Source organism: Medicago sativa, chromosome 8 (assembly GCF_051527215.1).
Source record: "Medicago sativa cultivar Bolivia chromosome 8, Bolivia_mono, whole genome shotgun sequence".
Classification (NCBI taxonomy): Eukaryota; Viridiplantae; Streptophyta; class Magnoliopsida; order Fabales; family Fabaceae; genus Medicago; species Medicago sativa.
This window is the reverse complement of record NC_140756.1, coordinates 19,312,707-19,436,651: the sequence shown is the minus strand read 5'-3', so window position 1 is coordinate 19,436,651 and position 123,945 is coordinate 19,312,707. Positions and strand designations below refer to the sequence as shown.

The following is a 123,945-nucleotide window of genomic DNA, read 5'->3' as shown; positions in this document are numbered from 1 at the left end:
CTCTGACTCTGGATCCTGGCAACGCCACTGGATACACTAACCCCCACGGCCCCACCATATACATCTTAACATCTATAATCTATAATAATATAAGTTCTTTTCTTAGATTTTGTTAAGAATTTTGGATTGGAAGAGAGAATTTTAGCGGGTGAAAAATATAAAAAAAAAGTAGAGGAACTCTTTCACATTTTTAAAAGAGTATTTTTTTAAAACAAATGATAAATTATGATTATATATTTTAAATTTTAAAAATATTATAACAACATAGATTGAATTTGAAGAATTTATACAAACTCTTTGAAATCCTCCACCAATACAATTTTTGAGTTCCCACAAATTAAGATGATTGAATATATATTTGCTAAAAAAAGAAAGAAAAAAAAAGGGATCACGAAGAAAAACGAACTCCCCATCCATCTCCAAAGTTCTATATTTCTTCCACTTTATTTTTTTTCTTTTCTTCATAAAGTTCTTCCATCCATTCACTTTCAAACTCGTAAGCAAAACCTTAGTAAACACATCAGTGACGGAGACATAAATTTTGAATAGCGGGGGCAATATATATATATATATATATATATATATATATATATATATATATATATATAAATTTATAGCAGGGCCATCTTAAATAATTTATAAACCCTATTATAATTTTGTTGCAGGGTCATCTTAAACAATTTAGACGCCGATGTACAATACTAATTTTGAGGTCGATGCCGATTTGGAGTAGTCATTTTAGTCTCTAAATGTGTGATGTGATTTCACTAAAATATTTGAAATTTATCAAAACTATGAAGTTTATAGATCAAATTGATAGGTGAAAATATATTTAAAGTTTAAATTAATTAACTAAATACATATTTAAAAACCAAAATGACTAATAAAAAACAAAGTTTATTTTTGTAATTTTAATAGAAAGATTGATAACTCATTTTGATTTAAAACCTCTTAAGTTTTTCCATAATATATAATTACATTATTGTTATATATTAATTATTAAGAAAAATGAAACCAACATAAAAGTAGATGATGAGAGATGCAGAGTCAGACATTTTTATTTAAAAGGTTCCATAACATTTGTATGGAAGGTTGATCAAACTTTTTTGAATAAATATAATAAATAAATAAATAAGAGGACTGCTATTTGAACAACAACTTTTTGAGACAATTTATTGGACAACCAATATACAATGAAATACAAGGATCGACATAAAACTATAAAGTGAGCATAAAAGAAAAAATTATCACAAAAATTATCACAAAAATTGTCACAAAATGGTTGTTCAAATATCATTTCTCATAAATAAATAATGTGTATATATATATATATATAGACAAAGCTATATGTGGCTCCGACACTATCCACGGCGCCATAGAAAAATGATTACTTATAATATTGTTTAGCATCATTGAGTTAAAACTTATATGTTGAATGATAAATAAATGTTGAACAATATATTAAAAAGACCCATAAATAAAATATTTTAAAGGATAAAATGTCGTCTGTTGTGTCACTCACACTAGGGCAGTGTCGTGCTTCTTCACTATCTTAATTGTTTGGGCAAGAATTTTACCCTTTGTGCAGATCAATTCATCTTTTTCCTGACAAAATCATAGAAATAATAATGTGAGGAAAAACATATTTATCACGTTAATTAATATAAAATTTAATTAGAGAATATAACTGGCGGTCTGGGCCTACCATTTTTGGTATATTATAACTAATGGTAAGTTGAACATGTGAACTCAACACGACTGACAAACAGCACCAACGTAAGTCTTTGTTGATTAGAATTTTTTCATCTGAACACAGCATTCTCTGAATATCAGCAGTAATATCTTGAATCTTGTTAATATCACGGATCTTAACAGCAATTTTCTCAACAACCACATGGCATTTGACTTTGGAAGGGGGGTTTGAATTGTGACCCTTTAAAAAATAACCTGTAACTTAAAAATAATTCTCAAGAGAAATCTTGGAATGGTTAAGTTAACAGCAGACTTCAGAACGTTCTGATGTCTGAGTGCAAAAACAGTTTTAACAAAGCAGATGTGTTTGTGTGTGTTTGTGTTTGCAGTAAGTAAAAGAGTATAAGGAAGAAGGAAAGGACACACAGAAATTTATAGTAGTTCACCCAATGTGGGCTAGTCTACTCCTCACAGTTCTTGTGAGATTTTTCCACTATGATGCTTGAGATACCCTCTCAAATCCTGCACCTTACAAGCTGTGTTCACTTGAACACTTACAATCTGTATTCTCTAAGCCTCAGCAGGCTTGCACCTTGTTACTAAGTTAACCACTTAGACTTTTACAATTCTTGCTCAAGCTAACACTTTAGTACCCCTAAAGCTAGATGAGACTTTGTTACAATTTGTGTGAAGTTTGAATGTTTGTGAATCAGACAAACAGAAGAAGAGAGGAAGGAAGAAGTTATCTGTGAATAAGATAACAGAGAGGGAGAAAGAAAATTGATTTACACTATAAAGAAGGTAAGAAGAAAGCCTTCAGTGATGATCAATTGAATTGCAAGAGCTTCAAACAAATTAAGTTGTTTTCTTGTATGCTTTGCAATGGTGCAAGTAATGTTGAGCCTTTGATCTCTATTTATAGAGTTTTTGGGCTCATATAGCCATTGTAAGGTGACCAATGGTGTTATGCCATGTGTCCTGGGCCCCACAAGCTTTTACTTGAAAATCTGGGTGAACATTCTGACCATCAGAATGTTGTTGAGTTCCCAGGATGAACATCAGAATGTTGCTGTGTTCTTCATCAGAATGTTGGATATTCATGATGTTCTTCATCTGGGTTCATCATGGATGAATGTTGGATGAATATCTGGGCTTGCCCAGCACGTGGTATAAGATTTGTATGAGTTTTATCCTCCAAAAAGTAGTCTTTCCATATGCATCTAGTTTTGCTGGAAAAGGTGGGATAAAGTACACCAAATCTGTCTTGGACTTTGTGCAGGAGAGAGAGAGAGCAGTGAATCTGCAACTTCAGGCTCATGCTTCAAAGAAATCTGCTTGTTTACAGCTCAGAGGTCAGGTTATCTCTGATGCAAGATCTCTTTTGCTTTGCTTGCTAACTTTTCACCAACTACACTGTTCATTGGCTGAAGCATGCGCAGACATGAACATTCTGACCATCAGAATGTTCCATTTGTGGTTACTTTAGGATGATTTGTAAGACTAGCTTTTAATGTAATCAATCCTAATAGTAAGGACACAACTGAAGTGCAGTGAATGCAACATCTAGGATTAAATTCACATTGGAATATTCCTAGTACTTTAATGTCCATAGTCTTGGATGAACATTAAAGATCCTTTTCACATGATTCCTTGTTCATGCCTTTATTTGTTGATAGACCCATGCAAATGTACTTTTCTGGACCTTTCATTTATGTCAAATGTACTAGCATGTTCTTCACGTTCTTGATGAACCTGGGTTTGCTTATGAACACTCTTCTGGGTTTCCATCAGAACGTTCAGCTTTCTGATCAACATTCTGAACAACCTTATGAACTAACTTTCTGAACTCAGATTTAGTTCATGATTTTAAATGTCCTTTGATTTGGTATGATTTAAACTTGTTCCTGTCTTAGTAAAACACTCAAGAGCACAGGTTAAATACCAAGGAATTAATCAAAGTCCATTTAATCCTTTAATCATTTAAAGTTTATTATCTTTAAAATTAATTAGGGATTTTGCCTCAACAATCTCCCCCTTTTTGAAGATGATAAACTTATGATTTAGGATTATGGATTTTGATTATATATGAAGAATTTCAGAGCTTAAAAGAAAATTTATTTTAATGCTCCCCCTCATTTTTATAATCCATTATGAGTTTTTAGAAGTTATAAAAGCTCCCCCTCATTTTTATAATCCATAGCATAAATAAAAATATGCAAATTTGAACCAACATCAATATTCATTCATTACTTATCATTCATGAAGTACAATTATATGATGAACATGGTTCAAAAACAAAAAAGAAATTCAAAGTACATATGATCATGCAAAAATGAAATTTTATAAGACTTCAATGACTATTGATCACTTAGCCTACTTAGGGCCTAATACTTAGAAAACTTAAGACATAATATCATAAAGCTTCTCCCCCTTTGGTCATCTGTAAAAAGGATAGGGAGTAGGACCAGAAATGATTCAGGGAGTTGAATCCCCAGAGTCTGAGGATGGTTCAGACTCAAATACAGATGGATCATCAAAAATTGGTGGATCAATGGCCAGACCAGGAGCATGAACATTCTTAGTCCAATCAGCAAGTGCACAGACAATCTTGTGGGTTTTTGTTGAAACCCTGAGAGCCCTAACAGCTAACTTCTCAGCCTTTGAAGGCTTAGCAGGTGCAGCAGTATGAGAAAGTTCAGATTTCTCTCTATTGGCTGTGACAAAAGTGTTCAAAGAGTCAAACAGGGCAGACATGTTTGGAAGCTTTTGAGTGGTTCTGGATTGAGGTGGTGGTGTGGATGATGGAATGGTGCTTGGTGTTGGTAGAGAGGACACCAAATATTGGCTAATTCCAGCAGTAGACCCCATAGTTGATGTTGACAAGTTCACAAACTGAGCATGTTCCATGTTCTGATTTGAGGGAACATTCTGATTAACCTGAACATTCTGATTAGGTTGAACAAGATGCTGAACTTCCATAGAGGGCTAAGATCCTGAATCTAGTGGATTTGGATCTGCTGACAGCTGCTCAGTGGGAACATTCTGATCTCCAGCTTCCTGAACATTCTGATCAGTATTGTTTTGAACATTCTGATCATTTGGCTGAATGTCTTCTTCTTGAGCATCTTGAAAGATCTCATTATAGAGATCATTTATAGTATCTTCAATGTTGAGATCAAAGTCAGAATGTGTTCCAACATTTACTTGAACTTCATCATCAACTTCCATTTGTTGATTCTCACTTCCAAGAGTGTTTGATGTCAGGATTGCAGCAACTTCCTGTGTATCATTATCAACATTCTGAGCATCTTGCTCGGTATTTTCTTCAACTCTTAAATCTCCAGAAGGTACTTCAACTTTCTGCTGACCTTCAGCAGATTCTCCAACATTCTCAACAGCTTTCCTAGCAAGCATGGCTTCAAACTGTTGAGTGCTTGCTTCAACCAGCTCTCTTGCATGTTCAGCAATATGAGCAAATACTTCTTGAGCTGGAGTGGGTTTCCCTTTCTCATTATTGTGAGAACTTGATCCAATGACCTTCTTGGCATGCTTGTCAGACCTTTGTTTCTTCCTGACTTCTTGAACATTCTGATCAGCAATTCTTTTTACTGATCCAGTCTTTTGAGGAATGGGCATGTTGGAGGAAGTGACGCGTAGTTGACTTATGGTTTTAGCTGTGAACTTCATGAAAGTATCCAGACTTTCTTCTCCATCCAGAGACACACCAACAACTTTGAAGATGGGTGTCAGATGCATCCCATATGGTAAACCAGCTGTTATACCCTAATTTTGGACCTAAAAATACTAGCTCAATTCTTCTTTTCTTGCATTTCAAGTCATTTGAATTTGTCCTTGATCAATTGCACCTTCCTCTGCATCTTATTTCAATGTTATTTGCAAAATTCATGAAAAAGGGTATTTTAGTCATTTCCTGCATTCAAATTAAATTTAGTCCTTGAAATTTGTTTGTGTCTTTTCATTTGATTTGTATAAGTCCTTGTTTCACTCTCATGTTAAAATCCATTTCAAAAAATTACATTTGAAGTCACTTTGAGTCAGTTTAGCCCCTAGGGGCATTTTAGTCATTTCCTATGTTAAAATTTCTTTCAATCTTTGAAAAGTTGTCCCTGGGTCCTTTCAATTGGTTTGAATGAGTTTTTGTTTAACTCCATGTCAAAATCCATTTCAAAAATTGCATCTAAGTCATTTTGAGTCAGTTTAGCCCCTAGGGGCATTTTAGTCATTTCCCATGTTAAAACTCTGTTTAATCTCTAAAAATTGTCTCTGAGTCTTTTATTTTGCTTGTATAAACTCTTGCTTTAATTCCCTGTTAAAAAATCATTTTTAAAAATTGCATTTCAGTCATTTTGGGTCGATTTAGTCCCTAGGGGCATTTTGGTCATTTCACATAATATTTTGGCAGAAAGGTCTTTTAAAATACTTCATTTTGTAATTGTTTCATTTTAGTCCTTTGGATGATTTTATTTTAGTTTCATTTTACGTTATTTTCAATTTACTTTTTTTACTCAATTTTAGTTTAATTACGTTTTAGTCCTTTTGTTTTAGTTCTTTAGTCATTTTGGTCCATTTTTTAGTCCAACTAACTTTTCAGGTGCCACATGTCCTACTCCAATTGGTTCAAAACCATTGAGCTAGCCTATAAATGGGTCCAAGGGGGTCAAAGAGTCAACACACTAATTCTTTTCCACAAATACACAAAAAATCACAAAATCAATTTTCTTTTTTTTTTCCCTCTTTCTTTCTCCACCGTAACAAACTATTTCCACCACTTTCTTCATCCCTAACAATCTTCAACCACCACAACAACTTCCATAACCACCACTTTCTCCAATCACCACTCTCTTCTTCCACCACAATCTTCTTCTTCCACCATCATCATCAACAACATCCACCACCAAAACCACCGCAACAACCATCATTATCATCATCATTCAACCGTCATCCTCATCACAAACCTCAACCAATTCATACACCAATCCTCACACCAAACTCCAATCAAACCTCACAAAGGATTGAAGCGGAGTTGCAGCAAAAGAAAAGGAAGCTCGGAACCGCAAGAAACAAACCGAATCCGACGCAAAGGACAAATACGAACTCAGACTCACAACAACAACTCTCAATAGGACGAATCTGAAGCAAGAAAGAAGGAGGTGAGCAAGCACGAAATTGAGTCAGAAGGTAACGAAGAAGAGCAATATCTTGTCGGTGTGGAATCAGTAGCGAAGAAATACGGATCGTGAAGTTTTCATTCGAACGTTTTAACAAACCAAGGGTTTTGAAGGATGCATTTTCAAATTCATCTCCAAGGGTTTTGAAGGATGCATTTTCAAAATCTCCTAGTGTGTGGAGACCTATGGTCACTGCAATCACTCAGGCCAAGGATTTAAAAACCATGAACCTAGAAGATTTCATTGGTTCACTGAGGGCTCATGAAGTTGTACTTCAAGGAGACAAACCAGTAAAGAAGGTAAAGACACTTGCCTTGAAAGCATCTCAGCAAACTCCATCAGTAGCTGATGATGATGTGCAAGAACCACAAGAATTAGAAGAAGTTCATGAAGAAGAAGCTGAAGATGAACTTGCTCTAATCTCCAAAAGAATTCAAAGAATGATGTTAAGAAGAAATCAGATCAGAAAGAAGTTTCCAAACACCAACAACAGCACCAGAACTGAAGCTGACGAAAGCCAAGTCACTTGTTATGGCCTGCAACAAAACTGGACACTACAAGAGTGAATGTCCTGACATCAAGAAAGTGCAAAGGAAACCTCCCTTCAAGAAGAAGGCAATGATCACTTGGGATGACTTGGAAGAATCAGAACCTCAAGAAGATGAAGAAGCCAACATGGGATTGATGGCTCAGTCAGATGATGAAGAAGAGGTAATTATCTATAAAACTGATTCTTTTTACAAAGATCTTGAAAGTAAAATAGATAGTCTTTTATATGACTCAAACTTCTTAACTAATAGATGTCATTCTTTAATCAAAGAACTTTCTGAGATAAAGGCAGAAAAAGAAACACTTCAAAACAAGTATGATGAATCTAGAAAAACCATACAAGTTTTGCAAGATTCCCATTTTGAAATGTCAGAAAAACAAAAAGAATTAAACAAAAAGCAAAAGTGCATTTTATCTATACCTTCTGAAATGCAAAAGGAAAATAAACTTTTGAAAAAGGAAGTTGAAAGATTAAAAAATGATCTTACATGCTTTATAAAATCTACAAAAACATTTCAAAACATTTTGGGATCTCAAAGTAGTATTGCTGAAAAATCTGGATTAGGTTTTAAAAATCCTAGCAAAATCATTGAAAGTTTTGTACCTAAGAAAATTGAGATTAAAATGAAATGTTCTTATTGTGATAAGCTAGGACATAATGAATCAGTATGTCATGCTAAGAAAAGACTTATCAGAAAAAATAAGATTAATCTTAGTTCAGAACGTTCTCATCTCAATAGATCAGAAAGTTCACAAAAGGCTGAGAAGGCTAAGAAGATATGTTCCTACTGTAACAAATCTGACCCTACAAGATAGAATTTTACAATAAGGAAAGATCTCTTAAAAGAACTAACCCTCAAGGACCCAACATTACATGAGTACCTAAAGTTTTTATCTTGTCAAATGTAGGTCCTGCCTCAGGGTGCTAGAACAAAGCCATGGTACCTGGATAGTGGTTGTTCTAGGCACATGACAGGTGACAGGAACTGTTTTCTGACCTTTGAAAAGAAGGATGGAGGACTGGTAACATTTGGAAATAATGACAAGGGTAAGATCAGAGGTAAAGGTACTATAGGTAAGCCTAACTCTGCTAAAATAGAAAATGTTCAGTATGTAGAAGGTTTAAAACACAATCTACTTAGCATAAGTCAATTGTGTGATAGTGGATTTGAAGTGATTTTTAAACCTAACATATGTGAAATAAGACAAACCTCCTCTAACAAACTGTTTTTCTCTGGATCAAGAAGAAAAAATTTGTATGTTTTAGAACTAAATGATATGCCTGCTGAATCCTGTTTCATGTCTCTTGAAAAAGACAAATGGATCTGGCACAAAAGGGTTGGTCATATAAGCATGAAAACCATTGCTAAACTTTCTCAACTTGATCTGGTTAGAGGATTGCCTAAGATTAGCTTTGAAAAGGACAAGATCTGTGAAGCTTGTGTTAAAGGTAAACAAGTAAAAAGCAGTTTTTAAACTATTGAGTTTATTTCAACTCAGAAACCTTTAGAGCTTCTTCACATTGATCTCTTTGGTCCAGTTCAAACTGCAAGTCTAACAGGCAAAAGATATGGTTTTGTTATTGTTGATGATTTTTCTAGATTTACATGGGTTCTGTTTTTAAAACACAGATGAATCTTTTGAAGCATTTCAACACTTTTGTAAAAGAGTTCAAAATGAAAAAGGTTCTAATATCATTACAGTAAGGAGTGATCATGGAGGAGAATTTGAAAATGCATCCTTCAAAACCCTTGGTTTGAAAGTATGCATTTTCGGATCGTGAAGGAGTGATCATGGTTTGAAGAGTGCAAAAACAGTTTTAACAAAGCAGATGTGTTTGTGTGTGTTTGTGTTTGCAGTAAGTAAAAGAGTATAAGGAAGAAGGAAAGGACACACAGAAATTTATAGTAGTTCACCCAATGTGGGCTAGTTTACTCCTCACAGTTCTTGTGAGATTTTTCCACTATGATGCTTGAGATACCCTCTCAAATCCTGCACCTTACAGGCTGTGTTCACCTGAACACTTACAATCTGTATTCTCTAAGCCTCAGCAGGCTTGCACCTTGTTGCTAAGTTAACCACTTAGACTTTTACAATTCTTGCTCAAGCTAACACTTTAGTACCCCTAAAGCTAGATGAGACTTTGTTACAATTTGTGTGAAGTTTGAATGTTTGTGAATCAGACAAACAGAAGAAGAGAGGAAGGAAGAAGTTATCTGTGAATAAGATAACAGAGAGGGAGAAAGAAAATTGATTTACACTATAAAGAAGGTAAGAAGAAAGCCTTCAGTGATGATCAATTGAATTACAAGAGCTTCAAACAAATTAAGTTGTTTTCTTGTATGCTTTGCAATGGTGCAAGTAATGCTGAGCCTTTGATCTCTATTTATAGAGTTTTTGGGCTCATATAGCCGTTGTAAGGTGACCAATGGTGTTATGCCACGTGTCCTGGGCCCCACAAGCTTTTACTTGAAAATCTGGGTGAACATTCTGACCATCAGAATGTTGTTGAGTTCCCAGGATGAACATCAGAATGTTGCTGTGTTCTTCATCAGAATGTTGGATATTCATGATGTTCTTCATCTGGGTTCATCATGGATGAATGTTGGATGAATATCTGGGCTTGCCCAGCACGTGGTATAAGATTTGTATGAGTTTTATCCTCCAAAAAGTAGCCTTTCCATATGCATCCAGTTTTGCTGGAAAAGGTGGGATAAAGTACACCAAATCTGTCTTGGACTTTGTGCAGGAGAGAGAGAGAGCAGTGGATCTGCAACTTCAGGCCCATGCTTCAAAGAAATCTGCTTGTTTACAGCTCAGAGGTCAGGTTATCTCTGATGCAAGATCTCTTTTGCTTTGCTTGCTAACTTTTCACCAACTACATTGTTCATTGACTGAAGCATGCGCAGACATGAACATTCTGACCATCAGAATGTTCCATTTGTGGTTACTTTAGGATGATTTGTAAGACTAGCTTTTAATGTAATCAATCCTAATAGTAAGGACACAACTGAAGTGCAGTGAATGCAACATCTAGGATTAAATTCACATTGGAATATTCCTAGTACTTTAATGTTCATAGTCTTGGATGAACATTAAAGATCCTTTTCACATGATTCCTTGTTCATGCCTTTATTTGTTGATAGACCCATGCAAATGTACTTTTCTGGACCTTTCATTTATGTCAAATGTAAATGTACTAGCATGTTCTTCACGTTCTTGATGAACCTGGGTTTGCTTATGAACACTCTTCTGGGTTTCCATCAGAACGTTCAGCTTTCTGATCAACATTCTGAACAACCTTATGAACTAACTTTCTGAACTCAGATTTAGTTCATGATTTTAAATGTCCTTTGATTTGGTATGATTTAAACCTATTCCTGTCTTAGTAAAACACTCAAGAGCACAAGTTAAATACCAAGGAATTAATCAAAGTCCATTTAATCCTTTAATCATTTAAAGTTTATTATCTTTAAAATTAATTAGGGATTTTGCCTCAACAATCTCCCCCTTTTTGAAGATGATAAACTTATGATTTAGGATTATGGATTTTGATTATATATGAAGAATTTCAGAGCTTAAAAGAAAATTTATTTTAATGCTCCCCCTCATTTTTATAACCCTATTAAACTATTTCAAAAAAAAAAAATCATAACTAACCATTTCAGGAAAAATAACAGAAGAACTAGGGATAAAAGGGGATAGCCTATGGTATCCCAAATACTTTCAGCTGCCCTCTGAAACCAACTATGGGGACCTTTTGGAACAAACATTTTTTCACCATCACAACATCTAGGTTTATGTAAACATTAAGAAAACATAAGCATCCAGGTTCATGTTCTATCAATAATAACACTAGATGGCAATGGTGATTTATTTCATCATTTCCTAACAGTTGGTTTTTCCAAATCGAAAGCCACATAATTTACAAAATAATTGCAACGCAAATGTCAAACCTACAAAACCATAGTTCTGATTACTATAAACTTCTAGCTCATGTATAGAAACATTTCATTTAAAATCAGTTAAGTATTCTTGATCTAGGAAAAAATCCATCAAAATTTATAGATATCAGTAAAGTTAAACAAATCACAATGTACACAAATTCAAATTCAGGAGTTAATTTTAAGTTACTATACTATATTGGCACAATTCAAATTCAAGAGTTAACTTTAACCTGATCATTTGTTGTTTTATCTTGATCATCACGAGAGCTGGGAAAGAAACGACACAAAACTCCTTTCGATACACTGTTCTAAAAAAAAGCATATTCTTTTCGGGAGGTTTTGGGTGACAAGGGGATACACTAACCCCCACGGCCCCACCATATTCATCTTAACATCAATAATCTATAATAATATAAGTTCTTTTCTTAGATTTTGTTAGGAATTTTGGATTGGAAGAGAGAATTTTAGCGGGTGAAAAATATAGAAAAAAGTAGAGGAACTCTCTCACATTTTTAAAAGAGTATTTTTTAAAACAAATGATAAATTATGATTATGATTATATATTTTAAATTTTAAAAATATTATAACAACATAGATTGAATTTGAAGAATTTATACAAACTCTTCGAAATCCTCCACCAATACAATTTTTGAGTTCCCACAAATTAAGATGATTGAATATATATTTGCTAAAAAAAGAAATAAAAGGGAATCACGAAGAAAAACGAACTCCCCATCCATCTCCAAAGTTCTATATTTCTTCCACTTTATTTTTTTTCTTTTCTTCATAAATTTCTTCCATCCATTCACTTTCAAACTCGTAAGCAAAACCTTAGTAAACACATCAGTGACGGAGACATAAATTTTGAATAGCGAGGGCAATAAATATATATATATATATATATATATAAATTTGTTGTAGGGTCATCTTAAATAATTTGTAAACCCTATTATAATTTTGTTGTAGGGTCATCTTAAACAATTTAGACACCGATGTACAATACTAATTTAGAGGTCGATGCCAATTTGGAGTAGTCATTTTAGTCTCTAAATGTGTGATGTGATTTCACTAAAATATTTGAAATTTATCAATGGTATGAAGTTTATAGATCAAATTGATCGGTGAAAATATATTTAAAGTTTAAATTAATTAACTAAATACATATTTAATAACCAAAATGACTAATAAAAAACAAAGTTTATTTTTGTAATTTTAAGAGAAAGATTGATAACTCATTTTGATTCAAAACCTCTTAAGTTTTTCCATAATATATAATTACATTATTATTATATATTAATTATTAAGAAAAATGAAACCAACATAAAAGAAGATGATGAGAGATGCAGAGTCAGACATTTTTATTTAAAAGGTTCCATAACATTTGTATGGAAGGTTGAACAACCACTTTTTGAGACAATTTATTGGACAACCAATATACAATGAAATACAAGGATTGACATAAAACTATAAAGTGAGCATAAAAGAAAAAATTATCACAAAAATGGTCATAAAATGGTTGTTCAAATATCATTTCTCATAAATAAATAATGTATATATATATATATATATATATATATATATATATATATATATATATATATATATATATATAGACACACACACACACAAAGCTATATGTGGCTCCGACACTAACCACGGCGCCATAGAAAAATGATTACTTATAATATTATTTAGCATCATTGAGTTAGAACTTATATTTTGAATGATAAATAAATGTTGAACAATATATTAAAGAGACCCATAAATAAAATATTTTAAAGGATAAAATGTCGTGTGTTGTGTCACTCACACTAGGGCAGTGTCGTGCTTCTTCACTATCTTAATTGCTTGGGCAAGAATTTTACCCTTTGTGCAGATCAATTCATCTTTTTCCTGACAAAGTCATAGAAATAATAATGTGAGGAAAAACATATTTATCACGTTAATTAATATAAAATTTAATTAGAGAATATAACTGGGCGGTCTGGGCCTACCATTTTTGGTATATTATAACTAATGGTCAGTTGAACATGTGAACTCAACACGGCTGACAAACAGCACCAACGTAAGTCTTTGTTGATTAGAATTTTTTCATCTGAACACAACATTCTTTGAATATCAACAATTATATCTTCAATCTTGTTAATATCACGGATCTTAACAGCAATTTTCTCAACAACCACATGGCATTTGACTTTGGACATGTTTTGAACTGCCTGGAAAGCAGGTAAACATGAATAATGACTTAGATTATTGTGACTTAATTCTATAGCTTAAAATATAGGGGAAAGCAATACCTTTCCATTGAAATGAGAATTTTGTATAATCACAGGAACGCCTAGAGTAGTCAATAAGGTGATCTTAGTTAAATCAATCTCTAATACTTTCCCTTCGATCTTTCCTAACTGTAGTACACATTCAAAAAAGAACATTAGCTAATATTTGGCAACACATTATATCTTGTGAAAAACCTGTTACACTTACTTTGATTTCGTCTCCAGTGGAAAACAATAACATTCAAAATATTTCAAACATCACCAAATGCAGTCAAGACACCAATGCTGCCAACTGATGCTATTAATTTCAGAGCAACATTACAGTGCTTGGAAAATGTCAATGCTGCTACCAATAAAATCCCCATGCAAGACAGTTTATGTGCTGCAACAATGTAATTGCCCGTTTTACCTTTGCAGGGCAACATTGATTTAAAAATCTTTTCTGTCAAGCTGTATAATGTCCATGCTACAAAAATGATAACTCCGCCCATGAAAGTGCATTCATTGTATTCAGGTGTTACTATAGATGGTGATAAAGACACAGCACTGCAGAATAAAAATGAACATGATGTGATACAATCATACAAATATAAATATAATCAATTCACCCTATTAAACTATTTCAAAAAAAAAAATCATAACTAACCATTTTAGGAAAAATAACATAAGAACTAGGGATAAAAGGGGATAGCCTATGGTATCCCAAATACTTTCAGCTGCCCTCTGAAACCAACTACGGAGACCTTTTGGAACAAACATTTTTTCACCATCACAGCATCCAGGTTTCTGTAAAGATTAAGAAAACATGAACATCCAGGTTCATGTTCTATCAATAATAACACTAGATGGCAATGGTGATTTATTTCATCTTTTCCTAACAGTTGGTTTTCCAAATCGAAAGCCATATAATTTACAAAATAATTGCAACGCAAATGTCAAACCTACCAAACCATAATTCTGATTACTATAAACTTCTAGTTCATGTATAGAAACGTTTCATTTAAAATCAGTTAAGTATTCTTGTTCTAGGAAAAAATCTATCAAAAATTTATAGATATCAGTAAAGTTAAACAAATCACAATGTACACAAATTCAAATTCAGGAGCTAATTTTAAGTTACTATACTATACTGGCACAATTCAAATTCAAGAGCTAACTTTAACCTGATCATTTGTTGTTTTATCTTGATCATCACGAGAGCTGGGAAAGACAATGAGCTACCAATAAAATCCCCTTGCAAAACAGTTTATGTGATGCAACAATGTAATTGCCCGTTTTACCTTGGCAGGGCAACATTGATTTAAAAATCTTTTCTGTCAAGCGGTATAAAGTTCATGCTACAAAAATGATAATGCCGCCCATGAAAGTGCATTTATTGTATTCAGGTGTTACTATAGATGGTGATAAAGACACGGCACTGAGAATAAAAATGAACATGATGTGATACAAGCATACAAATATAAATATAATCAATTCACCCTTTTAAACTACTAGCGGAAAGACGCACATGTGATTATTTTATTATGTTTGTTTGTATAATTTTGATTTAAATTTTTAAATATTATAGAAATTATTGATATATAAACACAATATTATCAAGGCATACAACAAAATAATTTTTGAACTCAACATATTTTAGTTTGCCTTGACACATTGATATTGATATATTGATATTGTCAAGGCATATTTTAGTTTATAAACATCAATATTGATATATTGATGTTTCTTTTACACAACACACACATTTATGTTATGATGTTTCTTTTACACAATAATGATCATTTATTGTTTATTCTAATAGTAATTAGAAACATCATAACATAAATGTGTGTGTTGTGTAAAAGAAACATCATAAATAAATGTTTAAGTGACGTGTTATGTAAAAGAAACATTGTTATGACTGCGATAAAAGAATATATTTAAAAACTACATTTTTCGTAAAGTCTTCATCTTCTCCTTCTATTTTCCTTTCTTTAATGAGAATTTTTGTTGAAAATAATTTTTGAACTCAACATATTTTAGTTTGCCTTGACGCATTGATATTGATATTGTCAAGGCATATTTTAGTTTATAAACATCAATATTGATATATTGATGTTTCTTTTACACAACACACACATTTATGTGATGATGTTTCTTTTACACAATAATGATCATTTATTGTTTATTCTAATAGTAATTAGAAACATCATGACATAAATGTGTGTGTTGTGTAAAAGAAACATCATAAATAAATGTTTAAATAACATGTTATGTAAAAGAAATATTGTTATAATTTCGATAAAAGAATATATTTAAAAACTACATTTTTCGTAAAGTCTTCATCTTCTCCTTCTATTTTCCCTTCTTTAATGAGAACTTTTGTTGAAAATAATTTTTGAACTCAACATATTTTAGTTTGCCTTGACACATTGATATTGATATATTGATATTGTCAAGGCATATTTTAGTTTATAAACATCAATATTGATATATTGATGTTTCTTTTACACAACACACACATTTATGTTATGATGTTTCTTTTACACAATACATTTATCACGTTAATTAATATAAAATTTAATTAGAGAATATAACTGGGCGGTCTGGGCCTACCATTTTTGGTATATTATAACTAATGGTCAGTTGAACATGTGAACTCAACACGGCTGACAAACAGCACCAACGTAAGTCTTTGTTGATTAGAATTTTTTCATCTGAACACAACATTCTTTGAATATCAACAGTTATATCTTCAATCTTGTTAATATCACGGATCTTAACAGCAATTTTCTCAACAACCACATGGCATTTGACTTTGGACATGTTTTGAACTGCCTGGAAAGCAGGTAAACATGAATAATGACTTAGATTATTGTGACTTAATTCTATAGCTTAAAATATAGGGGAAAGCAATACCTTTCCATTGAAATGAGAATTTTGTATAATCACAGGAACGCCTAGAGTAGTCAATAAGGTGATCTTAGTTAAATCAATCTCTAATACTTTCCCTTCGATCTTTCCTAACTGTAGTACACATTCAAAAAAGAACATTAGCTAATATTTGGCAACACATTATATCTTGTGAAAAACCTGTTACACTTACTTTAATTTCGTCTCCAGTGGAAAAGGGCGTAGAGAATTGAAATTCAATAACATTCAAAATATTTCAAACATCACCAAATGCAGTCAAGACACCAATGCTGCCAACTGATGCTATTAATTTCAGAACAACATTACAGTGCTTGGAAAATGTCAATGCTGCTACCAATAAAATCCCCATGCAAGACAGTTTATGTGCTGCAACAATGTAATTGCCCGTTTTACCTTTGCAGGGCAACATTGATTTAAAAATCTTTTCTGTCAAGCTGTATAATGTCCATGCTACAAAAATGATAACTCCGCCCATGAAAGTGCATTCATTGTATTCAGGTGTTACTATAGATGGTGATAAAGACACAGCACTGCAGAATAAAAATGAACATGATGTGATACAATCATACAAATATAAATATAATCAATTCACCCTATTAAACTATTTCAAAAAAAAAAATCATAACTAACCATTTTAGGAAAAATAACATAAGAACTAGGGATAAAAGGGGATAGCCTATGGTATCCCAAATACTTTCAGCTGCCCTCTGAAACCAACTACGGAGACCTTTTGGAACAAACATTTTTTCACCATCACAGCATCCAGGTTTCTGTAAAGATTAAGAAAACATGAACATCCAGGTTCATGTTCTATCAATAATAACACTAGATGGCAATGGTGATTTATTTCATCTTTTCCTAACAGTTGGTTTTCCAAATCGAAAGCCATATAATTTACAAAATAATTGCAACGCAAATGTCAAACCTACCAAACCATAATTCTGATTACTATAAACTTCTAGTTCATGTATAGAAACGTTTCATTTAAAATCAGTTAAGTATTCTTGTTCTAGGAAAAAATCTATCAAAAATTTATAGATATCAGTAAAGTTAAACAAATCACAATGTACACAAATTCAAATTCAGGAGCTAATTTTAAGTTACTATACTATACTGGCACAATTCAAATTCAAGAGCTAACTTTAACCTGATCATTTGTTGTTTTATCTTGATCATCACGAGAGCTGGGAAAGACAATGAGCTACCAATAAAATCCCCTTGCAAAACAGTTTATGTGATGCAACAATGTAATTGCCCGTTTTACCTTGGCAGGGCAACATTGATTTAAAAATCTTTTCTGTCAAGCGGTATAAAGTTCATGCTACAAAAATGATAATGCCGCCCATGAAAGTGCATTTATTGTATTCAGGTGTTACTATAGATGGTGATAAAGACACGGCACTGAGAATAAAAATGAACATGATGTGATACAAGCATACAAATATAAATATAATCAATTCACCCTTTTAAACTACTAGCGGAAAGACGCACATGTGATTATTTTATTATGTTTGTTTGTATAATTTTGATTTAAATTTTTAAATATTATAGAAATTATTGATATATAAACACAATATTATCAAGGCATACAACAAAATAATTTTTGAACTCAACATATTTTAGTTTGCCTTGACACATTGATATTGATATATTGATATTGTCAAGGCATATTTTAGTTTATAAACATCAATATTGATATATTGATGTTTCTTTTACACAACACACACATTTATGTTATGATGTTTCTTTTACACAATAATGATCATTTATTGTTTATTCTAATAGTAATTAGAAACATCATAACATAAATGTGTGTGTTGTGTAAAAGAAACATCATAAATAAATGTTTAAGTGACGTGTTATGTAAAAGAAACATTGTTATGACTGCGATAAAAGAATATATTTAAAAACTACATTTTTCGTAAAGTCTTCATCTTCTCCTTCTATTTTCCTTTCTTTAATGAGAATTTTTGTTGAAAATAATTTTTGAACTCAACATATTTTAGTTTGCCTTGACGCATTGATATTGATATTGTCAAGGCATATTTTAGTTTATAAACATCAATATTGATATATTGATGTTTCTTTTACACAACACACACATTTATGTGATGATGTTTCTTTTACACAATAATGATCATTTATTGTTTATTCTAATAGTAATTAGAAACATCATGACATAAATGTGTGTGTTGTGTAAAAGAAACATCATAAATAAATGTTTAAATAACATGTTATGTAAAAGAAATATTGTTATAATTTCGATAAAAGAATATATTTAAAAACTACATTTTTCGTAAAGTCTTCATCTTCTCCTTCTATTTTCCCTTCTTTAATGAGAACTTTTGTTGAAAATAATTTTTGAACTCAACATATTTTAGTTTGCCTTGACACATTGATATTGATATATTGATATTGTCAAGGCATATTTTAGTTTATAAACATCAATATTGATATATTGATGTTTCTTTTACACAACACACACATTTATGTTATGATGTTTCTTTTACACAATACATTTATCACGTTAATTAATATATAATTTAATTAGAGAATATAACTGGGCGGTCTGGGCCTACCATTTTTGGTATATTATAACTAATGGTCAGTTGAACATGTGAACTCAACACGGCTGACAAACAGCACCAACGTAAGTCTTTGTTGATTAGAAATTTTTCATCTGAACACAACATTCTTTGAATATCAACAGTTATATCTTCAATCTTGTTAATATCACGGATCTTAACAGCAATTTTCTCAACAACCACATGGCATTTGACTTTGGACATGTTTTGAACTGCCTGGAAAGCAGGTAAACATGAATAATGACTTAGATTATTGTGACTTAATTCTATAGCTTAAAATATAGGGGAAAGCAATACCTTTCCATTGAAATGAGAATTTTGTATAATCACAGGAACGCCTAGAGTAGTCAATAAGGTGATCTTAGTTAAATCAATCTCTAATACTTTCCCTTCGATCTTTCCTAACTGTAGTACACATTCAAAAAAGAACATTAGCTAATATTTGGCAACACATTATATCTTGTGAAAAACCTGTTACACTTACTTTAATTTCGTCTCCAGTGGAAAAGGGCGTAGAGAATTGAAATTCAATAACATTCAAAATATTTCAAACATCACCAAATGCAGTCAAGACACCAATGCTGCCAACTGATGCTATTAATTTCAGAACAACATTACAGTGCTTGGAAAATGTCAATGCTGCTACCAATAAAATCCCCATGCAAGACAGTTTATGTGCTGCAACAATGTAATTGCCCGTTTTACCTTTGCAGGGCAACATTGATTTAAAAATCTTTTCTGTCAAGCTGTATAATGTCCATGCTACAAAAATGATAACTCCGCCCATGAAAGTGCATTCATTGTATTCAGGTGTTACTATAGATGGTGATAAAGACACAACACTGCAGAATAAAAATGAACATGATGTGATACAATCATACAAATATAAATATAATCAATTCACCCTATTAAACTATTTCAAAAAAAAAAATCATAACTAACCATTTTAGGAAAAATAACATAAGAACTAGGGATAAAAGGGGATAGCCTATGGTATCCCAAATACTTTCAGCTGCCCTCTGAAACCAACTACGGAGACCTTTTGGAACAAACATTTTTTCACCATCACAGCATCCAGGTTTCTGTAAAGATTAAGAAAACATGAACATCCAGGTTCATGTTCTATCAATAATAACACTAGATGGCAATGGTGATTTATTTCATCTTTTCCTAACAGTTGGTTTTCCAAATCGAAAGCCATATAATTTACAAAATAATTGCAACGCAAATGTCAAACCTACCAAACCATAATTCTGATTACTATAAACTTCTAGTTCATGTATAGAAACGTTTCATTTAAAATCAGTTAAGTATTCTTGTTCTAGGAAAAAATCTATCAAAAATTTATAGATATCAGTAAAGTTAAACAAATCACAATGTACACAAATTCAAATTCAGGAGCTAATTTTAAGTTACTATACTATACTGGCACAATTCAAATTCAAGAGCTAACTTTAACCTGATCATTTGTTGTTTTATCTTGATCATCACGAGAGCTGGGAAAGACAATGAGCTACCAATAAAATCCCCTTGCAAAACAGTTTATGTGATGCAACAATGTAATTGCCCGTTTTACCTTGGCAGGGCAACATTGATTTAAAAATCTTTTCTGTCAAGCGGTATAAAGTTCATGCTACAAAAATGATAATGCCGCCCATGAAAGTGCATTTATTGTATTCAGGTGTTACTATAGATGGTGATAAAGACACGGCACTGAGAATAAAAATGAACATGATGTGATACAAGCATACAAATATAAATATAATCAATTCACCCTATTAAACTACTAGCGGAAAGACGCACATGTGATTATTTTATTATGTTTGTTTGTATAATTTTGATTTAAATTTTTAAATATTATAGAAATTATTGATATATAAACACAATATTATCAAGGCATACAACAAAATAATTTTTGAACTCAACATATTTTAGTTTGCCTTGACACATTGATATTGATATATTGATATTGTCAAGGCATATTTTAGTTTATAAACATCAATATTGATATATTGATGTTTCTTTTACACAACACACACATTTATGTTATGATGTTTCTTTTACACAATAATGATCATTTATTGTTTATTCTAATAGTAATTAGAAACATCAAAACATAAATGTGTGTGTTGTGTAAAAGAAACATCATAAATAAATGTTTAAGTGACGTGTTATGTAAAAGAAACATTGTTATGACTGCGATAAAAGAATATATTTAAAAACTACATTTTTCGTAAAGTCTTCATCTTCTCCTTCTATTTTCCTTTCTTTAATGAGAATTTTTGTTGAAAATAATTTTTGAACTCAACATATTTTAGTTTGCCTTGACGCATTGATATTGATATTGTCAAAAGGCATATTTTAGTTTATAAACATCAATATTGATATATTGATGTTTCTTTTACACAACACACACATTTATGTGATGATGTTTCTTTTACACAATAATGATCATTTATTGTTTATTCTAATAGTAATTAGAAACATCATGACATAAATGTGTGTGTTGTGTAAAAGAAACATCATAAATAAATGTTTAAATAACATGTTATGTAAAAGAAATATTGTTATAATTTCGATAAAAGAATATATTTAAAAACTACATTTTTCGTAAAGTCTCCATCTTCTCCTTCTATTTTCCCTTCTTTAATGAGAACTTTTGTTGAAAATAATTTTTGAACTCAACATATTTTAGTTTGCCTTGACACATTGATATTGATATATTGATATTGTCAAGGCATATTTTAGTTTATAAACATCAATATTGATATATTGATGTTTCTTTTACACAACACACACATTTATGTTATGATGTTTCTTTTACACAATACATTTATTGTTTATTCTAATAGTAATTAGAAACATCATAACATAAATGTGTGTGTTGTGTAAAAGAAACATCATAAATAAATGTTTAAATGACATGTTATGTAAAAGAAACATTGTTATGATTGCGACAAAAAGAATATATTTAAAAACTACATTTTTCGTAAAGTCTCCATCTTCTCCTTCTATTTTCCTTTCTTTAATGAGAACTTTTGTTGAATTTTGAGAAACTCCTTTTAATAAAGCTACATATAATTGACCATGACTGAAAACATGTCGAGCAACATAGATTACGACATTGGGAATTGTATGCCCTTGTGACTTATTTATGGTAATACCAAAACTTAGTCTAACGAGAAATTGTTTTCTACTAAGCACAAAGGGAAGTCATGAACTCGCATTTGTTTTAATTTAATTCTATGCAAGAATGCTCTTTTTTCAGCATTGCTTTCTATTAAGATTTCCACATTCAACATATTATTAAATAAATCACGACATAACAATCGTGTTCCATTACACAGGTCATATATAGGGTATATGTTTCGCAACAACATCAAATGTGCACCTTATTTTACCTTTAAAGTATGTGGTGGGATACTTTCTTGAGCAATTGAGTTTAGCAATTCATGTTGATATAAGTTATGGGTATCCCCTTCAACCTCGTTAAATGACAACAAATCATGTTATTCTCCTGGAAACTAATTATGAATTATGACATTACTCTTCGCCTATGAATCACATACACTCCTCATATTAGATGTGTCTGAACACGTGTTGCATCTGTATCCACAAATATAATTACCCTAAATTATGTGATTTTCTCAAATTATCAACGTTATTGGCGTGCCAGTATCCGTGTTGTATCTGGTGTTCGTATTCATACTTCTTAGCGATCCTCTTTTTTTTTGGTCTCTCAGATGGTGGTTTGAATGTGACCAAAAACAAAAGATAGTGGTTTGAAGCTTTCTAGTGTTTCTATTTTTAGTTGTTGGTAACATGAGTGTTCTTATCGTTTAACAGTTTTGAATTGTTTAAATGGTTTTAACACTTTAATTTCACTGTATTTTGTTGGATATTAGATAGGGGCCATGGGAGCAGTTTATCAATTGTATACCTCAGAACGTTTGGAATCACAAAGAAAAAGGCAATCCTTTTATTCCTTTGAACGGCAGTGGAAGGAGCTTAATGGCAGGGGATGTTATTGCTTATTTTTCCTTTATTTAATAATTAACAAAAAACCACGGTTCTCTTTTTATAAAAAAAAACCACGCTATCATAGTTTGTATAAGCAATTATAAACTAGCAAAGTCAAATAATTATTAAAATTAATCGTAAACAATTTGAATCATAATTGATTATAAACCAGCAAAGTCAAATATGTAATCCAAAAAATTAATCGACTTTGATTAGTTGTAACATGAAAGAAAAAGAAAAAAACTAAACATGTTTATTCTGAATTTTGATGCAAAGGGTTGAGAGAGGTTGAGAAAAACTAAACAATGCGGGAACGAATTACCTGTGAGAACCCTACTTATTAATATTTAATATAGTGCTAACAAATCTTTTTCTAAAATATTTTAAGTCCTAATCATTTTTTAGAGGATTTAAAGTCCAATCTTTAACATTAAATTTTGGTCACGTTTGTTACTGATATTTTTTTAGAGGATTTAAAGTCCAATCTTTAACATTATATTTTGCTCACGTTTGTTACTAATCTTTTTATCAGAAGATTTAATGTTCAATCTTTGACATCATTTTTTTGCTCACGTTTGTTACTAATATTTTTTTAGAGCATTTTAAAGTCCAATCTTTAACATTATTATTTTTTCTCACATTTGTTACTAATCTTTTTTTTAGAGAATTTAATGTTCAATCTTTAACATTATTTTTTGGTCACATTTGTTACTAATCATTTTTTAGAGGATTTAAAGTCCAATCTTTAACAATATTTTTTGCTCATGTTTGTTACTAATATTTTTTTAATGGATTTAAAGTCTAATTTTTAACAAAAATTTTTGCTCACGTTTGTTAGTAATCTTTTTTTCGAGGATTTAAAGTTCAATCTTTACCTTTATTTTTTGCTCACGTTTGTTACAATTGATCAAAGGCTAAGGAAGTGTAAATTATATTAATAAAATAATATGAAAATACTGTTTTTTGTGGAAGTAATAAAATAATATGGAAATATTGTTTTTTTTGGAAGGGATATGAAAATAGTTGTCAATCTTTGTCGGTTGTATTGAGGGGAACAACACAGATGTACAACGTAAAATCAGCTGTTTTGTGCTAGTTTTTTGTGAGTTTGATTTGTGGTTAATTGAGGAAAAAGATGGTTAACGAAGACGATTAGTGACATGGATTAGTAATCCATGTGTTATTTTATAATTGGCTAACAGTAAGAACAGTTCATAAGGAATTGTGTGTAAGTTTTCTCCTTAAATTAAATTTATTCTTATCTATTTGTTACATGTGTTATTTGTATTTAAAATTAAGATTAAAAATTAAGGGTATTTTTGGAAAGAAAAATTCAACCCAAAAGTGTGCTGAAAGGGGTAGTTTTCTTTATATATAGTATAGATTTAAAAAAAAAACTCATAACTAACCATTTCAGAAAAAATAACATAAGAACTAGGGATAAAAGGGGATAGCCTATGGTATCCCAAATACTTTCAGCTGCCCTCTGAAACCAACTACGTGGACCTTTTGGAACAAACATTTTTTCACCATCACAGAATCTGTAAAGATTAAGAAAACATAAGCATCCATGTTCATGTTCTATCAATAATAACACTAGATGGCAACGGTGATTTATTTCATCTTTTCCTAACAGTTGGTTTTTCCAAATCGAAAGCCACATAATTTACAAAATAATTGCAACGCAAATGTCAAACCTACCAAACCATAATTCTGATTACTATAAACTTCTAGCTCATGTATAGAAACATTTCCCAGTTAAGTATTCTTGATATAGGAAAAAATCCATCAAAATTTATAGATATCAGTAAAGTTAAACAAATCACAATGTACACAAATTCAAATTCAGGAGCTAATTTTAAGTTAATATACTATACTAACACAATTCAAATTCAAGAGCTAACTTTAACCTGATCATTTGTTGTTTTATCTTGATCATCACGAGAGCTGGGAAAGAAACGACACAAAACTCCTTTCGATACATTGTTCTAAAAAAAAGCATATTCTTTTCGGGAGGTTTTGGGTGACAAGGGGATACATTAACCCCCACGGCCCCACCATATACATCTTAACATCAATAATCTATAATAATATAAGTTCTTTTCTTAGATTTTGTTAGGAATTTTGGATTGGAAGAGAGAATTTTAGCGGGTGAAAAATATAGAAAAAAGTAAAGGAACTCTCTCATATTTTTAAAAGAGTATTTTTTTTAAAACAAATGATAAATTATGATTATGATTATATATTTTAAATTTTAAAAATATTATAACAACATAGATTGAATTTGAAGAATTTATACAAACTCTTCGAAATCCTCTATCAATACAATTTTTGAGTTCCCACAAATTAAGATGATTGAATATATATTTGCTAAAAAAGGAAAAAAATGGGATCACGAAGAAAAACGAACTCCCCATCCATCTCCAAAGTTCTATATTTGTTCCACTTTATTTTTTTTTCTTTTCTTCATAAAGTTCTTCCAGCCATTCACTTTCAAACTCGTAAGCAAAACCTTAGTAAACACATCAGTGACAGTGACATAAATTTTGAATAGCGGGGGCAATATATATATATATATATATATATATATATATATATATATATATATATATATAAATTTGTAGCAGGACCATCTTAAATAATTTGTAAACCCTATTATAATTTTGTTGCAGGGTCATGCTAAACAATTTAGACGCCGATGTACAATACTAATTTTGAGGTCGATGCCGATTTGGACCCTTGTAAATTTTTTTTTTTCCGTCCAACACCCCTCCCGCTATTATAATTGTAAAATTTCATAAATTAGTCATAAATTAGAGGTCGATGCCGATTTGCACCCTTGTAAATTTTTTTTTTTCCGGAAAACACCCCTCCCCCTCCAACTCAGCAGATTAGCTTACGTGGCGCTGACTCAGCAGATCTAGCTCACCAAAATCGCCTATGTGGCGCTGACTTGGCTTTTTATTTATTTATTTTTTATTTTTTTGCTTGCCACATAAGATATTATTATTAAAAAATTAAAAAAATAATAAAAATTATTTAAAAAATTCGAAAATTAATTTTTGAAAAAAAATTTTAATTTTTTTTTTTGAAAAAAATTCTTAAATTTTTTTTTGTAAAAACTCCTTAAATTTTTTTTGTTAAAAATTCTTAATTTTTTTTTTTCTAAAAAATTCTTAATTTTTTTTTATTATCGAAGAATTTCTAGGAAAAAAGTATAATCACATTTTTTTAGAAATTAAAAAGATTTTAACAATTTTTTTATTACCAAAATTTTTTATTTTTTGTATTAAAAAAAACAAACTTTTTAATTTCGAAAGAAAAATCTGAAATTTTTCGAATCATTAGCCCCAAAATGGATTTTCGTTTGAATCTTTAGCCAAAATCGTAAAATCTTCATAGTTTCGAAAAGAAAAAAAAATTCTACTTCAGATTCGAAAAATTCCAGATTTTTAAAAAAAGTTTTCCGAAAAGTTTTGGCTTTTCGGAAAAAAGTTCCAGATTCGAAAAGTTTTTAAAAAATTTTTTTCGTAAAATCATTTGCCTTTTTTATAATTTTTTAAATTCAAGTTTTTTTTCGAAAATAAATTTCTGGAAAAAATTTAGGATAAATTCAAATTTTTTTTTGAAAATTTTATTCCATAATTTTTATAAAATATTTTTCAAAATTAAAATATTGGAAAAAGTTGGTTTTTTTTATACAAAGAAAAAAAAATTTAAAAAAAAATTCAATGAAAAATCTGACCTTTTTTAAAAATTTTGAAATTTAAATTCCAGATTTTTTTAAAATATTTTTAATTTCGAAAAAATGTGATTATGTTTTCTCTAATTTTTAAAATTTTGAAAATAAAATTTCCGGAATAAAAAAATCGTAAAAATTTTGGTAATAAAAAAAAAATTACAATTTTTTTTTCAAAAATTAATTTTCAAATTTTTTAAATAATTTTTTTATTTTTAAATTAATTTTTTTTTATTTTTAAATTAATTTTTATTATTTTTTAATAATAATATATGACGCGGCAAGTTAAAAAAAATAAAAAATGTAAAAAAAAAGCCAACTCAGCGCCACGTAGGCGAATCTGCTGAGTTGGAGGGGGAGGGGTGTTTTCAGGAATTTTTTTTTTTTACAAGGGTGCAAATCAGACCGAAAATTTCATAAGGATGAAAACCGGAAATGATCTATATTACAGGGGTGAAAAACACTATTCACCCAAAAACAATCAAGTCCTTCCTATTTCATTGCATTTATTTTCTGATACCAACCCAAACGCATCACGCAACAATGTCTTCTCCTCCTCTTCTATGCTTATTCCTCGCTCTCATCGTCGTCTTCGCCGGAACAGTTTCTCCGGCACGTGCCTCCGATGAGCTGGAGCGTGGTGGTGGAGGAGGAGGAAATCAGAGAGAGTTTGATTATTTCGCTTTGGCGTTACAATGGCCTGGTACTTTTTGTCAACGCACGCGCCATTGTTGTGCCTCTAATGGTTGCTGCAGAGGGTAACAGGCTTTTCCATTTATCATTTCAATATGAATATCTAATTATTATTTCAACATTATCAAGTTGTTGTTAGGTTTAATTCATTCATTTTTGTCATATTTTTAAGTTTTATTTTTTAGGGAAGTCATAATTTAAGTTGAATTAACTATTTTAAGTAATCTGTTTGTGATTAAAAAAAGGTATATTTATCAAAATTACTATCTCATTTTTTGGTTGATAGTAGTAATTATATAAAGGTGTAGACTCTTTGGTAAAAATATCGGATATCTAACAAATTAGCTTGTATTGGATGACTTATAAGCTAGCTTATAGTTTTGCTTTTTGGTAAGCTAGCTCGTAGAGGATAAGCTAGCTAAGTGAATTTGTAGGGGTTGAAGTAGCTTATAAATATGAAATGACATAAACAATTGTATATTTAATTAATATTTATTTTTTTCAATTAGGATTGCATGGTAAAAATTGAGATAAAAAATGACAAGTTATAAACTACTTCAACTAACTTACCCAAAAATTCTATAAACTCATTAAAATAAGTTATAAGCTCGTGAGAAAATGAAAGTTAGAAAACAAGTATTTTTTTTAGTCATATGAGCTTATAAGCTATAAGCTCGAATAGCTGTCTTAACAAACAGACCCTTAGTCCTCTTAAGTTTATTTTTTATTTTTTATTTTTTTTATTTTGAATTCAGTCATTACGAACTCAGAAACTATTGCTTTTAGTTCCATGTTTCTAAATTTGCATAGATTGGGTCTAAAATAAATAAATTTAAAGAACTACAATTAAAAAATGCTATAATTGCAAGAACTAAAATCATATTTAAATCTTATATAAATGAATGATTCAACTTTTGAAATAAATGTAATTAAATTATTAATACCACTTATACTTATGGAATTTTTTTTGGATTATTATTGTTTTAATACCACTTATACTTATGGACTTGTGGAATGAAATTGGTTTTAATTTTGCATTTTATATAAAAATACTTGATATGAGAGTGACATTGTTAAATTTCTGATAGCTATTTTTGTTTTTTTTTTTCTTTTGCTCCTTTTCAGCTCCAATTCTCCCGGAATATTCACAATACGTGAGTTTGAAATTTTCAAATTTGTTATTGTTACATTGATAATTTAGATATGTTGAAATGGCTCTTTCTTATTTACCTGTTTATGTTGGGTTTAAAAAACTCATGTAGGTCACATACTTTATAAATAGATCCCACGTAAAATGGTAAAACATATATATATATATATATATATATATATATATATATATATATATATATATATATATCATCTAATAAAAAAGTGAATCTAAGAAAGAATGATAAAAAGAAAGTGTTTATAGCATTTTATCTTGTGAGACATAAACACATAGCCTTAGCGTTCTCATCAAAATAAAATATGATTTTGTTATTTTTTTCAAAATTATTTTCTGTTTTTTCTTTAAATTGTTTTCTGTTTTATTTTTTAATGGCTTGTCTGTTTTTTTAAGTCACATAATATGGATGGATATTCATGTGGAGAGACGGTGCATACAAAGCATATTCTCTTTCGGGAGGTTTTGGGTGACAAGGGGATGATACTAACGCCCACCATATACATCTTAGAACATCTTCTATAATAATAGATAGAAGTTCTTTTCTTAGATTTTGTTAGGAATTTTGGATTGGAAGAGAGAATGTTAGCGGGTGAAAAATATAGAAAAAAGTAGAGGAACTCTTTCACATTTTTAAATGAGTATTTTTTTTAACAAATGATAAATTATGATTATATCTTTTAAATTTTAAAAATATTATAACAACATAGATCAAATTTAAAGAATTTATACAAACCTCTTCGAAATCCTCCTCCAATACCATTTGAGTTCCCACAAATTAGGATGATTGAATATATATTTGCTCAAAAAAAGAAAAAAATGGGATCACGAAGAAAAACGAACTCCCTATCCCTCTCCAAAGTTCTATATTTCTTCCACTTTATTTTTTTTTTCTTTTCTTCCTAAAATTCTTCCATCCATTCATTTTCAAATTCATAAGCAATGATGATGGCGCTTCAATTTCCAATCAAATGCAATCTTCTTGTGGTGGAATTTTTAGAAACTCTGTTGCTGACTGTATGGGTTGTTTTGCAAGTAACCTAGGGCCTGGTTCAGCCATCATGGCAGAATTCAGTGCAGCAATGATTGCCATAGAGGTTGCTCATGAAAAAGGTTGGAGGAATTTTTGGTTAGAAACAGATTCAAAAATTGTTATGCTTGCATTTTCATCATCTTTCATTGTTCCTTGGCACATAAGAAATAGATGGTCTAACTGTTTGATCAAGGCCAGACAAATGAATTTCATAATTAGTCACATCTTTAGAGAGGGAAACACTTGTGCTGATCTTTTGGCTAATATGGGCTTATCTATCAATGATACAATATGGTGGGATGAAGCTCCAAATGAGATTAGACAGGAAATGATTAGGAACAAGTTAGGACTTCCTAACTACAGATTTGTAAATTTTTGAAGGTTGGCTTTGGTATAGTCCTCCAACCTATCCGTTTTGTATTTCTCTTTCTTTTTATATATGATATTTTGTGATGCTTTGCATCACTAGTTAAAAAAAAAAAAATTCATAAGCAAAACCTTAGTAAACACATCCTCCATGAACCATTTTTTTTTTTGAGGGATCATCCTCCATGAACCATGGCGCCATAAAAAAAAATGATCACTTATAATATTGTCTAGCATTAGTGAGTTAGAACTACGTTGAATGATAAATAAATGTTGAACAATATATAAAAAAGAGACCCATAAATAAAATATTCTAAAGGATAAAATGTGATAACCAAGTGACTTGTGTTTAGTTGTTTTTAATATAATGTAGATCGTAATCCTGGTTTCTCTAATGATCCAATATGTTTTTCTTTTTATAAGTACTTAACCTTGTATCATTTGTGAGTCTTACACGTACTATTTTTGAAAAAAGAAAAACATTTTCTTATCAGTCAATCTCAGTCTAATTTAATATTAAAAAAACTAGTCCGTCATCAATCTTAAAACTGGCAAGAAAAAAGAAGGTTAATCCTAAAAAATCGTAATTATTGACCAGCTTAGCTTACTATATTGAGCAATCTATTTTTGTCTACTTCCGCGAATACGACATCCTCATCCTCAAAAGGTACAAAGGAATATGCTTATAGAAAATTCTATTTCTAATAGTGACAAGCAACCTTTTTTCGTAAAAAAAAAAAAAAAGCAAATTTTTAATTTTTTTTGCAGATATTTTTACTGACAAAAGAAAGAAATGTTTAAAAAATGTATTGTTAACCACTGCCCCGGAATCCAAAAATAGAAAAATTGTCTTGCAAATATAAACTGTTACTTTTGACTAACTAATTATTACATCACTTTTTAATAATTTTTTTACATCTTTTAGCTGTTTAACCAATGCTCTGGGGCACGGGTTAACATTCTCCTTTAAAAAATCCATAAAAAAGAAATCTTGGTTGTATTAGACCCAATCACGATTTCTAAGATGACATCCGAGTCTCCTCCAAGATCTGTTGGGTCATTTTTTATCAGATTTTCGCTATCGAACCATCTGCTATTTATGTCCACGTTTCAGATAGTGTGTTAAAAGTATCACATATCAGATATGAAATGATTTGACAATGTGTTTGTAAATTCTCATCTCACATGTCGGTTTTGTAGGGCTTTGTTAGGTCCAACCACGATTTCTAAAAAGAAAATATGTTTAGAATATTTTATCTCAAATTAATTATCATTTTTCCCATATAAATATGATTTATATTTTTTTGAAAAAGTAAATTATGATTTATATTTTAAAATATTAACATAATATTATTATTTTAATTTAATAATAATTAAGAAGTACATTTATTTACTTAAATAATCTCCCTAATTGCGAACATTTTAGTCTCTACACTTTACTTCATGAGTTACTTAAATAACAATCCATCTATTTGGAGTGTTAGTGCATAGTAAATGTTGACATGTTTTAGTTTGATAATTTAAAATTGATTTGTTATGTTATGAACAATAATCTTTTTGGAAGATCTAATCCAAATTGTCGTGTGAGCTTAACTTAATTTGTAGAGACAATGTATATAAGGTCTGAGGTTTAAATCCGGCTACACAAAAATTAAAAAGATCTAACTCTAATTTTACTCTTTTTAGTATTTTACCTATCGTTTTTATTGAAAAACTTTTATTAATTGTCAATAATAACTTAAAAAACTATCCCGTAAGTGTAGCTCAGTTGGTAGCTACCATGAACAATATTTGCAGGGGCTGGGGTTCGAACCCCAGATTCCCCACTTCTACACACTTTATAAAGTGTGTGATCCAGCCACTAGGCTATTGAATCAAAAAAAAAAAACTTAAAAAACTTATCATTTTTTTTAACATCCAACACAACATCAATTAAGTAAATAAGTAAGTGTATTATAAGAACAAAAATAAATAAAAAATTGGGTTAATTAAGTTTTTGGTCCCTATAAATATTTGCAGTTTTGTTTTTAGTCCCTATAAAAACAAATCACACTTTTTAGTCCCTACAAAATTTTCCGTTAGTGTTTTTAGTCCCTGGTAAATTAAAGTTTGTTTAATTATGCTTAAACTTCTAAATTTTTGAAAGATTTTTTACATACTTGTTTAAAACATTATAAAACGTTCCGCCGCAATAAGTTAGCTCAAAATTTTATTTTTAGGTCCAAATTTTCGTTAGTTTTATCTTGAATTTTTGGTGTTTTAAAAAAATTATATTTAATTCATTACATGTTAAAAAATTCTAATTTTTTATAAAAGAGATTATTATAATGTTCTTGACATGTCTGTTAAAAATCATTTAAAAATATAAAAGTTTTAGTATAATTAAACAAATTTTAATTTAACAGGGACCAACACATACTTTTAGTCCTTGCAAAATTAAAATTTTGCTTAATTATGCTTAAACTTTTAAATTTTTAACATATTTTTTGCATACTTATTTAGAACATTATACAAAGTTTCTCCGCAAAAAAGTAACTCAAAATTTTATTATCAGGTCCAAATTTTCATTAATATAATCTTGAAATTTTGGCTTTTAGAAAAATTCATATTTAATTCATTACATGTTAAAAAACTGAAAGATTTTATAAAAGAGTGTCTTACAATGTTATGAACATGTCTGTAAAAAATCTTTCAAGAATTTAGAAGTTTAAGCATAATTAAAAAATTTTTAATTTAACAGGGACTAAAAACACTAACGGAAAATTTTATAGGGACTAAAAAGTGTGATTTGTTTTTATAGGGACTAAAAACAAAACTGCACATATTTATAGGGATCAAAAACTTAATTAACCCTAAAAAATTTGATGAAAAATATTAGTATTAAAATTGCCAATTGAGTAAAATTACGTGAGAAGACAAAATATCTAAAGAAAGAGAATCATATTACGTGGAAGCCTCCCTCGAGATTAATGCAATAAATAACGAAACAAACTCAGCTCAATTCGTAACTACCCAATCTAAAAACAATCAAGTCCTTCCTATTTCATTGCATTTATTTTCTGATACCAACCCAAACGCATCACGCAACAATGTCTTCTCCTCCTCTTCTATGCCTATTCTTCGCTCTCATCGTCGTCTTCGCCGGAACAGTTTCTCCGGCACGTGCCTCCGATGAGTTAGAGCGTGGTGGTGGCGGAGGAGGAAATCAGAGAGAGTTTGATTATTTCGCTTTGGCGTTACAATGGCCTGGTACTTTTTGTCAACGCACGCGCTATTGTTGTGCCTCTAATGGTTGCTGCAGAGGGTAACAACCTTCCCTTTTCCTTTTCCTTTTTTTCATTTCAATATGAATATCTAATTATTATTTCAACATTATCAAGTTGTTGTTAGGTTTAATTCAATCATTTTTGTCATATTTTAAGTTTTTTTTTAGGGAAGTTATATTTTAAGTTGAATTAACTATGTTAAGTAATCTGTTTGGTTAAAATATCGGAAAGCTACCAAACTAGCTTATGATGAGTTATAAGCTAACTCACCCAAACTCATTAAAATAATTATAAGCTGGTGAGAAAATGAAAGTTAGAAAACAAGTATTTTTTAGTCATATGAGCTTATAAGCTATAAGCTCGAATAAATGTCTTAACAAACAGACCCTTAGTCCTCTTAAGTTTTATTTTTTTTTATTTTTTATTTTGAATTCAGTCATTACAAATTCAGAAACTATTGCTTTTAGTTCCATGTTTTTAAATTTGCATAGATTGGGTCTAAAATAAATAAATTTACAGGACTAAAATAAAAAAATGCTATAATTGCAAGAACTAAAATCATATTTAAATCTTATATAAATGAATGATTCAACTTTTGAAATAAATGTAATTACATTATTAATACCGCTTATGGAATTTTTTTTTGGATTATTATTGTTTTAATACCACTTATACTTATGGACTTGTGGAATGAAATTGGTTTTAATTTTGCATTTTATATAAAAATACTTGATATGAGAGTGACATTGTTAAATTTCTGATAGCTATTTTTGTTTTTTTTTCTTTTTCTTTTGCTCCTTTTCAGCTCCAATTCTCCCGGAATATTCACAATACGTGAGTTTGAAATTTTCAAATTTGTTATTGTTACATTGATAATTTAGATATGTTGAAATGGCTCTTTCTTGTTTACCTGTTTATTTTGGGTTTAAAAAATTGTACTGTATGTGTATTGAATCAAATTCTATTTATGATTTGTGGAGTTCTTGCTGGGGTTAGCACTGACACTTTGGGTTAAAGGTATTTCCCGTGTCAGATACGCAGACACCGACACAACATCAAAATATGTGATCACCTTCAGTCGCTTTCATTTTCTTAAATTATTAACAATGTCTACATGTCAGTGTCTTGTTCGGTGTCTACGTTTGTGTTGGTGCTTCATATCCGAGTACACGAGGTTCTCCTCATTAAGGGGTCAGGAAAATTTCTGAAAATTCAAAGGATGTTTTAAGTCCATTGAGAAATTAACTTTAAGCATGCTTTGTTATTTATTATTTATTTTTATTTCATCAATCAATCCTTTCTGTTATTGCTTTCCATCTTGTTTTTAGATTCTTTTGTTTGTAAAAATCAAAATCTGTTATGGAGGTAAACTATATACCAACCTGCGTCTCTTCTGTGTATGGACTATGGACATTCCTACCACAATTATCTTAACAGATCATTATATGTGCTTGTATAATAGATGGACTCTGGCCTGACTACAATGATGGAACTTGGCCATCCTGTTGCACTAAATCTCATTTTGATCCAAAAGAGGTACAATTTCCCGACCATAATGCGCAAACCATTACATTACAAACCATATGTATCGGTTTTCAACTTTTCATGCTTGGACTGACAAATTTTGGACAAAATAAAATTGAATTACCTTGCTTAGTTATAGCAGGAAGTTCTAGTAATAATTTTTAGTTTTATCCGATAATTTGTTGATAAATAATTTTGAATTGATGAAACTCGAGAACAACTAACTACTAACATTGGGACCTGGGAGTGTGCTCCTCTTCAAGGTCTCAGGTTCGATTCTCTCTGGTGTCAATTTGGGTGGGCTAATTTAGCTTCTTAAAAAAAAAAAAAAACATTTGCCATTAAAAAAAAAAAAACTTTTTTAGCTGTTGAAACTGCATTTTTTTATTTTGAAATTTTCACTGGTTTAACGTTTACATTTTGGTTGTGTTAGTGTTGCATTTATATCTATACCACCATTAGAACTTTGAGTTTGTTTTTAATCCAATTTGTTGCAGTTTGATAAAAAAAAAATCCAATTTGTTGCATTAGCGCTCCATTTAAACTTTTCTAAGTTTTACTTTTTCATTTTATGTGCAGATATCGACATTGAATGAGGCTTTAGAGAAATATTGGCCATCATTGAGCTGTGGCTCACCATCATCATGCAGTGGTGGAAAGAGTACATTTTGGGGTCATGAGGTGGTCACTTAAAATTACTTATTTTCTCATTTATCCTTAAATTATTATCAAATCTAACTTATTTTTTGATATGGCCTATGTTTCTGGGGCTACCACGTCGGTGCACATTCGCAGTGGGGTAAGAATCTTTTATAGCTTTTTCTCACTTACATGATTTAAGAAGTTCATTCAATGTCTTACTCTTGCTGCTGGAGAGTAATTGTTGACTGTTTCCCTAAACAATTTGTGTAGGTTATATAGAATATTAGTTTGTTAAAGTACAAAGTCTTCAAAGTTTCAACATTTATTTTTAGTTACAAAATTTTCTTTTGTCACTGGTTTAAATATTTTCTGTGTTTTGTTTGAGGTAAAATCTTTTGGTTTTCTTGTATTAATATTCTAATATTCTAATATTGAAATTTTATTTGCAGAAAAGCATGGTACATGCTCGTCTCCTGTGTTTCATAATGAATATGATTATTTCCTGACAACGCTGAATGTTTATTTCAAATATAACGTTACAGTAAGTTTCTGGAGCATAGTTTTTTGTTACACATAAATTTCTATATTTTTTTCTCTGCTAATTAACTCGCATGGAGTAATAATCAAAATAGGATGAGAAGTATATACCTGATTGTATTTCTACTTTTGGTCACATGTCTAATTCTCATTTCTCCTACCAGATTAAATATCAAACTTGCTTTGCTGAATACTAGCACTTAGAAGTTAGAAAATAAAATGTCAGTCCATGTAGCTGTTATTATTTTACTTTCATCTCGTTCCTTCCCAACACAGTAAAAAACAAATGAATTTTGTCTACCGATTAGCCAGTGATCTCCCTCAACATGATATGATTTGAATATTAATTAATGAATCATTTATTCACCGATCGTCCTTCCAGTTTATAAAATTTGTCTTCTGATCGATGAACTGTTCAATTAGTCGTCCCTTTGACCTTGGTGCCTTTGTATACATATGAGAATGCTTTGATAGTAGATTTTATTAGGATTTAGGGTTGGCCTATTGCTGTTGTATTGTCCAAACAAATGCATGCAAGCAACTAGGCGCATCGTCTTATCTATTGCAGGCGGGTGTTATATGAATTCCTTGATGCTCTATTATAGGGTACTGCGGTTGGAGGTTATTCTGTTTTTGGAATGACTACCAATTGTATTTGCAAAACCTTTGATTGTAAAGACCAAATGCCTAATTGCATATGCATCACAACATACTTTGACTATTATGTTTTTTTTTTTTAACATTTTTCAGAGCGTTCTAAATGATGCTGGATATGTTCCCTCAAACACAGAAAAGTATCCCCTCGGAGGCATTATCTCTGCCATTGAGAATGCTTTCCATATATCTCCTCAAATAGTTTGCTCAAAAGGTGCTGTAGAGGAAATTCGTCTATGCTTCTATAAGGACTTCAAGGTTCGAAATTTGCTCTGATTTGTAATAGACTCAGCATATAAGAAACTAAAAGATGTCCCATGTTTTGTAATAGACTCACCCTGATTAAACAGACTTTAGTGGGAACTATGAGAGAATTCTCATGATATTGTACTTTAGAATGGTTTACTAATCCTATTTAAACACTAAATTTGCCACCATACTTACTCTAGTATATTTGTCCCTTTTGTTTTTGCAGCCACGTGATTGTGCTATTGGAGCAGACGCTAAAATTGACATGGTTACTAAAAAAGCATCATGTCCTAAATATGTTAGCTTGCCAGAAACTGTATCAATTGGTAAGCTTATTACTCTTTGGCCTTTATGCTAGTATAACTGTTGCTGTTTCAGACTTTCAGTTGTTCTTGACTTTAACCCTAAATCCTAGAAAGTTGTGCTTTTAGGATAGTTGGTTAATGTTACTCATGCTGATTATGATTTGATCAATGCTTACCACCCCATTGTCAATTCTTGAAATCTGAACAAGAAACTTGATGGTACTATTTCACAAGTATTTTAGATATCAGTAGTACTGAGAAAGAGCACAATTTTATTTATTCTCAGATAGAAGAAGAAATTTCATTAGAGAGAAAAAAGTACAAATAGGGATAATGATAAGAAATCCTTCAAATAAAAATCAATACTTCAACAACAAAGCAAACCCAGAAAGTGGTGTTGGGGTGAACTAAGTATAAAGCAAGGCTTTCCAATTTTCGCAAATCCAAAATTACAACACCCTTAGCTGTCCTGGCTATAAAACCACAGAGAAGCCAAAAAGCGTCCTGGGAATATTGTCTTCTGTGGAAGATCCCTATGCTTGATAAGTGTATGAGATTACCACAGACACCCGCCTACTTGCTGCCTGTGGCTCAAATGGATCACTTTTGAGAGTATCACGTGATAGCATGTGGAGGATCCTTATGCTTGATAAGTGTATGAGATTACCACAGACACCCGCCTACTTGCTGCCTGTGGCTCAAATGGATCACTTTTGAGAGTATCTAGAAATTAGACTCCCCAATATCTTTGCATCTCTTAGATTCCTGAGATCTTAAGACGGTGTCCAACTTAGTTGCTTCATGGCTTCTCCTTAAATTGAAAATCAGATTGTGGAAATAGATAGAATATAGGCTAAATTATACCTTTTGTCTTCTAAGTTTTTTTTTCACTTTGGTTCCTTAAGTTTTTTTCGTTGTATAATGGTCCCTCAAGTTACAAACGTTAGATACTTTGGTCCCTTAAGCTACAAATATCAGATATTTTGGTCCCTATTTACAAATATCAGTCACTTTGGTCCTTTCTGTCAAAGTATCAAAGTGTCTAATATTTGTAACTTAAGAGATCAAAGTGAAATCAAAAAAACTTAAGGGACCGAAGTGTCTACTGTTTGTAACTTAAGGGACCAAAACGATACAAATAAAGTTTAAAGGACCAATGTGAAGCCTAAAAATAACTCAGGCGACCAAAAGCGTATTTTAGCGTGCAAAATATTTAGTTTGGAGGATCGGAAAGGTACTCTGTCCTAGAAAAGGAGGGTCTGCTTTTGACTCAACTTCAGTCTAGGTAGACAATAATTGGTAATCTGCTGCAATTTTATGGCTGCCTATTTTATCACTGCCTATTTTTTAATTTTGGTGAATATCACTACACATTTTTAAATATTTACTTAGTTGATAACTTCTATCATTCTATGGATTGGGGGTTGAACATTGTTTTTAATGTGATATATATCTGGTAGCCCAAAATAGTGTAAAACATTGACCACTGTGTAATTCATTTTATCAATTTTATTTTATACTAATAATCTCTGCATCTGTAGAGCGTGATGGACTTCAGCGTTGGGCGTCACATGATGCGGCTCTTTAAGGTTATGGTAGTGTGCTTCTATTTGTATATTTCTGTACCATGCGAATAAACAAAGTCAGAGACATGAATTTCTTTGGACATTGTATTATTTATCAATTTGGAGACGACAAATTGGATAAAGTGAAGAACTGGACATATACCTGCTAAACTTGGCCGGAAAAATGAAGAGATTGCCGAAAGTATTATCCTGGATCTATCTCAGCGCACTGCTTTGTTTTGGGGGGTTGGGTTGTATATGTTTCTTTATCATTATCATTGAAAGAATGTACAATAAGACATATTATATCAAAAGGAGTTGCGGTAAATGAAAATATATCAAAAGGAGTTGCGGTAAATGAAAACATTTTCCTTTATTATCACCATATATACGTTTGCGATAAATCTTCCTTTCTTTATATACATTTGTATTACGCTTGAGTTCAAGCAGGAGCTTGGTTCGTGTTGTCTCTCATTAGAAACATGATGCACTACTATGACAATATGAAGTAATAAATAAAAACTTTGCATTTGTGTTGATGCAAAATAGCCCTTTTTTTTTTACCCCCTTATTTTCTTGTGGACTTTAATCTTCGTGTTAATTTATAGTCATAATTGAGAATGCCCCCCTCCACCATGTTAGTTACAACTTACAATATAATCATTACCTCGTTTAACTTTATTTCATCCTTTTTGTAAACATTCCCAAATAAATCTTCCTTATACATCACACTTTTCAAACACAAACACAAAAAATAGAGACAAATGAAGACACCTCTGCCACTCCTTTTCATATTTACCTTTCTTGGTTCATTCCTCCATGCAAGGCCAGAAACTGATTCATGTACTGGTAATCTGAACCTCAAAGCTCCAATCCCTTTTGATACAACCAACCTTCATTGCCTTTCTGTATGGGATGCTCAAGGTTTCATCCTTAGAGTAGGTGCACCATTTTCAAAGTTCATTACATATATATCTATTTCAGTACCACCATATATACAAATTATTTATGTTTACTGTTTTGCAGTATGTTCAGACTTCTGCAAACATTTGGAGCTTCATTCTCTCAACTCCAGACACAAATTCTTACATAGCTATGGGGTTTTCGGCCAGCGGAAGCATGGTAGGTTCAAGTGCAATTGTAGGGTGGGTGGCATCTAGAGGAGCCAGTGGAGGGATAAAGCAGTATTACCTTGGTGGGGTTACCCCAAATCAGGTAGTGCCTGATAAAGGCAACTTGCAGGTTGTAGGCAATTCAACCTTCATCACTTTACAATCCTCTCGGTTATACATGGTGTTTCAGTTAGAAACTACTGTACTTTTGTCCTGGCTGATACTTGCCACTGGATCCACTGGTTTATTCCCTGCAGCACCAAATTATGCTCTAACAAAACATCTCGACAAGTTTTCCACAAGAATAGATTACTCAAAAGGTTAGTGTATATATATTTAGCTCTGATGATTTTAATTTGCGGTTGTGGTCGCATTTGTTGTTACATCAGGGACCTTTATACTGCGGCAAAATGTGGCTGATGTGGTCGAAATTATGGCTGCAATGCCGTCGTGGAAATCTCTAAATCTTGCTGTTGTAGACGGCAATTTAAACTGTATGACATAATAATTTTTTACTGCGACTGCGATGGAGGCTGCGTCAACTGCATTTTGTTTTTTCAATTTTATTTTTTTGAAGAAGCCAAACCGTCAACTGCATTTCGTGAATTCAACTCCTTCGAAATAGTAAAAAATGGTTGCTATTCTCTTTTGAAGAATAAACTAATTTTTTTATTTGTAAGGACAACTAATTGGATAATTAATTGTCTATGACGCTGAATTAAAAAAAATCCATCAAAAACTATGTAAAATATAACTAAACTGTGGTTTGGGTTATTGTAAGCCACACGTGGGAGAGAGTGTAACTTAAGCAACAAAGTTTCTATAGTACAAATGCGATATCTGTTTTTACTTTCTTGCTTTCCATAAGTATAATTGTGGCTAATGGCCAAGTACACATCATTATAAGTCATCAATCATTATGTTTGTGGTTGAATATTGACGGTTTGTGGTTGAAAATTCATTCACTTAGAGAAATTTTAGATTGGGCATGTACATAGTGGGTGAGATGTTTTTATCAAAAACAAGAAAAGCCAAAAAAAGGGAAGTTGGGAAGAACAAACAGTGGAAGATGTAACTATTCCCAAGTTATCTAAGTAGATTTTGCATCTAAAAAAACTGCACAAAATTAACTGTTAATGCTTGCTGTATTGATGCTTGCGCTTATTATATAAGTGTTTACATGTTTGAGTGGACTAATTTAACTTCTTTAAAAAAAAAAAAATCTAAGTGTTTACATGTACTCATTATTTCGGTAATAAAAAGATAAAATGAAGTCAAACTTTTTGCATATAAGTTGTTTTGATAAACTATTATTATGTATAGCTTATAAAATAAGCCGAAAACAGTTTGTTAACATGTTATAAGTTGTTTCCATAAGCTAAAACAGTTTCGCAAGTACTCAAGCCAGTATATAAGCTCAAATACAGAGTCTGAATGCACCTAAAAATAGCTTGAGGGACTGAAGCATAATTAATACTACTCTAATAATGCATGTAAAGTTTGAACTATCATAATTTGATGATAATTTTGACCCTCTTAATCTTATTTCATGAATGAAAGAAAGGTTCCATTCAAAATAAAAATGTATTAGAGGTTGACTTTACGTTGCCCCAAAAATAAAAAAAAGAATGAAAGGTTGACTAATTAATGGTTCAAGTTAGCCTTCTACCAAATCTACTTAATCAAATAAAGGTCATCATAATTATTGATAAACTGCCTCTGCCTCTCAGCCTCTGCAACCAAATACCATTGTTTAATTTGTAATAATAATTCCTTTACCTTTTCTTTATAACAACTTTTTTCTTTTTCATTATCAATTAAATTACAATGTGTCTCATAACACAAATCTTACGAATATGTTTACAAACACACAAACATAATTAAACGAAAGACAAAAATGAAGGTGTACTTAGCATTCCTCATTTTCACAATTTGTTTTGTTGCTTCAGCAAACCTTGGAAGTTCACAAGTGAATGGAAGTTCTTCTTCACAAGGAGATGGAAGTAATTCACAAGGTGACTCATGTGACACCAAGCTAAACCTCAGTGTTCCTCTCCCCTTTGACACAACCAAGCTCAATTGTCTTGCTGTTTGGAATGCTCAAGGATACATCCTCAGAGTAAGTGCATTACTATTTAACTTAACCAGTTTTTATCTATTTATATTCAAATTTTGAATGTCAATACTTGCAATACAATCATCATAATTGCAACCACATCTTCTCGGCGTCTCTAACCTCTACGGTCAAAAGTTGGTCGTCGGCTGCAAAGGATGGAGACACTGAAGAGGATGCGAGCTCAATTAATTCTGATTTTGAATCTCATTTTGAGTCTTACTACTCAAATATTGATGCCACGGTTCTAACATGATACAATACAACCAACATCGAAATGGACAAAACTTACATATATTTTATTGTGTACCGTTTTTACATTCTTCAATGACAAGTCAACTCATGGATTGTGTATCTAATCTAATAGTATAAACAAAACATTTTTAAATTTAAATTCAATTTAAAAATTTAATCATTGTGGAGTTTTTTTTATCCAAGATCAAATGTATCTCAAAGTTTTCAACTAAGGACTGATCACTATCGTGGTGCGTGGCTGCGCTGGCCAAACATTTTTTTGACACCGCCGAAAATCTATGTAACTTGTATCTTTGGTAAATGGTACTAACACATCTATAGAACAAAACCTAAATTTTATCCTATATCAAAATATATCAAAATAACAATAATAAAGGCAATGAAACTAATTCTAAAATTATATTGATATTATCTTAAATTTTTAATTAGTTTCATCTAATACACATTTATATTTCAAAATTAATTTTAAGCAGGCTAACCTTATACATAAATAAACTATATACATGCAGTATTCTCAGACATCTTCAAACATATGGAGCTTCATTCTCTCAGCACCAAACCAAAATTCATATATAGCTATAGGGTTCTCTCCCAATGGAGGTATGGTAGGTTCAAGTGCTATTGTAGGGTGGATTTCATCTAATGGAGCTAGTGGCGGCATGAAACAGTATTCTCTATCAGGGTATGCACCAAACCAAGTGGTTCCAAATAGAGGCAACTTACCAATTATTAACAATTCAACTTTGATCACATCACAGTCATCACGTTTGTACATGGCATTCCAGTTACAAACAAACCGTCCTTTGTCGCGGCTGATCTACGCCATAGGACCCAACGGAGTTTTTCCTACGGCTCCAAGTTTTTCTCTAATGCAGCACCAAGACAAAGTTTCTGTTACGGTGAATTATGCAACAGGTAATTAACTTGTCAAAAAAATTTATGCACTATATATATATATATATATATATATATATATATATATATATATATATATATATATATATATATATATATATATATTTATTTATTTTTACAGTTTCAAATATTTAGACATTTTTTTTTTCTTCAAAAAATGCCGAGTTAACTTTGTCTTTGTTAATAGAAGCTATTCAAAATAATATCTCATTAAAAGTAATTTTTAGATCATTTTCATATTAGACTGTCATCATAGTGACAGTCTAATCTTTACAATGATTGAGATTTGGTGACAATGTGCTTTAGGCCCAAAAATATGTGCAAAAATGTATGTTCATATGTTGATTTGCAATGAAGAAATTGTACACTTTTAGCCGTGGAGTTGGTAATTGCTTTATGATTATATTATTACATAACAAGGAGAAAAGGTACTATATATAAAGTAGGAAAGTTCAAATTAAGCATGTTATATAGTGAAAATTGTTCTAGTTCTGACCTTTTGGTTGGTTAATTTTAGCATGTGACGTAGCATCAGCATGGGCGCATGGCCCATTAATCTACTGTCAAAATAATAACTTAGATTTGGACCAGTGGTTTTTATTGACAAGAGTAGAGAATAATTAAGTTGAAATGTAAGATCAGAAATCAACAACCTACCAAACCAAGCCATATGTCTTGTCCTCTTTTATTTGGTATAACCATGTGTTTTGAAATTGGATTGGTGCATTATTATAGTAAAAAATTATGCAATAACACATTATTTTCAATCCACATTTTTTTTAATTATTTAAATTCATATAATTTTACGTGGGATTTACATTATTTAGTGGATTCCATTTGGATTTCAGCCAATAGAAGAATATTTATTGGAAAAATGTGTTAGAGAGTATGCTACTAGCATGCATGGCTGAAGTTGACAAGCAACTTACATTTTCGATATAAAATTTTGAATCCAATTTGTTCAACTTAAAATATAAGTTATCCGATCAATATCACATAGTCTAGATCACACATCCGATTATTTACAATTAGATGCGAGAAAATTGTATTCATAATCCGATTTAACAATGTAAACCGTTCGTTCGAGATATGAGAGTTCAAATCGTACAATTGCGATAGTTGCAAGTTCTTACTACTTAATTGTTTTAATTCTTTCTAGAATACATTTTAGTAATCAATTGCCGTAATTTTTTTTTTTGTTGTAGAAATTACTGTAAATTTTATGTTGTAATGTGTATTTATACAATATTTTCGTCTTGGCCACCAAGTATGATGTCATTTATAAGATTACTTAATTTATTATTTCATTTGAAACAGGTTCAAGTGTATTAGGAAACTCATCTTCTATGAACCTAAAAAGAAGCCATGGAGTGTTGAATATATTGGGATGGGGTATTTTCATCATAATGGGAGCAATAGTTGCTCGTTACTTCAAGGATTGGGATCCATTTTGGTTTAATTTCCATGCTTCAGTTCAATCATTAGGCTTTGTTCTTGGAGTAATTGGTGTAATTACTGGGCTTATCCTCAATAATCAACTCCATATTAATTTGAATCTTCACAAGACACTTGGAATCATCATTCTTGTTCTTGCTTGCCTCCAGGTATTTTCTTGAAACCTTGATCTATTTTTAGGCAAATTGACGAGACATCTAGATCATGGTTCAATTGCTTTAAACCGCTCGAATTTAAATGAAACCACAATCGGACCGTTCAAATAATCAAACCATAAATAATGGTAGTTCAAAGTTTAAATCAATTAATATAATATTAGTGTATTTGTTTTGATAGGTAATGGCATTTGTTGCTCGACCAAAAAAGGAATCAAAAGCAAGAAAGCATTGGAATTTATATCATCATAACATAGGGAGAATAGTAATTATACTATCCATAGCCAACATTTTCTATGGAATTCATTTAGGCAAGGAAGGAAGTGAATGGACGGTAGCTTATGGAATTGTGCTTGCAATATTACTCTCCATTGCAGTTATTTTTGAGATTGGACTGTGGAATAAAGACTAAATTCTTTTCTTTATATAAATAGATTAAAATTGTTTCATCATTGGTTTTCATTTATGAGCTCTTTAGTTTCTTTTGTAATCTTATTGTATGAGAGGATGATTAGAAATGAATTAATTTTACGGTAAACATGTATGTTTGACAGATTATAAGGGAAATAAAAAAAATGTTTTTTAAAATATTAACCAAATATGTTTGTTTGAGGGAGAGTTTTATCACTCATTGTGGTCCTATCTGACTCGAGAGATTAGTCTTTGCAGTTATATGCATATGATGTTCACACAAAAAATCCGTTTGCTTGAGTAAGCGTTATTTGAAATGTTTGTTTCGAAGTGTGTGTTTGTGTGTTAGTGTCTTCCATCCGTTTTGGTGTAACTTCAAGAACCAATCCTTTTTGGTGATCTCAATTTTATCTAACTCCTTTGTCCGGATTTGAACTTAGAACCTCAAACCCCTTATTTATTAGCTCAAACCAGTTGGGCTATCCAATCCCTACTTGTCATACACTAAATGTGAATACCTCTTTCAGTCAGTTGAAATTCGAACATTTGCGAATTAAACCTATTCCGCTGGACCCAACTCTTATTGGTCGTAAAATATTGCTAATTTATAAAGAATATAATTATGTATTCGCAACATGTCTCTCTTTCTGGTTTATGTACCTTAATTTAAAAAGTACTACTAGCTAGCTATAAGACAAGTAATTCAAACAAGTAAGCCTTCTTTTAAATACAACCATATCATATATGTCATGTTCCATCCAGTACTGCCAATTGCCAAGTAGCTCGTTAACTCCAAGGTTAATATAACCTATAATATTTCTTATCTTTAATTATTAATTAAACTTACATGACATAATTAATGAAGGTTACATCCTAATAATCCTATTCCTATCAGTTCTAATGACTTTCCACACAAAAATTAAGTTGACATACTTTTGCCTATTAATCTTTCTCATTCTCCTTTGTAGTTCATCAATCCTTGGGACGTCTCAAGATTCATGTGCCTCTAATTTGGTTCAACTTCAGCAACCAATTCCTTTTGATACAAAATCACTTCTCTTCAGTCCTGTTTGGGTCCATCACAATTTCATCCTCAGAGTATGTGTTAGTGATTTCCATTTTTTTTTTAAGAATCCATCGTTATTTTTTTTTATTCTTAATTAACTGCACTTTTTATATAGCATCACGAGGTAGAATTGTATGCGTCGCTAACTCTTATTGGATAAAGGTGGATCAACTCATATTCTAACTTCATATTTGATTTAAATACTACCAGTTGTTCCATCTTCAACCAACAACTAAAATGAACAATTCATATGTGCGAATTCAACTAAAAAAATTCTATGTAGCGATCAATTTAGCAATTTAATCATTTCAGTCTCCATAGTGACCAATAGTGACCAAATTTTGTAATCGGTCTCTAATTTAGTCTTTAAAAGTCGCTAAATGAATTTGTGATCGATTTGCAAAATGATGCGAATGTTAGCTACCGACTTAGTGATCGATTTGACATTGAAATTATTCTTGTGAATATTGAACAGTATGCTAAGGCTTCATCAGATGTGTGGAATTTTATATTCTCATTCCCAACAAACATAAAAGCATATGCAGCTATAGGTTTCTCCAAAAATGGCAACATGGTTGGTTCTACTGCAATTGTTGGGTGGATGCCATCTTCAGGTCCAGGGGGAATGAAAATGTACTCTCTTGATGGAAAATCAACAAATGAAGTGATTCTTGACAAAGGAGAACTTTATATTATGAATGCATCCATAGCTGCAGCTGGCAATTCACTAGTTTACATGATCTTTCAATTGAAAACTACACAACCTAGTAATAAATTGTTATTTGCCATTGGACCAAATGGTGTATTTCCTATTTATCCTAACTATGCCTTGTCCAAACATAGTGGTCACATATCATTGGTCATAGATTATTCAAAAGGTTAGTCAATTTTGCATTTATATAAGCTTTTCATTATGTTAAAACGACTGCAATATGCATATTATAGCTTTGTATATCTTGAAACAGGTAAAATAATTAAGAAAAAAATGTAACCTAAAAGTTCGAAGAAGAAGGCATGGCATTCTACAGAGTGCAGGATGGAGCACTCTAATGATACTCGGATCCATAATTTACCGTTATTTCAAGCAACGGGATCCCACTTGGTTTTATTTGCACGCTTCTATTCAAACATTTTGCTTTCTAGCTGGCATAATTAGTCTTAGATTATATGTTATAGAGTTATTAGTTATTGTTATAGATTTTTTCTTTTTCTAATAACTATGTTAAGGGTTTGTTTTGTCCTTTTATTCTCTTGTACATAGTCCTTTCTGTAATAACTATGTTGAGAATTCTACCTGGTTAATTGGAAATAGCAAACACATCAAATTCTGGCAAGACTCTTGATGTGGGACCCCTTCCCGGACCCTGCGTATGCGGGAGCTTCAGTGCACCAGGTTGCCCTTTGCCTTTTTTTTATGTGAGTGATTATATCAGAAATTTTCATTGGGACATCCTCATAATTTGCTGATTCACTTTCCTGCTCTCAGATTACTTGTTATGCAAGTTATCATTCCTGCTGAAGACTAAGATGACAAGGTTCCTGCTGAAGAAGTATAACATTTCTTATCTTTCATCATTAATTAAACATGACATAATTGATTAATGTTACATCCTATTATTGTCGGTTCTAACGGCTTTCCACACAAAATCACTTCTGTGAAGTCCTGTTTGGGGGGATCACAATTTCATCCTCAGAGTATTTGTTGGTGTGTAGTGTCTTAGTGATTTCCATTTACTCTTAATTAACTCCACTTTTTATAATGCATGGTTGAGTAGAGGGACACAATACAAGTCTAACTACAACTCATTCTTATATTTAGTGAATCCTACATATCCTTCCATTTTATTCTCCATTATACTTATTCTTTCCATTTCGTATATTATTCCATAATTATGACGAGTTAAGATCCTTTCCATTTATGATCATCTCAATTTCTTCCATTTAGAGAGATAAAGACAAAAAAATCTAAAAAAAATTAAAACAATTAATGTGGGACTCACTTAATGGTATGACCCACTATCAATTTTATGTGTCTATCTTTCTCTAAATTGCATTATCCATTTATTTTTGTCAAATGGAGAGGATCCATAGTCAATTATGAATATACAATGCAGTTCTCGTCTCTATCTTAGCATAGGTTTTGATTGATTTCTTTATTAGGATAGTTTTAGTCTGACTAGTGTTGTTCACACTTCACATCATTATTTATTTCTTTGATTATCTTCTTGCAACTTATTGTCATTATTAAAACCTTTTGGGGGAACAGCTACAAAACTTGAACATGTAAAGTGTGCACATAAATTTCAAAGCAAGTATGAACACACTAAGCATTAGGTTTGATTCGCCTCCATTAGTTATGTCAACCATATGCAAAAGGTTCTACTGGTGAATCTCCTTCAGGGTACTCTAATTTTTTTTGGCTTGAGTTGCACATTCACATCAAACGTATCGATCAACGATAGTTTACATAATAAAGTTCCCTCAATTACTCTTGTGTACTAGAGAAAAGAAGAAATTATTTAGTATTACTTTCGACATAATTTCACTTACAAGAATGTGATTTTTTTGTATATTTTTCTGCCTCTATTCATAGAGAATTTATAAGTGTCTCTATTTATAGAAAAATTTATGTAATTTAACGAAGAGATACAACTCTTTGAAAGTGTTTTTGCAATCATATGATTCAATAGTTGGCACAATAGCGAAAGGAAGCACCCATCCACGTGAACCAGTGTCATGGGTTTGAATCCCATCAGACACAACCTTTCACACACGTCCACACCCTTTATCCAAACGAGTATAGATCCTCTTCATTTCCTACAATAAATGGCAATCTCAATTACTATAGTTTTGTTGTATAAATATCTAATTAATATCACATATTCTAAAAAAATGTACATTTATATCATATATTTACCACAAAACTATAGTAATGGAAATTGTCTTTTATTCAAGGAAATGAAGAGGATTTGAACTCTATCCAAACAGATGTAACCTTTCGACCACTAAATCAACCATTGCAACTTTCTAAATAAATTATTGCACAGTTTTGGTAAAATGTCTCTATTTAAGCATTGTAACTCTCCCAATTTATATTTTGGAAATTCCTCTCACAATCCCCGCCGTTTTAAAAATATTCATTATTCCAAAAATGTCATGGTTTCAAACAATGATATCTCACGATTTGAATTATTACTTAGTAAGTTAAGTTTTCACTTTTCACTCATCCCCAAATAGAATGGTTTCCAAATACCCTGGCAAAAAAAAAAAAAAAAGGTTTCCAAATACACCCTTATTAATATATACTATCAATGTATCTTAAAATATGAAAAGTTAATATTAAATGTATCCATACACAAATGACAATTTGGTAAGAGTCACTATAATTTTGACAAATTTATTACTTCAACAATTTTTTTTTAATAGTCATGATTTTTTTGCAAAGGAGGAACAACTTATTGATGTTTTTGATATGATGAATAACTTTAAAAGACATATAAACAAATAAAAAGAGGGAATATTTGAGATCCATAAAAGTGTTGCTCTTCGACTGGGACATCATTGTATCCTCTCAATGTCACTAAAATAGAGCAATTGATCACACCTATGTATACTAACTAGTAGCAAGCTGACAAGTTTATAGATCTTCAAAAGATTCATCAATCTTGGAACTTGGCTGTATAATCCAGATCGAGGAGCTTGAAGATGGAATGCACCAATTTTCAGATACATTCCTTCTCGAAAATTGACGGTGATCGTGCTTCTTCTTTATTCAATCCTTTCATATAGAGAACTCACACTCCTATAAAGATTTCCACTATCTACTGCAATATAAGCCAATTTCGTAGATATCACACAAGTTAACTAATAAAGTTGGGACCAGTAAAAATAATAATAATAATACTTCTCTTTTTTATAAGACATTCTAACAAGAATCGCCGATATTAACAAAAGTAGTTAGGTAACTAAATACATATAAATTACTTAGAAATTGATTAGAAATTGACTATAATTTTTTACTTCATATCACAATTTTTTTATTTAGCATATGGATCACCATGACAAATTGAAAAATATATATTTAAAAGTGATTTAAAACGCTATAAAAGGTAGTTAGTGTTATTTTAGCATTGTTTTACCGGTTTAACATTATTTTAGTTGATTCTCAGCTTTCAAATAAAAAAAAATGTTAAAGAATGCCCTTATGACATTGGTGAAGAGGATAAAGTTAGAAATATTGCATTGAGAAATGATGAAAAGTGATGAATTTTAACTTTTTTAAAAGTTAAAATATTGTTAAATTCAATGCAAACTTACTACTTTTTTAAAAGTTAAAAGTTAAAATATTAGTTTTCTTAACAAGTGTTCTAGGAGCACTCATTAGCATGACCCTAAAAAAATTAAGGTATTTTTCCGTTTCTTTTTAAATACCGAGACCAATCCCTATTTTTTAAGTGTTGGTACCATGAAAGGACCCTATTTAGATTATCAAAAAGTATTGTGTACTAGGTTATGGTTATACATATATAAATATAGTAGTGAGTGCTCTCAAAATTCAACACATCCATGATCCATGGCTAATTTCTACAACATTCATTGCTTCTTCACCCTTGTCATCTTGCTCAATTTCACATCTACTAATTCATGGGATGACCCTTTTTACCTATACCAATATTGCTCAAGCAATAGAACAGCATCTAATACTTCCTTTCAATTTGACCTCACCACCCTCCTCTCTTCCTTATCATCCAATGCTACAACCAACACACAATTTTACAACACAACATTCCTTGGAAACAACCCTTCTGACACAATCTATGGTATGTTCTTATGTAGGGGTGATGTTCCCTCTCAACTTTGTCAACAATGTATAGTAAATGCAACACAAAGACTTTCCATAGAATGTTCTTTGTCAAAAGAAGGTGTTGTTTGGTATGATGAATGTATGGTTTGGTATTCCACAACCTTGGCAACAACATCAACTAGTTTTTACTTATTGAACACAGATAAAGTCTCAAACACAAAAAATTTCATGAGTTTATTGTTTTCTACAATGAACAAAACTTCAAATGAAGCAGCTTTTGGTGACAAAAAATATGCATCAAATGAAATAAATATATCAAAATTTCAGACCCTTTATTGTTTAGCTCAATGCACACCAAATTTGTCACCACATGATTGTAGAACTTGTCTAAGTGGATTGATAGAGAAACTTCCATTGTGTTGTGAAGGAAGAGTTGGAGGGAGAGTTCTAAATCCAAGTTGTAATATTAGGTATGAATTTTACCCTTTTTATCTATCCCCTACTATTGGTTCATCAATAGATACTACCTCAAAACAAATTCTACTTCCACAAACAAAAAATTCAGAACACCCTTTTTACCTTTCACATAATTGTTCAAGTAATAACAAAACCTTCACTTTTAACAACACTTTCAAAGTTCACCTAACAACCCTTTTTTCTTACTTGTCTTCTAATGCCACTAAAAGCTTATTTCATAAAGATCATGTTGATGATACGATATTTGGACTATTCATGTGTCGTGGTGATGTTCCCTTTTATTTATGTGAACAATGTGTGCAAAATGCAACACATCAAATAACCCAAAAGTGTAACATTTTTCAAGAGGGTGTAATATGGTTTAATCAATGCATGATTAGATATTCCTTTTGGAATTTCTTCTCTTTAGTGGACAAAAGTCATGTGTATTATGAAATGAATGTTACTAGTGATTCAAGTCCCAAGAAGGAGAGAAACTTGTATAATTTTGTGATATCAAATGCCTTATCAAAAGTGGCAATTGTGGCTGGGGATAGTGATGAGAGATATGGAACAAAATCATTGAAATTGAATGATTTACAAACACTTTATACACTTGGTCAGTGTACACAAGATTTGTCTAGTGATGATTGCAAGGCTTGTTTGAGTGATATTATTGGAAATGCAATTCCTTGGTCTTATTTGGGAAGTGTAGGTGGAAGAGTTTTATACCCTAGCTGCAATATGAGGTTTGAATTGTTCCAATTTTACAAAGAAATTGACCAAGGTATCATTAGTCATTCTCCATCAGGTTGACCTCTCATTCTAGTATTTATTTACTAAATTGAACTATTTCCAAACAAACAAAAAATTAGCCCAAAATAATTGATTTATTACTACTCCATTTGAATGAGATGTGTTAATTTTTTGTATGCAGAAAAAAGAAGAAACTTGCCACAAACAATTACCTTGATTGTTGTGCTCACAATTGTTTTAGTGATACTCTTCTTTGTTGGCTGCTATTTGCTAAAGAGAAAAGCAAGAAAGAGTTTTAGGGCTATTCTCAGAGAAAATTGTAAGTTACAAACATGAAAAAGAATATATCAAACCCTTGCTTTATTTTAAAGCTTAAAGTTTGAAACCTTTGATTTAACAATTTAATCATTTTTATCTAGTTGGTCATGAAGGTGCAACTTTAGAGCCATTGCAATTTGACTGGGATGTAATTGAGGCAGCAACCAACAACTTTTCAAATAAAAATTTCATAGGCAAAGGTGGATTTGGAGAAGTTTACAAGGTGGGTTAAATGTGGTGAAATTTATTTTTTAGCTCTCAATTTTTCCATAAATAATAAAATGAGCAATATTTTTAGGGCATTCTTTTGGATGGACGACAAATAGCAGTAAAAAGACTTTCAAGAAGCTCTACTCAAGGTGTAAATGAGTTCAAGAATGAAGTTTTGTTGATCGCCAAGCTTCAACATAGAAATCTAGTCACATTCATCGGTTTTTGCCTCGAAGAAGAAGAGAAAATACTTATATATGAATATGTGCCGAATAAGAGTCTTGATCATTTTTTATTTGGTTAGTGGAATTCAATTGATTGATTAGATAACATGCTTCATTCTTACATTTCTCATCACTTGAATATTTTGCAGACTTTCAACGAACAAAGTTCTTAAGTTGGTTTGAACGTTACAATATTATAAGAGGAATTGCTCAAGGAATTATCTATTTACATGAACATTCTCGACTCAAAGTTATTCATCGTGACCTCAAACCTAGTAACATTTTATTAGATGAAAATATGATTCCAAAAATATCAGATTTTGGTCTTGCTAGAATTGTTGATTTAAACCAAGACAAAGGAAGCACAAATAGGATCGTCGGAACATTGTAAGTGTTAAATTATCATCAATATCTCATGTTTCCCTTTCATAAAAGATAATCTCATGCTGATTTTTTTTTTTAAATTTATTTTGTAGAGGTTATATATCTCCAGAATATGCAATGCTAGGACAATTTTCGGAGAAATCTGATGTTTATAGTTTTGGAGTCATGATTTTAGAAATTATTACTGGAAAGAAGAACATAAGGTCTTATGAATCATATGTTGGTGATAGCCTCCTAAGTAATGTAAGTGTGTGTATCCAATTTTTATTTCTTTCCATTAATGTACAAAATCAATATACATCCAATGTTTACTTAGATTGATTCAAATGCAATGTGGTAACAAATTGTATATTGATTTATCCATTTGTTACAGGTTTGGAGACAATGGAGTGATCAAATAACATTAAGTATATTGGACCCAAATATTAAAGGAACTTATTCTGAATATGAGGTCATCAAATGCATTCAGATTGGTTTATTATGTGTTCAACAGTTCCCTGATGATAGACCAACAATGGTAACAATTGTTTCATATCTTAACAATGACTTCAATGAATTGCCAACTCCTCAAGAACCTGCATTTTTGTTCCATGGTCAAATGGATACAAAAGGGATTCCACAAGATTCAAGTTCTAGTCGGTCTATCAATACTTGCACACCTTTGACGTTCAATGACTTGTCTATAACCGAATTTCTTCCTCGTTAGTATGTCAATTTTCATTTTGTTGTTAACCCACTTGGGTTGGCATAGTGGCGGTGGCTTAAGATCTTGAAGTGTCCTCATCTCAAATTCAATTCTCGTCGATGTTAGTTTTGGTGGGCAAGTTTGACTTGTTAAAAAAATTCCTTTTATCATCGTCTAGGAATGTTTGAGGAATCCTAGAAACCACGGGCATGTTTATTATTCCAAATGCAATGAATAAAATGTTATAGAAATAAAGGTTTTCAATCCTTATATGTGATTGCTTAGTAAATATTACAAATAAAGTGACGTACATCTCCATAGTTCTATGATTTCTTGTATAGTTGCCTCGAGCTATATAAGTTAATTGGCTTTTAATTTGAACCAATTGTCATATTTTCAGAGAAGATAACTGATATGAACACTCTTTTTCTAACACTCACTTTTTTAATGAATGAAACTTATATGGTTCTCATCATTTTATGTGGGATCCATTTCTAAAGTGTGCGATCGACATAGATTTCATCCAATAAATAAAATTAGTGTTAGAGGGTGTTAGAAATAGAGTGTCCATGACACTTATCTTTCAAAGAATATGAAAGGCGAATGGAAGTGGAAAATATAAAATACTCAAAAATACTCATCCGTCACCCTCTAAAAAACAAAAATAAATACTATTCCGTCCCTAATTATAAAACTCTTATACTTCCTCTAAACAAAAGTCTCTCTTACCTTTTATCAAAAATAATAAGAAAGATGAATAGTGGATTTTATTTGTCCATTGTGTATGTTAGTTTTTCTAAAATACCCATTATATGTGTGTAATATAACTTTTCATTTAAAAAAAAAAAGATTTGAATAGTATTAACAGGGGTATGTTTTGAAAGAAAATAAATAAATGCACATAGTTATTTGTAGAGGGGTAAGATTTTTTCTTCAAAAGGTGCTTATAATTAGGGACGAAGAAATATCATAATTCTCTGTCAAATTCTACATAAAGAAAAATAAAGAACTTTCTTTCAAAAAAAACACTCTCTATTTTAAATCGATAGCTAAATTACACTTGAGGTTCCGTAAGTTATTTAATTATAATAAATTGACCTTTAATTTTTTTTCGTAATTATATTCTTTTAAGTTATTTAATTATAGTAAGTTAGGTTAAAACGATTGATTTGCCAATAAAAATAAATGGCATACAGCTTGATGGCCACCAATTTTTTTGTTCAAGATTGGCCATGAAGTGAAAAAGTAAGAGCATCCACAATGGAGACTCTCATCTTTGAGGTCTTAAATGAGTCTCACATTGACACATCACTTTTTAATAATTTTTTAATAATAGTACCTAATAGGTACTCAACCACTCAATGGAGACCCTCTAACAAAAGGTCTAATTAGGTCCCACCAATATTATTTATTTAATACATTATCTATTTTAATACACTTTTTAATTATTATTTTAATAAAAAAGTGATGTGGGCCCATTTAAGAATGAAGTCTTAATTTAGACCTTGCATCTTTTAAGACCCTCACTTTTTTTTTCTCACAATGGGGTACCTATTAGGTATCAGGTCTTAAATGTTTAAGACTCTCCCACTTGGATGCTCTAACATCTCAAAAGATGAAAAGAGTGTTACACTTTGCCTCTTTACACAATGGCTTTATAGGCTAACAATTTGTTGTGGTGGTGGCGCTCACAGTCACAGTTGCACATACGAAACAAGGAATCGACTCATCCTACAAATTCCTTTGTGTGCGCATTCGTATTTTGTCATATGTAAATCACGAACTCACACGCTAACTCGTTTTTAGTTCAAATAATGATGGATGAAATTAACATAGTAGATATACGCTGTAGCATTAGCGGAGCCAAAAAATTTGAACAGCGGGGTACCATTACACGAAATTTATTGGGAGGGAGAGTTGTTGTGGTTGATTTTACGGTTCCATGAAATAAGGAGCAAGAGTTTTCATTTTTCTCATTGAGAAAGAGATGATTGTAGGTGAGTTTAGAAATAAAATCTCACAAAAACGGCATGTGGGGTGAATATTGCCTCCACTTATAAACATTTACTCATGTCATCTCTCAACCGATGTGAGACATTTTAATAGATAGTGATGCGGGGTGTGATAAAATTTGGTTATTTTAATTTAAAAAAAATAAATATAGGGTTTTGCTAACCAATGGACTCAGGGCAATGGTTAAGGAATCTACAAATAAAAATTTTGTCTTGGAAATATAACATATTACTTTTGATAAAGTAATGATTACACAACTTTTTCATGAAAATTTACTTGTTTTGGATGCTTAACCATTGCCCTTGGAGAGAGAGTGTAACATGTTTTATTTGTGTGGTGAGAAATCAAAATAAAGTAAATAAATTGTGTGCAAAATTCATACGGGTATATTCTAATTCATATATTTGATTTGTGTGCAAAGTCTAATACGAGTATATTACAAGTATAGTGGGGGATGTTAAGGAAATGTTTGTGCAGGCAGAAGCCCCACAACCTTGTGTGTGGCTTCGCCACTAGTAGGGGTGGCAAAATGGGTCTAATCCGTCGGGCCGGTCCATTTGGCCCGCTATTTTTGGCGGGCTGAATCGAAGTTTTGAACTCGCTTTCTATAGTTGGCTCATCTCGTCTCGTTAAAATACGGGGCGGACACGAGGCGGGGAGGGCCGACTCGCTTAACTCGTTGGAAACGGGACAGACACGGGGCGGGGCGGGGTGGCCCGCTTAACTCGTGTTTCAATTTGTTATTTTGAGTCTTATTTGATGCTTTTGGATTTATTTTGGTTGTTAGATTTATTTTGAGACTTATTTTATAGTTTTGGATTTATCTTGGTTGTTGAGTTTATTTATTTTGAGACTTATACTATAATGTGGTTGTTGGATTTATTTTATGATTTGTTTTATGTTGCGCATTTGCCTTATTTTGCTATTAGTTATGATGTTGAATTCGACAATTATCTTGTTTTTCACGAATTTACTTGCTACCTATTCTTTTATATTTTTTTTATGATAAAAGCAACATAGTTTTTTTTAACAATTAAGTTATAGTAAAAATATAAAAAAAAAAAAAAGTTTTTTCTTTGCCGGGCCGGCCCGCCAACTCGCAAGTCCGCCACTAAACGGGGCGGGGTGAGATTTTGGACTCGGTCACAAAATTTGACTCGGCTCGTCTAGTCTCGTTTTTAACGGGCTTAGACGGGGCGGGCCTAAATGGGGCGGGCCGGCCCGCTTTGCCATCCCTAGCCACTAGATACACGTCAACTCAGTGCCCAACTCATAGCTACTTTAAGTAATAATGATCATAGAAATATACATAACAAACAGGCATTCGCGCGTACACGCGCACACATATACACTTAGTGTATGCAATGATAGATGAAAGTTACCTAATAATTGAAGCCATTAATAGATCCAATTGGAGAGATATGCCCCCAAAATTAATGATCTAGGGAACTATGCAAATTAAACTATAACAAAAAGGTAGATTTTAAATTTTATATATTATGACATCAATCTCTGATAATTATTCTGAGATGATACCCTTTAAAGGGGGACTATAACAAATTAAACTATCCCAAAAATGTAGATTGTGAATTTTATACTATATCATAACATCAATCTTTGATAATTATTCTGAGGTGAAACCCTCTCAACTATATTATACATTAGTTGAGAGGGGTACCTAATAGAAAACTTGCATGTTGTTGCACCAATTTCCATGTCATAGTCACATGATGTTCTTCTGTTAAGGTAGCACCAATAGCACATCTAATAACAAAAGATCCTTCAACCTCACCATGACTCATGTATGCCTTGCCAGAGCTATTAATTGAATCTAGCAATTTACGATTCACTTCATTCACCAAATATGCATCATTCATCATTTTTCCAACAAAGTAACCTTCACTACCATTAGCAATACTAATTGCTAATGGAGAAATTCTAAAACAAACCAAAGAGAATTTACTTGGCACAACAATTTCAAACCTCTCATCTTTCCTCACTAGTCCTTCAAATATTTTTGCCATTTCCACATGATTTCTCAAAAAATTCTTGAGATTTTCGACACCGTAGCTTCGAAGAACGATCCATAGTTTGAGTGCATTGAACTTCCTACTTAAAGGTATTTGCCAATCTTTGTAATCAATAACTTCATTTGAATCAGATTTCTTGTTCCTCAAGAATTCAGGATTTGTTGACAATGATGTTGTTAAAGCATTGTGATCTTTCACCCAAAGACAACAACATGCTAAATTAGTCAAAAACCATTTATGTGCATTAAAGCTAAAAGAATTTACCTCTTCAATTCCATCAATGTAATGTCTAAATTCGGGACAAATACAAGCTGGACCGGCATAAGCAGCATCGACATGAACCCAAATATCATATTCTTTTGCCACATTACACAACAAATTTATAGGATCAACAGCATTTGTTGAAGTTGTTCCAATAGTAGCACATAAAAAACAAGGAATCAAACCATTTTCAACGTCTAAAAGAATTGTCGAAAGCAAAGACTCGGGGGACAAAGCAAATAAATTTGATCCTTTTGTTTTTATGACTCTAAAATTTTCTGAATGAATTCCAACAATTTGAGTTGCTTTTTGAAGTGCACTATGTGTTTGATCAGAACAATACACAACAAGTTTTCCAATATTGTCCTTTCCAATTTGAGAAAGTTTTTTATCTCTTGCAGCAACTAGTGTACACAAAATAGCCTCACAAGTTGTACCTAACAATACACCACCACCACCCTTAATATGTGATGAAAAAATGAAACTTTTGGGTAAGTTTAGCATTTTTCCAAGCCAATTCATAACAATAGTTTCAAGCTCAGTTGCAGCTGGTGATGATAACCAATTGAATCCAACAACATTGAATCCAGTGCTTAACATTTCACCTATAAACCCTGCTATGCTACCACTACTAGGAAAGTAAGCATAATAATTTGGACTCATCCAATGTGTGATACCAGGGATTATATGTTGTTGAACATCTTCAAGTATTGATTCAATTGACTCTGGTTGAAATGGAGCTGAAGATGGTAATATTTTTGTAAGATAGCCAGGTTCTACTTTACTTAAAACTGGATAGTTTTCAATGTTTTTGTAATAATCTGCAAGGAAATCAATCATCATGTATCCTTGTCTTTTGAATTCTTCAAGGTCAAGAGGATTCATGGTTTTTTGTGAATCACTTTGAGGAGGGTTAGAACTTGATGTATTCATTGTATTTGGATGCATGTAAAAGCATCATCCCTTACATGTATATATAGGGTACTACTCCCTTGTTTCTAAATAATTGTCTCTTTAAAAAAATTTCTATATCTTAAAATAATTGTCACTTTAGAATATCAATACAATATTTATTTTCTTCAACTATTATATATTTATTTATTGAATTTCATCTGACTTAACTACTCACACTAAATACAATCAATAAGGATATTTTAGTAAATGATACTAATTTTATCATTGAAATCAACACAATTAATCTTTTTTTTTTTTTTTGAAAATTGTGTACAAGCCTTAAACGACTATTATTTTCAAACGGAGAGAGTAATTTTTTTAGTTTTTGACACAACAAATTGTTTGTTTCATTAATTGCATGTCTACCAAAATGTTAGTAACAAAATTGAACACTAATAAATTTGTAGGGTCTATTAAGGGGCTTCTATGGTCCCCTCTTGTGTAGAGAAAAATTTTATCGATCTCCTTTTTTCTCAAGTACTCCATTTATCTCTTGATGAGTGATTCATTTTGTTGTGATATATCAAGTGGTTAAAGTCTTACATTGATTGGAATAGTTGAGGTTTAACAACATATAAGTGAGATGATTGAGAAATTTAATGTGTTAAGGTTTAGGATGATGATGTGGTGTTCAACACATTTAGGTAGGTGGTTGTTATAATTTAACTCAGTGAGGCTCTCTCTCATGGTCCAACAATGATATTAGAGCTCTGACTCAACTTGATAGGTAGTAGCGGATCTTGGCTGATTTTGTTGGGGTGCCAAATATTCATAGAATATATATAACATGGTGCAGTGGTTCAGTTTGCATAAATGATACCCTTTGGTCAGGTTCAAGTCTGGGTGAAACCATTTTTTGTGAATAAAAATAAACATACACATTTTAAATACGAAAAAAAAGAGGTTGTACTAGTTGAACCCACGACCTTATGTAGCAAAACGCCTTTGATTTCCACAGTGACGCATGCAAAACATCTGTTAAAACACACCTAATTTCGTATTTATAGACTATCTGGGGGCTCCCATGGATTCCTAAGGAGATCTGCCCCTGTTGTTGATAGGGGTTAGGAGAGATGTTGTATGATTGTTCTTAGCGTAATGTGAGGATCCCCCCCCCCCCCCCCCCCCCCCCCCCCCCCCCCCGGTCCCAACTCTAGTTAAACTTGATGGGGAGCGGGAGAAATGTCTTGAGGTTTTAAGTGATGATATGGTGTTCAACTCACTTGTATGATTGTTCTTAGCCTAACTTGATTATCTAATCAGTGATGCTCACCTTATGGATGGCAACAAAGCAGGGCGATGCGATCCCCTACCCCTGCATATTTTTACCCCTCCCCCCAACATCCCTCGTCCCCAAACCCTGTCGAGGATGATTATTAGACATCCCCCTAACAAGGATGGGTTTTCCACCCCTAAACCTAGAAACAGTAAATTTTTCAAATAAAGTGTGTCTACAAATCTCCTCAGTTTATATCTTCACACAGTCAACACCAATCATTAAATTGTATCATTTAACTAAAATCAAATCACAACATATATTTTATAAAAAAAATCAAAGGGTAATAGTGTAACATTTAAAGGGTAAATGGGTACTGAAGTTGGTAAATATAAGGGTAATATAGTAGATGTAAAAAGGTCGAATGGGGGTGAGGGTGGGTCGGGTATCACTTTCCCCCGACTCGCCTGTTGTAAAAATTTGGGTTTTCCCCGCACCTGCATCTAGTTAAATCGGTTTTTCCCAGTTAATTTTGAGGCGGGTTCTGATTTGTTTGCCATACCTTCTCTCCTTCATGGCCCACCACAATTTCTCATTTTACATAGATCTGAGTTCAATTTTTAGGTGGAACAATTTTTGTCTAGACTCTTATTTCTTTCGGTCGAACTTCATATTGCCATGATCTCCTTCCCTTAAGAAACGGTAGTTAACACGAACAAAAACTGTTTAAAATTGAAGACATTAACTTGAGAGTGATGAATATATATTAATTTGAGAGAGCAAATGCAAGAAAAAATATTGTTTCAAAAATTCAAAGATTTATTCATTTTAGGACAAAAATTGAAGTCTAGATGGAGATTAATTTTTAGGTGGACAAAAATGGAAATCTAGATAGAGATTCATTCATTTTTGTAAACTATATGTTGACTTCAATTTTTAGGTGGAACGTTTTTTTAGATGGAACCTTTTTTTTTTTGGTGTCCGAGGTTTGAACCTCAGACCTTACATATATTACGCATTGTCCTTACCAACTGAGCTAAACTCACGGGGACGGATTGAACCATTTTTAGGTGTACAAAAATTGAAGTCTAGAAAGAGATTAATTCAAAGATTCATTCATCTTAGACTAAAATCCAAGTCCAATTTTAATGCGGAACCCATATGAGACGGAGGGAGTACTAATACATAGTACATTCCATTCATTTTAGTTGCTTGACTTTTTACGCGTCCCTGAGATTAAACAATTTTATTATTTCGGTAGAAATATTTATATGTCTCTTATAATATTTTTAATTATTTATTACGTATTTTTGTATATTTTTTTATCCGCAATAATTAACAAAAAAAATAATATAATTAATAACCAGTGCTCCCGGGGCACCAGTTAAGAAACTAAAAGTAGAAATAAAAGACATGATTTATATTAAAAAGAGCAAAATTTTAAATTTTAAAAAATAGAATACACAATTTTCAAGAAAATATTTCCTTTTCTAATTCCTTAATCAGTGTCCTGGAAGCAACGGTTAACATTTTCCAATTAAAAATTAAGATTGCACTAAACTTTACAAACAAAATTAAAATTAAAATTAAAAGTGAATGTAGTGAATATAAAATTAAAATTAAAATTGTGTAAAATTGAAGACATTAACTTGAGAGTTATGAATATATTATTAATTAGATAGCGCAAATGAAAGAAAAAATATTGTTTCAAAAATTCAAAGATTCATTCATTTTAGGACAAAAATTGAAGTCTAGACGGAGATTTTGATTTTTAGGTGACGGAAGCCAAATCTATCACTTCTACGCTTCATTTAATAGTTAGAAAACTAGTCTTTGTCTGGTTTATAAAATGGGAAATACTAACACCTCTTTAATGTCTTTAAACGATAATTTTTTATTTATAGAAATTTGTATAATATATTAAAAATTGAAATATTTAATTTTTTTATGGGATAATTTTTTATTTTTTTTGAAGGAATAATTTTTTATTTTAAAATCCTTAAAGAGTATTCTGGATGCACTTGTTAACAAAATCCTTGTAAAATAGTCGAAAAATGCAAGAAAATTTGACCCGATTAAATTTACACGGCTGATTCTTCTAATGTTATGGATCATTTTCTTAAGTTTTGTACTTCTTCAGGTTATGCAACATCTAGGCGGTCTTTTATGAGTATGCTTTGGTTTGCAAACATTTGGGTAATCTAGAAGGAAAGAATGATCGTCTTTTTAGAGGCAAAGAAAATTCTCTCATTCAGCTTCTGGAGAAGATTAAACTTCTTTCCTTTTGGTGGCTTAAATCCAATTTCAAGGCTTTTAATTATAATTTTCATCTTTGACACTTTGTTCCTTCAAAAAAATCTTTGACACTTTGGTGTATCTTATTCATATTGTGGCGTTTTTCTGACACAACTTGTGCTAGAAGAATAACCATCTGGTAGTAATATATTTCATTTTGATTTCTTAAAAAAAAACTTTTTAGTTCAAATATTTAATCATCAACTATGGATAAATTTAGAAATTTAATTATTAATTTCAATTAAAAAATTTCAAATTATAATTATGTAAACCAAAAATAAACACGTACTACTACTACTATTAATTAGTGCATTTCGTGGTGGCAAATGGTGTCTGTTGGAATTCATTTATGGTGTTTGGGTTACCTGTCCTAAAGTACAAGGTTGGTTGGTGGTTCACAAGTAGTTAACCACAGAAGCCAAATCTATCACTTCTACGCTTCATTAAATAGTTAGAAAACTAGTCTTGTCTGGTTTATAAATTGGGAAATACTAACGACCTCTTTAATATCTTTATTTATAAAAATTTATGTAATTTGAAAATTGAAATATTTGATTTTTTTAATGAAATAATTTTTTATTTTAAAATTCTTAAAGGTGCACTTGTTAACAAAATCCTCGTAAAATAGTCGAAAAAATGCAAGAAAATTTGACCCGATTAAATTGACTCATGTACCCTAATTGTGATTGTACTCTCATGGTAATGGGAGTACGTTGCTTCATTTATCTATTTCATTTTTTTTTTTGTTCTTTTCCATCCTCTTCCTCCACAGGACAAAAATGCTATTTTGGATTTTTAGACAACTTGTACGTAAGACAAAAAGTTGTGTTGTGGTTTAGTGAAAGACAAAAATATGAGTTTTTGTCATGTCCCTTGCATCCAGTTTGTCATGTACCTGAAACAGTTTTACAAATCAAACACTTGACAACTGAAGTTGTTATGTCCTATCCTTCATTTTTTAGCAAATCAAGCGCACCCTTTATAGTTATTTGTTCTTTTATTATTCTTCGGAGGGTAGGTTTCTAGTCTTATAGTTATTTGTTCTTTTATTATTCTTCGGAAAACCAAGAATTTGGTGAAAGTATTGTTTCATGTTTAGTGTTGGCCAAAATAGAGTAAATAATAAACCAGGATCTTAACTTTTATGTGTGTGAAGATATTTTTGAAGTTTATTTAGTAAAAAAAAATGTTAAGTTTTAGGCAAGGACAAATATACTCATGGGCGAGGACCTGTGCACCCTAGACTTTTATAAACTTCACCTACTATTTTATTTCTATTTTGCACCATCTCAATATTTAATTTTGAACAACAATTGATCAAAGGTTTAATTTTATATCTCTTTTGATCTAAGAATAACGTTAGAAGCACATTTTTAACCCATTTTTTTATGGCTAATGTTAACTTGTGCCCTCAAGGCACATGTTAAGATACCCATTATAGAAATACACATATCAAAAGGTGTGCATTCAACTTCTTAAAAGTTGTTATATTGTGTTTTCCAATGCAAAATTGCTCTATTTAGGTTGCTTAACATGTGCCCTAAGGGCACAAGTTAACATGACCCTTTTTTTATTGATTAAAATTCATATGAACTTCACAAAATCAAGCTTATTAGGTCAAGCTTTTGCTAAACCCTAATAGCTTTTGGCTTTTCCCTCCTAAGCAATCCTTAAAAGTGTGTTATGCAAGCTAAAGACACATCATTTAATGCTTCAAATTAAAATTTCTCTCCCAAATGTAAATGTCCTTTCATAACCCTTAATTTAGTTGCCAACTACCTCCCTTAATGTCTTAAGCAATCCTTAAAAGTGTGTTATGCAAGCTAAGGACACATCATTTAATGCTTTTTTCATATTCAAAACCAATATCATAATTGTTTCAAATAACCATTAATTAGTGCTTTTTATTCATTGTTTTTATTGTGATTTGCAGAAACAAAGTTTGTAAAAAAGAGTCGTGAAACAATTTTGCAGGCAAACAAAAGATTAACAGTGTCGAGGCTGCTCTAACCACACTTTCTTCATGCAATATATGATGCAAAGATGTGAGCAAAGGTTAAGGTTGTGTATCATTTCTCTGTGCAATTCTCTAAGCACACTTTTTATTTTAAGGGTAATGTTAACCAGTGCCCCTGGAACACTGGTTAAGAGGACATCGGTTAGCATGACCCTTATTTTAATAGTCCTTTTGCAGCAATGTAATCAAATCTGGAGGCTATGTGAAATGGGTAGTGTTAACTTGTGCCCTTAGGGCACATGTTAAGAAATCTAAAAAAGAAATATTCTATAAAAGTTTGTGCATTTAATTGATTAAAAAGTTAAAGATTAAATTAAGGGTTAATTATGTTTTTGGTCCCTACAAAATTGCGACCTTGTAACTTTAGTCCTTACTTAATTTTAATAGCATTTTTAATCCCTACAAAAAAAAATTTACTTATAATTTTAGTCCCTGCTAAAATAAATTTTGTTTAATTATCTTTAAACTCTTAAATTTTTTAACGATTCTTTTTATACAAGTTTAGAACACTATGAAAGGTTCATTTACTAAAATCTATAATTTTTTAACATGAAATAAATTAAATATGAATTTTTTAAAACGACAAAAGTTTAAGATATAAGTAACAAAAATATGGACGTAGAAATCAAATTTTTGCGATATTTTTTTCGGAGGACCTTTTAATAACGTTCTTAACACGCCTGTAAAAAATTGTTGAAAAATTTAAGAGTTTAAGCATAAATTAAACAAATTTGGATTGAGTAAGGACTAATATTGAGTGCAGATTTTTTTTTTGTAGGGACTAAAAATGCTATTAAAATTAAGTAAGGACTAAACTTACAAGGTCGCAATTTTGTAGGGACCAAAAACATAATTAACCCTTAAATTAAATACACACATTTCAATAAATTATTTCCCTGTTTGAATCATTAACTTATGCCTTGAGGGCACAAGTTAACATTTCCCATGTGAAATACTCCCTCCGTCCCTTAATGTAACCACCCATTTGATTTTATTTTTGTCCCTAAATGTAACCCCCTTTTCAAATTACTAGATGCATTTATTACTTTTTTCCTAAACATACCCCTAATTAATACTACTAATTTGTCTTGAAATATGAATAGTCAAATTTAATACACATACAAACAAAGGACAATTTGGTAATATTAATACACAAAACAGACACATTAATTACACTGACAACTTTTCTTAAGAAATGTGAAAAATGCAAAGGGGGGTTACATTAAGGGACGGAGGGAGTAAGTAATTGGGAAACAAAACGTGATGAAATTGCTTGGTTAACAAATAATTAGATAGAAAAGAAAGAAAAAAAATCTACAAAACCAGCCCCATTTGGCAGTGGCAGGAGTTCATTTCAAGTTGCACAAGTTTTTACTAACTATTTTTATAGTTGTTGGGTGTTACTTTATCTTAAAAACGTTCGTTGTTGGGTAATGGAGATTAGCTACTTTGTTGTCACATGTTTGATTATAGCATTGTGTCATATTGACAATCATTTGCTCGATTTTCTATTTTTCTTACCTGATGCTTATTATGGAAATATGTAGGCTATCCAATTTGAACAATAATTATTCCTTTTTTTATTCATACTCATACTCATATTCTACAACTTAAGCTTAGAATAATAATGAAGATAAACAGATATTGGTGCAATGACAATAGTTCACACCTTCTCTATTTTCTAATATAATTGGAAGGTTTCTTAACATTTTGATGTTTTTTACCTTCTCTATTTTCTAATATAATTGGAAGGTTTCTTAACATTTTGATGTTTTTTTTTTTGTATATGATAATTGACTTCATAAAAGGTACATGTGCGAGGTTAAAAAAAATTTAAAATTGTGTGCAAATTGACATTAGTAGATTCAAAAAAAAAAAAATTAACCTCCGGTATTTATACAAAACGAAGATAGAAGACTATGACTCCAATTTTGATGATCTGTTTTGCTCTCTATATTTTTTACGTGATTTAGGTGACTTTCGCTTTTGATTGTTTTTTCTTTAGATGACATTTTATTCTTCTTTTAACTTTTATTTTTCTAGACATAATATTATTTCTTAGTTTGTTTCGATGAAAGACTAAATAAGTTTGTTGCTCAAATTTTCAGGGAAGCCTAATGAAAAGTTTGGGTAGAGCACGGGTCTATGTACCCTTTACTTTTTAAGGTAATGTTGTAATCGTTGTTAAGACAATATATTGCTTAATACATAAATTTTGCAAGATATCGTGTGCGACCGAATTGTTGCACTGAAGTATGAACGGTATTTAACAATTTAAAATTTCGTATTTTAATATTAATACAATTGTATTATACTTTTTATTTAACATCAACTTTTTTTATGATATACTTTATTCATATATATTAAAGTTAATATGACCCGTGCGACGCACGGGTCAATGGTCTAGTTTATATAGTATTCTTGTGATTTGGTAGGGGCATATAAAATTCAGTACTTCATTTTTTTTTAAAGTAGTCATTTGTATTTAAAAAAATTACAAATCCACCGACAATATATTGATTTAAATGGTAAGAAATTTGTGTCTCTTAAACAAGCGGTCGGGAGTTCGAGCTCTAACTCTTGCATATGAAGAAAATAATCATTCGTTGGAACTATCTCTTATGCTCTGTAGGTTTTCCGACAAAGATTAATCACTGCTAAATAATAATAGAAGTTTTGTGCCGATAAATTGATAAGTAAATAAAATTACAAAACTAATAAAATGACTATTTAAAAATGATATGTTTAAGAATGAAAAAAACAAAAGCTAGCATTTCTATATATTCACATTATCATCACCAAAAAAAGATATGAATTTGGTGGCTTAATCTCCTGCAAGAGAAAAGCCTTCAGAATTTGGGGATCTAACCAAGATAGAAGAAATAGCACCACTATGTTTTAGAAGAAACGCAATAAATGAAATCCATGCTGCTGCACCAAGGAAGACTAAAAATCCAAACAATAGTCCCTTCACTTCAGAGATGAAGAAATCTAATAACATATACCCATAAAGCATTATTACAAGCACCACAATTGTCCATGCCACCCTCTGCATGATAGAATTTATTAAGTTAAATATACTCATACTCTTGAATAATTTTGATCATTTAGAACTCATAGTTTTGTCTAAGATTATTTAATTACTTTTGATTTTTAAACAACTACTACTTAGGGAAAATAAGAAAAAAAAAATGCACTAAGAAAAATAAGAGAAAAATGCACTTTATGAAAATTATTTAATTTCAAAGCATGTGCTTCTAGGAATAGTAGTACTAAAAGTGCAAAATAATAAGCACATTTAAAAGACTAAGGAAACACATTTAAGTGAGCTAATTTTAACTTTTATTATACCCACAGTAAAATATGAGATAGTATAAAAGAAAGTTCAATATTTAATATACTTAAAAAAATGTACTAAGTTTGGTATTCTTCTTTGTCAAAAAATAAATAAATTGCTAAGTTTCTTATATATAGGTCAAAGAATAATCTAATTGTCTCTTATAATTAATAAAAGAGCAATACATGGTCTTTATTGACTCTGAAATAGGTAAATTGTGAAAAACATGAACTCAAAAAATTGGTATGAAAATAGAATCAAATATTGAGTCATGAAAATATTTTTAAACACTAAAGTATAATAATTTCAAATAAAAACTAACTATATATGAGATGAAAAACTTACCTCTACTATAGGCCCTATTCTGAATGTCCCCATGACCTCTTCTTTAGACACCAAAGTAAGAAGAGGAATAAGTGCAAAAGGAATTTGTATTGCTTGAAGCACATTAAGCCATTCATTCAAAGTATCCAATGAACCTTCTGAAGTATTAAAAACAATTGCTACAATCATAGTTGGAACAATGGCACAACTTCTAGTGATCAATGCCCTTAACCATTTTTTTATATTCAATTTTAGAAAACCTTCGGTTATAAATTGCCCAGCATAGGTACCAGTAATTGTGCTACTTTGACCAGCTGCTAATAAACCAATACCCCAAATATAAAGAATTGGAAAAAATCCTCCACCATATTTTTCTTCAAGATATTGTCCTGCATTTACTAATCCTATGTCTTTGGCTTGTTCAGTATCATAGAATACTCTAGCAAAAACGGTTATCACAAATAGATTTATTACTAAGGTGATTAAAAGTGCAATTGAGGACTCAATTGAGTAGTAATTTAGAGCCTCTTGAACTTGGCCTTTGTTGCGGATGTCAATGTCTCTTGATTGTACTAATGCTGAATGGAGAAATACATTATGTGGGGTTATCACACATCCTACAATTTCCACTGCTTGACGAAGTGTTTTTGAGCTAACTCTTGGGATCAAAAGACCTACAAGGAAGTATTAAATATGTTAAATAAATGTGCTAGTATTGGAAATAATGTAGCACCGTCACTTTATATTGGAGACGTGTTTGGTGTCTGGTATGTGTCGGTATCCGACATTAACACGACAACACCACATGTTTTATTGAAAATTATTATATGTATCGTGTCTGGTGTGTGTGCGCTTCATGGAAATACATTTATAAATACATTTGAGCCTCAAACTACATATAGTGTGATAAATTTGTACCCATAATAAGTTCTTCTTCATTTGGCTTTGTATCAAAGAACATCCATGCAAAGGAAAGGCCCATAGTTCCAATGAAAATAGCAAAAACACCTTCCAACTTTCTAACTCCATAATTCTCCAAAAATAGAAAGAAGAAACTGTTCAACAAAAGACAAAAAGAACAATATCAAACTCAGGCAAACCATATCATTCATTCATTCATTTTGACCATCCTTTTATTATTATTTTTTGGTACAATTTTCACCAATATTATTAAGGTTTAAATGCATTTTAACCCCTAAGTTTCGCAAAAATGTAATGTAGTATTGCTCAAGAAACAAACATGTTTAGCTTACCAATCAAAGGCTGTGATTATAACACCAGCCCAAATGGGAAGAAGTCCATGGCTAAGAATCTTAAGAGCAATAGCACTACCAATAACCTCTTGAATATCAGCAGCAATCAAAGCCAACTCAGCTAAGAACCACAAAAGTAGCCTAGCCCAATTGGAATATTCCTCCCTACAAAGCTCCGCCAAGTGGCGCCCCGTGGCAACCCCGAGCCGCGCTGATAAAAGTTGTATGAGGAGCCCCATAATGGTGGACGACATTAAAAGCCAAAGCAACGAGTACCCTGCAATCGCACCGGCTTGCAAGTCTCCTTCTATGTTTCCTGGATCCAAAAATGCCACGCTCATTAGAAGCCCTGGCCCCGTGAAGAGCCAGAGCTTCTTCCATGAAAATGGTGGTACAATTGTTGACCCGGTGGTGTTGCCATTTGACTCTAAGTCAAAAATATGAACCTTGTCCTTTGCCGCATACACATAGTCCTCTTTGTTTCCATCGTCCAACGATGTTGACAGAGAGGATGACGGTGTGGACAATGGTATTGTCTCGCATTCTTCGGATTGTAGCAGCCGGTTTTCTTCTCCTTCTAATTCAACGAAATCTTTTTTATGATGTTGTTGTGATTGAGTGTCCATGTTTCATGTGATTGGAAGATCATTGGTTGTTGTAATGTTGTTTGGGTTATTGATTCTGTTCTTTTATCTTGTTTAGATTTCTTTTACATGAGAGAAGATCATGGAGATAATTTAGTGGAATTGTTATGGCTGCGCAAGGGATTTATGGTATCAAGATTTGAAGGGTGTAGGTGATCAAGGGAATGATGCATGTAGACCTCATATTGGTATTTGTGGTTTTTTCAAGGATGCTATATTTATGAACAAATAATGCTATATTTTGGATATTGTAAAATCAGCCAATTTTGGTGTTAGAGGATTTAGATTGATGCACTTTTTACCTTCCAGCAAATTTAGGGGGAGACAATATACGTTTGTACAATTTTAACCAATATAATCATCTGTGTCTCTGTCTGTGTGCATGTTAAATGTTCAGAACTCCAATCGTCAAAACCTTGTTCTTCTTCATGACATATGTTCTGAATTTTCTATTAAGGCAAAAATGCATGCTTGAATGCTCCATTGCAAAATTTGCTTTACTTTGCTCTCCCATTTGTTTCCCAGAAATTATCTAGCTAAATACTTTTGATTTTTAATATTTAAAACACTAAATGAAGAAGCTCCCAATTTAATACTTTTATTACTCATATAATTTGTGTGTGTTTGTGTGTGTGAGAGAGAATAATACTCCTCTTCTCATACAAGATGTTTGAATTTCGTATACTTCGTTTTTATGTTAAAATAAAACATGCATTTTCCTCTCTTTAAGAGTAAATATGTATTAGACATCGCTCTATTCTAATATAATAATCAAATTTGAAATTATTATTTAAAATTGTCTACTACCATTAAAAGGTTCATTTCGGTTAAAATGGATTACTTTTTACACATCTCTTAGAGAAGAATATAGATTAGAATTTAATTAGTGTGCACTGTCGGTGTAAAATTATTTTACACATGCATCCAATGATATGTTGTCACATCAATTAATGAATATGAAAACACGAGTAGTTATATTCATTAATTGATGTGGTAACACATCAATGCATGTGTAAAATACATTTTGGATGCATGTGTGAAATATATTTACACCGTCAGTGTATAGTAATTAAACTCAACGTAATACTAAATGCACACTATAATTCATATAGTTGTATTTTTCAAATCCCATTAAATAAAAGGTAGCTTTATCTAATTTGATAGTGTAATCACTTACTGTTGACAGCATGTGAAGATTTAAGACCAGAATACATATCAGTCAAGTAGTCACTCTTTCCAATTTTCTCCATCAAACACGATATGGGTTAGCATGGATTATATTCAGATAAGTTCTGCAGCTTTGTTTTTTATCAGCCTATAGATTTTCAATTTAAAACTTCAAAAACAAAAGCAAAAAAAATACATCCCTTTCTTTGATCACTAAAGGTAGCATTCGTGAAGTCCAATATAAAAAATTGTTACTGATTTAATTGGGAATCCACCTGATTACAGAATGGAGATCTTACTGATCTATGGAAAAATTCTGGTCCATTGGCTTGAAAGCATCAAAAAAGGAAACTTGGTTTCCACTTGTAGATGTGAACTTGTGGGTTCTAGTCCTATTTAATCTATACCTATTTAGGAGTTAGGACCACGGCAACAAGTCACTAAATTGATCAGAATAACTAACCACCTTGCATGTTTGCAGAAGAAACAAATTTGTAGAAACTATGTATTCGTGGTCGGCAACTATTGAAATGTAAAATTTTCATTGAAAATATTAATAGGACCATGCAGATAGATGGTGCAATAAGATATATAAATTACATAAGCAAATACTACCACCATTGCCAAATTAATATGTATAACTTACTTGTGCAAGGGTAAGTAAGCAACTGCTAAAAACGTTTTGGCTTCGGCATTCGCTTCCAACCATCACATTCTCAATCCTCAACCCAAGTCTCACCATCACATCCCCAAACCTAAATCCAAGTAACTTTCTGGTTACAGTGGCGTTTGCTGCTGCAGCTTTGTGACTCACAAGGAAGCTGCAAGATGAAGGTGTCCTATGGTTGTTTAAGGTCGCAGGGGGAAGCTATTAGCAAAGAACAAAACCCAAAATTGTAGCCCTGCAAGCTCCATAAGCAGGACATGTACCATCAGCTCTCTCCGCCCATGCACCATTAACACAATCGCTTTTGACAACAAACCACTGTGGTAGCCTTCCTCATCATCAATGGTGATGATACATCAGCAAAAGAGACTCAAAAAGTAAGAGAAAATATGCAATGAAATGGAAAATATGCAATGAGGGAAAATTCATAATAACATCCCAGTATGCTTCTTTAATCAAACACATGAAACTGATAATCGAACACGTGAAACTGATCTCTCATAGTCAGAGATATGAGCCGATCGCTCACCATAGACAGAACCTTAAACTCATCTATCCCTCTTGAAACATCACAAGAAAGCACAACATTCTACAAGTCAAAGAACAGTTCTGCAAACCCGTGCAAGATAGCTCTGATGATAAAATTTCATATTATAGATCTAACAAGACAAGACCACGATTATGATGTCATGTTATAGTTCTTTCTAATATTTTCCAAGTCCTAGTAACATAATCAACAAAACCAGTTTCTGTATTCCGAACCTGTTTTAATACATCGCTCAATGCTAAAATTTCCACTCATAATGCAGTACAGTTAGCAGTAAAACAAATTTTCATATCAGTGATCAACATAGCCTTATTATTATACTTAAATTACAGGGTCACTTTGTGATATAGTTTAGTGACTATTAGACTATTAATCACTACAAAATCTCAATACAATCGCTCAATTACTAGATCAGACCATCAAAACAAAAATTTGGTTCTAAAGCCGTGCAAATCCAACATCAAGTGTTTGATTTCAAGAATTTTGCCTTGGAAATTTAAATGATATAATCAGACCACTCAGAGATAAAGGAAGTATGGTCCATGGACTCCCCGGGCACATCCTCAAGCTGAGACGGCGTCTCCTTACCACCAACCAATCTCGCCGGGTTACCAACCGCAGTGGTCCGTGGCGGCACATCAATCAAAACAACAGACCCGGCACCAATCTTAGCGCCTTCCCCAATCTTAATATTACCCAGAATGGTAGCACCCGCACCAATGAGCACCCCATCTCCAATCTTGGGATGCCGATCCCCACCAACCTTTCCAGTCCCACCCAGTGTTACATGGTGCAGGATCGACACATTATTTCCAATCACCGCCGTCTCACCCACCACTACCCCTGTGGCGTGGTCAAACAAAACCCCTTTGCCAATCCTCGCTGCCGGGTGAATATCCACCGCGAATACATCAGCGACGCGAGAATGTAGTGCTAGTGCTAACGGCTGTCGAGCCTGCCTCCACAATAGGTGCGCCACACGGTGCGCCTGCAATAATCACAAGTACAGTCACATACAATTCCATTAAAAAAAACCACACAAGTTGGAATTGAAGAATAAGGATTAGTCAAGAAACAGAAAACCCCTGAAATTGAAAATTAGAGTTTAAAAAAAAAAAAAAAAAAAAAACCAAATTGAAAAATTAGGGTTTTAAAAAACAGAAAAACCTGAAATTTATGAATCAGGGTTTGTTATAAAAATTAAAACCCTAAATTTGAAGAATCAGGATTTAGAATCACACAAAACCCTGAAATTTAAGAATTAGGATTTAGCAAATAAATGAAAACCAACAAACCTTCAATTTAGTCTCTAAACTATCATTATCTCCCATATCTAGTCTCTGAACTATTAAAAAAAATAGGGCTGTTTGGCTTGGCATATTTGAGCTTATCAATTGGCATAAGCACTTGTAAGATTGAACTTATGAAAACAGCTTATGAAATTTCATAAGCTGTTTTCAGCTTATGTACATAAGCTTTGTTGGATAGTTTACGAGCCTGTTTGGATAGACTCATTTGAGCTTGTCAACTGGCATAAGTTGTGAAACTGTTTGGAGAGAACTTTTGTAAACAGCTTATGACATATTTCATAAGATTTTTTCAGCTTATTTTTATAAGTTCACTGTTCACCAAGATAGCTTATGAAAACCGCTTATAGCATTTATAAAAACAATTCACTTTATTTTATCATTTGCTACAGAAATGGCTTATGTAAGGTTATACATAATTGCATATCATGATAGGCGCTAGTTCTATAAGCTGTTTTCCAAACAGGCCATATGAAAACAGCTTATAGCTTATACAAAGCAGTTTGGCTTTACTTAGTTATTATAAAACAGCTTATACATAAGCACTTATCCTATAAGCTGCAAAATAAGCTCTTTGGGCCCATTTGGATTGGCTTATTTTTGAGCTTATGCAAAACAGTTAATGCAAATAAATAAGCTTTTATGTATTATTCATAAGCTTATCGAGGTAGTTTATGAAAAAACAGTTTATGAAGATACAATTTTCGTTAGTGAGAACTTACGAATTAAAGAATAAGCTGTTTCATAACAGCTTGTTTATTTGCATAAGCTATTTCATAAATTAAAGAATAACACAATCTAAGCGGGCCCTTTATCCAACCAAACAGTGTCATATTCTGTTCTCAATCCATCAAATTAGTCCCTTAATTACTTTCAAAATATAATTTTGAACATTCAATAAAATAAAACCCCCAAAGTTGAATAATTAGGGTTTGGCTAAGAACAAAAAAAAAACATAAAATTGAAGCACGAAATTAACCTGACAAGCAAGAAATCCCTTGTAATTAAGCAAACAGTGAGAGTAAGAGATACAAGCAGGATCACGTTCACGAGCAGCACGAAGATCAGCAACAGCAGCAGAACTTAGCGACGGATCAGTCGCAAAAGCGTTAAGAAAAAGGTCATAAAGAAGCGTCGAAAGAAGCGTCGAAGAACAAAGCTTGTTACCAAGATGAAACGAAAGTGAACGTTCGAGTGAAGAGTGAGAGAGAATCGTTGAGTAGAGGTAGCTTGCTAGGGCTGGTTCCGATTCCGCGTCGCGGCGTGCTTCGGCTTTGATTTGTGACCATAGCCAGCCTTCGTCGGAGGCACCAACGACGGCGGAGTTGTTGGTGGTTGCCGCCTTTGGTGGGGTTGTGTAGTGAAGTTCGCCGGTCGGCATTGATCGGCGGATTGTGGTGGTTTGTTGTGGGGGTGAGAAATTGGAATGGTGGGGTGAGAAAGTGAGTGTGATAGTGATGAGGTTCTTATATGGTTTGAATTTTGCATGTAAATAATTGCATGAAATTTGCAACATTTGTGGGTATATTATTATGTGTGTGCTATTATTGTGGAAAAGGAAAAGTTATATGGAATGGTATAGGATGTTTGGTTTGAGAATTTTGGATATATGATATGAATATGATGTTGTTAGAAAAGAAAAGAATTTTGGATATGATAGTCTACATGGATGGATGGCTATTATATGTTCTACAAAAAAGAATATTTGCTTAGCTCAATTGACAATTCTCGGACTCCACTTTGGTGTCATAGCTTATGTGCCATTGGTGTCATAGCTTGCATCTCCACCACACACACACACATCACACACACATCCACACACATCAATGGCCAGGATTTCCCCAATGGCACCAATGGCACACAAGCTATGTCATGGAAGTATTTTCCACAATTCTCATACTAGTTTCAACTTTCAATTGTGAATAATAGGTATGTTTTGGTAAAGTTGACATGTGAGTACCAATATTAAGTTGGTTGCATGAAATTAGACGCATATAGGGACAGATGCGTTCAAGGGTTATGTGTGGCTAAAGCCACACATGCACTTTCTCTATTTCTTTTTTTATAATAAATAAAACATAAGTATAGTGCTCAATTTTATGTTGTGCAATTGTGTTTCAACAAATGGTGCATCGGGGGGGCTTTTGATTTTGTGGGATAGTATGGAGGTCGAAGTGTGGTCTTCAGTTAGTAGACAACATTTTTTATTGATTCATGGTAAGTTTATTAAGTCGAACGAAGAATTTTATTTGTTTAATGTGTATGCTCCATGTGGTCTTCGTGAGAAAGAAGCGTTGTGGGTATCTTTATCTGAGCAGTTATTGTTGCTTCGGGGTAAACCTGTCTGTGTTTGTGGAGATTTTAATGCTGTCCGCACTGTGGAGGAAAGACGTTCAGCTAGGGGTTCACCCGTGTCTTATGATCATGTTGGCTTTAACAATTTTGTGGAGGATAATGTGCTGGTTGATTTACCTCTTTTTGGTCGAAATTTTACTTGGTTTAAAGGTGATGGAAGCTCTATGAGTCGCATTGACAGGTTTTTGTTGTCTGAGGAGTGGTGTCTTCAATGGCCTAATTGCGTTCAAACAGCCCTTTTGAGGGGTCTTTCAGACCATTGTCCTCTTGTTTTGTCAGTCGACGAGGAGAATTGGGGACCCCGGCCTAACCGTATGTTGAAGTGCTGGCAAGATGTTCCGGGGTATAAACAGTTTGTGTCTGATAAGTGGAAGATGTTACAAGTTGATGGTTGGGGGGGTTTTGTTCTACGTGAAAAATTAAAATTAATTAAAGAGGCGCTGAAGGAGTGGCATGTTACTCATACTCGGAATTTAGAGGGGAGAATTAATTCTTTAAAGGAAAGGCAAGCAGTTTTAGATGGGAAAGGGGAGGCGGAGGTTTTGTCGGCTACTGAAATAGAAGAATTGCATGATATATCGGTTGACATTCATTCGTTGTCTCGGGCGAATACTTGTATTTCTTGGCAACAATCTCGGCTTCAATGGCTGCGTGAAGGGGATGCGAACTCAAAATACTTTCATTCCGTTCTTTCGGGCAGGCGTCGTCGTAATTCTATGCTTTCCATTGTGGTTGGCGGGGCGGTGGTGGAGGGAGTACAGCCTATTCGCCAAGCTGTTTTTTCACACTTTTCGAATCATTTTAAGAGAGGTGAGTCTGGTAGGCCTTCATTGCATAATCTTTCTTTTAAGACTTTGAGTGTTGCAGAAGTTGGGGGCTTAACTAGACCTTTTTTTGAAGAGGAGGTGAAGGCAGCGGTGTGGGATTGTGACAGTTACAAAAGTCCAGGTCCGGATGGGGTGAATTTGGGTTTCGTTAAAGATTTCTGGATTGATATGAAACAGGATATTTTGAGGTTTATGGGGGAGTTTCATCGAAATGGGAGGTTGTCAAGAGGTATTAACTCAACTTTTATCGCTCTTATTCCTAAAATTGACAACCCCCAAAAACTGAATGATTTTCGACCTATCTCGTTGGTGGGAAGTATCTATAAAATTTTGGCAAAGGTTCTTGCGAATAGATTACGATCCGTGATTGGTTCAGTTGTTGCTGAAGAACAGTCAGCTTTTGTGCATAGCAGACAAATTTTAGATGGGATTCTTATTGCCAATGAAGTGGTCGATGAGGCGTATAGATTAAAAAAGGAATTACTGTTGTTTAAGGTTGACTTTGAAAAGGCGTATGATTCAGTTGATTGGGGGTATTTGGATTCGGTGATGGAAAGGATGCATTTTCCGGTTTTATGGAGGAAGTGGATTAAGGAATGTATATCGACTGCAACAGCTTCTGTCTTAGTCAATGGTAGCCCTACGGATGAGTTTCCTTTGGAGAGGGGTCTTCGTCAGGGAGACCCTCTCTCCCCTTTTCTCTTTTTGTTGGCTGCGGAAGGGTTAAACATAATCATGAAGTCGGTGGTTGCGAGAAATATTTTTGAAGGGTACAAAGTTGGGGCGTCCTCCTCTATGTTAGTTACTCATCTTCAATTTGCGGACGACACGTTGCTTCTTGGTGTGAAGAGTTGGGCGAACGTTAGGGCTATGCAAGCGGTTTTGGTGTTGTTTGAGGCTATGTCTGGTCTGAAAGTTAATTTCAATAAAAGTAGGCTGGTGGGTGTTAATGTTTCTGATTCCTGGCTGAATGAGGCAGCTTCTATTCTCCGTTGTCGAGTGGGGAAAGTGCCTTTTGTGTATTTGGGTCTCTCTATCGGGGGTGATTCGCGTCGATTGATTTTTTGGGAACCTCTTCTGCGTAGCATTAAAACGAGACTGTCTGGTTTCAATAGTCGGTTTTTGTCGTTTGGTGGCCGGTTAGTCCTTCTCAAGTCTGTCCTGACCTCTCTACCTGTCTATGCTCTTTCCTTCTTCAAGGCTCCGTCAGGTATAATTTCTTCCCTTAACTCTATTTTTACTAAAATTTTTTGGGGGGGCTGTGAGGATTATAGAAAATTATCTTGGGTCAGTTGGACCACTATTTGTTCTCGGAGGGAGTATGGAGGGTTGGGGGTGTGGAGGCTGAGGGAGTTTAATGATGCGTTGTTAGGTAAATGGTGTTGGCGGTTATTGGTAGAGAAGACTAGTTTATGGTATAGGGTTTTGGTGGCGAGATACGGTGAGGAGGATGGGAGGTTGGAGGTAGGGGGCCGGAGTGGTTCTTCTTGGTGGCGTGAGATAGTTAATATTAGAGATGGGGTAGCAGGAGTTGGTGGTGGGTGGTTTCAGGAGGGCGTGTCCCGGTCGGTGGGGGATGGGGCTGATACTCTTTTTTGGCATGATCCGTGGTTAGGTGGTGTGCCGTTTTGTGTGCGCTTTAGGCGCCTCTTTGATCTTGCAGTTGATAAATCATGCTCGGTAGCGTATATGTTTGCGCAAGGTTGTGAGGTTGGGGGAGTGGGTTGGAATTGGAGGAGGCGGTTGTGGGTGTGGGAGGAGGACATGTTAGGGGAGTGTATTACTTTACTTTCTACTGTCACTTTACAGGTTAATGTGAAAGATACTTGGCGATGGCACTTGGACCACTCTGCAGGTTATACAGTTCGTAGTGCTTATCATCTCCTTACTTCTCAGGACACCCCACAGGTGGCAGGTGCGGAGGCTCTAGTTTGGCATAAACATGTTCCGTTAAAGGTCTCAATTTTTGCATGGAGGTTGTTACAAAATCGGTTGCCTACTAGGATGAATTTGGTGCGTCGCGGTATTCTTTCTGACAATGCAGCAAGTTGCTTGTTGGGGTGTGATGCCAACGAGACTTGTCAACATCTATTCATTTCCTGTGATTTTTATGGTACTTTGTGGCAGAAGGTTCGGTCTTGGCTTGGTGTCTCAGGCGCAGACCCGTTTACTATTTCAGATCATTTCATTCAGTTTTCTCATTCAACAGGTGGCTTGAGAGCTCGTCGCTCTTTCATGCATCTTGTGTGGTTGCTTTGTACGTGGATTATTTGGAATGACCGTAATCAAAGGTTGTTTAATACTTTAGGTAGTTCCATTGATCAGTTGTTGGATAAAGTAAAGCGGTACTCGCTTTGGTGGCTAAAAGCAAGTAATGTCATTTTTGTATTTGGTTTTCATTTGTGGTGGTCAAATCCCTTGGCTTGTTTGGGAATTGGCTAATCTTTCTGAATTTGTACATTTGTAATTATTGGGGGTCTTCTTGGTACACCTTGTACTTTGGAGATTCCTTGGTTTGTTAATATATAAGTTTCATTTTTGATTGTTCAAAAAAAAACAAATGAAGCATGTGATATCTAGTTGAGAATAATAAAACTAAGTACTTTGGTTGCGAAATATAAAACCTTATGTTCTTTAGTAGTAATGTACAAAGTGAGATTAAATACATATTCATATGATATTTTTTTTTAAAATATGTTCAGATTCTCGAAAAAGTTAAGCAGTTAATATTTGTTTGTTTGTCAAATGTTAAGTGTTGAACGTGTTTTTTCAGCTATGAAAGATGTGAAGAGTAGCTTATGTAACAAAATGGGTGATTAGTGGCTAAACGACCGTTTTGTAACTTATATATAAAGAGATGTTATTGATTTTAACAATTAACAATGATGTCATTTTAGTTCATTTTCAACAAATAGATAAGAGACGAATTTCATTGTAATGTATTGTATCAAACAATGTTACTTCTTATTTTTAATATAGTTTGCATTATTGTTTCTTTGAAATTTCAACAAATATATAAGATACGATTTTCATTGGGCTGGTTTTTTTAATATTTCAATTATAGTTTTGTACTACTTTTCATATAATAATGTTATATTGTTGGTATCATTAAAACAGATAAGAATTTATATTATAATTGTTATATTACTGGAGTCAAGCATTAGCGTAATAAAAAGAGGAAGAAAAAAAAGCTCATTTTTTCGGTAGTGATATATAATTAAGATATGTAAAGCTATTAACTAGTAGTGAGAAATTTATAAACTAAAAATATATGAACAATTTTGAAGTTCAACCAAAGGATGGAAAATACTTGTTTGGTCACAAGACCAAATGTATAGTGCTCGGACACACACACATTAGGTCTTGTGATCATAGAAGACTAGCTCCGAAAGGATATGTAAAGTTGTACTCAATTACCAACAATATACAATCACATTTTCACTTTTGCTTTGCTGAGCTTTTTCGATTTTATGAAATCATTCTTCAGTTAAGGTATTGAGTTTTTCTCTAACAAATTGCTAGAAGACACATGTGAAGTTTGTAATGATGACATTTGAGGAGAATATAAGAAAGGCTTTGGAGGATAAGGCACTGACTGAAGTGGTCCTTGTAGCATTTCTATTACTTTACTCATGGTTGGTCTATCCAATGGATTTGTTTGAATGCACCATAGACTAACCATAGTAATCTTTCTTACCATATCATTTTCTTCCTCTGAGATTACTAAACAATCTACATTGTTATTATTTAGCTCGAGATCCTTATAAATCCAATCAGGAAAGAACATTTCAGAAGTACATGACCCTCCAGTGTCATAATTCTTTCTCCCTCCAATCATTTCTATGATTAACATACCATAACTGTATACATCAGACTTATAGGAAACTCCACCAAATGTCCGGCTAAACACTTCTGGCGCTATGTATCCAATAGTTCCTCGTGTGCCAATCATAGAAACAATACTATCCTTTCTTTGGCATATTTGAGCCAGTCCAAAATCTGAGATTTTTGGGCAAAAATCTTCATCCAAAAGAATGTTTTGGGGTTTGATATCCAGATGCAAAATTCTTGAAGTACATCCTTGATGCAAGTATTCTAGTCCTCGAGCAATGCCAATTGCAATTTGGTATAATGTTTTCCAATCCAAATTACAAATAGCATCAGGAAATCCACTTTTAAAGATGAAATTATCCAATGATCCTTTGGGCATGAATTCATATATTAGTGCTCTTTTGTTCTCATAACAAAATCCCAAAAGTGAGACGATGTTCACATGTGACGTTCTACTAATGCTAGCCACTTCATTTATGAATTCTTCTCCATTTCCTTTGGACTCGTTTATTATTTTCACTGCTACTTGACGACCATCGGGTAAGCTTGCTTTGTACACAACACCATATCCTCCTTGACCTAATTTATCTCGGAATGAGTTTGTCATTCTTTTCACTTCTGAATATCTATATTGCTTAATTGCCACCGACAAATTATAACTTTGTATAAAATCCTCCACATTGTCGTCAGTGGTAGATTTTATCACTTTCCCGAAGATCCACTTTGGTGATAAAATAGGATATCTCTTATGTTTACAAATACTCACAATTAGTATTACAATTCCAACACTAAACAAGGATGTCCCTGCATGACAACAAAAAAGTAATGATAATTATGAACGATGTTTTTTATGAAATTTTGATTTTGAATAAAATTATAGGTATAGATGTTTGTGATTTTTAAATTGTAAAAAATCATACTTATCTTTTCTTATCTTTTTCAACGTGACCAATAATATATCACTTTTATAAGAAAATTTGTTTAAACATATAATTGGAAGAATGAAAAAAGTTGGACCACAATCTCTTTTCCCCTTGACATAAAAGAGATGGTTCAAAGCAAACATAGGTATAGATGTTAGGTTATTAACACTTTCACATGGCCAAACTAATGAACAACATCATAACAAAATATATAACAAAGATTGAAATATATAACGGTTATATACATACCTATAATCCAAGAGAGTCTAATAAGAGTTGTTTTAGAATGGCCTCCATCATGAGAAATAGCTGCATTTTGTCCTCCACCTAATTGTTGTTGAGAAATATTTAAGCCAAATAAAGCATTGCCTCTTGTAATTAGCTTGACCTTGGATGAAAATTTGGGAAGTTGTCCTGAAAGATTATTATTGGAAACATCAAGAAGGAGGAGTTGAGGCAAAGTTGTGAGACTATGTGGTATTGAACCTGTCAAATTATTGTTGGAAAGAGTCAAGTTGACTAAACTTGATAAATTGGAAAATGCAGGAGAGATGGTTCCCTTTAATGTCAAATTCCCTAAATTAATGCTCACAATCTTTCCTCTTTGACACTTGATTCGTGCCTTATCGGTACAAGCATTGTTCCCTTCAATTAACAACAAACGAGGATACCCAAAAGCTTCAAAAATTTCAAGCAAAATCGTGACTTGGGGATCACAAGGTCCAACATCTCTTCGACAAAAGTAATTTGTTTCCCAATTCGCCTTAACACCCTTATGAAACACAGGTATTGGTCCTTGAAGAAAATTCTGGCCTACAGAGATGTTCTTCAGGCTAGAGAGAGTGAACAACGAAGGCGGAACCAAACCAGTGAAGCAATTGTACTGAAGCTGAAGATCAAACAAATGAATGGAATTGGACATGTCAGGGATTGGACCCCCGAGCAAGTTATACCGAAGCCACACCTGTGACAAGAACCTCATGGACGATATCACATCAATTGTACCCGTAAGCCCATGATATATCCCCTGGTCATTGAGCCGTAAGTACCTTACTACAGATTTCTCAAGAGATAGCGGCAGAGTTCCACTGATGTTGTTGTGTGAAAGAAAAACAGTATGCAAGTTTGGAAACCAGTCGAACATTTCTGATGGCAAAGAGCCTATTATATTTGTAGCTTCAAGATCGAGGGTATGTAGCAACGAGGAGTCAATTAAATGACTAGAAAATATCCATGGCGAGAGATTCAAGTTATTGCTAAGATTGAGGTTTCGCAGACCTTCTGACGATCCAAAGCAAAATTCTGGAATAGAGGTGAAGTTATTGTGACCAAGATACACCGTTTCAAGCGAAAATAGTTCACTGAAATCAGGCAAAGGACCGGTGAGTGAATTGTTATGAAGATCGATGTGAGTTAGAATTGTGAGAACGGAGATATAGTGAGGGAGTGTACCAACGAGTGAACTTGATGGGAGACTAATTGCCACGACTCGACTATATTGGCAAACAACGCCGTTCCATTCGCAGTAATGAGTTTTGTTAGACCAGCCAGAGGGAGTTGGGGTCAATGCTTTCAATAGATCAGACATGTAATCTGTCTGTTCGTATTTTGCATCAATAATAGCACCAACACTAACATTAACAATGAACAAGAGGGTTGAAAACAAAACAGATACATGGATTGATGTGTTCATGTTTAATTGAACTGAATGTAACAAATAACGTTAAACTATGATTATAAATAACGGTGTTTCTGAAATGTGTACGCGTGACAATCTCGTCAAAGAAGGCGTTTTAATTTTGATTATATATATTATGTGAAAGTGATTAGCATGTGGAGCACGTTAGTTAGTTACATTACATATAACAAGACCTAAAATAACCAGCTGAAAAAAAAAGAAGAAAAAAAGGTACTCTCCATTTTGTCAAAAAAGCAAAAGTACTCTACTGACTTCTTTTTAACAAAATAAATAAATAAAAGATGTTTGGTTCCACTTTTAGACAGGTCAAAATTGATTTGGATGTGTAGAATTGATTCTGATGTGTTTGGTTGTTTTATAGTAGAATTGAGAGCAATACTTACTTGATCACAAACACAAATAAAATATGTTTAGGTACACACGCATAAAGGGAAAACGTTAGACGAGAAAATAATCAAATAATGTGGTTAAATTCATTTTTCTTTATTTTTCTCCATTTATGTGAGTGTGCTCAAATATTTTTTACTTGTATTTCGGCCCAAATAAGACTTGCTCTAGAGTTGATTTTGTCTTCAGAGTTGACTCTCCTTGAAGCTATAATTTCTAACTTTTGATTTTAGAATTGATTTTCACACACAAATTTATAACTTAACTCATTTTTGCATGAATATATCCAAATACAAGGTACAGAACCTTTTGAAGTGCTACAACGGCTCATATTATCATGTCAATAATTTTTTTTTTTTTTGGTACAATCATGTCAATAATTTATTTACATACAAAGTGTTTGCTGGTTTAATATAGGAAACATAGCAAAATCGACGCTTAAGATAAGATGTCATGGACATAATCGCTGCAAAAATTGTTGTGCTAAAAATTAATATATTTTGTCTATAATTTAATGACAATTACTCTTAATAGATAAGTTTAATGATGTGTAACTTCCTGTTAATGTTTTTGTATTCCTTCAATCAACCAACACATGCTTCCTCTTGCTCTAGTTTTACCTAAATTTGAACAATGCAGATGAATGGAAACATTATCAATGTATCAAAAACAAGAAAAGAAACTAAATATATTTTTGGTCACTCATAAAGTTGCACACAGCATTACTAAGGAAAACATATAAAAGGAGAAAGAATACATTTTATTACTACCCTGAATTGTGCTTCTTTAAATGGAAGAAATTGCAAAAATGTTACCCTTATTCAGAATCAGAATTAGGGTCTCCATCCACAATGTCAGGAAAAGGATCATCATCGTTGTCATCCACTGAATTGCCATAATCTAGCTTAAATTCAACTTGCTGAAGCGTATTAGTGTCTGATGACTGCGCTGAACTTTTGCTCTGTGAAGCTGATTCCGCATGATTGGCTTCATTATGAGCTATTGCACTTTCTGAAACAATCCTCTCCGGCTCTATATCAGTAGCTGCATCACCGTGAATGTCACCGCCGGCCGGAGTGCTTGTTGTGCAATTGACAGGTTTTTGAAATTGCATGACAGATTCTCCAGGATGATCTGACTTGAATGTGGTTTCATTCTCGACGGTTCTCATCTCAACATCTGCACGTGTCGCTATCTCAGGTACCATCTCACTCCTCTCTTGGATGCTGGCGCTAGAAGGCAGGGGTGTCGCCATTACAGAAGACACTTTAGTTTTTTTTGTATTTTCAGTCCATAACCCACCCATCTCATCATCACCATTTGCCAAATAGTCAGCAAACAGATTATTAACAGAGACCGGAGGTTCTGTTTGAGGCAAACTGAATGGAGTAGTATGGTTCCGGTTAGCATATTCATGTCCGAAACTGAACTGAGCTTCACCGAAAGTATCGTTGTTTGGAGGGACATAATCAACCAGCGGAAGTGCCCTAGGATGTATAAGCACTTCCAAGGTTAACATAGCATGAGCACAGAACTCGGCAAGCTTTGTTCCAGTTTGTTGCTTTCCTGTTTTGACATAAATTACATGTTGTTCAAGCAAATAGGTAGAAAATCAAATACAATTTCATAAAATTGTACGTATGAGCATGAACAAGGTTTAACTGCAATTTTTGTTTGACACCACATATTCAAACAATAAGACTGAAAAGTGGAAATTAGAGTCTTTTTTTTACATGTATACTTTATATTATTCAAAACACTCATGCTCAAATATTATAATACCTTAGAGCTATCTGTGACATCCTATCCATTTTTCCAAACCACATAATCAAACTTGATCCCGTTCCTCTTCCGACATCAATCCAGTTTTAATAGACTTCATTGATTTTGTAGATTTCTATCCAAACACAGGATGATATTGTATTTTGGTTGGTGGTAATTTGGCATGATGAAAATGTAAAAGCAAAACGTAGTTGCTAAATTTAATGTAGAGACTTAATAATATAAGGCTACTGCAATGAGTACAAGTACTGTAATTGTGTTATGATTATTTATGAATCCAAATTAAAAATGTTAATCATATTAAGCCATACTGTTAATAGAGAGGTTTACATATCACTTCAAATGTAGTCTTCCATAACAGGGCAAAACATATACAAATTGAATTTCAATTTTTCTACAAAAAAGGTCTTTTCAAGCAAATTGATATTGAGTTTACCCTAGTGACCAGCTTGCAGATAACTTTACAAACTCTTGGGGATTCTTGTGACAACTTTATCAATAACAATTCAGTGCATATGATTTGCATTTACTCTAATTTGAAGGAAAGTTATGTAAAGAATTGCCTATATAGGGGATCAATATTTTCTATTAATAATTAGGATTTTATTTGCATACAATTATTTTCCTGTTTTATAGCTTCTCGAAATGAAAGATTGTATATCATGTTATCTATATACTCCATCGCCCAATCCTAATGAACATTTCCTCAACAATTCAGAATATTTTTATTTAAGTCCATAAAAACATGACAAAAAAATCCGAAATATATACAAATAATGTTTAATTATTGATTGCAAAAACACAGCCCTTACACAAAAGATACTTCCGATTTCCGAACAATCACAGAACAAATTGTAGACGTTATTAAAACTCTATGCGTCTTGTAACAATAATTATCAGATTTCAAAAAGAAAACAGCCAATACTCATAATTAAATCTCTTTGTTTACATGCATGAAACCCAATATTAACTACTACTAAAGTAATCATCAATAGGGACATAAATATCAATAAGAAGAAAAGGTCATATTGATATAGAAGTACCTCTTCGGAAAAGTTCAAGGCCCTGTGATAAATATGGGGGCCGAGACACAGATAGAAAAGAGGCCAAAAGAGCACGCAATGCAGCAAGCTGCAAATCTGTTGTAGTTGCAGCATGGTCCTTTTTCTGAAACACATTTATTTCTTCACTAGATGAACCTTCTTTGAAAGAATCCATTGCTATTACTATCAAAAGACTATCAACTTTGGATCTCCACTGTTCTGATTTTAAAGCACCAGCCTGTAAAAAATAAAATTAAAAAACTATTATGCAGGCCCTTTAAAATTCAGAACAAAATTATGATCTCCGCTATCAAGGGTCAGTTTGATGTACCCTTAAAATTAAGGAGAACTCCACGGATGGATTTCATGCTAGAAATTCACTTCCAAAGTTCTCGGATAAATATATTAAGAGGGTGGATACCAAACTTACTACAGAGGTAAGGAAATTATAATAAAAAATAAAAAATAAAATAAAAGGGACTGCTAACATCACTAGAATATTTGACCACAATGTTAGAGAGTATCTGGGAATATTTTAAGGGGAGCAAGGTCGGGGATCACAATAGAAGAAGCAGAATCCGCCTATCTACCAAACACCAAAGTTCCATTGTCGGCTCTCATGCAGTGTCTCAGTTACATGTCTTCTCCGGCACGAGAGCTACACTTGCCGCCATTTACAACTCCACTTCTCGCATTGTGATCGTCGACCTAGTTAAAACAGAACATCTTTTCCTCATTTTTTGTTCTTGGTGTGTTACGTTGTTTAACACATGCAAGGTAGATAAGGGTGGCCCTAGAGTTGCATACCAGTGGCATATTGTGAATCATATGCCAGTATACAGAAGTTCAAGAATATTAAAACCTGAAATCATGTGTGAGGGATAGAGTGACATTTTTGCTTATCCTTGATGCTATGCTATACTTATGACTGCTTCAAGGAAGTTGCTATCTAGGATACACAACTTATACTAATACTAAAGGCTCACTGGATGTTTTTTGTTTTTCCTATTATCTTCAGTATACAGTTTCTTGTTTGGAGGATACTTTGTCCTTCAACAACTTCTAGTCACTTAATTTCTCTCCAATAAATTTTTCTTTTTCTTTTTTATACTTTTTTTAAAACCAAGTAAAAGAACTTACTGTTTGGACAAACAAAAGTGTGTGACAAACAAAAGTGTGTGTTCATGTTATTGTGTAAACAGCTTCCAACCTTATAATTACAACAACTATGAAGAAGAATAGCCAATGCAGGGAAAGGCTTATGAAGGAACCTTAGTTGTTTCAAATTAAAGATACATACCACAGTAATAAGAGCCTCTAATGCCTCAAGTGCAGCTACCCTCAGAGAAATTGGAGTCACGGGACATTTATTTGGAACTTCTACTCCCAAACCACCACCAGCGTCATATTCCTGAACAGAACCATTTGTACTGCTGTGCTTCCTTTTTCTATTACTTGCTGGTAGTGGCGCTATAGTGGAGACATCTGTATTAGAACCATTCAACATGCCTCCATTCTTCTTCTCTACGGTACTCAGATCAGCAATAGCATTATTGACAACTTCCTTTGACAGGCATAAAGCCATTCCTGTTCAATATAACTAATCAGTAAAAGTCATTAAGTATGGTCAAATTAAATATATAGCTTAGTCAAACAGCTAGGAAGGGGAGACATGCATCAAAAAAATGTGGAGCTGAAAAAGGAAAGAACCATCAAGGCAGTTTGTGAATAAAATTGTCGAAACAATTTGTGGGGAAATATTATAAACAGTATTTACATTAAATCAGATGTAGGATGATGAGAGCAGAGAAAATCAGAAAACTATATGGAAATAAAATTAAATACACATAGCCTTGTTCATTTATTTTCCCTCCCCTTTCTCTAGAGTGTTTTCTTTTTCTTTTTGATAGAAAATAAAAGTGAAACTGCAAAAAGATTCTAGGTAAAAATATTTCCACTTATAGACTGATAAGAGTCCGAGGGGTAACCTTGGCGCAACCGGTAAAGTTGTTGTTATGTGACTGGAAGGTCACGGGTTCAAGTCCTGGAAACAGCCTCTTGTGTAAAAATCAGGACAAGGCTGCGTACAATACACCAAAATGGTGGGACCCCTTCCTGGACCCTGCGTATGTGGGAGCTTTAGTGCACCGGGTTGCCCTATAGACTGATAAGAGTCCCACGTTGGATCAGATAAGGCATGACCACGAGTTTATAAGTGAGATTGAGTTAGGCCCAACCTGAATTAAACCCTAAATTCCCCAAAATACCCCCATCTAAAACATCTCTTTTAAAGGGTGTTTTGGGCTTTCGAGAGTCCCTCCTCTGGTGCGGGCAATAACGCCGCTATTTGGCTGTGATTGGGGCCACCGAAGGACAATCCTTTAATCCACAACGCTATGGCTAGAGAATAGTGAGCAGCCAATGCTCCGCCACTTGGTAAACTATGAGCAGAAAGGAACTTTGTTAAGAGTTTTTGCATACCAACACCCATGGATATGAGCAGAGTCTTTGCAATTGAATAGACTTTAATCCTTAAATCTGGCAGCGCACACACCTTGAAGTACTTTGTAATGAAACGTACAATAGAGGCAGCATGTGGTAATAGTTGACTGCAATACAAATATGGGCAATGAGTAGGATTCCGCATTCTATCAAGAAATAAATCCGTAAAAGATATACTAGAGGAAACATAGATATTGTGCACAGGAGCAGGATTGAAACACATAAGAGTGCAAGGTAAGCTAGATGATAGGAACAGAGTTATCAATTGCGGATCCCAGAAAATAACAGTTTGTTCAAATTTGGCTACGCTATAGCCGCTATTTGACAACACTAGATAGAAATACAAGATTGGTTATATTTATAACATCAATCAGCCACTATTGGCATTGAACACGCTAATTTACAACATTAAGGATTCCAAGAACTTATATGCAAAAAAAATTCCAAATCTCAAATTGCCATTTTTTTTCAATTTAGGCTATTTTTCTTTTCAAGGGAAGGGGTGTGGATATCACGCAGTCATACCTTCCTGTTGCCTTTATAATAGCTGTAAGCAATTCCAGGCTACACATATGCAAAACTGGAAGTTCGGAACAAATTTTCTCTTGCTGTCTGGCGGTCATGAATGACAATGACATTGCTGGCAAAGCGCCATTTACCGTCAGAATTCTCTCAACAAGGACCAATAATAGGCGAACAGGTACATTAACCTGACAATTAAATCACATTACTTTTCATCGTTCTTCTCCCAAATTAAGAGAAATTCACAGAACTCACTGTACGAATATACATTTTGGGATAAATTAAACAGTACCTTAACTGGATATGTATTTGTGAGCAGCATACAACAACCAGACATAAGTATAGGGACATTATATGTTCGTGATTGTTTGGACCTCTTTGTTGTGTTGCTATTAACTTCTTCATTTGATACATTGCCTCCTAAAGGCGGTGGAGGTTGTTTCCCAGGAAGAATCAACAATCCATTGAACTCCTTTAGAATGAATTCTGCAATGCATGGAAAAAGATGGTCATGACCTACTTTTCAAGAGTGACTTTTATTAAACACATAGCACGAACATCTACCTACCTTCTTCTACACCTTCAAATGTCAAATTTAATTGTTCATTTATTGAAATCAAAATTTTCTGCATCATCACAGACCAGCTTTCTTCATCTCCTTTTGATTTTGGAAGTAATGCTAGGCAATGTACAAGTTTCTGGATGTACAAAACCAAATAAGATGACAGAACATGTCAGAATGAGGCTATGACTCTATGAGCATACGTTTGTATTTATCAGAGAAAGTTTCCATCTAAAACTGAGAATCTCATGTTAAGGATGAGGCATCCTTCTAAACAAGAGGAAAATAATCACATTACCTTCATCATATCATGACTGCATCCTCCAGACACAAGTTTAGCAGCAATTGTAGATTCAACCTGCATAAGTTCAAACCACTCATCAAATCATGAATACAAAAGAAATGAAACTCTTGAGCTCTCCTGCACATTTTCCTCATAAAAGCAACAGGAAAAACTGGTACGGATTACATGGAACTACACCATGCCCTTGTTTTTTAATCATGCAGGTCATAGGGAAGCACCAACGAGTCTTAGACTCGAATAAGAAAACTGTGTCAATAGATACAAACTGCAAAAACATCAATGTCTCAAAAATATGCAAATACAACCACACACATTCATCCCTATTCAATTGTAGGCTGTATGATTCTTTTAAATAAATGGTAAATCAAAAGAGCTCTCTAAGTCCTGCTTGTCAACCTTACAGAAATCATGCTTTAAATTAGCCTAGGGTGTTCATCAATCATTATGGCCCCAAGTAATACAGAGTTTGTGTAGTTTAGATTGGAAGGCGCTGCAATGTCAACCCTGCAATCACTACAACTCATGAGAGTCCAGGTGTTTATTTCTATCTTCAAGATGATGACTTTATTATACCACTAGTTTTTTCATTGCGGGTTGGCACTCAGCTCAATTTTGTAGAGGTCATTTGGGTGGTGAATTTCCTTCCTTGGAGGTATTTCCTCAACCTAACATTATCTCTTATTTGTATAATGCACCCATTAAGGAATGCTCAACCTCTGAGAATTAGAGGCTGTAATCAAAATTTCTCTGAAGTTTGAAGTTCTTGTTTTGGTTAAATAAGTATTAAAGGAAGTTGTCGAATTTACACAAGAAACAAATTTCTAACTATATATACATAAATTAATAATGTAGTAAATCTTGCAACAAAGGAAGAAGAAGCTTACACTATCATAATGACGCTGAATAGAAAATGGGAATGAAGTTATCAAGGTATATATCACATGAACTGCAGCTTCCTGCATTCACCGCATTTTGAATAATAGATAAAACTCGTAGTCAAATAAAGCAGATAATTTATGTCCAGATAAATAACAGGTATATGAGAAATGACATAGAAAGTAGGGTCTATTATCAAAGAAGGAGCATGCAAAGAAAATTATATACTCAAAGATTTTTCTTCATTCAGCAAGCACGGGCCAAATAGTAAACTTTTTATCTGTCACTTATGCTAAGTTTAGCACAGTATATTTCATCTCTTGGCATACACATATGCATGGGTCAGAGAAGAATACAGCAATGAGTAAAACAAATAGTACTTTGTAGTTGATTATTGAAAATGCAGCAATGAAGTATACTTCCATGTGAAATCAGTTGCATACTTACAATAGTTTGTATATGTTGTCTATATTAACTAAGCACTATGTAATGAAGCAATGATTCCATCTGTGATCCATCAACATATGTTTTATACCTTTAAATGCAACTCTAAGCACAACTACGTATACTTCAAAACGAGAATTACTCCTTCAACTACTTTTCAGGAATTTAGAGTTTATCATTTTTGCTTTTAACATAAAAATATTATGCAACCACTAAAAATATAAATATGCCTACATCCATGTATAATGAAAGCTTTTTCATTGTCTATGTTGAATAGAAGCTAAAAACTCAATAATATTGGAATTAATAACTTACCCATACTGCCTCTGAATTGTCATCATGTAACATCTTCAGAACAGGCTGAACAACTTTCACAGCAGAGGCAGACCCATCTTTCTTGAATTTTGGAAATCCACTTAACCTAATATGTATATGTATAAAAGAAAGTTAATACAGATAGCTTCCAGCTAATTCAATGAAGTCAGAGCTTACCAGCAACAGGACTAGAAAACTGCCGACAGACTATACTATTCATAACACAGACTACTGAGAGAAAATACTCAACAAAATAAGTATTGGACTTACTCTAGTTTTAAGACTAAATGCACCACTGTAGTAATGTTGTTTCGAAAGAGATCCTATGATCTATATATAGTTCAGAAATTTAGCTTGCAAATATGCATATGGAATTGAAATGTCTAATGTAGTCAAATTGATAGGACCGTTGTTGGTAAATAGTTAATAGAATATTGCAAATCTACATTTCAAGATTATCAAATGTTCTTTGACAGGTGACCTAATCTTATTGTTCACTATGCATACGCACTTGCAGACAAGCAGACAGAGAGAGGGAGTTGTTTCTTTGTTCTTTGTTTTTGTATGGTATGTTCTCAGTGGGTCAAGTACCCATTGTACTTAATCCAGATTTGTGGGTAAAGTACCTTTTGTACTTATTTCCACTACCAATAAATAATTTTGCAGTTATAAAAAAACAGACAGAGAGAGGGAGATATCAAGGAAGGGATTCAATAAAGCAGCACCAAACATGAGTATAATACAATGTATCTCAATAATTGAATCAACCAATAAGATTTTCCTTTAGTAAGAAAAGAAATATCTAACCTTGCAAGTAGATCAGATACGGAAGCACAAGCAGCCACCCTCACTAAATGAGAATCTTCCGGTGACTGTTTTATATAAAGACCATGGAACACATCACGATTGCATACAGGTTAAGATTTCGTTTCAGAAATTTGAACATTAATATTCAGAGATCTAAAGATATAAATAAATAAGGGACATCTGTGTTTGAGCGCAAATGAAGTCTAAATGATTCAACTAGGCAAGTACGACACGTATGATATCCATTAGATAAAGAGCAGATACGACACATGCGATATCCATTAGATAAAGCGGGATAAAGACATTGTCAATTTTATAGTATGGAATTTGGTTTGTGCGTCAAATTTAGAGCAACAAGGTGATACTACTCATCTTTTAGTTTTATCTACAGAACAAAGTCTTGAAATTTGGGTTGGGCCTAACTCAGCCCGGCAAAATCGACTTATAAGATGATGGATGCCTCCCACTTATAAATACATTTTCAAATTATATCTCATCCAATGTGGGACTCTTAACACACGCCAATCGCGACAAGGATTGGAGTGTGGCTTGATTGCAGGTGGCCCAGCGGATCTACGACAGGCTTTGATATCAATACTATCTTAAAATTTGGGTTGGGACTAACTCAACCCTACAAAACGCTCTGTAAAGTGAGAGATGCCTCCCATCTATTTAGGCTCTGTTTGGTAAACCACCAAAAAGAGCTTTTAACTTTTAGCTTTTAGCTTATAAGCTCATTTGACAAAAAAAGCTTTGTTTGGTAACACAAAAGCTCTGTTTGGTACAACGAGCTTATAGCTTATTTCAGGAGCTTATAAGCTCTTTTTCAGAAGCTACTTCAAGTAGCTTTTGAGCTTATAGCTTTTAGCTTCTCATTTTTTCTTCCATATTTACCCTTATTATTCAAAGCAAAAGCTATCAGCTAATTTTACCAAACACTTCAACTAGCTTATCAGCTAAAAGCTATCAGCTAGCTTATCAGCTAAAAGCTATCAGCTAGCTTATCAGCTAAAAGCTATCAGCTAGCTTATCAGCTATCAGCTAATTTTACCAAACAGAGCCTTAATACATTTTTAGGCCAGATTGACTCTCATGCACCGAACAATACTTGATATATTCCCAAAAGGAAGAATACAAGAAAGCTAGCAAGAGAATTATGTGAAGCCATGGTACAAGAACAATCGATTACCTGTAGAGAAGTCAGCAACTTCTGGAACCACACGGTGTAAGATTCTTGGAAACGATCAGAACTGCACTCTTCACAAGTAACCCCTAGCAAGGATATTCCCGCCCAGCGTTTATCAGGCTGGGAAAAAAAAGGAAATCCAGCCATTTCAATTAATTAATTTAGTCAACTCAAACTGAAGAACCAAAAAAACTTCAAACTTCAAGTGTAATCACTTAACATCAAAAAAACTCCAATAACTTTTTTGGCAAATAAATTAGAACAAAAATAATTTTCACCCAGATGTCAAAAAAAACGGGGCTTTATTTGGATACACAACTTAATTAAGTGCTTATAAGCTATTTTTATAACAACAGTTCAAGTGTATGTTTGGTTTTGCAGTGATAAGAATTGATTTTGAGTAAAAGTGAGTTGAAGGTAAAGTGATTTGTGTTTAGATACATTCATGTAAAAATGAATTCTAGAATCAAAAGCTACAAATCCTAGCCTCAAGTAGAATCAATTATGGAGGCGAAATCAATTCTACTTGATAGCAACGAAACATGGTAGAATCAACTCTATATCTCCATAATCAATTTTGGCCCCTCTAGAAACAAGAAGCTAAGAATAGTAGCTTCACAAAAAATGTGCTTCTAGTACCTCCTAGACGTGGAAACAAACAGATGCTAAATAAAATGCAGTTGTTTTCATATAAGCTATAAGCTATTTTCATAAGCTATTCTGGAGAGCTTGTTCAAATAAGCTGAAAACTGTTTTTAGACATGTCATAAGCTCTTTTCATAACTCTCTCGAATAGTGTACTTATGCCGGTATATAAACTTCATAAACTTAATTAAACAGGCCTAAAAATCATCAATAGCACAAATAAAACCCAATAAAATAAGCATGTATACTCTTCTAAAAAGAAAACTACTGAATACCTAGAAACCATAGTAGTGAAAAGCAATGAAATTTACCTCATGACTAGAAAGAAGAAGCAAAACACGATCGACCCACGAAGCAACAGATGATTTCCAAGCTTTAACTTGTTTAGGGTCCATAGATTCTGTGACATCCTCAGATAAGAGAGAATGTGTTTTGATCAAAGAGACAACGTTGGAGAGTTGGGAAGGATTGGAAAAGGGGTGGTCCACTGTAGGGAGATTGTCTCTGATGAGAGTGTTGAGGAGACGTGGTTTGAGTGCAATGTCGTACATGTCTCTGAAGGAGTCAAAGGTTGCCATTGGAACAACACCAAGAGGTTGAAACCTTGGTTTTGTGACAATGAGTGGAGTTTTTTGCTGCTTATGTTGTGATGGTGTGGGTTTTGGGTTTTAGGTTTTGGTAACACAATCAATAGGTGATGAGTAACCCTATATTATAGTTTTAAAAACCGGACTGAAATGAATAGTTGAACCGAGTACATTGTTGATCGGGTATTGAGTCGGTTATGTAATTGAATTGATGAAATTATTGTTGATAATTTTCGTGTGTTTTTGTTTTAATAGTGAAGACCCCATTTTGTCTCTGACCAAAATATTGGAACCTAATTTGGCCCATCGCAATAAAAAAAAGTAATTTTTACTCCTCACAAATATAAATCAGGACACTTTAGACCTTAATTGAACCTCTATCGAGAAATTTGATTTTGTTTGTCAATATGTGATGTTTTAATCCAATGTGTAAGTTTACTTTGTCATGATATTGCTCATGTGTTATGTGATTCAATGAAGAGACAATTTGATCACTCACAATAATTGAAAATAGACAGGTTATTCTGTATACTTGATCCAAATCCATTTAAGCACCATCATCACTTCAATCTTGTTAGGGTATATGAAATTTGTTTTTTATCATGTTAACTGTTGGTTCCTAAGGAAAAAGGGTTCTTGTAAGTTGGATCGGGAGTTAAGTAAATTATAACCAAAAATTGTTTAAATATGGAAAATTGCTCTTCTCACAAGTGATTTTGCTTACTTCCACATGAAACTACCAAAAATAACATCAACGTGAGTTAACTCACGTTCGGTAAACCCAACGTGCGTTAACTTGCGTTTAAACCAACATGACTTAAGTCACGTAGGTATAAAGCCAACGTGAGTTAACTCATGTTACGATGCATTACCTGTTTAAGGCCATTTTTAGCACCTCCACACTTCAAACACACACTTATTTCCCTCTTCACCTCCAAAACACCTAAAAGTGTGAATTTATTGCTGAAAAATTTTGAACTTAAATCATTGAAAATCGTCAGGAATCAAGTTTTTACACTCATCAAAGGTCTAAAATTAGGTAATGCATCATCTTAACTATTTACATTTTGTTGGGTTTTGTGCATTGTTCGTCATTTTGGGAGGTACAATTGGTCATGAGTTAAGTCATTAGTCATGTTAAGTGTTCAATGTGAGTTGAGTCATGTTGGTTCCCTGAAGTGTTCAATGTGAGTTGAGTCACGTTGGTTCCCAGAATTTGAATTTTGACCCCATTTTTTTTCTTTCTTAGGCTTGTTGCACAAGTTATTTATAATTTCTTTTTCTTGTTATTTTTTATTCAATAAATATAGTGATGGTTGAAAATGTGGTGGATGATGGTGCTGAGCCGAAACCCGCCATCATTGAAGCTTTTGTTAAAGCTTCCATTGATGTCAAACTTATTGTTGAAGGTTCTGTTAATGTCAAAATTCTCATTTACGCTTCCATTAAAGCAAAACCTACCAGTGTTTCCGAGCTTCGCGATTATGAAGTAAACACTGCTTCATTTTTTTTAACAAATGATTGATGGCGAGTGCAAGATGATTTGCTTGGTTGGGTTCATTGACAAGCGGCAGCGGCGGGGTTTACTATATCTATAAATAAATCTAGTATAAAAAAAATCCAATGTTGAGTTTGCAATGTGAAAGGAGTGGTGTATACAAACCACCAAAGAGGAGAAATAAATTGAATCTTGAAGGCACAAGCTCGAGGAAATGTGATTGTCCGTCTAGGATGCGTGCTTACTTTGAGAAGAAGACAAATGATTGGTGGTTGACAATGCTTAATGGAGTTCACAACCATGAGTTTGAGCCAAAGTTAGACGATCACCTTCTTGCATGTAGACTAAAAGATGAGGAGAAGAAAAGAGTTGTTGACATGACAATAAGCTTGGCGTTGCTTAGGATTATTCTAACGGAATTAGAGGGGAAAAAACAAAGAAAGTGTGACGAATATAAAACAAATGTACAATGCATGGACTAGATGACGAAAGTCTATAAGAGGTGACAAGATGGAGATTCAATACTTGATTTAGAAGTTGGAAGAGCATAAATATGTCTATTTCACAAGAGCAAACGATGAGGAAATCGCTCTTGAAGACATATTTTTTCCTATTTGATTTGATGACATATATCCTTATTGGCAAAGGTTACGTGTATGTGGAGAATAAGTTGATGATTTTTCTGTGATGGATGAGTGGAATGACATTCAAGAATGTTTTAAAAAAGTCCCTTACAAAATGAAACTCCACATCAAAGAGATGATGCGTCAACTAGCATTTCTGGAAGACACGATGTTGTCTCCACCTCCAAGAAAGGTGGAAACCAAGGGAGCAAAGAAAAGGATGATGTCTACACCAAAAGAGTCATCTACGGGTTGAATCACATCTATATAAGAGCATGTTGATTCCCAATACCCTGATAGTCAATCGTTCGGATGTAAGCCATCACTTCTAAAGAGGAAAAGTGCATGTATTGGCAATTCATTGCGCTCATCTATTTCAACGCTTACTATACACTCGAATCCGGATTTACCATACATTACACAAATGCCAAAGATCATGAGACCTTACATTGAAAATATTGTGAATGTTAAGGGGAGATGGTAATTGTGGATCCCGGGGTATAGACGAGGAAAATCACATATTGGTTCATAGTGCACTTATTCATGAGTTAAAAACTAATAAGCGTGACTATTTGCCAATATTTGGTTCGGAAGAGCATTTCGAATATATCATGAATGGTTTACACCCTCCAACAAATAGGGGTGAATTGGATACATAGATAATTGGTTGGCATTACCGGATATGGGTCACATTTTTGCAACTTGTTAGATAGAGTTGTTGTTCAATTGATAAGTCCCGAAAGAGGTTTATGTGGGAGCTTTTTCCCTATCCAAAGGGCTCGACCACTTAACTCACATGCCAACATCATGTGTCTTTGCTTAATTTTTGGCCACTTTCTTCATGTTTATTTGAAAGACAATTCTCCAATACCACTGTCTTGTATGGAGTGGAATAATCACATGATTGGTGAGGCTGAGCAACGAGAGTTTGCATTTAAAACAAAATATAAGTTTAAAAATTCTAAGATGTACTTAAACCTTCAAAAATACTATAATTTTAAGAGAATGAGTATTAAGGAATACAAAACTCAAAAGACAACTAAGTATAAAACTCCTAATTTATGACTTCGATTGTGATCTGTTGGAACGATGACATTCTAATTAGATGATTGATGAGAAATCCAAATATACTCTTTAGTTCTTTAATGTTACTATCACCTGAAAAGCATCACCCAAACATTGTAAGTTTAAACTCAATAAAATAGAATGTAAAATATTTATTTCTAGATGTTTCACAGTCATGTCTGATGTGTTAGGAATTGAAAAAAATCATCTCAGTACAAACTCTCTCTCTCTCTCTCTCTCTCTCTCTCTCTCTCTCTGCGCGTGTGCGCGCGCGTGTGTTTGTGTGTGCACGCGCGCGTGTATATTTGACACCTTAATTCATTAAGTTACGTCTTACTTGATTACATTCATATCTCATACCAATGTAATACATCTTGATACACTGTAACATTCATACTTACTTAATATGATACATGATAAATTTATATATATAAATTACACGTATTTTTTTTGGGGAAAGGACGGTGGGATTATAATTCTGCTTTTTTTTTTTTTGAAATGATGACGGGTTTTAGTGGGGAGTGGGGCCCACCGGGTTATCTGTATGTATGTATAAATATAAGTATCGTCCTTCCTCAATCTCATCAGTCCATTAAAGTATAACCAAAATCAAAATCAACAAAATCATGATGAAATTGTTCCGTGTGCTTTTTGCTTTTGTAGTCACGATGGCGACGGCACCGCCACTTGAGGCTAGCTGCCAGAGTTTTCCCAGGGGACTATGGACTGCAATGGCAAATCTGTGTTTACGGAATCTGCTACTGCAACAACGGCTGTCACACCTCTGCTCCCCTCCTCAGCACCTCCGATCCCGCAAAGGCTCTCACCACCACGAATATTAATGGACTGATGAGATTGAGGAAGGACGATACTTATATTTATACATACATACAGATAACCCGGTGGGCCCCACTCCCAACTAAAACATGCAGTCATTTCCCAAAAAAAAAACAGAATTAAAATCCTGATGTCCTTTCCCAAAAAAAACATACGTGTAATTCATATACATATATATATATATATATATATATATATATATATATATATATATATATATATAATATACACTAGTACAAAGAACACTTTGAAAATATACATATGAATTTAAAACAAAATATAAGTTTAAAATTCTAAGATGTACTTAAACCTTCAAAAATATTATAATTTTAAGAGAATGAGTATTAAGGAATACAAAACTCAAAAGACAACTAAGTATAAAACTCCTAATTTATGACTTCGATTGTGATCTGTTGGAACGATGACATTCTAATTAGATGATTGATGAGAAATCCAAATATACTCTTTAGTTCTTTAATGTTACTATCACCTGAAAAGCATCACCCAAACATTGTTACATTAAACTCAATAAAATATAATGTAAAAGATTTATTTCTAGATGTTTCACAGTCATGCCTGATGTGTTACGCATTGAAAAAAAATCATCTCAGTACAAACTCTCTCTCTCTCTCCCTCTCTCTCTCTCTCTCTCTCTCTCTCTCTCTCTCTCTCTCTCTCTCTCTCTCTCTCTCTACGCGCGCGCAGCTGGGTTTGTGTGTGCACGCACACATGTATATTTGACACCCCAATTCATTAAGTTACGTCTTACCTGATTGCATTCGTATCTCATACCAATGTAATACATCTTGATACACTATAACATTCATATATGATATTAAGTCTTCTATATAAATACCTCAAACGTGAGTGTTCTAATAGATTGTAATCCATATGCAAGGTAAGTCCTTTCACCACAAGAGGCATCTCATTATCTCCGCCTTTACATATATTCCCTCTTCAGAATGAGAGTTGCTTCTATTACCGGATAAACCATAATTGCCTTACTCTAACATTGCAATGGGTGTAATTTCTTCTTCTTCTCTGATATTCTCTCTTTCATCATTATCAACATTTCACCCTCACATGCAAGTAATCCATGAAATTGTAACTCATGTCCAAGGTATGTCCTTACACCTCAAGCGGCATCCCAGTATTCTGCCCTTACACATGTCCCTTCATTAGAAGGAAAGTTCCCTTCATTTTTGAAAGAAACCCTTTTATACCTCATTATGACTTGTACTACGTTCTCCATTCATGTGATACGCTTAAGTCTTAAGTTTGTCTAACAATTATATGTTGGTATTACTGTATTAATGATTACATATCCTTAAAAGTTCATGCATTGACATAAAATCAACATACTTTAAGTTAAAACATACCAATATAATCATATAACTAACAAGTACTATAGAAAAACAACTAAAAATGAGGTGAAAAACATGAAAAAGTTGTTTTAGGGAGCATGGTGTCCATGTAGGTGTATGCTCTCTGTTTCTAGGTGCCTATCTCCCACAATGCAGCACCTAGCTCCCTCCATCAGACCTACCCTACTAAAAACACGATTTTTTTTTGCATTGCATTGAGTAGTTTGGTCCTCTAGTAGGCCTATAACAATACTCAAACACTTAAAACCCTAATCTTAACATGCAAATACATTTAATCAAATTTAACATTTATATTTCTTATATAATACTCAATTGATCAACGAATATCAAGAATTCCATCTTTTCACAATACTGAGTTTTTTTTCCTTCATAAAATAGGTAAAGGGATTTTTTTTTATTAATAAAGTATCATTGATAGTTATTATACAACCATTTTTTAAGGAATTTAAACTCTGCACATTGAGATTACAAGCGAAAAGTCAAGGTTATCTATCCAAACCTTATATTCATACATAATCCATTATAAAACTTGACGCAGTCCAGAAGTGCATGCTAGCAAGCGCTAAACTTAGATTGAAAAAGAACAAGTTTGCAAGCGACAAACTTGTGAAAATAGGGTTCCAAAATCCACCAAAATTTGAGAAAATTCTCTAAAATATTATTGAATGAAATAAAAGTTGTCTCTTAGGCGACGACTGTTAACCTTAAATAGGAAAATAACAAAACCCTAATGGGCCGAAAATTCAAAATAGAAAATAAAACAGAAATTATTAAAATTAGGTTAAAATAAAAATACTATAAAAATATTATGAAAACCCTCATACATCAAAACTTAACATGTAACTTTAATTAAAGGGAGACTCATTTCTAGAACTCATCTACATATTTGAAGAAGGGATATATAAATAACACATAACTTTCCCCATATGTATACAAAATACACAAATGCCTAAGGTCATGAAAACACCCAACCCAAAACATAAACTTTTAATGACATGTATAAATCAAAGATTCTAGACAATCCCAGATAGAGATTTTGTGGGCAATTCCTATATCACATTTTATTCTTAGAAACAAGGATAAATATTTGTTATAAATTCATCTCCTTCCTTGAACTCTAACTTGATTTCAATTTCTTTTGTCTTTATGAACCCATAACCACGATAAAAATAAATATTTTGAGTGCTCTCCTACCATGTTGTGGTGAGGAAATTATTTAGGCTTCATCTCTATCTTTCCTTCTCCTTTATTTCCTCTTAAATTTGCATGCACTACCTCCTACTCTCCTCCTCCATCTCACGGACTTCATCCATGTATCTTTTTTTTTTCTTATTTTCTTCCTTTCTTTCTTCTATTTTCTTTAGTGAGCTTAGTGAAAGAATAAATTAAGGAAAATGTGTATGAGTGAATATGCTAAAGGGAAGAAAAGGGGGTTGACTTAGTCAACTAATAAGAAGTAAATCACATAGACCTAGATTTGGGCTCAAGTTGTTAATAAAGATTTCTTTTTCCTATTTTACACATTTATTTTCTACAACCTCACAATCCATAATGAATAGTAAACATTTATTTACTATTCTAATATATGAATTTACAAAAGCACATTAATCACATGAAAGTTTTAGCATAACTTAAGTAATAGCTAGAAGGTAGGGTGATGAATTTTATTATTTATTTTTTCATCACAATTTTAAATAATGTCAAATCAAATAGTATATGAAATTTTAAATGGTAGAATTTCCAATCACGTGTGTATTTTGATGGGAAAATAAACTTGGAGCCTCAACTAACTTTATTTATAATAACATTATATATATTAAAATTAAGATAAGATGTACTCTTTTTGAAATGAAATATAAGCAAAATGATAAGATATACTCTTTTTGTGTATCTTTTATCCCGGCGGAAGAATTGATTGTGGAGTACACAATACATATAATTAATTTATCCTTATTTTAAATTTAAAGTGTGTATGATGCTAATATTGATATATCTCAAGACATATTAATAAAATGAGTTCATGTCAAATGTTATAAATATAATCTTCTCAATAATAACCTTTAATTTAGCGCAAAACATTTTGATATCTATTTATCTAAAAAAATAAAAAATAACTCCACTCCTCTAATAATTGTTGATTGCAATGAAAGTAGTTTGTGATTCAGTACAAACTTAAATAAACTTTTTTTTTTCTAACATAGACACAACACATCTTCTAAAAAAGACCCAAAAAGATATACCATTGACCCAATCCAATTTTATTTTAGATGTACTAAAATGCGATTATTATATAGTTAATATAATATTCATATTTGTTTAAAACAAGTGTTTTGCACTAGACCAAAAAAAAAAAGTGTTTTGCACAAATGATTGTACAATGCGGATATGTCATGATGCAACTAGTATTCAAACACATTTTGACTTTCTTGCCCTAATTTGATCTAAGACACCTAAATCGAAGATTTCAATTCGGCGTTTTATCCTTCGTTTGCCTCACGACGGTGAACATCAGAGAGACCATATCTTTGTTTTGAAGAAGTTTTCAATGAAAATGTACTCAAGAAAAAACATGTATCCTTTGTATTGTTTATCTTAACGACAAGCATTTTTAGGGTTTGGGATGAATAGATGTGAAATCAAACATGATAGTCATTACACATTGTGTTACTGCCTCATACGTCATCCACGCTATTTGGTTCATCTCATAGTTCGATGGCAACAAGATTCTTGATGTTGATGATATGAAGAGAACAAGAATAAAATCTCAGCAAGGTCGACAAATGGTGAGCTCTATTTCTCGAAAATTGACTCTTGATTTTTGATAACAATAAGTGATGGCCATGATATCTTTTTTTTTTTTTTGGTACAATGATGGCCATGATATCTAGTTTCAAGGAATGTTGATTTTGTGAGCATGACATGAAATATAATGAATCTAATGATTAATATCAAAATGGATTCATTGTTGATCATATTGATTTAATTTAGATTTGATTAGATGAGGCAAAATTGTATCAATTAATGTTGATTTAATTGTGCTACTTTTTTTTAACACTTTAATGTGTGCAAATGACCACCTTATAATATTTTCATTGTACTTCGGATTTAAGTTATCCGTAACATTTTTCTCAATGTGTTTTGAAACTTGAATTAGTGACACAATTCTATCTGGTTTGGTTATGTACCACTTCAACATGGTCACTATCACTACTACTACTTTGATAAGAGATTTGACTCCTCTAGTAAAATAAGTAGAGTACAATGTGATAAAATTAGGTGTTGTTCTTTCAATTAAATATGAGATGCGTATAATATCTACATTTGATTTAGTAATACTAGTTAAATGTTAAATGAAGTTGCTCAATTTATATGCTATTTTTTTTATACATTTTAAAGGAGTTAAAAAGACCGAACATGCTTGAATTAGTTTATTTGAGTTATGCACGAGTATAAATATTTGTGACACCATTTGTGAAAACTTATGAAAATAACTTATGACATGTTTATCAGTCGTTCTTTCAAAAAAAAAAATGTTCATCAGTCGTTTTTGATTTATTTTCACAAGTTCTCCAAAATAGCTTGTAAAAATAACTTATAGCTTATACTAAAACAATTTAATTTTATCTTAAGAAATAGAAATAACTTATCCATAGCAATTTACATGACATATTTGTTGTATTTTACTTCATTCATAAATCGGGGGCAACTGATACAAAAAACGTGGGCTAAGCAGCTTGTGCTTGAGACAAAAAAAAAATTCAAATATGGTTTAGCGATGACAATAATTTCCTTTGCCTTTCAATTTGTCTAATCGTTAGAACAATTTTACAATCAAACACAATACAACCGAAATTATTCTATCCAAATTATTACTATTTTTTAACCTATCAAATACACCTTTATACCCCAATTTCCAATGTGTTTCTTTATCTAGAAGTAAAAATCTTACATGAAAAAATAGTCCACCGTTACCCATTAGGGGTAAGTTGACACTTGATCCAATAGCATAGCAATATCAAAAGGGTAAAATTGAAAAATTGTAGAAAATGGAAGCTAAATATATATATAAGAGGGGGCAACTAGGAACATAAAAGAATTTTGGGTTTTTGCTCTTTTTCATTCATAAGACTGAGAGAGAAAAAAAAAACAGAGAGAAAGAACACAACACAATCACGAGTACTACCGAAGGAACAAACACAAAGATTGTTCCAACACTGAAACCTCAACAAAGATCTTTCCTTTATATATTTTTGTGAGAACCCTTTAATCCCTTTCTTCTTCTTTCACTGTTTGGATCTGCAATTTTGCAGGTTTCATTCTTTTACACACTATATCTATCATGGGTCAATTACCAAATTTTCAATGAATACATAAAAAAGTTACCTTTTTATTGTTATTCTTGACTACCCTATTGATGATTTTGGCTTATTTTGATGAAAGGTTTCAATTTTGTGCAGCTTTCGAAGAAATTTTTGTTGGGGTGGTTGAAGTTTTGCAATTGCTGGAGGGTTGTGTTTGTGCCAATTTGAAGAAGATTTGGTGGTTTTTGTGGGAATTGAGAATTTTTCACTCTTCAGGTGGGGTTTTCTTCACTGTTTTGATTGTTTTTGAAGTTGGAATTTTTTAGGGCGTAAGCATGTTTTGTTAATTGTGTTATTAATGTGAAGAAGATTTTGGTTTTTTTGTGGTGTGTGTTTTGAGACTTAGATTTTTTTGTTGAAAACCACTTTTTGAAAAGCTGTTAATTTTTTTTGAACGTTGGATTTGAATATTTAACAATCTTCAAGGTGGAAATTGAAACAGGATAAGAAACAATTGATGGTTGAAACCATGAAAATTGCTGAAATAAGCACTTTAAAACACATGATTGTGCTGTTTTTCCCCCCTTGGTTCCACCCCTTTTCTTTTCAAAACTGAACCAATCAAGTTCATGTCATCCCTATTGATTATATGAAACTGAATGAAAAGTAATTACAATTTATATCATCTAAAGGAGCCATTGTATCCGTGTGAAACTGAATGCTTCTCTTGATATAAATTGGTGCTGGTCATGTGTAGTTTGATGTTTTTAGTCTATCTATGCTTACACAAGCTGAACGTGTTTTTGTTATGCTAGTGCGTTGGCTTGTAACTATATGATTTTAAGTTATCAACTATATTCTTTGGGTGATGATTGCATGTGCGATTTGGAATTGTCTAGAATTCTGAAGCACCAACGCTTTTGATCAAAGGCGTGTCCGACACGGGACATGTAAAACCCACACCGACACATGTGATTACATTCAATTAATTTAATTTTCAAATTATTACCGGCGCTGATGTGTCACATGTGTTTGGTGTGACACATGTGTTTGGTGTATGCGTTTGTTTCAGTGCTTCATTGGTCTAGAATGATTTTTATGGTCTATGGTTTTTTGAATATTTCAATTTCTCGAAATATGGAAAAAAAAAATGAGGTGAATGAATTCTATGGTGCATTTTCTGTTTGCAGATTATTAGCTTTGGGCATGGATTAATATTTTCTGTTGGCCTTACTGGGAACACTTGTTTTTCCCAATTGGTCTTAAATGATGTTTTGTGTGAATGCTAGGGCTTCTTAAAATCTTGCTAGTCTCCTACAAAGCTTTTAACTGCACAATAATGGTTGTGGGAATTGGAATATTTTTTTCTAGTTAGTTTGTTTAAGTTTTGGGGTTTGTTGCACAAGTAAAACGTTGCTTTGTTGGATTGCCGTGGTTTTCTTAAATGTCTTAGAAGCCCTCTTTACCGTAATCTAAGAGGGTAGCATGAGAAAGAAGTATTTATGTAACTTTGTTGGTTTTCATGTGCCAAATTATGATTTTTATATGGTATATCTGTTTCATTATGTATTCCCTAATAATTTTGTAAATGTTCTTTTCGTTCCAATATCCGACAGCTTTAATCAGGTTCTGTGGAAGATTGAACCATGAAAGATTGAATCATGGATCCTGAAGGAAAAAAGTTTGGAGGAGGTAAAAGTTTGTTATGATAGTGCTTTATGTTGTATACCTAATTCTATAAAATCTTTATGTGATGTCTCTGTTTTGTATTATTGTATATACAAGTCCTGATTTCATATGTTTATGGCATTGACTGTGCTTGTTACCTAATTGACAATACTTGGTTAAATTTTTAATCAGTTATTTGTGATCTTAGTTGTTTATTTGCCCTTTTGGGTTTTGGCAGATTTGAAACTTTGTCAATTATCACCTGTTAAATTTTTTGGAATTGAATGGAAAAGTTTTAATTCTCTTTGCATCTTTTGAAGATCGAGTCATAGATAAAAATTACCGTGCAATCACCCCTTTTTAAAGTTTGCACAATACGTTTTCTTGTGTATATTTTATATTTAGTTAACACTTACTCATCAAAGAAAAACCGTGTTTTTTGACATTCTGTGTTTTTGACTCCTCAGGACCGAGGGAGTTGACAGGTGCTGTGGATCTCATAAGTCATTTCAAATTAATACCACACTATGAATTTTTCTGCAAGAGGCCGCTTCCTGTGTCAATCGCGGACACACACTACCTGCACAGTGTAGTAGGAGACACAGAAATAAGAAAAGGAGATGGCATGCAATTGGACGAACTCATTCAGAATACATCTTTCTCAAGAGAGACAAGTGCTCGGATACAGCCTTTCGACTTGGATGTACTCAAGGAGGCTTTCCAACTAAGGGAAACAGCTCCCATCGATTTGCCTGCTGTAAGAAATTGTGTAGTGATTTTGATCATACTTAGTTTTTAGTTCTTGCTGAAATCATTCGGCATGCTATCTTAGTTTTTTTAACAAAGTTTGATGATGTGTTCTTTGTAGACTTATATCTTGATTGTTCCTTGTATTTTCCCTAATAGGCGGAGAAAGGAATACCAACAATTGCAGGAAAATCAAAAAGTGAGAAAGACAAAGAGAAGAAGCATAAGAAGCACAAAGACAGGGATAAGGACAAGGACAGGGAGCATAAGAAGCACAAACATCGTCACAAGGACAGAAGCAAAGACAAAGACAAGGACAAAAAGAAAGACAAAAGCGGGCATCGTGATTCCAGTGCTGATCACTCAAAGAAACATCATGAAAAGGTTGAATTTTTTTAGTTTTCTGCATCTATATTCTTCAGATTGAGAGAAAATGTGTTCTGAAAATCATGTCATGCAATAACATTGCAAATTTACTTGACTGTTTTTTTATGATTTTTAATTAGTGTCGTGCTGATACTGTTAACTCTCAAGTACTTGTAAACTCTGTTTAGGATCCAGTGAAGGAGATCATTTTAATTTGATATCAGTGATGTTAAATAGCGGCGCTATAGCGTTATTGCATAATGGAATTTGAACAAATCACTATTGTTCTGCAATACCTATTTAGCACAAAATATTATGAAATAACAGTTATAGCGGCTATATAGCACTATTGCGTAGTGGAATTTGAACAAACATCTATTTTCGGCGATCCGCCATTGACAACACTGTTCAATGTCAACATTTGCTCTACATGCTATTTGGACATGTTACAGATATTTAGTTCTATTTATTAACCTTTTACTTTTGCTCAATATCTTTCAGAAGAGGAAGCATGACGGAGATGATGATGCTAATGATGTGCACAAACACAAAAAGAGCAAGGTAATAAAGTAGTAAGAAGCTTAGTCTTGTGATGAGCTTTTTCTGTCCCAGCACATTTCTGGTGTATATTTCTTAGTGGTTGACAGTGTCTAATCTTCAATGAACTTCTGTGCTCAATTTCTTAATTTTTTCCAGCACAAGAGCTCAAGAATTGACGAGTTGGGGGCAATAAAGGTTGCTGGCTGAAATAGTTATGTACTTAGTTCACTCTCTTTTCCTCAATTGGTTGTTGTCATTTGTATGTGAAGGAGACTTTTGCCTGACATTTTCAGATTTCTTGAGGTACATCATTATATCTGCCACAATTTTTAATTTTTTCTCTGATTTCCATGACTATGTACTTCATTCTTTTTTGGAGTTTTAACGGGGAACCCTTAATTGCTTTTATTTGCAAAAAATTGCATCAGTCACCCGTTTGATTCCTAGTTGTAAGACTCAGACAGCAACACACTAGTTAACAATTTTTCCTGGATTGAGCAACAAATCTCTGCCAGTGTTCTCAAATAGTGGCTACAGCGGCGTTGTAGCACTATAGCTAAACGGAATTTAAACAAATCACTTTTGTTCTCCAATACGCTATTTATTAGCAGCTATAACGCCGCTATATCACTGTAGCGTAGCGGAATTCGAACACAACACTGTTTTCCACAATTGACAACACTGATCTCTATTGTCAATTTCAAATTTAATTGTTGGGGAGTGGAGGAAGAGGGAATTGGAGATAGTTGTTTATCAAATATGATCAATTGTAAGACAAATCTACCCTGGCCGCTGTTGTTCAGTAGCCAGGGTTGCAGATTCAGTGTGTGCTTTCATTTCCTTTCAGACCCTGATTGATTTTTTTCCTTTTACATCATAGCATCTTAAAATCTCTGTCATTATCAGTGTAGTTGTGTGCTTCCTGACCCTCTCATTTTTCTCCTTGGTGGGTTACCCCTAGGTAGTTAGGTAGCAAGTGAGTTAGGAAGACAATTAGGAGAAATAAGAAATGTTGCCAATAAATAAAAGGGATTGAGCATGAGGGGTGTTTTGTCGTTTGAGAGGAGGTGCAAACCCTCAAAGTTCTGCAACCTGTTATGTAATCAAAGGGAATTCTTCTCTATTTCTGTGAATCCGTGATACAATGTCGGTTGATATCAATCGGCATCAGAGCCGATCTTGGAGGGTAGGATGCAACTGATGATAAATATGTGAATGCAATGGTTGTGGCCGATGCTTCTTCGCTGACGATTATACAGGTAGAGAGGAATTCTGTCCAGCAACTAGAGTAACTCTGGATGACATAGGTTCCACAGAAAATATTGTGAGAGAAAGGGAGGAGGGAAGGGTAGTAATGGACTATCTTCTACAGCATTTGGTTCAATCTGTTGACATAACGGACCTGCCTTGAGTTACTGAAGAAAATAATAGAGCTTTACCGGACTCTTCTGTAAGTGATAAGCCAAGTAAGCCCAGCAGGTTAGAGCTACAAAAATAAGTTCCATGATACCCATGTGCCCTTGTTAATGTTCAGACTGTCTATCACCTCTAAACAAGGAGCCACAACTCATGCAATCAATCCAAACCTCCACCTCCTGACTCTGGTGTGTTAGTGGCGCAAAAGAAGTTTTTGTCGTACTGAGGAACATTTTGGCTACTAAAAGAATGCATCTTGCCTCGGCTATATATAAGAGGGATTTAGAGGGGTCTCTTGTCATTTAAGAGAATTAAGGTCTTTAGATTATGAGCAATATAAAATGTTGGTTATTTACATAGCAAGTTAGGAACTTGCTGCCCTCATCTTCTCTCATTCTATCAACAAAATTCCATGTTTCAGTCTGTGCATTATCTCTTGTACGTCTATTACTGTGTTTTGTAACTTGGATTTGTCAGAGGTGCACAATCCGGAAGTTTTGCAATCTATTTTATAGTCAAAAGGAATTGTTTGCCCTTATTATGCTGTGATAAAATAACGTCCCGTATCACTCGTTCCCCCCTCCCCAAATTATTATAATAAATTCACCCTGGGAGTTTACTTATTTCTGTTGATTTTTCACGAATCTCAAACTGGATATATTCTCAAAAGCAGTGATAAAGTGGAAAAATAAAGAACTAGGGATTTTATTGATGGCTTAATATATATGTTATATGCACATAATACATAATAAAATGATACTGATGTCTTCCAATTTTTTTTTTTTTTTTTTTGTTGCAGAGTAGCTAGGGGACCTGACTATAAGATTATCATGATGGTGAATTCACCTGATGGTGGAAAAGGAAGCAGGTAAAATATGATGAAGATAAACTATTCTTGTATAATAACAATTACCTTATAGAATTGCTAGTGAACTTTGGTCTTCCTTTTCCCAGTTTTTGGAGCACTGGATATATCTCAACATGTATGCATTGTTTTGACTTTTTTTCTTCTTCTTATATATAAAAAATATTCTGTACTTTATAATTTACTCAAGAGTTTGTTTAAACTAGATCTAGAAGCTTTTTGTTTAGGATAACTGAAATAACTATTGGGGGCTTGTGTGTGTATATCGATAGCTCTCTCCCATACCATTTATTTAACATCGACGGATGGATCTGTATATGGTTAATTTGTAAACTATATGGGATGGAACTTTTCACGCCCTAATATTACTGACGGATTGAAAAAACGTGAATTTTATGTCGTTTTGAAGTAGACTTTTGAAAATATCGGTGATTTTTTCCTTCAGAAATATGGGGTTGGAAGTAGACTTTTGAAAATATCTTATTTTTTTTCTTTATTGAAATGAGGGGTGGGAAAATTTTCCAAACTATATGCTATGAAATTTAAATATAATCTATCCCATTTCACTCTATTGATAAAATTCAACAAATGGTAAAAATATTGAAGTTAAGATGGCTCTTTTGCAAACCAAAGTTTTTCCTCTCAATGGACATTGCTACCCAATTCTCAGTTTTTGATTTTTACACCCCCATCCTCAATATTTATCTTAGTGCCCAGAATACTCTTGTTCCTATGCTCCTTTTGGAAGTTACTTTTCTTCACCCCCAAATGCATAAATTTTGCACGTCTGGATGCGTATTTTTGAACAATTTGTGCGGTCTGGGTGGATATTATTGAACATAGCAGGGTGGAGGTTAGTATAGTAGCAAATGATGGAAAATGGTGTCCATTCTTTTCTCTTTGAGGAAGAGGCAAACAAAACTGACTTCCAAAAACTAGTTTTGAAGGTCAAATTTTTGTTTCTCCTGCAAGAAACTTGGTTTTTGAAAAGCATACCTCTCCATAATTGCAAGCTCTATACCGAAAGGATCCCCCCACCATTTTTGCAGCACCTCTGCTTCGAAACGTTGTAGTTGCACCTTCCTGTCAACGGTGTAACTCCTACTTCATTGCGCATGTAGTTGCACTATCTTGCAACTGTCAATGGTGTAACTCCTACGCACGCTACACTCTGCCACCATATAGGACCAGTCCATAATCATAACCATAATGACAAAGCCACCAAACATTAACCTGAAATCTAATTGAATCCTTTTGTGTCATAAGCCGATACCTCTCTCAAGTGAGGGGGTAGGGGTCTAGCCGTCTAGAGGAATGTTGCAAGGTTGAGGGTGACACGAGTTTAGGATTGGGGGAGGGTTAGGTTATACATTTGGTTTACAAAAAGGAAAAGTGGATGGGGTGGCAAAAATAGGGGGTGCTGGTAGCTACACCCTTCTCTAAAGGCACTTGCTTGCATCAAGGAAATCCCATCTATCTTGCCAATCTGCAATTTGAAAGAGCTCTCTATCTTGATTTTTTTTTTAATAGAAGTTATTCTAAATTAGTTTTTTTATTTGTTTTGGGAGTCCAACTCAAACCGTAACTACTAAGTTGCAGGGACGTTTGATATACTAAAGTGTGAATTCGAACATGCAACTCTTCATTTCTCAGCATGAGAGTTTTGCTACTAAATTGTTTTGTTTTGAACCAAAGCAATAATTTTCTTTAAAGATAGTCATCAATTTAAAAGGTTTATATTTGGATTTGTTAAAATAGTTGGAGACGAACCATGTTTTAGGATTTTTTTTTTTGGTCAACAAGATTTCTTTTCCAAAATAAAACTTTTGTAACAAGTAAAAAGAAATACGACCTTAACTTTATTTTCACCGTCTCAAGCTTTTATTTTGGTCTAAAGAGATGAGATAAAATGACCTAAATAGCTGAAAATTCCTCCATACCACATTCCTGTCCTACTAAAATCATGTGCTCACAGTTTTTCTTTTTTGTCACATGATCCCACAGTTGTTTATCCTACTAAGAATATGAGTAGTGGGAGTGTTTGCTGTATTTGGTGTGAAATTTTGACAACGTGATTGTGGTTGATTTATTAATAACAACATCAATAACTGGGACACCACTTGTGTATCATTGGGATAGCCAATGAAGATGTGCCACGTAAGAAGGTCTAAAGAGGAAATAGAAAAGATATGCATGTGAAGTGCTAAGTGGCACACCTTTATTGACCAATATTTATAACATTGGTATCTCAATGGTACGCAAGTGGTGTCCGAATAACTGGGAATGTAATCCTCAAGTCAGATCAAATCAGAACAAACACTCTCTAGATTAAAGTTGCAACATTTTTAAGTTGAGAGACTATCACAATCTCAATCATGACTTAGAATTAATTGATGTACTTTTGAAAGCTTAGGGACCATTCACTTAGTGAAGTTGGGAAAAACCCATACCACAACTAGTTCAAAAGTATCTTGGACGAAAAACTTACTAGCACTACTTACACAAGTTATCATGGATTGTTTTGTCAAAAGTATTTGACTTATTTGTGTACATTGTGTTGACTTTTACAATGGGAGGGTTGTCGATGAAACATAATCAAGTTCACATTGGTCAAAATGCGCCATTTCGAAAGTCTTGTAGCTACAACAATAATATAGCTTGTTATTTAAGAAGTAGGTGATTTTTACAATGGAAGAAAATATGGAGTACTTTTTTTTTTTTTTTTTTACAATACAATGGAATACTTTAATAGGTGGTAGTATTCATAAATTATTTGCTCAAAAAAAAAAGTATTCATAAATTATTAAAAACTTGACAATGATGGACGACACACTCGTGAGGCTCTTTCTCCCACACGAGTCACAACTGAGAAGGTTGTCTGATCAACATCAGTTCGACAAAAAATAAATAAAACATATATGAGTTGAATTTTGAGCCATACATATCGTTGACTATTAATTTTGTTAAATCATTATCTCGGTTGTGAACACAAAGAGAGCTGTAAATTTTTACTTTTAAAATGTGACATTCGATCATAGATCACATATCAAAGTGACCAACCATGGAACTTGTCTAAAAATTATCCATTATAATTTTATTTTTGGGTTTATTTGACATTATATTTGCTGAGCATTGCAATATTGAAATCATTTGGATTAATTAACGTTAACATTCGTACTAAGAAATAAATCCAAATGATAACAGACGAATGTTAACGTTAATTAATCCAAATGATTTCAATATTGAAATACTCAGCAAGTAGCGTGCTTTAGATTTTGTACCCTTTGAAGTAGCATTTAATGTGTAAAAAATCTACAACACTATCGACATTACATTTGGTCCGAGTAAAACTTGACTCAGATTTCTTAAAAAATATCTTAGATTTGAGTCTCGTGGATAAGGAAACGTGGTTAAAATGAAAGATCCATTAAAGGTGGTTAGTTAAATTTGTCTGTAGAGATTAATCATCGGCAAAGTTGATGAATATTCTACACTAATAACATCTTTATAAATAATAAAAAAAACTAAGTCAAACGCTATCTTTTTACACAAATCTTGACATAACTTTTCAAAAATATAATTTTATTCTTTATATTTTAATAAATTGTGTTACTGCTTTATTTTGAATGCAAGCTATATTCTTTTTGAGCAAGAATACAAGCTATATTGTTCTTTTGGTCATCAACTTGTATTCTTGAACTAAAAAAAAAAATTCTCCTGGCTTATCCAAAAAAAAAAAAAAAAACTTATATTCTTAAATACTGATTCCACGTTCACATATTAACTTTTTTTTAGGTCTCATTCACGTTTACATGATATAAAATGTTATAAAAGGTACCTTTTTTGAGTGGTGTGGTCTTGGATTGTTGGCTATAGTGCTGCTTTTGCATGTGGTCACTATATGATTTTGAGTTATGGAATATTCGGTATGGAGGAAATTCTTAACACCCCCATTTTTCTGAACAAATTTTACCTCTTTGAAACTTATTTTTAAGGATAGTAAAAGTTGTTCAAAAAATAACTTCTAGATAGTAAAATGCGTATAAAAAAAGGCTTAAATAGGCAAACCGTCCCTGTAATTTGGGCGCGTTTTGATTTTCGTCCCTGTAAAAAAAAAATTTAATTACATCCCTGTAAAAAAAAATTTGTTTTAAAAAGGTCCCTGGCCCCACTTCTAGTATGTGCTGGCATGGTTTTGGCCACGTGGCAGTTGCTGACTGTGCAACTTTTGCCACGTGGCGCTGACGTGGCATGCCACATAATTAAATTTAGTTTATTTTTTTTCAAAATTCTAAAAATTCTTTTTTTAAATTAAAAAATCCGAAAATAGATTTAAAAATCATAAAAAATTTAAAAATCGGAAAAAAAAACTGAAAATTAAATTTTCGATTTTCAATTAAATTATTTGTTTCAAAATTCTGAATTTTTTTAAATTAAAAAAAATGTGAAAATAATATTAAAAATTAATATATATTCTACTAATTAATTTTCAAATTAAAAAAATTAATTTTTGAAAATTTAATTTTCACTTTTTTTTCAAAATTTTTAATTTTAACACTTTTTTTCCGAAATTTTTTTCCAGATTTTTTTTCGAATTTTTATATGATTTTTAAATTTATTTTCAGATTTTGTTAATTTAAAAAAGAATTTTCGAAATTTTGGAAAAAATAATTTTTTTAATTTATACATTCAGATTTTTTAAACGCATTATGATTTGTTATGAAAATATATAATCAGATTATTTTCACATAATTTTAAAAAATATATAATCAGATTTTTTCGAAATTAATATTATGATTTTTAAAAAAAAAATCAGGTTTTTTAATAATTTTCGAAATTATATATTCTGATTTTAAAAAATTATATAATTTTCCATTTTTTTCATATTTCAAAAAATTATATTTTTTAAAATTTTATAATCGGATTTTTTTTAAAAATATTTTTAGGATTTTTTTATTTTTTAAAATTATTTTCAGATTTTTTAAAATATTTTTTAAAATTTAATATTATGTGGCAAGCCACGTCAGCGCCACGTGACAAAAGTTGCACAGTCAGCAACTGCCACGTGGCCAAAACCATGCCACCTCAACGTTTGGGTGGGGCCAGGGACCTTTTTAAAACAAAAAATTTTTTACAGGGATGTTTTTAAATTTTTTTTTTTACAGGGACGAAAAATTAAAACTCGCCCAAATTACAGGGACGGTTTGCTTATTTAAGCCTAAAAAAAATAAAATATTCGAATATAAGAATGATAATAGACGTTTTAGCAAAAATGTGGGTACTGATAGTTATCCATTTGAAAGATTATGGGTAACATTTTTTTTTTTGGGATAGAAGATTCTGTATTTTATGGTTGAGAACTCTACACTAATTCATTCCAAAAAACGAGAACTCCACACTAATTCCTTTACACTCTTTTGCCAAAAAAGTTTTGACAACTGAAAAGGATTTTAAAAGTGGGTGCAGGTTATGATGGGAACACTTCTTAATTTTCCCATGATGGGAGAAGTTGAGTTGACTGGTTATAGCCAGTAGTACCAGTCTTTTTAATTTTACAATTTTCATCCCCACAAAACTAAATATGTTTGTATTACTTAATTATTGTTTTTAGGGTTAATTAAGTTTTTAGTCCCTATAAATATTCACAGTTTTGTTTTTAGTCCCTACAAAATAAAATCACACTTTTTAGTCCCTGTGACATTTTCCTTAAGCATTTTAGGGACTAAAAATGCTGATGAAAATTTTTTATAGGGACTAAAAATGCTGATGGAAAATTTTATAGGGACTAAAAATGTTGATGGAAAATTTTATAGGGACTAAAAAGTGTGATTTTATTTTGTAGGGACTAAAAACAAAATTCTGAATATTTATAGGGACCATTTACTTAATTAACCCTTGTTTTTATTATATTTTTTCACGTCCACTGTTCATCTTTTAAAAATGGTTTGACTTTTTTTCTTCGTAGTTTTTTTAAGAAAAAAATAATTATTATCTCCGTTCCTTTTTAAGTGTCACTTTTTAACATTTTACACAAACCAAAACATTCAATAAATATTACTTTTTCTTATACAATAATCTATACTTTTACTATAATAGCCTTAGTCATTTAATATCTTATTTCATATATTTCTCTCTCCACAGTAAATAACTAAGGGTAATGTTGGTAAAACAACATTTATTGTTGCATTGAACTTTGAAAGTAACAGTTAAATAGAAACAAAAAATTTCTCCAAAAGTGACACTTAAAAAAGAACGTAGGGAGTAATTGATTAAAAAAATCATTTTTTTATTTGTAATAGCCATATCACATATCACTTGTTTAACAACCACAGTACCACACCATTCTAAGGGTAACACTGCCAACATTTAATGAGTTTTTTTTATTTTATTTTAAAAAGGCCAACATTTAAAGAGTTAAATAAAGGATATGAAATAAAAATAATCAATGTGTTATTAATCTAAACTTTAAAAGACCTCTCCTTCAAAAAAAATAAAAAAAATACCTCAGATGTAATTTAACATTATTATTCAAAAACTACATAATTGTAAAAATTCAATGTCAAATTATAATTTTGCCGAAACTCAATCATAGATTATGTTGTAAAAATTGTAATTGTTCTGTGAAAAAAGTTTTGGACATTTCCAACCAATTAAATATCACACTTTGTCGCATGTGTATAAATATTTTTGATTTAAATTAGCCGCAGCAAATTAAGAAAAAGAGACTATATATATGTATAATTAACATCTACGTCCAAAAAAAAACATCTACGTCCTCGTGAGCTTAGATCAGTTGGTTGGGACAATATATAAAATATGCAAGATCCGGGGTTCAAACCCCAACCACATGATAAAATGGAGGGAAAATACAAGGTAATTGGTAGAAAAGGTACCAAATCTCATATCTAGGCCATTCAATATTTTATTAATATATCAATGGTATATTTGACCTTCTCCCATCATGGGAAAATTAAGAAGCCTTCCCATCATAAATGCCACCTTAAAAGTGAGGGTAGTTTTTTTCTTCATATTTGTTTGTATGTTCCGTAGATAATCATGCAACTCTAAAGCAGATTTTATGTCTATTTAATATACTTTTAAATTTAAATATTAATCGAATAATTTCTATGAGACATTATCTTATTTAAGACGTGTCAGTAATTTTTATGATACACACTTTATCACATCAAGTTCTTCTAATGGAATGAAAATTTAACACACGGATTTATCAAACTTATGAAAATCTCTTTTACACTTCATTTGGAGATGCTCTTATATCTTTATGACCACTTTTGAGTCTTCAATTTTTCAATTATTCAATTTTTAGTTTTATTATTATTTTAACATTTTTCCTTTATTTGTTATCTTAAACTGATTATTGTGTGTGACATGTATGATCCGCTAATGAAATCATATTTACTTCTTTGATTCACACATTTTTCTTCGTAGGTTTGTTGCTTCATCTTTCTTGATTATGTGCATTTTTTTTAAATGTTTTTCGTGTGGTTCTTCACAAAAAATACTCATAACTACCAATGATGTTTTAAATCCATGATTTTTTTTCAAAGGTTGTTATAAGCACACAAAGTGAATTTAATATGAAGAACCACACAAAAAGCACCTAAAAAAATGTACCTAACTTTTGTAATTAAGTCATTTTTTGTATGTATAAATGTGTTAGTTCCTCAATATGTAGTTGATTTCTCAAGAAGCAACTTTTTTTTAGCAACTCTCAAGTGAGTTGATTTGTATATTCTTTTTAAGTCTTTTTTATTTCTACGAACTCTTAGCACAACTTGATTTATCCATGTTTTAAAAAACGTAAAACTTTTGTATGAGGTATTTAAAAAAATATAACTTCCTTAACAAAAAAAAAATAACTTTTCAACCATGTTGTAAGTAATTTCAATTGTATCTAACTTATTTTAAAAAAAAAACATGTATAATAAATAAAAGGAAATGGTTTTTTTTACAAAAAGAAAATGAATTAATTATTTTATGAACACATAATAACTATATTTTAATCAAGATTTCTACTCTTTAAAAATGTTTATATCTATGATGATAATAATAATGACAATAATAATAATAATAATTATCATTATTATAATAAATTCGTCAAGTTGTGTTCCAAGAAGATTTCATCGGTCTTCAGTTCCTCAAAGTGAATAGGAAAATAGAAATAAATAAATAAAAATGGATTTTTTTTAGGGAGAAATAAAAATGGATATTTGAAAGTGTGGGATGATTTCATCCAATAAAATATCGAGTGTTAAAGTGATCATTGTTAAAAAGGAAGTGTATTAAGCACCGATCATCATTAAGTTCACTTTGATTTTTCAAATGTCACATTAAAGAAAAATAAAAGAAACCACAAAGAAAAGAACAATAAAAAAAATTAAATATTTTTTTAGGCAAGGAAATTTTTTTTTTAATAATATGGATGATCGATATAAAAACTTTGTACACCATCAAACAATCATAACCATTAGATCCTTAAAAGTATTTGACTTCAATCATAACTATTTTTTATAAAGACGTTATTATGAATGATTGTGATTTCCTAATATCGTACAACTTTTTGCAATAACATTGTAGAAAAATAAACTTTATCTTAAAATGATAGGTCTATCCCGTGCACGTCACGAGTGCCTATACTAGTACAACTATAATAGGAGATTAACCTCCATAAAACAAACTACAGTAATATTAAAGTGAATGAATAATTTTCTACTCTTATTTCCCTAAAAAAAAAAAATTCCACTCTTATTGAATTGAACTAGTAAAAAAACTAAACTAAACCGTCGGGAATTCCTTGAACAAACGTCCATTGATGTGGCAAAGAGGTGTGATTCATTTTCTACCATTTATTCTACTCTTATTCCTTCAATTTCAATTTGTTTCGGTCGTTGACACCTATGGCATAAGAGGTCATCTGAATGACGGTGTCAGTGCTGCTCTTATCATTAGGCTTAGGCTTATCATCAACATTGATGTTGATGTTAGGACGGACATTGTTGTTAACATCACGTTTAGATCCACATCCACGTTGATGTTATCAATCTCTGGTTCGCTTTGCCTCCAACTTGAACCAAAAGTTCTTCCCACTGCATGTAAGCAATCAAAGTAGTAGACATGATCCATATTGTTGCAGCACCAACCGTGAAGTGTACATCAACAAAGAGTAAGAGCACAAGGCTGAGAATGCAATTCATCACAGCAATGATCAATATCTGAACGAAATACTTGAGTTTCTTAAATGCAGTCATCACAACGATTGACGTCAAGAAGAAGATGAACGATGCTGAGGAGATCCACGACGGTTGGATTCCCGGTGAGATGATGAGCGACAATGAGTATCACGACCACGATTGGATTCGTGAGAATATGTAATCGCCATTGAAAACGTGTGAGATTCAGAGATGAGGGAATTCTGTTAATGTTATTGGAGAGAAATTTTTATATTTTATTATGGAATAATGAAAAATGAAGAAAGAGAAGTGTATAGACGGATCAGATCACACACACGCTTTTGTTGTGAAAGTTTGATCTTGTTTACTTTTTTTTCTTTCAAAAGTTGCATGTAACGAGAAGTTTAAATAAGTAAGAATCAACTGAATATTATGTTTTAAGCATATAATAAAGTAGTCGTTATGTCTCTCCCCCTCTCCTTTTGCGAGCCGTCGGCTGAAACCCTAATTTCTTCTCCTTCATCCACCAAAGAGGGGTGGTTTAGGGTCAATTTTTGACCCCAAATCACCCCTCTAAATTGTTTTTCTCCTTCCCTTCTATTTAAATAAGTGATTTTCACATCGAATTATGTTTTTCTTTTGTGATTTCGTCGTCTTAGTGCGACGCTGTTTTGTTTGTCGTCTTTGTGCGACGTTGTTTGTCTTTTCCTCTTGTTCAGGTGTTTGTTCGATTCAGATTGTCAGATCAGCTTTGATCCAGTGCAGATCCAACCAATGACTTTGGCGTCATCAACGTTGCAGATCTGGAGGCATGACTATTCCGGTGATTTTAATATAGTCATATTTGTAGGCTTATGTACTTTGCCGTTTTATGCTATTAACATGGATGTTGTGAGTTTGTTCACGGATTCATCCTTTTTGTTTTTAGCGAATTTGTATTACATCGATGTACTCTATCAATTTTAATGAATGAATGTCGTTTGTTTTGTGTCAAAAAAAAAAGTAGTCGTTATCAAAAAAAATAAAAATAAAGAGTAGTCACACAATTTGGTAGACTGACATTAATTAAATATTATAATCATCACACTGATTGTTGCAAATAGAAACCTCTTGAATTTGTGGTGATGCTCTTTCAATTGTTGGCGAAAGGTAGGTTGAAACTCTCCACAAGAGCATAATGATCAACTGAATCGTTGTTGCAACCACAAATCTAAAGGCGATCCATGTTTGTGAGGCAAACATTCTTACCGCTATGAGCCATTTCAGTTGAGCAAGAGAAGGAGAAAGAGATGGGAGGAAAAAAGAAAATAAAGAAATGTAACTGATTTGCGAATGACAGGCGGTGCGTTGCTTCAATAGAACATCCAACGGTGGCACGTGAAATTTTGAAGGCAATTGAATTTTCCATTATAGAAACTTCTTCTTTTAACCTGCTTTTTATTTACATTACCAAAATTATAAACTAAACTATTTCAGTTTTTTTTAAATAACTTTTAACAACATTTTATTCGTTTGGAAACTTAAATTTAAGTAAATGGTTTGACTAAATCTTTCAACAACAAAAAAAGGTTGAACTGTAATATTAATATTCTTTGAAATGGTTTAACTCATGTGATTAATAAAATTCAGTTAAAAAATACCATTCAAGAGAGTTTGTGTTTGAATTATTGTTGGAACAAAGTCTATACATGAATATAATATTCATAAAAGGCATCTATATTTATATAACTAAGCAAATAAAAAGAAAGTATCTATTAACATAACAAGCCAAGAACTTTTTATTCTTATTATTTATACATGTTTAAGAATTCAACACATATATAAAAAAACAAAATATAATATATTAAATTAATATTTTAAGATACAAAATACTATAATTTGTTATCAAATTTAATTATATATTTATCACAATCAATCTCATAAACTGTTAATGTGTATATATATCACTATTATTTTTTTGTACTCGTGAGCTTAACTCAGTTGGTATGGACAATGCATAATATATGCAAGGTCCGGGGTTCAAACCCCGGCCACAACCAAACAGTCCGGGGTTCAAACCCCGGCCACAACCAAAAAAAAAAAATATCACTATTTTTTACCACAGTCAGAAAAATATGATTTCAAATTTTTCTTTTCGAAGAAATGATTGAAAAGTAGTAATATATAAAAATTAATTTTATTAAGATATGAGTATTCATTTTTTTTTTCTTTCACGTGGGAGTGTTATTATTTTCATATCCACAAATGAGCATAGTTTTGTCACCTCTAGCTAGTTCTAATAATATTTTCCATTATCTTCTCAAATTCTCTTCTCAATTCTTCTTCCAAGTTCGGACAAAGCTTTGGAATATCTGAATCAGGCATGTTTACTTGGTTTGAAAATTGTTCATGACAAAAAGCTTGTTGACAAGCTATGGTTATTGACCCCTCTATTCCCCGCAGTGCGATGATGTTGAAGAAGATAATGATCATGTCATTAAAGATTATTTATGTGCGAAGCATGGTTGATTCCACAATGGAGGTTAAAGATGAGAATGAAGCTCTATAACACTCCATCAAAAAAAAAAATTTCCATAATGCCAGGTTTGTACTTTTTGTTATATATTGTCAAGAATATTTCCTTGGGATAGATGAGAGGGTCAAGGGTAGGAGATTGTTATGCGTGGATAGAAAAATGAGAAGAAAACAAAAAAATGTTTTCTATTTAGTTGAGAGAAGATTTGTTAAAAAACAATTTAAATTTCTCAATATTTATTGAAGTTTGTAATAAATTCCAATATATTATAAGTTGTTGGGTTCTATATCGGATTATTATGGCATTGATATTATATTTGGAAGATGATCAACGTGATTGAGATTTCTGAAGGTGTCAACACTTCTGATTATGACATCTAAAATCTTAAGTTCCCCTTAAAAAAAATCTTAAATCTTAGGTTATACCATTTTTCCCAGCAATTTTTAATTTAGTTTAAAATTTTATTAATGCAACCAAGTTGTTTGGGCTCCAGTGGCAAGGAGCTCCTTCCAAGGACGTATTCGGGGAATACCGGGGAACAACGCTTGGCCAGTGCGCATGTCTTTACGCTCGAGCCGGATTAGTCGTCCACCTTTGGTGAGTCGGAAACCGGTGTGAAAGCCAAAAAAAATTATTAATGCACATATGAAACCGACCATGTACTATAAATGTTGTACATAATGCCACGATGTATTGTGTATTAATTGAATCTTTAAGACATTTGTCTTTTGTCGCATAATGCAAAACAATAATGTCTTCTTTTTTTCCATGTGATTCTTCTCTCATAGAGTAACGGTCTACTGGCACACGGGTATACATAAAAGTATAGGACAGAATATAGATATAAGGGCCATCTGTTAAGAAAGGTGTAATTTTGTTTTTATAAAATGGCTTAAGTGTGAATCATAGGACTAAGTGAAAATAAATTTGACCGTGGGAAGTAATAGAGTTAGAGAGACAAGGATTTTTTTGCAGAATCTATGTTCAGCAATCAGCATATAGATTCATAAAGTGGAATAATAACACCATTCTAGCGTCATCTAAATGTCGATGGAAGTTGTCTAGGTTCTT

At 32.5% G+C, this 123,945-nt stretch overlaps 10 protein-coding genes across 19 annotated transcripts; 5 read left to right on the top strand and 5 right to left on the bottom strand.

Moving 5' to 3' along the window:
- The first annotated feature begins 27,436 nt into the window (after positions 1 to 27,436).
- Positions 27,437 to 39,294, top strand: RNS2 (ribonuclease 2). 2 transcript variants are annotated; one of them, XM_085738946.1, is made up of 9 exons: positions 27,437 to 27,668; positions 28,729 to 28,757; positions 34,896 to 34,969; positions 35,537 to 35,638; positions 35,753 to 35,756; positions 36,049 to 36,140; positions 36,887 to 37,048; positions 37,266 to 37,365; positions 38,886 to 39,294. In XM_085738946.1, the coding sequence occupies exons 1-9, from the start codon at positions 27,454 to 27,456 to the stop codon at positions 38,930 to 38,932; spliced, it is 825 nt and encodes a 274-aa protein (XP_085595072.1). In that variant the 5' UTR covers positions 27,437 to 27,453; the 3' UTR covers positions 38,933 to 39,294. The 2 variants fall into 2 exon arrangements, with proteins under 2 accessions (XP_085595072.1, XP_085595073.1); XM_085738947.1 differs by lacking the exons at positions 27,437 to 27,668; positions 28,729 to 28,757 and adding exons at positions 33,174 to 33,471; positions 34,239 to 34,267.
- A 352-nt stretch (positions 39,295 to 39,646) lies between these two features.
- Positions 39,647 to 45,452, top strand: LOC146897595 (cytochrome b561 and DOMON domain-containing protein At3g07570-like). Its single transcript, XM_085738942.1, has 6 exons — positions 39,647 to 39,847; positions 39,936 to 40,341; positions 41,971 to 42,140; positions 42,899 to 43,304; positions 44,622 to 44,908; positions 45,096 to 45,452. Exons 1-6 carry the CDS (start codon positions 39,674 to 39,676, stop codon positions 45,324 to 45,326), a joined length of 1,674 nt encoding a protein of 557 aa, XP_085595068.1. The 5' UTR covers positions 39,647 to 39,673; the 3' UTR covers positions 45,327 to 45,452.
- A 707-nt stretch (positions 45,453 to 46,159) lies between these two features.
- Positions 46,160 to 47,725, top strand: LOC146897594 (cytochrome b561 and DOMON domain-containing protein At3g07570-like). The gene is made up of 3 exons (XM_085738943.1): positions 46,160 to 46,423; positions 46,867 to 47,269; positions 47,357 to 47,725. The coding sequence occupies exons 1-3, from the start codon at positions 46,226 to 46,228 to the stop codon at positions 47,380 to 47,382; spliced, it is 627 nt and encodes a 208-aa protein (XP_085595069.1). The 5' UTR covers positions 46,160 to 46,225; the 3' UTR covers positions 47,383 to 47,725.
- Positions 47,726 to 50,948: 3,223 nt separating this feature from the next.
- Positions 50,949 to 54,552, top strand: LOC146897593 (cysteine-rich receptor-like protein kinase 8). The gene is made up of 7 exons (XM_085738945.1): positions 50,949 to 52,462; positions 52,589 to 52,726; positions 52,827 to 52,948; positions 53,024 to 53,234; positions 53,309 to 53,546; positions 53,636 to 53,786; positions 53,917 to 54,552. The coding sequence occupies exons 1-7, from the start codon at positions 50,965 to 50,967 to the stop codon at positions 54,247 to 54,249; spliced, it is 2,691 nt and encodes an 896-aa protein (XP_085595071.1). The 5' UTR covers positions 50,949 to 50,964; the 3' UTR covers positions 54,250 to 54,552.
- Positions 54,553 to 57,705: 3,153 nt separating this feature from the next.
- LOC146897592 (tyrosine decarboxylase 1-like) lies at positions 57,706 to 59,480 on the bottom strand. The gene has a single exon (XM_085735127.1). It carries the CDS (start codon positions 59,478 to 59,480, stop codon positions 57,903 to 57,905), a length of 1,578 nt encoding a protein of 525 aa, XP_085591253.1. The 3' UTR covers positions 57,706 to 57,902.
- Positions 59,481 to 67,737: 8,257 nt separating this feature from the next.
- LOC146897591 (metal transporter Nramp2-like) lies at positions 67,738 to 70,857 on the bottom strand. Its single transcript, XM_085735548.1, has 4 exons — positions 69,929 to 70,857; positions 69,594 to 69,730; positions 68,697 to 69,349; positions 67,738 to 68,063 (listed from the first exon to the last, which is right to left on the bottom strand). The coding sequence occupies exons 1-4, from the start codon at positions 70,552 to 70,554 to the stop codon at positions 67,839 to 67,841; spliced, it is 1,641 nt and encodes a 546-aa protein (XP_085591674.1). The 5' UTR covers positions 70,555 to 70,857; the 3' UTR covers positions 67,738 to 67,838.
- Positions 70,858 to 73,220: 2,363 nt separating this feature from the next.
- SERAT1;1 (serine acetyltransferase 1;1) lies at positions 73,221 to 75,871 on the bottom strand. Its single transcript, XM_085739275.1, has 2 exons — positions 75,240 to 75,871; positions 73,221 to 73,941 (listed from the first exon to the last, which is right to left on the bottom strand). Exons 1-2 carry the CDS (start codon positions 75,774 to 75,776, stop codon positions 73,450 to 73,452), a joined length of 1,029 nt encoding a protein of 342 aa, XP_085595401.1. The 5' UTR covers positions 75,777 to 75,871; the 3' UTR covers positions 73,221 to 73,449.
- A 4,737-nt stretch (positions 75,872 to 80,608) lies between these two features.
- On the bottom strand, positions 80,609 to 84,028 carry LOC146897589 (receptor-like kinase TMK4). The gene is made up of 2 exons (XM_085739274.1): positions 82,446 to 84,028; positions 80,609 to 82,077 (listed from the first exon to the last, which is right to left on the bottom strand). The coding sequence occupies exons 1-2, from the start codon at positions 83,887 to 83,889 to the stop codon at positions 80,930 to 80,932; spliced, it is 2,592 nt and encodes an 863-aa protein (XP_085595400.1). The 5' UTR covers positions 83,890 to 84,028; the 3' UTR covers positions 80,609 to 80,929.
- A 789-nt stretch (positions 84,029 to 84,817) lies between these two features.
- LOC146897588 (uncharacterized) lies at positions 84,818 to 95,955 on the bottom strand. 2 transcript variants are annotated; one of them, XM_085739273.1, is made up of 14 exons: positions 95,582 to 95,955; positions 94,629 to 94,745; positions 93,440 to 93,504; positions 92,633 to 92,738; positions 91,882 to 91,953; positions 90,992 to 91,051; positions 90,700 to 90,829; positions 90,424 to 90,617; positions 90,135 to 90,319; positions 89,589 to 89,716; positions 88,408 to 88,694; positions 87,108 to 87,345; positions 85,237 to 85,848; positions 84,842 to 85,182 (listed from the first exon to the last, which is right to left on the bottom strand). In XM_085739273.1, exons 1-14 carry the CDS (start codon positions 95,846 to 95,848, stop codon positions 85,100 to 85,102), a joined length of 2,544 nt encoding a protein of 847 aa, XP_085595399.1. In that variant the 5' UTR covers positions 95,849 to 95,955; the 3' UTR covers positions 84,842 to 85,099. The 2 variants fall into 2 exon arrangements, with proteins under 2 accessions (XP_085595398.1, XP_085595399.1); XM_085739272.1 differs by having other exon boundaries at positions 84,818 to 85,848.
- Positions 95,956 to 105,383: 9,428 nt separating this feature from the next.
- MED19A (mediator of RNA polymerase II transcription subunit 19a-like protein) lies at positions 105,384 to 111,352 on the top strand. Of its 8 annotated transcripts, none has more exons than XM_085731956.1 (9): positions 105,384 to 105,517; positions 105,723 to 105,842; positions 107,193 to 107,258; positions 107,702 to 107,991; positions 108,141 to 108,365; positions 108,849 to 108,908; positions 109,044 to 109,190; positions 111,103 to 111,171; positions 111,258 to 111,352. In XM_085731956.1, the coding sequence occupies exons 3-7, from the start codon at positions 107,228 to 107,230 to the stop codon at positions 109,092 to 109,094; spliced, it is 657 nt and encodes a 218-aa protein (XP_085588082.1). In that variant the 5' UTR covers positions 105,384 to 105,517; positions 105,723 to 105,842; positions 107,193 to 107,227; the 3' UTR covers positions 109,095 to 109,190; positions 111,103 to 111,171; positions 111,258 to 111,352. The 8 variants fall into 8 exon arrangements, with proteins under 8 accessions (XP_085588082.1, XP_085588078.1, XP_085588083.1 ...); XM_085731952.1 differs by having other exon boundaries at positions 107,183 to 107,258; XM_085731957.1 differs by having other exon boundaries at positions 105,384 to 105,575.
- The last annotated feature ends 12,593 nt before the right edge of the window (positions 111,353 to 123,945 follow it).

What these genes read in the sequence shown, in the direction of transcription:
- RNS2 (XM_085738946.1), top strand. Translation starts at nt 27,454, where the DNA reads ATGTCTTCTCCTCCTCTTCTATGCTTATTCCTCGCTCTCATCGTCGTC. An exon ending in TCCCGGAATATTCACAATAC is followed by an intron (nt 28,758 to 34,895) that starts GTGAGTTTGAAA and finishes CTTGTATAATAG; the next exon opens with ATGGACTCTGGCCTGACTAC. An exon ending in CTCATTTTGATCCAAAAGAG is followed by an intron (nt 34,970 to 35,536) that starts GTACAATTTCCC and finishes TTTTATGTGCAG; the next exon opens with ATATCGACATTGAATGAGGC.
- LOC146897595 (XM_085738942.1), top strand. Translation starts at nt 39,674, where the DNA reads ATGAAGACACCTCTGCCACTCCTTTTCATATTTACCTTTCTTGGTTCA. An exon ending in CTCAAGGATACATCCTCAGA is followed by an intron (nt 42,141 to 42,898) that starts GTAAGTGCATTA and finishes ATATACATGCAG; the next exon opens with TATTCTCAGACATCTTCAAA. An exon ending in TTGTTCTTGCTTGCCTCCAG is followed by an intron (nt 44,909 to 45,095) that starts GTATTTTCTTGA and finishes TTGTTTTGATAG; the next exon opens with GTAATGGCATTTGTTGCTCG.
- LOC146897594 (XM_085738943.1), top strand. Translation starts at nt 46,226, where the DNA reads ATGACTTTCCACACAAAAATTAAGTTGACATACTTTTGCCTATTAATC. An exon ending in ATCACAATTTCATCCTCAGA is followed by an intron (nt 46,424 to 46,866) that starts GTATGTGTTAGT and finishes AATATTGAACAG; the next exon opens with TATGCTAAGGCTTCATCAGA. An exon ending in GGTCATAGATTATTCAAAAG is followed by an intron (nt 47,270 to 47,356) that starts GTTAGTCAATTT and finishes ATCTTGAAACAG; the next exon opens with GTAAAATAATTAAGAAAAAA.
- LOC146897593 (XM_085738945.1), top strand. Translation starts at nt 50,965, where the DNA reads ATGGCTAATTTCTACAACATTCATTGCTTCTTCACCCTTGTCATCTTG. An exon ending in CATTAGTCATTCTCCATCAG is followed by an intron (nt 52,463 to 52,588) that starts GTTGACCTCTCA and finishes TTTTGTATGCAG; the next exon opens with AAAAAAGAAGAAACTTGCCA. An exon ending in TCTTGATCATTTTTTATTTG is followed by an intron (nt 53,235 to 53,308) that starts GTTAGTGGAATT and finishes AATATTTTGCAG; the next exon opens with ACTTTCAACGAACAAAGTTC.
- LOC146897592 (XM_085735127.1), bottom strand. Translation starts at nt 59,480, where the DNA reads ATGCATCCAAATACAATGAATACATCAAGTTCTAACCCTCCTCAAAGT.
- LOC146897591 (XM_085735548.1), bottom strand. Translation starts at nt 70,554, where the DNA reads ATGGACACTCAATCACAACAACATCATAAAAAAGATTTCGTTGAATTA. An exon ending in ATAATCACAGCCTTTGATTG is followed by an intron (nt 69,731 to 69,928) that starts GTAAGCTAAACA and finishes TTTGTTGAACAG; the next exon opens with TTTCTTCTTTCTATTTTTGG. An exon ending in GAATAGGGCCTATAGTAGAG is followed by an intron (nt 68,064 to 68,696) that starts GTAAGTTTTTCA and finishes TCTATCATGCAG; the next exon opens with AGGGTGGCATGGACAATTGT.
- LOC146897589 (XM_085739274.1), bottom strand. Translation starts at nt 83,889, where the DNA reads ATGAACACATCAATCCATGTATCTGTTTTGTTTTCAACCCTCTTGTTC. An exon ending in TAGACTCTCTTGGATTATAG is followed by an intron (nt 82,078 to 82,445) that starts GTATGTATATAA and finishes GTTGTCATGCAG; the next exon opens with GGACATCCTTGTTTAGTGTT.
- LOC146897588 (XM_085739272.1), bottom strand. Translation starts at nt 95,848, where the DNA reads ATGGCAACCTTTGACTCCTTCAGAGACATGTACGACATTGCACTCAAA. An exon ending in TTCAGCGTCATTATGATAGT is followed by an intron (nt 91,052 to 91,881) that starts GTAAGCTTCTTC and finishes GAACTTATGCAG; the next exon opens with GTTGAATCTACAATTGCTGC. An exon ending in GCAGTCATGATATGATGAAG is followed by an intron (nt 90,830 to 90,991) that starts GTAATGTGATTA and finishes TTGTACATCCAG; the next exon opens with AAACTTGTACATTGCCTAGC.
- MED19A (XM_085731956.1), top strand. Translation starts at nt 107,228, where the DNA reads ATGGATCCTGAAGGAAAAAAGTTTGGAGGAG. An exon ending in CTCCCATCGATTTGCCTGCT is followed by an intron (nt 107,992 to 108,140) that starts GTAAGAAATTGT and finishes TTTCCCTAATAG; the next exon opens with GCGGAGAAAGGAATACCAAC. An exon ending in ACAAACACAAAAAGAGCAAG is followed by an intron (nt 108,909 to 109,043) that starts GTAATAAAGTAG and finishes AATTTTTTCCAG; the next exon opens with CACAAGAGCTCAAGAATTGA.